A 121,560-nucleotide genomic window follows, 5' to 3' on the forward strand; every position below is an offset into this window, starting at 1 on the left:
TGGGTGCTGACTGTTGGGCGTCTTTCAGCACGTCTGTGTCTATAAATAGCAGATCTGACATTTTCTCTTTAATAGGTTGAAATGAGTTAGTTCTGTCCCTGATGATGTTTTAAAACCTCTATTTTGCCAAATCTTAGCATGGTGATGTACTGATCCGAAAACGTATTGGCTGTCTGTGTATATAGTAAGTATTTGTCCCTCATGTAATTCGCATGCTCTTACTACAGCATATAATTCTGCTGTTTGGGCTGAGCATGTATTGGGAAGAGATTTAGCTTCTATTATCCTATCGATGGTTGTTACTACATAACCAACTCTATTCTTTCCATATTCATCTTTAGATGCTGAGCCATCTACAAACACAACACATGAATCTGGTATAAGGGTTTGAGAAATGTCTTGCCTGGGTTTGGTGTCTTCTTCAACTTTTGCTTTATAAGAATGTGGTTTTCCATCTTCTGCAGCAGGTATTAGAGTACTTGGATTTAAAGGGCACATCTTTTTAGAGTTATGGTTGGCTGTGATAATAATAGCGATGTCAGTGTGATATGTCTTGCATGTAGCGTCAGGTGCTTCTCTTAATATTCCTGACTTCAACATATCTTGTATTACTAGCTTAGTATCTTCTTCAGCTTCTGGCTTTAAGGGGTATTGACGGACTAATGGCCTTTTTTCAGATATTAGTTTTAACCTTGTACGGTGGGAACCCCTTTATAAGCCCTACATCAGTTGATGATTGGGACCACAGTTCAGGTGGGACAGCAGCTAGGGCAGGATGCATGTTGCTCTCAGCTAAGCCCTGTATTTGTCCCTCTGCCTCATCTAAATGTATCCTTGGATGGACTTTGACTGTCCACGCCAGAATGAGCTTCCAGATTCCTGTATTAGGATCCACTTTTGACAGTGTCAGTGCTGTTCCTGCAGAGGTTTAAAGCCTCTGTTTTTCCAAATTCTTATTATTCTTTTTTATCATATTTTATAAAGTAAGTCCTTATTACATTTAAAAATGAGATCACTATTTTTGGTAGTTGCTATTATTATAAATAATGCTTGGTTTAGTTCTTATTAAAAATAAAAAATAAAAACTCACTCACTGATGAAAACAAAAAATGAAGGGCATATTATATCTTATAATCTTAGTTTATCTTACCCAGTTTTATAGGTACAACATACAGTTTCAGTCAGCTTTGTATTTAGTTCAAGTAACTAAAGTTTGTTTCAATTAACTAAAGTTTTATCTATTTCAGTCCAGTTCAGTAATTCTGTTAAGGTTAATTTCATCTTATGTTAAGTTTGAGTCTAATTCAATCATTTTGAACCTGACTGGAAAAAGTCTAAACATCTGTTAAAATCTTTTTGTTTTACCATAGAGAACTGACCTAATATTATTATGGTAATGTTGAGGACTCTAATTTTTACATAACATGAAACAGACATTTATTTCACAAAAACAGAAAGTCAAACACAGACATTTGGCCACATGAAAGTTTAAATAACCTGTTTGTACAAGAATTGTGAAAAATTGAAGACAGATCTATGAACTTTCCTATGGTTATCAGTATTTTCAATACAGGTAGAACCTTTGCCATCTTTATATGATTTTTCGAAAAAGATTCTGGAAACCTTATTAAGATATAAGTTTGGCAAAGATAATCAGAACATCAGACCTTTATTAGTGCTTTTAAGGTCCCTCAAAGATGCATTACAATGAAATCAGTCATTCCCATTCACACACATTCACACACTACTTACTTATTTTTCTGTCAGAGTAATTTTTATTTGCAAAAATTTGAACATAATTTGACTTCTATTATTCTTAAAATGCACATTGTTTCCTCATAACCCCTTTTGTTTCCACAAGGTCTGTTTTGAACGCTTCAATTCTTTTTTTTTTTATTCACCAAGAATCAATAAGGTGGTCTTAGTGGGTCCACCTTAAAGGTGTTATCTGTTGGGTGTCATGTTATCATTGTCAGGTCAGTGAGGTTCATAAGTCAGTCAGAACCTTGGTCATTTGTTCTGTGCACATAATGTTTCATAGATCCAGCCTATGATTAGTCAGCAAAACGTCCACCTATAGGAGAAAAAATGATTGTTAATGAATGAGCTGCATTTCCTAGGAACACTGTCTTCCTCCTGGATGAGCATCACCTGTTGAAAAACTTTCATCATTGTTTGTTTCACATATTCAATCAGATCTTTATATTATACCAGTAGGTGAAGTTGTTAGTATCTCATGTAGACTGACATATACTGTTGCATTTGGAGAGGATCTCAGATTAAATAAACATAGTTAGAGCTTCAATCCAAGTTCATTTTGTGTCTGCAGACTTTAGCCAATTTTTCTTTTCTTTCTTTTTTTTTTTATACATAAAGAGCAAGATTCAAAACATTTTCAAAAGGCAGATTGTGGCAGAATGTAGACAAAACTGCTTATTGATTGACAAAATAACATTCAAGCACACAATCACCATATTAAAAGGCTCTACTTCTAGAGAATCACTAAACTTCTGGGGTCCGGTTTTGGCCCGCGGACCTTGAGTTTGACACATGCAGGGTAGAGTTACAATTTTTTTTTTTTTTTTTTTCAGACCTTTCAGCAGAGACAGGCTTCTGCTGTTTGCAGAAGTTTTATCTTTGTTTTCAGGCAGCTGCATCTCTTTGTCAAGGTCGTTTCACAGAGCTGAAATTTAACTTCTCTCAAAGAGGAAAACTCAAGAATGCACACAATCTGAGCCAAATATGGAATTATTTCCCTGTAAAATGAATCTTTTGCATTTTATCATGATATTGTTGGTAGTATAACACCATAGAATGATTTTTAAAGCACCTGTTTCTCACTAATGCTTGCCTACAATATCTTTTACTCTCAGATTACTTCTTTAACAACTCTAGTCATTGTTCACTGGGTTGTCCAGTTGGACAGTTTCCATGTTGTCCACATTGTCACCTCCTCTTTTAACTTCTTTTACCACATCCTCTAAAACCACCTCTTAGTCTTTATAATTTGGGGCTACCTTGGTATTCTAACCTGGGATGGGTGGCAGTCCACCCCCCCTTTATTTGTTTTCAGTTAAGCTGAAAGTTTTTTCCTGTGCTTTTCTTAAGGCCTCAGTATTATGGCTATGTCAGTTAAAGGCTGCTCTTATTGTTTTTTTAATTCATCTTTTTGTTTTAATCTGTTTGTCAACTATGTGCACTCAGGGACTGAAAAGTCCCCTTTGAAATTATAATCTGGCAAGGTTTTTTATTGTTTCTTGAATCTTTTGAATGCATAATCTCCAGTTTAAGATCCCCGTGTAGTTTTAGGATTTCAGTGATAATTAAGTTACCTGAAAATCCGTATTTTTATGCCATCGTGCACATATTTCTGTTAAATCAGAGCTTTTTCTCTGTTCTTCCCCCATTGTTCTTTGTTATTTTTCTCTTTTTAGTTTTCATTATTGCTAATTTTAGATCTCCTTGTAATTTTAAGACATCCTTTGTATCTAATTTGCCCAAAAACCCATGTTTTTTATTTTTTATTCCATCTATGACAGATCATACCTGCTCCTTTTTCATAGTTCTCCATAAACTTTACCTCCCCTTCTAAGTCAATTAGTTTACTTTGTTTCTTCCCCATTATGTTTTATGTTAGTTTAATTATAGTATAAATGTCCCAGATAAAAGGTCACTGGCATGAGACTTATGGAGAGGACATTAACACGCCCTTCTACTGCGACTAATTCGCAGCGGTGTTAATTTTCTGGAATGAAATCCGACCTGAATCTCCAAAGTCACCAGTACGTAGTTTTAATCTGGGCAAAAGAAAACACAGGACTAGCAGAATCCTGCTGATTCTATTAAAATGCTTAGTCCTCCATATACACACAACACAGTCACACAGTTAGTTTCAGGTACCTTGTAATTTTTCTAAGTTAACTTGGTGTTATTTTATGAGCTCAGTTTACTCCGTTCTTTTTACTTTTATAGCGCTTATTCTATTCCCTCGCAGGGGAATAACCCTTAGTCGTTTTATTTGGCCCCCTTCTTGGCGGGGCCCTACCTTAATTTGTCACTATTCCTTTCACGGTGGAATAAAACCATCCCAATGCAACGTCCTTACCGGCGACGCACTACCAACGACTTTTAAGTACTTTTCTTCTTTTATTTATATAGCGCTTACTCTATTCCCTCTCAGGAGAATAATCCTCAGTCGTTTTCTTTAATCCCCTTCACGGCGGGATTGTACCAAATTTGTCACTATCCCTTTCACGGTGGAATAAAACCATCCTAATGCAGCGTCCTTACCGGCGACGCACTACCAACGACTGTTAAGTACTTTTCCTATGAACTGTATTTTAAAACTGTCTCACCTCGGAGTTGACTTCTTGGTGACTCTCTGGACCCTGTGAGAGTCACCCGTGCCGAGGAAGGCAATAACCCACTGGCCAGGTGTGAATTCACACACACCGGGACTTTCCGCCACTCCGGCTAATGGAGGCTGTGCAGCGGTGCTTCGCTCGACGTCAGGCTTCCCCCACGGATCCCAGAGTCACTGTTAAAGCAAAGAGAAATAAGGTTATTGAATTAATCCGGCTCGAAGGACCAATAAATGTTAGGTATTATTTAGTCAACTCAGAGGTAAGAACGATACAGTCAGAGTTACTTGTGACAAGGGTAGCCCACTTTGCAGTGAAACTACAAAGTTTTGACACCCTTTATTTATATACACAATTCAACAGACAGTTCAGACAGGGTGTATGTGTGTGAGACGGAAAGGAGGCTGGTTCACACAGAGATAACAATGATCTCACACACACAGGGAGGAAGGCATAGTGCAGGTGCCTTGCAACCCAAGGTTTTTACATGAGTGATAACAAGTTTTTGCACCCATCCAACAGAGTGTAATGAAAATTATTTTATTAAGTGTTCCAAAGTGTGTGACCTTTGGGTTACCTCACTTCTGTGAACATCTGTGTTAGGGAGTAAGCTGTAAAAGCCATTATCAGAAGTTTAATGGTTCAGACTTTAGGACAATGTCAGGAAGGGCAGTTGGGTCTGTTCCTAGATAACCTTGTCACCTTTGAACTCAAGAAGGGTTTGGGTCATAAAACACAGACTCTTTGCAGTTGAGATAACACTGTCATGTTCTGGTATAAATACTGTGTGTAAATGTTGATCGGGGCTCTGTTTCACTGACTAACCTCAGTGTCAATGTCTTCAAACGCTGAATGCCTTTGAATAAAACTTATAAGACAAAGTCCGGATTTTCTCTTGTTATGAGTCAACTTCTACCCACTTTGATAAGAAAATTCCACAACAAAGCCCTCAATGTTTTTTTGTTAAACCTCCTAGTGTTTGTTGCATGTTCCTGAAGGAAAGTAAATCTAGTAGGACTTACCTTGCTCAGCTTACCTATGTGCTGTCTGTGCCTCCATGTTTGAATCTCTGTTGGCCAACTCCGGATTACTCCGTCAAACCCCCTTATAACTAATCTTCATCGGAACCTCACCCCAGAGTTGTCACCTGTTGCTCCATCGTCCCCACCCTTCAACTGCCTGTCTGCTCTCCACTGTTCAGTTCATTCCTCATTTGGATCTCTTTTCAGCATAATTCCACTCTCATCAAGAATCTTCCTGGAACACAAACCCTCATTAAGACATCTTTACCTATTTTTTCTGAGTAGTGTTAATTACTATATAAAATGTGAGAGATTCTCTTTGACAGTGTAACAACTGGGGTGGGACTTTGGTGGCTGCATGCAATGCTTTTGGGGGGCCTGTGCCAGTGGACATAGGTTACTGGCCTGGGGGCTGTGCTGCTCTGGGGTGGACCCAGGGTTCCTGGGGGTGTCGCCCCTGGGCTGGGGTCCTGGCTAGCCCTGGGGGCTTGGGTCCTGGCGGGTATGTCGCCGGGGTTTTGGGCTGGTGCATGCGCGAGAAGCCCAACCCTGACCCTTGCCCTGGGGCTTTCGGTGCATTGGTGGGCTTAGCTGTGGGTGTAGGTTTTTTTCTATGGTGGGGGTGGGTGGTTGACCTTGGGTGGTTTCGGGGTGCAGCCTCTTTGCAGTGCGGGCTGTTGCTTTTCTGTGGTGCCCTTTGGCTTAGGCCGGCGTCTTTCCCTTGGGCACGGTGGTGCGTCACAGGATCTGGTTGACTGCCTCCCTGGTGCTGGTGGTTTCGTTTTGTTTGTCTATGGGGGGTACATGTGCCTATGTTGGCTCGGGTTTTGTGTTTCCATCCATTGCAACTGATATGATTCCAAAGCAGTTTCTAATAAAGTTTCTTTTATAAATATCAAGTGGTGCATTATAGCATTAGCCGTAATGCTCCATTTGTGAAAGTTAATCTGTTGGGCTTCTTCTTGGCACTCAGGGAACACTGCTGAGTGGTACTCTGCCAGACAGGACATGGTAAAAAAAAATGAAGAAAGTCAATAATATTCTTCACAGCCTTGATGCTTTACCTACTTTTATTTTTACACAGCTTGCAGGCATATATGACATTTAGTTAACAAACCAGAATCTCAGTTTCAAGGGCCTGATCTTCTGGCAGGTTTGCTTGTTCAAAACCTCATGCAAACCTGTTTGCATCTATAAAGCTGATCTACAACCCAGGCACTAATCGTATTGCATGTGTAAAATCTGCGGAACAGGCGGCACAAACTTTTTAGCGTGTTTGCCTTCTTGAATATGCAAAACACATGGTAATGACCCAAACACACAAATATATGGCAGGGCGATAAGCAAATGTAATCCATTACCACCCGCAATGCGATTTATCAAACCTGAAATGGATGCTGCTGTTTTTGCGTCAAAAGATTTTGATTGTCAAAAAAAAAAAAAAAAAAAGGAGATGAGAATAGAGAATTTTCTGTAGGATTATCTGGATCATTCCAGTACACCTTTGCTAAGATTATCTGCTGCTGGAGCACAAACCTGATCATGGCGAAGTGTGCACATAGCTGATCATTTGCCAGAGAAGTGCACACAGCCCGTGTAACTGTTATTCCACATGATGCAAATGACCCACTGTGCTTTGATGTTGATAATATAATTAATAGGAAAGAAATAAAGACAATTTAGCACTAATTATACCTGTCATTTGCAAACTGAATGCTAAAATCACTGTTTAGCAGATAAAAAAAATCACAATTTTAAGGCAGCCTGTTCCATGAGATGAGAAAGACAGAGTATGCTTTAACCTTGTCACTAAACAAAACAAATTGCATTATTGACAGTAATATTGTGTCATTGCAAAGCACTCGGAGCTGGATCAGTTGGATTATGTATTTTGAATGTAAACATATGCCAGCCAAATTTAGTGAAATTATCGAAAACAAATTAATTTTTATGTATATAAATGGTAAATTTTAATTCTTTGCAGGACAGTTATGTGACATTATGTTTTTAAATTAGCAAAGCTATAATATACATATAGCCTACAACACTCCTACTACAAACTATTTTTATGTTGCTAATATTACGTAAATATTGTGGCTGTTTATGATAAACTCTATACTCTTTAAACACACACTCTCAAAAACAAAAAAAGAACCCGGTGAGTCTTCGAAAAGAATTAAAAGATCAAGGGAGGCAAACCTCTAATAAATTAATTGACAGACATATTTGTCTTTTTTATTGTTAATATTGATTGGCAAATTTCTAAGCTGCAGCCGTTGCGAGTTACGTCGAGCAACACAATTAACAAGCTCTGTTTGGTGCAGACGCAGCACCAAACAGCTGCGTCCTGTGTGCACCAATGGCGGTGGCACACGACTCTGGATACAGCACTGCCCTCCTGTGCAATCGCCTGTAATACAGTCTGCCTCACTGGGTCTGTATGGACCACTAACATAAAGCATCTGCTCGCAGAACAAATTCAAACTCAGCCTTCTGCATGTGCAATTAGGCCCTCAGAGGCACCTGGCGCAAATAAACAGCGAGGAGAAATAATCTCATCAGGGCAGAGGCTGCGATGACAAACCTGCTGCTGTGAATGGCGACGAGAACAGTTAACAAACCGTACCAGTCCAGAAAATCAGTAGCTGTTAGGTTTAATGCAATGGAGGACCCCGGAATGCAGACTAGCAGGCAGCAGGACAGTAAGTGAAAAAAGATTTAATTAACAAAAAACTAACTCACAGGAAGAGGCAGGAACAAAACAATAAATGGGCAGGCAAGACAGGCATGGCATAATCTGAAAAACAAGACATAAGCATGATCGAGAAAATTTTTCCGTGAGGAATAAACAGAACGGAGGTATATATATGGAGCGTGAACCAGGTGAAGCGAGGAGACAGATTTGCTTAGTGCAGGTGAACCGAATAAAGTTGATTAACAGACAGGAGAGAACAAAACGTGACTGGAGTAAAACAGAGACTCTTGAATACAAACTAATAGAAACTAGAAAAACATGAAACTAAAGCATAACCAGATCCAAAAACCAAACTTGACAAAACATGAACTAGAAGACAAAAACTAAAGCATGACCAGGAAAATAATAAACAGAAGCATGATTCAAAACTTCAACTGTGAATAAAACCAACAAAACCCAAAAACATCCACAAATCATAACAGTAGCAGAATGGAACAGAAAGAAACAATCAGCAACTGGATCATTAATAATGATGCAGCGCAACAACCCCTGCATGTTTTAAGTGCCACAGCTTTGTTTGCTTTTCCTCTTGTTCCGCTGGGGGCAGTAGCGGTCAGCCAACGGCACATGCAATTTCCTCATTTCAATAGGGCAGTCTGCAACTCTTTTGCACCTGTTATCTATTGCATGCCCACTTATTGGACGTGCATTTTTTGTACAAGCAATTTAGCACCCCTTATTGGAGATCTTTGCTGATAAGGGCCTAGGTGTGACTTACCAGAAATGCAGTCTGTTTCAACTAACCACGGAGATGCTAACCCACCTTACTGGAAAGTAGGAAGAAGAATCAATTTATTCAGGTAACAGTGAAGCATTACCTAAGCTCATTGTAAACCAAGAACAAAATTATTAATATCATCAGACTTGATAGCATACACTCAACATTGTTCTGTGGCAAATAACAAATTGACACCCTCCAGAAATGAATGGATGGTATTTTCCATAAATGATTGTGTTAATCTTTCCAATTACAGATTGCCTTTCTGTTCCCTCGCTTGATTTTGTTTTGGAAAACAATAGCACTATCTGGGAGTGAGAGATGTAACTTTATAATTATTTATTTAGAGTATTTACACAACCATAAACAATAAAACCTAAGTCAATACAAAATCTCACAGGGGAATAATAAGTGAATTTTATGTTTGCTGGCATATACTTCTTTACATCACCCAGGCTGCCTCCCTCCACCTAACTGTTCCTTTACAACCTGCTCCTACATCGACTTGTCACAAAAGGATTTTTTTTATATGAAACCTGCTAGTAATCTTGCATTTATTTGTATCTAGAATTGATTGAACTAGTTACTAAATTAAATAAACGAGTCCAATTAAATGTAAGTACTGCATTAAAGAATCTTGCAGCTGTTTTACATCTTACGTCTGGTTGTCAAGTCTATAAGAATCAGAGGGAAGTTCATCAAGAACCTTCAGACAATGCTGAGAGTATGTTGCTGCTGTGTTTGACAGATGACAGCTACGTGGCTGCACGACAGCTGGCACACAGCCTGTCCAGACCATAGAGACAGAAAATCAATATGATTGCTGTCAATGCGATGTACCTCCATTATGTTGCACCATGTGTGTCATGTTCTACCTCTCACGTCTGCCAGCTGCCTGCAGCAGTGTTTCCCACACCTTTGCTGCACACAACAAAACTGCCATACCAAAGCTAAAGTAACCTTCAGGAAATAGGAATTCCTTTAAGGAAGCATATGATAAGCTGCTAGAGGATCTGGAACATTGCTCTTTCAAAAAGAAGACAACTTACGGATCAGGAAATATGCCTTCCTTGTCAGTAATTTGAAATGTATTTGGTTAAAACTTGGAAAGATGTTTCCACTTTTTTTACATTTGTTAATCATGGATGTTTAAAGGAAATCCACCCAGAAGGGACTGAAACTGTGAAAATTATCACTATTGTTTCCTCATAAAAGAGTTTCATCTGGATGAATAGTCTCATCTAAGATGCTCACACATCTTAAAAGAGACATCTTAAGTTGGACTGCAGATTGCAGCGGATAAATTTGTACAAAAACATAATTTTACTACAAAATCTGTCTTTCTTCCAAATTACTGTTACTGGACTGTTGTTTTTCCATTCCCCCACTTTCTAAAGCTTTTGAATCACCAGTGAAGTATTCAAAGTCTTGAAGAGAAGCATAAGTACCCCATAGGTAAAGCTTCAATCAAACTGTCTAAATGTAATAGAACTGAACATTTGTTGAGTCCCTGTAACAAATAGTAAATTCTTGCAGTATTTATGATGTCCCCTGTTTTGATCTATCATTTTTACATGTAAATAAATGGTCTCTTGCAGAGCAAATATGTGCAAAAGACATGTGGGAACATAAACCTACATCTCAAACAGGATAAAATTGTCATGCCAGTCATCTTTCAAAGATTGGAACATAAACAATCATATTTATATCTTCAAAAACTATTATTTAATTTGTTATTGATTTGGCATTTTCCATGCTTTTAATATTACTCAGACCACATTTGTTGTGTATTTCAATATTTTAAAGTAGTGATTTTCTGTTGTAGGTTGAGTGTGCAGCCAGATAGGAGAAACTGAGATGTCATGCACTAATGAAATACTCCAAGACGTAACTACACAGCTTGTTATTGCGTAAACCAAAATTCCATCCTGATCTGCTCCCAGCTGTGCTGGTAACCCTTGTAGATGTCAGTGTTTCTTCTGCGGTGGTCTCCCATAGCCGACTCATGCCATACATATTTTATATGGTTCCCCAAAAAATCTGTAGATCACATTAAATTTGCTACGGTAAAAGATACATGGAAAGGTGATTCTGGAATAGGGCAGAGTGACATTAGAAATTCACATAATGATAATTTTATCACTACATTTTGCAATGTCGACCTCAGTTGTGATAAATCCACATTTTTCTCACTACTCTCTTTTTCTCCGTGACCTTTAGCCTCTTGGGCATTGTGGTCTGTGTCAGGCATGAGTGCGGGCTGGAGTGACAATCCATCTAACAGGCTGAATAATACCTAATATCATAATAAATCATTATTTGATTTTATTTATCATTATAAATTTAAAACATTAGTGAGGAAATAATGGATTCCAAACAGTCCTTTTGCGATATGAATATTGCGCACATCGACATTGCAGTGAGGATTTGGTGGAAGATTATTTGCTGAAAGCCACATCTCCTCATATAGCTCTGAAGTGCAAGGCAGATATACAACAGTGTGATGGGTCTGTGATTTGGTAGAGTGTAACATGTCACACCTCCTGATACAGCATGGTACCCACAGTACTGCAGAGCATGATCAGTAGGTGAGTAGTGTTACATTTATGCAATATGTACCCTGCAGATTCACAGTAGGAATCAGTAACTATACAGAAATTTCCCCAAAACAACATCATAAGTACCCAAATGTAAAATGTCTTTAGATACCCTTTTAGTGTTTCCTCATAGGTCAGGTTTATTAACTTACCCAATAAAACACGATAAGACTGGGCTCTCTTAAATATTGCTTCCAAAACTAAATGCATACTTCCTATTAAATTTCCATTCATTATCCATTATAAATTCAGCTTTAGATTCCCAGCTGCACCTCATCTGAATCAGCAAGGTCATAATTATTGTTCCACTTGTTCACAAACAACAAAGAGTTGCTGTTAGTTATAAAGCATTGTAGGTTTTAAAAAAATCACCCCCAATTTCCTCTTGCTTTGTTCACTCTGACAAGGCTGAGCTGGCTAAGGTCCTGCCTGCACACACCTGAATCACAAGCTGACAACGACCCTCGCACACTAATGCTCTCACCTTCACCTCTGGTTGCGGCTTGTTTTTTTTTTTGAATGGAGGACTCAACTAAATGGAGGACTTGGTGCACGGATGAATGGCAGCAATGGCAGTAGGAGGACTAATGGAAAAACAGATTGTGTGATTACAAAAGAGTGGATTATAATGATTATTAATACTATTATTATTAATACTTATTTTTCTTCTTTTTAATTGTTTTGCTGTTTCATTATAGATGCAAAAAAAGGATATATGCCTGCTGTAGGGCTAAAATACATGTTTTAAACCACATCATTATTTTTATTAAAAATTCCATACCAACTCAGTGTTAGCAGTTCACTGTTGAGAATCTAACTTATTTTGAACATTTCACACTTGAGTATCAAGTTCTCTTACAAGAGAGGAAACAGACTGTTACTGTAAAGACGAATGTAACTAATAAAGTTAAGAAATTTCCTCAGAGTTTATTCTTTCATCTTACAGCACCTGATATAAAAACATCTCCATATATTTTGTGTCTGCTTCATTCCTAAATTACCAAATCTCCGTCACAGTTTAGTTTTTAACCTAACACTTCACCGTGGAAGCTTCTTTTCACATGAAAGTAGGCTGAGATTAATTCAGTTTAAGGACAAACTCTTGACCTTATCACAAAAGGAGATTAGTGGTATTTGTCCTAGAGTTTTGTACAGTTTGTTGGCATGACACACAAGTCCTTTAAATGAAGGCTAGATATTTGCAGACCAAGAAGATACAATGTAATACCTTTACACTTTGTCCACACTGCTGGATATTTTATGAGAGCTTTTAAAATCTCTGTTTGTGATGTTAATCTTAATGTTACAGGCACAAACTTCTGTGTTATAATATGATTTTAAGTGACAGGCTAAATTAAAATAGCACATAAGTGTCAAGTAGAAGGAAACATAGACAAACCTAAAACCACCAGGACACTATGCTAATTTAGCATGTTTATTTAATAACTGCAGGTAGCATAACTGTTACAGTTATACAGTCATTTGTTCACATGATGCTTCTTACAGATGATTTGATGAGTTGGTGAGTGACATCCGCCAAGCTCATGTACGCTGCACTGCTCCAGCTCAAAATGCCATAATAGAAATTGAACCTGATGTGGAACATAAGTCTACCTAAAGGACCCGGATGTGTGACACAAAAAAAAGAAACTGAATTTTAAAACTGAAAGGGAAAGTGGTTAAACTTCAATACAACAAAATGCATGTTCAAGGCAAATGAATTCAGTGAACACAAACTCAGTCTGAGTAATTCAAATTAAATTTTTGATAGCACAAGTTTCTGCCCAAATGGATTGTTTTTTTGACAGATCGAATCAGAAGTTATTTAAAAGTAAAGTAAGTAAGCAAAAAGTTTATTTATATAGCACCTTTCACAGACATTAAAGGTCACAAGGTGCTTTACAGAAGTGCACAATTATAATTAAGATAAAATAATAAAAGCACAAAAAATGTAATAAAAACCATCACTATGAGGGTAGTGGTAAATATAATAGTCACAAGCCTATAGTAGCATAACTACAGCTACTGGAACTGTTAAAAAGATTTGCAAAAGAGATAAGTTTTAAGTTTGCTCTTAAAAACGTCCACAGAATCAAGAGAGCGTAACGAGAGCTTGAGATCGTTCCAAAGCTTGGCGCAACGGCCTGGAAGGAACGATCTCCTCTGGTCTTAAAACGGGTATAAGGGACCTTAAGAAGATTCTGTTCCAATGACCTTTGCCTTCGAGAAGGGATATACGGGCACAACAGGGCTCTAATGTATAGGGGAGCCTGACCATGGAGAGCTTTAAAAGTCAGAACCAGGATTTTGAAGTTAAAGCGAAAAACCACTGGAAACCAATGGAGAGATTTTAAAATTGGGGTAATATGAACGCTTCTGTTGGTACGAGTCAGCACCCTAGCCGCCGTATTTTGGACCTGCTGCAGACAAGACAGCTCCTTTTTGTCAAGACAAGAAAAAAGGCTATTACAATAGTCTAAATGAGAAAACACAAAAGTGTGAATGATCAGCTCAAGATCATCTTGGGAAACAAATCTTCTTAGTTTCAAAGCATTCCTGAGTTGGAAAAAACAGTTCCTAGTGAGCTGCTTTGAATGATGCTCAAGTGACATCTCTCTATCAAAAATCACGCCCAGATTTCTTAGGCTTGGTTTGGCAGACGAGCTCAACTAACCAAAATACTGGTTGATTCCAGGAACGACATCGTCTGGAGCAATCACCAGCACCTCAGTCTTATTGGAGTTTAACTGCAGAGAGTTATCGCCAAGCCACTGTTTAATTTTCACAAGGCAGTTCTTTAAAGAGTCCAGTTTATGAATCTCAGTGGGCTTAAAGGAGCAATATAGCTGGATATCATCTGCATAAAGATGATATGAGACCTCAGCAAACTCTTGAAAAATAGTACCCAGGGGAAGAACATATAACAAAAATAGAATAGGTCCCAACACAGAACCCTGGGGCACTCCACACACCAAATCTGCAGAGTCAGAAATAAACTGGTTAGCCGAGACACTAATACTCCTACCGGACAAATAAGACAAGAACCATGCTAGTACAGATCCTGTTAGACCAACCAGATCACGCAATCTTCTCAACAGGATTTCATGAACTACAGTGTCAAATGCTGAAGAGAGGTCCAGCAAGACCAAAACAGTGCATTTCCCAGCATCCGCAGCCGTCATAATGTCATTTGATACTTTGATCAGGGCAGTTTCTGTAGAATGGTGCTTACGGAAACCAGATTGAAAATGGTCGAAAATCTCAGAATTTTCTAAGAACATAATAAATTGTTCAGAGACCACCTTCTCCAAAAGTTTGGACAAAAACGGAAGTTTTGAAATAGGCCGGAAATTACCTAACACAGTAGGGTCCAAATGGGGTTTTTGAAGAAGAGGTTCCATGAAGGCATGCTTAAAAAAGCTGGGAAATACGGCAGAAGATAATGACAAATTTATTAAGTTGGTAACCCAGGGTCAATAACATCAAATACTTTTAAAAATAGTCCAAAAGGAAGAGCATCTGAAGGACAAGAATAAGGTTTCATCTTGGCTACCAGGGCTAAGATATCAGCCTGAGATACAGGCTTAAAAGAGGACCAGTTATGACAAGCAGGCTCAACAGCAGCAGTGCTAAGCATAGACTGAGTTGGAGGTGAAAATGTAATATCCTGGCTTTTGGAGACAAAAATCTTAAAAGTCCATTACTGTCTGCTTTGCAAAAATGGGGGTAACAGGAACAGTGGGACACACAATAGAGCTGATGGTATCAAACAAAACCTGTAGTCTCTTCTTATTCAAAATTATCAGCTGGCGAAAATAATCAGATCTAGAGTTTTTAATGGTTTCATTTAAAGAAGACATAAGTTCCTTAAGGTGCAATCTGTGGACCTCAAGTTTAGTGGACTTCCACAAACGCTCAGTTCTATGACATAAATGCTTTAGCTCCCGAATGGTGTCATTGATCCAAGGGCGCATGGTCTTCCTAGTCGCCAAATTAGATCTAACTGGAGCAACTTGATCCAAAATGGCCTCACAATGACTGTTAAAGATAAGAAGAAAACTGTCCACATCATGACATTCCATAAACAATTTTGGATCAAATGTAGAAGAAAACTTTGAACTGACTTTGAACCTGGCTACATGACTGGATAGAATATAACATATATTTCTGTGAATAAACTGGTTTTTCTTTTGGTAAATTGCCTTGAGACAACATTTGTTGTGAATCGGTGCTTAGAAATAAAATGAATAAAATTGACTCTGCAGCTTTCTCACTCTGCTATTACAATTTGTTTTTACTATAACTGTTGTTTTTAAATCATTATTGAAACTGGTAAACTGTTAAACTGTGAAATTGATAAAACTGATGTCAGAAAAGTCAAGGTGATGACCAAAGGCATTAAAAGACCCTTTATGATTAAGATGTCTTAGAAAGTTGTTTTCAGAATACCAGTAAGGGACATGTCAGTTTTCACACTCAAGGCAGACTTGTATCATGATGTGAAGCAACAGAAGACAAACCTCATAAAGAGCGGGTGAAAATAAAAACACGTCTAAGCTCTCTATCTTTTTTTTCTGTAGCCCTACTCTGTCCTCTCCATCCATATTCATGAGTGATCTCCTGCGGAGAGATGACAGTAAAGTGAGAGTTCAAAAAAACCCGGTCTGTCACAGAGACAGAGCAGGAAGCTGTGAGTCCAGACAGCTGTGAGTGGCGGCCAGTCAGCTGGGACAGACACATGAGTGCTGGATTGGAAGCTCGACAGGATGAACGTCTGATGTGGCGGTCAGGATGAACAAAGACTGCAACTATCTGACTGCTGGGGCGTTTGACAGAGACAGGTCGATTTAAAGACGCTGAAAAAAATCCCTTTTTTTGCAAGGTTTTGTCTTTAGTAAATGACTGATGGGAACTGGTAAAACATTATATTGCTTCTGTTTGTTTTGGCTTTTTCCTTTTAGGAGTCACCATAGTGAGTCATCCATCTCCATCTAACCCTATCTTCTGCATCGTCTTCTCCTACACCAACTACCTCCATGTCCTCTTTCACTCCATCCATAAATCTCCTATTTGGTCTTCCTCTAGGCCTCCTGCCTGGCAGTTACAGCCTCAGCATCCTTCTCCCAATGCACTAACTATTCCTTCTCTTTGCATGTCTGAACCATTTCAGTTAAATGTTATATTTATATACTATATAATAAGCACAGCATGAGTTCAAGACACGAGGTGAAGCGCCATCATGATTGCAAATTGCAATGATTGCAAATGTATTTGCTTTGTATAGTTATCCTATACACATATTTACACATTAGCAATTTCAAGAAAATGAACAAGTGTAGCAATTTGGATAATGGACTTAATGCATGCAATTGTTCAGAAGATGTCTCTTTATTTATTTAAGGAATGTTTTGTCACAAATGGCTGCTTCATTATGTCATTATGATAATGAGATGCTGGTCACCTACCTACCATCTATTTCCTCTGCCTGGGTGGTCACTGTGTTCCATTCGGCCTAAAACCACAGCTAATGGAAATTTAAAGAAATTATGCTGTGTTTTATGACTTTTCCACATTATTTCTGTCATGTAGGTTGTAGAAGTATGACTGCAGCAATGTGGATATTAACCTTAATGCCCAGTAAGGTGCATGGCAACATGCCCCTCTGTAGTACTGGATATTTTGTAACTAGAACAAATAATACATAAGGAAGAAGAAAATAAGCTTTTTTTGAATATTGCCATAAAAACAAATGGTACATGGTGGAACCCAGATGTTTTCTGGAGAAAAACTTGGTCAGACGAGGCAAAGAATGAGCTATTTGGTCACATTGACTGGAAGACTGATCAAAGACGTCAAAGTGAGGCTGTCAAACCTAAGAACACTTTCCCAACTGTCAAGCATGCTGGTGGCAGCATGATGCTGAGGCTATTTTTGCTGCAAGAGGTACTGATGCATTGCACAAAGTGGATGGAATACTAGACAGAGATTACCTCCAATTTCATCACTTTACTTCAAATCCATAGTAGCCTGTTGCAATGTGAACAAATAAAACAGATTAACTTTAAGCTTCTGGAATATGTCCTGACCTTAACCCTACTGAGCACCCAATGACTATGCCTAAAATAAAGTTTAGTGCTCTTTAGTGCAATTTGAATGAGCTGTAAGTGGATAACCTACACTTATCGCTTTTGTTTACGTGCAATCTAGCATTAACAGCTGCAGCACAGCTAGCTGCTACAAGAAGTTAGACAAGCAGTTACCAGTTGAAGACACTGAGTACATTACTTAAGGTAATGCTTAACTACCAAACAGTAAGTGGCAATAATGTAAATTGAAGGCAGAATATCTGTTATTTTGGACAGGAACCTAAGCTACCACAATCCCTTGTTCTGAATTAGGATCTCAAAATGACCCCAAACCGAACTTAACTGTGTTCCATTTGCTTATTGAGAAACCAGTGGAGAGGGATAAATGAAGTCTGACAAAAATGGAATAAATATTTATTTTTTGTGGCGTTTGTTGAAATGTTTAGTCTGACCCCCATGTTGTCCATATTATAAGCACTGTAAAACAATATCAGTGCTTTGTAATGGGGCTTGAGGTTTGCATCTGATAAATGCTCTAGGATTCACAATTAAATTAAAGGCTATTTTTGTGTTTTTTAGGAGTCTGGGCTGAGTTTGACCATCTGTAGTTAAAAATCTTAAATATTTAGACTGTCTAGACCTGAACTGGAATATTTTTTACTGACCAGAGAGTTTTTTTGGTTTGGAAAAGATAGTAGTTTCAGGTCAGCATAGGTCAGGTCAGATCAGACCTAGACCAACGTTTTCTGCAGTTTGTGATTTATTAAATATCTTCTCTCTATATATAATAAAACAAGGGGATTCTTAGTTTGCTGAATAAAAAATGTAATCTATAGCTATTTAGTTGAGCCATCTACATCTCTATATTATCTATCTGGATCAGTTAGTATCAGGCCAGTGTGGTTTAGTCCTTAATATCTTTGATTGATTACCTAAAACATTTTTCTCCAAAATGGGTCTTTGAAAAAGGGTATTTGGTTGCGTGTAGAGCTCTGACAAGAAAGGCTCACCCAGGGTCCCGTTCATGCTAGAACCGCCACTTTTTTATTTTCTTATGTCATTTGGTGCAAAACCGAGCTGCCCTTAGAGCAAAGGTCAAAGGCATGTTGTTCTAAGGTTAAAATGGTTGCCTTTAAAGTATAATGAGTTTCATCTGCAACTCAGCAAACTGGGTTACATTTTTTTTTTTTTATGTTTTGTTAAAACTGTCCAACATTTGTCCCAACAGCAAGAATCCACCAGATAACCCAGTAGTTTTTAGGTTGAACATATGAGCACATTTTGAAAGGTTTACAAGTACGTGTGCACCCAGTTCTTTTTAAATTTGCCCATAAGAATGCTCCACCGAATAAAATCATCTTTCAGCAATTCTGTCAGACTGTTCTCAGCCAGTTTGTTTGGAGAAGATTAAATGCAACATTAAGGATTAGACAGGAATTAATTGCCAGGCTCTCTGACTGACACAGTGCTCCAATAACACACAGCAAGCTGACAGCCTTGTTAACAGCCCACTGGGACCGGCGCTGTGGAGTTGTGAATGGGTGAGGGGAGGGAAGGGGGAGGAGAGGGAAGGGTGCAGCGGAGTAGATGCAGCTCTCCTGCTGCTGGAGAAGCACAAAGGCAGGAGCGCGTTCTGATGGAGCAGCAGCAACCTTTTAGCACACACAGCTCTCCTTATGTCTGAGTAGTGTTTACAGAGGAGAATTCACTGGAACCAAACAGGACTGAGAAAACTTCCCACTAGCTGTCGTTTGCTGAAACTGGGGACAAAAACAGAGGACAGGATGGATTCTTTCCAGTTGCTTTTTCTGCTGCTGTTGTATGGATGTCTTCCAAAAGTAGGTGTTTTTGTTTTATTTCTTAACCAGAAATATAAATCACATGAACAGCATGAGAATCATGTTAAAGCTTAAACTTTGATTACTTCATGAATTCAATGTTTACCCAAAAGTAATTGAATGACTTAAAAATAGCCCTACTTAATTAGGGTTAGGGTTTGCTTTAATTACTTAAAATAAAAATGTATTCCTTGAACTTTTGACCTCATGGCTACTTTTTTTTCCCTCCGTCTTCTCTCTATCTTGTTGGCTTTTTTGAAACGTTTTCCATCCTTTTGTCACTAGATGAGTCAGAACATTTGATGGTGAAGTTTCTGCCCTTAGTCCTCTCTATTTTATGAAGAAACTGTAAATAATTCAAATAGATGACCTCAACCATGCTGGTACAAAGTAGACATTTTTCAACAGACTAAATAGTGAGCAAAAGCAATGGGATTGGATCTGAATTCAGCTGCTTTTACCTTGAGCATAACTATTTTCTCTCTGAAGACAAAAGGTTCCTTTACAGTCTGAACAAATAAGGAATTTGATTTCAGTATCTTCCAAGTCTGGATTAGTTTGGAGAAAGAAAATATATTTATGGAAAAACATTTGTATTTCACAGTCCCATCCATCCATCCATCCATCCATCCATCCATCCATCCATCCATCCATCCATCCATCCGTGTAGTAAAATCTGTTGTATATTCTCGGTGAGCTATTGAGCTATACTTTAAAATGAGCAGAATTGGACTGAGAACTCTGGAAATTTGGGTCTGGAAAAAATGGGAAATTTATCATAAAAGATGTCTTATTGCTTCAGTTTGTACTTTGTTCGAGGGGCTGTATTTTTGCATGAAAACCACTGAGTTTTGTCAGACTGCATAACATTAGTTTTGAGTAGCACTGTGCAGCAGGTAGTATAGCTGTCACATTTTGCTTTTAGATTCATGCTTTAAACAGTAAAACCACTGCTAGTAAAACGGAAAAATAAGATGCTCTGTATAGCTCAGTCTTGTCTATACACTAAGCACACGTGAAATCTTGTGTTTTATGTGATTTCAGTGATATAAGAAGTGCATGCTTTTTGTTCCAATTTTAAACATTTGACAGAGGGAATAATGACGACTAGGAAATTAATAATAATTGTGTAATAGTTAAGCACGGCATCCGTTTACTGCCCACCAAGAAGGCTCTTTTAAAGCTCTTTAATTACAAAGAGACTCTGAACTTCTCTCGCTCCTTGCCTTTGACAACTTTGAGATGTCTTTTCCACCCTGACGCCTTGCATTAACCAGGATCATCACTTGTTGACATACCTTAATGGCTCTTACGGGGTGTCTTTCCCAAAGTCCTCTGTGGTGGCTTTAAAGCAACACTGCCTGACATGTTCCATCAATACACCCAGCGAGGACATGTGGTGTTGGAGCCTGCACAGAAAAAATCCCCTAAGTGGGAAAAACTGTGCTTTAGTGGCTGAATGCCACTGTTATCGATTTATCACAAAGCAGATGGGAGGTGGAGGAAGAAGAGGACAGAGAGCCCCCCCACCTGACTGACACTGACAGGAACTATCAGAATAAATAAAACCCATCTTCATCTAAACTGTTTGCGTGCAAGTGCAGCTGGGTGATTTCCTGTTGTGGTCACAGAATGAGAAAGAGGTACTTTTTGGAGAAACAAAACATTTGTTTGACAGGACTCCTGCAAGTTTAGAGCTACGGCTTAACAAAGCATGTCATAGCAAATACGTTTTCTGTCACAGCAACTTAAACAGAGCACTTTAAATAACATAGGAAAGCTTAAATAAAAGAAAGTGGTTTACAGGGTAACAAAAAGGTTGTTTTATTTATCAGTTCATTAAAAAAGTTTTATGCTAGAGACAAATGAGACAGGCAGCATGGACATCAACCCTATGTTGAATGAAACACAGCAACTAATATTAATGAGCATGTCCCTTTATGTTTTAGTACGAGACATGTGTTTTCCGTAGTCCAATATCTTAACAGCTCAAGAAGCTAGATGTAATTTTAATATTGCTTGATATTGCGTTATTGTTCATCTTTAATACAGCCTCAGGCAATCACAGTTTAGTCACCTTTTACCAGTAGTCAAGGGGGTGTTTTTTTTTTCCTTTTGTCTCCCTTTCACATTATATACAAGCATGCTATAATCCCCGTTTTTGAATTTGTGTCTGGTGTGAGATTTAATGAAGTGTTTCCCTGATCAATAACAAAGGAGAAAACATTACCTCTGCCCTGTTCATATAACACAGCTGGATGTTCTGCTGGCTGAACATCTGTACACAGCTCACCGTCTCTCACTTTTTGTCTTGCTACTTGTTTCTTTGAACCCCCATAGGGATGATCAAACTGACTCTGCTGTAATGTGCCATCAGAGTTTCTGCAGAGAAATGACCAAGCAATCATACTAAGCGCTCCTTTTTGTTTTCAAAGGCAAATCATATTAATATTAATATTAGCATATTGTGATAAAGTTAATTATTTTCCATAATGTAATGATGAAAATTTAACATTCATATATTTTAGATTCATTGCACACTAACTGAAATATTTCAGGTCTTTTATTGTCTTAATATGGATGATTTTGGCATACAGCTCATGAAAACCCAAAATTCCTATCTCACAAAATTAGCATATCATTAAAAGGGTCTCTAAACGAGCTATGAACCTAATCATCTGAATCAACGAGTTAACTCTAAACACCTGCAAAAGATTCCTGAGGCCTTTAAAACTCCCAGCCTGGTTCATCACTCAAAACCCCAATCATGGGTAAGACTGCCGACCTGACTGCTGTCCAGAAGGCCACTATTGACACCCTCAAGCAAGAGGGTAAGACACAGAAAGACATTTCTGAACGAATAGGCTGTTCCCAGAGTGCTGTATCAAGGCACCTCAGTGGGAAGTCTGTGGGAAGGAAAAAGTGTGGCAGAAAACGCTGCACAACGAGAAGAGGTGACCAGACCCTGAGGAAGATTGTGGAGAAGGGCCGATTCCAGACCTTGGGGGACCTGCGCAAGCAGTGGACTGAGTCTGGACTAGAAACATCCAGAGCCACCGTGCACAGGCGTGTGCAGGAAATGGGCTACAGGTGCCGCATTCCCCAGGTCAAGCGACTTTTGAACCAGAAACAGCGGCAGAAGCGCCTGACCTGGGCTACAGAGAAGCAGCACTGGACTGTTGCTCAGTGGTCCAAAGTACTTTTTTCGGATGAAAGCAAATTCTGTATGTCATTCGGAAATCAAGGTGCCAGAGTCTGGAGGAAGACTGGGGAGAAGAAAATGCCAAAATGCCAGAAGTCCAGTGTCAAGTACCCACAGTCAGTGATGGTCTGGGGTGCCGTGTCAGCTGCTGGGTGTTGGTCCACTGTGTTTTATCAAGGGCAGGGTCAATGCAGCTAGCTGTCAGGAGATTTTGGAGCACTTCATGCTTCCATCTGCTGAAAAGCTTTATGGAGATGAAGATTTCATTTTTCAGCACGACCTGGCACCTGCTCACAGTGCCAAAACCACTGGTAAATGGTTTACTGACCATGGTATCACTGTGCTCAATTGGCCTGCCAACTCTCCTGACCTGAACCCCATAGAGAATCTGTGGGATATTGTGAAGAGAACGTTGAGAGACTCAAGACCCAACACTCTGGATGAGCTAAAGGCCGCTATCAAAGCATCCTGGGCCTCCATAAGACCTCAGCAGTGCCACAGGCTGATTACCTCCATGCCACGCCGCATTGAAGCAGTCATTTCTGCAAAAGGATTCCCGACCAAGTATTGAGTGCATAACTGTACATGATTATTTGAAGGTTGACGTTTTTTGTATTAAAAACACTTTTCTTTTATTGGTCGGATGAAGTATGCTAATTTAGTGAGATAGGAATTTTGGGTTTTCATGAGCTGTATGCCACAATCATCCGTATTAAGACAATAAAAGACCAGAAATATTTCAGTTAGTGTGCAATGAATCTAAAATATATGAATGTTAAATTTTCATCATGACATTATGGAAAATAATGAACTTTATCACAATATGCTAATATTTTGAGAAGGACCTGTTTTTATATGGACATTACATTTTTTAGTACTTTGAAAATGAAGCAACTTATGACAGTTGAAAATATATGACTTTGGCTGCCCTGTTGCCATAACACTAAAATGTGTTTTTTGTGTTTTGTTCTAAGTTTTATTGGACATGTTTGGTCACTTAAACAGAAATGAATTAGGTATGAAGCAAAAAGAACACCAATGTATGTATCCATTACAATCTGCTGTGCTGCAATGCATATGTCAACAGCACTTTGAAGGCAGGAGGTCCTATAGAAATCTTATAAATGTATTATTTTAAATGCTGTATAGTTTTACTGCTACTACAATATTTTCATCATGTAATCAGGTTTGTGACTATCAGACATTCTTGTTGGGGAATCTTTAATGGTGAAAGAGCCAGTGAATGATCGGATGACCTTTGAGATACTACATTTGACCGGAAACATCTTCAGCATCTTTATATTCATTTTGTTGTTCTGTTTATTGCTGATTAGATTTTTGTAAAAAAAAAAAAGGTCAAAGAAGTTACAGAGAAAGTGGATGGTCTATTCAAACAGGGTTTTGAATAGGTCTTCTGAGAAGCCTCAAGAATGCAGTTTACTCTCCATTACATGGGACTGAGATTTAGAGTTAATTGTCTGTTTTGAGTCTGCATCTCTGCGTTGCTTTGTAATTATGGTGGCTGCATATCTGGGTCCATAGGTGGAGGAGTCTGGTAGCAGCAGAGGCAGCTTCTCCAGCACATGCCTGCAAGGTTTGGTCATCAGAGTCATCATCAATTCTATTGCAATCTTGGTTTGCTGGCTTCATGCCTTCAAGACTGATATGTTGCCCTGTCCTTACCGGGGTAGCAACACTGATTTTATAGAAGTTTCTTAAAAGGGCAACTGTAATAGGCATCGCATCCTACTAGTGATTTGTCTGTAACTAAAAGGATCTCATTAAGTAGGTAAAAAAAAGGTAAGGTGAGCTCTCCGAGCCAATAAAGACACATTCACTAGCTCATGGAAATTGGAATGTGCTGGCCTTGCCATGGGATAGGTCTCCCAGCCGGAAAGAAATGCACACACCTCCAATTTGTGCAAATAATGGATGCTGGATGCTAAGAAAAAATTTATTTATGACAATGTCAAAGAGCAGCCCTGGTGTCATATTTTTTAATGAGGGGGAATAAGGAGAAGGACCGGGGAGTAAAAACATTGAGCACTGACTAATAAGGATTATGATATGAACTTAAACTAGTTGCTGATGAATCCTAATAACTGGCTTCAGGTTTTAGAAACTGGGTGTGACTAACTCATGGGGTCTGTTTCGGATTTTCTCATTACTTTTTGTTTACATTTTGTGGAGTTGGAGGACCAAAGTGTTGGATATATTTAATGAAAAAAGGATAACAGCTTACAGGCAAGAAGGAAACACAAAGAACCAGATAGGCAGCAACAGAAAAACAATCAATTGACAGAAAATAGGTACTTAAATACAAATAAAGAAAACAACGCGGAAAACAGGTGGGTGCAATTAACAGAATACGAAGACATAATGACTTTACCCCTCCCTCAAGGGTGGACACCAGATGCCCCCGTGGGCCCATGAAAAAAAAAGGAAATTATTCAAAACAGGAGGGCAGAGGGGGCCTCTGAAGAAGGGCAAGAAAACAAAATAATAGGGAAAGTTCAGGCATACGACCCGGAGGCAGCCCTAAAGACGCACAGAGTTCTGGAGGCCGGCAACGCAGATGGAGGAAAATTTGAGGCCAGCCCTGGCAATGCAGGAACCTTGGAGGCTGGCAACACAAGTACTCTGGAGGTTGACCAGGGGACTAAAACAATGAATGCTGAAGTGCATCAGACTGGACCTCAGCATAATAACACAGAGGAGCTTAGGAACAGGAACATGAGATGGGTCCACCTGGAGACCCATCTTGTGAGGTATTGTGGATAAAACTGTACACAAGCGTACGTATGTGTTAACTTACAACCTGAGCAAATATATTGTGACATGGCATTGTGAAAGACCATGGATGTCTGCATTACAGGTCCTTCTCAAAAAATTGGCATATTGTGATAAAGTTCATTATTTTCTATAATGTAATGATGAAAATTTAACATTCATATATTTTAGATTCATTGCACACTAACTGAAATATTTCAGGTCTTTTATTGTCTTAATACGGATGATTTTGGCATACAGCTCATGAAAACCCAAAATTCCTATCTCACAAAATTAGCATATTTCATCCGACCAATAAAAGAAAAGTGTTTTTAATACAAAAAACGTCAACCTTCAAATAATCATGTACAGTTATGCACTCAATACTTGGTCGGGAATCCTTTGGCAGAAATGACTGCTTCAATGCGGCGTGGCATGGAGGCAATCAGCCTGTGGCACTGCTGAGGTCTTATGGAGGCCCAGGATGCTTCGATAGCGGCCTTTAGCTCATCCAGAGTGTTGGGTCTTGAGTCTCTCAACGTTCTCTTCACAATATCCCACAGATTCTCTATGGGGTACAGGTCAGGAGAGTTGGCAGGCCAATTGAGCACAGTGATACCATGGTCAGTAAACCATTTACCAGTGGTTTTGGCACTGTGAGCAGGTGCCAGGTCGTGCTGAAGAATGAAATCTTCATCTCCATAAAGCTTTTCAGCAGATGGAAGCATGAAGTGCTCCAAAATCTCCTGATAGCTAGCTGCATTGACCCTGCCCTTGATAAAACACAGTGGACCAACACCCAGCAGCTGACACGGCACCCCAGACCATCACTGACTGTGGGTACTTGACACTGGACTTCTGGCATTTTGGCATTTCCTTCTCCCCAGTCTTCCTCCAGACTCTGGCACCTTGATTTCCGAATGACATGCAGAATTTGCTTTCATCCGAAAAAAGTACTTTGGACCACTGAGCAACAGTCCAGTGCTGCTTCTCTGTAGCCCAGGTCTGGGGAATGCGGCACCTGTAGCCCATTTCCTGCACACGCCTGTGCACGGTGGCTCTGGATGTTTCTACTCCAGACTCAGTCCAAGGTCTGGAATCGGCCCTTCTCCACAATCTTCCTCAGGGTCCGGTCACCTCTTTTCGTTGTGCAGCGTTTTCTGCCACACTTTTTCCTTCCCACAGACTTCCCACTGAGGTGCCTTGATACAGCATTCTGGGAACAGCCTATTCGTTCAGAAATTTCTTTCTGTGTCTTACCCTCTTGCTTGAGGGTGTCAATAGTGGCCTTCTGGACAGCAGTCAGGTCGGCAGTCTTACCCATGATTGTGGATTTGAGTGATGAACCAGGCTGGGAGTTTTAAAGGCCTCAGGAATCTTTTGCAGGTGTTTAGAGTTAACTCGTTGATTCAGATGATTAGGTTCATAGCTCGTTTAGAGACCCTTTTAATGATATGCTAATTTTGTGAGATAGGAATTTTGGGTTTTCATGAGCTGTATGCCAAAATCATCCGTATTAAGGCAATAAAAGACCTGACATATTTCAGTTAGTGTGCAATGAATCTAAAATATATGAATGTTAAATTTTCATCATGACATTATGGAAAATAATGAACTTTATCACAATATGCTAATTTTTTGAGAAGGACCTGTATACTAATAGAAAAAATACCATCTGCTGAAAGCCGGTGGTGATTTTTGTGTAGGAAAGGAAAAAGAGAAAATGGCAAAACCCTGTTGTGCTGCTGATTTTACAGAAAACCAGGCCAAGATGTAACAGAATGGGAATGTATTCTCTCGCATAAGCATTTTTTGCAGTTGAGACAAAGGGGGAAGAGATGGATGAAGTTATGTCACAGCCAGTTCCCAGGAATAAAAATCAAAGACCCCCTTTTTCCTTAATTGAGTGTATCTTATTTATTTTAAATAATTATATTACACTCTTCAGTATTTCTAAATACAACACATTCAAGTTTTTTTTTAATCTGTATTTTTTTATTTCAGTCAGTGCTTTCTAACTCCTAATGAGGCAGTTAAAGGTATGCATCCCCATATCATTAACTGGTTTAGTAACTCTGACATGATCCTTCTCTGTCTCTTTAATAAATTCAGCATCTACTGTGTGATACATGTATTTAGTACAATCTGCCGCATGAATCCAGTGAGGAGATTGCATCTGGTGAACTCCCCGCTTAGACTTTAAATTTGATGATGCAGTGTAAAGTGTGACAGCATTGGAGATGCTGGACATGCACTTTTACTTTCCAGGCACAAATGGTAGGCAGTCATGCTACTTTCAGTACTACATCTGACTTGAGCTGATATGCTGTTTAAACCGTGTTTAGATGTCCCCCATGTGGTGTCATAGATGTGTGCTGGAATATTAATGTTACAGACTAACTGGATTTTTGGATGATGTGAGGGCAGTTAGTGGTCTGGCCACCTGGCTGTAGTTCCGTACAAAGCGTCTATGAAAGTTTGCAAAGCCGAGGAATCGTTGTAGTTGTCTCCTTGAGTCAGACTTGGGCCAGTCCAAGACAGCTCTGATCTTCTCCGGATCTGCGCGAACCTGTCCACCCTCGAGAATCAGGCCCAGGAAGCTGATGGATGCTTGGTGGAAGTCACATTTTTCAGCCTTCACGAAGAGTTGATTCTCCAACAAACATTGTAAGACGTTTGTTGGAGAATGACATCACCAGGTACTCAAAGTGTCCCAAAGGAGTTTTGAAGGCGGTCTTCCACTCATCTCCCTGGCGGATACGTACGAGGTGGTAGGTGTTTCTAAGATCTAACTTGGTAAAGATAGTGGCGTACTGAACAGGTTCGAAAGCCGTCTTTTTTCCCCTACAAAGAAAAACCCCGCCCCCAGAGGTGAAGATGAGGGAAGGATGATTCCAGTAGCCAGGGAGTCAGCTATATATTTTTCCATGACTAATTGCTCTGGCTGGGAGAGTCTAAATAAACGACTAGTAGGCAGTGGGGCCCGGGCAGGAGCTCAATAGCGCAGTCATAAGGGCGGTGGCCAGGCAATGATAATGCACGGGCTTTACTGAAAACTTGTCGTAGATCATGATAATCGGGAGGAACCAGGACTAAATCCACTGGTTCGACCCCCTCAGCTTTCTCAGAGTGTGTTCTAGGGGAAACAGCAGATCTTAAACATCCCGACAGGCAACGGTTCGACCAGGCGTCTACCCTGAGTTCGGCCCAATTTAGGTAGGGGTTGTGGTCCCGCAACCAGGGGAATCCCAGGACCAGAGCACTTTGTGAGACCGGAAAAACATGTAAGGAAATGAGTTCTCTGTGATTACCGGACAAAACTAATTTTAATGGTTTAGTACAATGAGTGATTCTGTGTAGCGCCTGCCCATCTAGGGCCAGGAGCTGACATGGTGAGGGCAGCTGCTCAGTCTCTAAGCGAAGCTGGGTTACTAAGGCTTGATCTATTAGGTTTAGCTCGCAACCCGAGACTAACAGGGTCGTTAAAGGCACCGAGTCATGATTAAATATTAACGTGGCAGGTAAGGTAAACCTAGGGGCCTTAAGATTCATGGCTCGGCCCACCGGTCGCCTTCTATAACCGGCGGCCCCCCTCTTTTGGCCGAGAGGGGCAGGCTGACACAAAATGGTCGGGCGAACCACAGTAAAAATACTGGTGGGCCTCCCGACGGCGCTGCCGCTCGTCAGGACAGAGCCTCGCCCTTCCCAACTGCATGGTCTCTGAGTCGGGGAAATTAGAGCTAGTAGTGGGGGAAGCGGAGGAACGCGGTGGGGATGATAGTAAAGACCTCTGGACACCCCGTTCTACACGGGAACATCTTCTCTCTCTCATCCTGCTATATATTTATTAAGCTCCTCTGGATCATCAACTAGAGCCAATTCATTCTTTAATGCCTCATCCAGAGCATGAAAAAAGGCTGTCTTTAACGCACTCGCGTTCCAGCCCGAGGCTGCTACTGTAATACAAAAATCTATAGCAAAATCAGCCAGGGGGCGGTTGAGTTGTTTCATGGACCACAGCCGGTGGGTTACAGCGGTCTGCTCCACTGCCAAAAACCTCATGTCTAATGCTTTTTTTGCTCACTTGCTAATAAATCCTAAAATGAATGTCTGAGGTTTTACATGGTGTAGATGTTGCTCCACGTAGAGATAGAGGCTAGGCATAAAGACATTACTCTGAATTGATGAGCTGCACACTGATGCAAGTCTCCTTTATTTACCCCTCAACTCTCCCATTTTTGTATTTGATCATTATCGCACTCTCATACAAGACAAAACATGGTTGTGATTTTATTTAACAAAAGTCACTAAAAATGTTGAAGCAGCAGCCTGCAGCCCTTCGTGAAGAGCTCTGCTCAAACCATCAGAGCGGACAGGTATTTATGAGATGTTTTCCTTTCTGAGATGGAGTGTGTATGTACGCCTCCCTAAGGCTTTGCAGAGGTCTAGTTATCATCTGCTGCAAGGTTTGGGAGATGGAGATTGATTTATTGTTCAATTCCGCTGTCTGTATGGAAGAGGTGTAAAATCGGAGAGGTTATAAGTATGTTTTTAGCATCAGGTGGTAGGCACTTCATTTTGCTTTCTGCATTTGAAGCCAAAATCCCAATGAATGACTGTCCTTCCTGTTGTCTTGTTTCTTTGAGGATCAGGATGAATACCATGCCATGAGCCGGGATGATTGTTTCAGCACTAGTCACCGCCTTTGTGATTCTGGCTCTGAAAAAATAAACCAACTCTAGGCAATAAAAAATGCTTGATCCCTGCAGCCCACAGACTAAGGCTGTACAGACATCGCTCTATTAAGTCTGTTTGTTTGTCTGATGAGGGACTTTGTCTCTGGGTTTATTCTGTTTATGTAGTATTAATGATATTTGGGAATCTACAGCTTGAAACCTGAGCTTATATTTTGAAAAACACACACGATACTAAGCAATCTTTTATCATTTTTTATTAAAATGTAGATATGGGGAAAAGTGGGTATTATTTGCTGGATTTTTTATTTTTTACTTTTAAGAAATCCACTAAACATGCATCGTGCTGTACTCTAATTAAATTACTGTTGTTTGCTATAAAACTCTAAAATGTTTTGTTCTGAATTGTGCCACTGGGTCTTACCATATGTACCCTTGAGTCCCTGTCGTGTAATATTTAGGCAATTTATTGGATCCTGGTCATGTTACCTCTCCATTGTTGTAGATTTGGTCATTTCCTAGCCAAATTTTTCAGCTAGCGAGGAGCAACAGAAACCAGATTTGGAATATAATGCTCACAAAAGAATGTAGAAGACATGTAAACCACCAGGACACTATATGAATATCATGCACTAGAGGTATATAAATTCTTAAACCACCAAGGTTTTTTCATGAGTTGTAAGATTACTGCTTTAAATATGAGGTGCATGTGTACATCAAATAGGGAATTGTCTTATTTTTTGTTTAATTTTTTGTTTAAGGTGTGTTTTTTTCAGAAGCATTTAGTGGGCAGCCTTAAGCAAGGATGAGCAAGGGGTGAGTCTCCACATTTTTGTAAATGTGAATCCAGATTTCACAACATAATCAAGTGCCCTTGATCCTGCCTACATCCTGCTTGTTTTTGAGTTCTCTGTCACTATGACACATGACAGTATGTTACTGTAGGGTCCATCTTTATGACATTAAATTGGCAAATTAAAGCAAAATTTACATCAACAAGGTTGTATTCAAAGAAATTTGGAAATTGGTCAGTGAAAGTAAGATTAGTGCATCCTTACTTTTAGCCAAATCTCAGGATTTAATTAAACATTTTGCTATATGTCTTTATTTGTATGTCCATATTTGTTAATAAACCATGTCATATTCGATCTGGCACATGAAAAGTGATTAGTCTGTACCCGAAATTCATTTCTCGTGGGATGGACCAATGTCAGAATCAAACAAATGTTTCAGGGTCAAGTTAAAAGAAAAGAGGTTGTGCAGTGGTCCTAATTGCAGCAACAACCAAACTTTTGACAGTAAAAATTTTTACATTCTTCAGTTTAAACCCTTTGAAATACATTGTGTCAGTGCTTTTCCTATATGAGAAATTTCTTCATATTTAAAAAATGCCTGCATTTCTTTTACCTTTCACAATTAAATATGTGTATAGATGAGAGATAAAAGAATCTTCAAAAAAAAAAAAGGTCCAATTGTTTATATTTCAAACACCATCACTTGTAGTAAAATCTACACTGAAAATGTATCCACGTGTTGTTAACTATACCCCTTTCTTATTTACACTCAAAGCTTGAACATGAGAGGGGAACCAATCTAAAAACATCACAACATCCACTGGTTCTGTTAGGCCATGTCAAAGAAAGCTTGCATCACAGAACCAGTAACAAAAAATTTACTCGGTGAGAAGTTACTTGCATATGAAATGATGAGGACAGGTCTTGTCACTTGAAGCATTCCCAGAGAGCTATTTAAATGGCAAAGCCCTGCCACCATGGAGCTTTTTAACCACCTCGTTGACTTCAGCCTGGGTGATGAAAGAGTCTAAACCCGAGTCCCCAGCCTCTGTTTCCACCAGGGAATGTGTGATGGCAGGATTGAGGAGATCCTCGAAGTACTCCTTCCACCGTCCGATAATGTCCCCAGTCGAGGTCAGCAGACTCCCACCCCCACTGTAAATAGGGTTGGCGGAGCACTGCTTCCCCCTCCTGAGGCGCTGGACTGTTTGCCAGAATCACTTTGAAGCCAACCGGTAGTCCTTCTCCATGGCCTCACCGAACTCCTCCCAGGTCCGGATTTTTGCCTCTGCCACAGCCTGGGTGACAGTACACATTATGTATCAAAATGTAAGATTTTGGTTTGATATGCTTTTGAGAGTAAATCCACATCAGTGAACAGAGAGCAGAGTTTTTATGCTGATCCATACAGGGGTTGGACAATGAAACTGAAACACCTGGTTTTAGACCACAATAATTTATTAGTATGGTGTAGGGCCTCGTTTGCGGCCAATACAGCGTCAATTCGTCTTGGGAATGACATATACAAGTCCTGCACAGTGGTCAGAGGGATTTTAAGCCATTCTTCTTACAGGATAGTGGCCAGGTCACTACGCAATACTGGTGGAGGAAAACGTTTCGTGACTCGCTCCTCTAAAACATCCCAAAGTGGCTCAATAATATTTAGATCTGGTGACTGTGCAGGCCACGGGAGATGTTCAACTTCACTTTCATGTTCCTCAAACCAATCTTTCACCAGTCTTGCTGTGTGTATTGGTGCATTGTCATCCTGATACACGGCACCACCATCAGGATATAATGTTTGAACCATTGGATGCACATAGTCCTCAAGAATGGTCCGGTAGTCCTTGGCAGTGACGTGCCCATCTAGCACAAGTATTGAGCCAAGGGAATGCCATGATATGGCAGCCCAAACCATCACTGATCCACCCCCATGCTTCACTCTGGGCATGCAACAGTCTGGGTGGTACACTTCTTTGGGGCTTCTCCACACCGTAACTCTCACGGATGTGGGAAAAACAGTAAAGGTGGACTCATCAGAGAACAATACATGTTTCACAATGTCCACAGCCCAAGATTTGTGCTCCTTGCACCATTGAAACCGACGTTTGGCATTGGCATGAGTGACCAAAGGTTTGGCTATAGCAGCCCGGCCGTGTATATTGACCCTGTGGAGCACCTGACGGACAGCTCTGGTGGAAACAGGAGAGTTGAGATGCACATTTAATTCTGCCGTGATTTGGGCAGCCGTGGTTTTATGTTTTTTGGATACAATCCGGGTTAGCACCCGAACATCCCTTTCAGACAGCTTCCTCTTGCGTCCACAGTTAATCCTGTTGGATGTGGTTCGTCCTTCTTGGTGGTATGCTGACATTACCCTGGATACCGTGGCTCTTGATACATCACAAAGACTTGCTGTCTTGGTCACAGATGTGCCAGCAAGACGTACAATTTGTCCTCTTTTGAACTCTGGTATGTCACCCATAATGTGCATTTCAATATTTTGGGCAAAATTGTGCTCTTACCCTGCTAATTGAACCTTCACACTCTGCTCTTACTGGTGCAATGTGCAATCAATGAAGACTGGCTACCAGGCTGGTCCAATTTAGCCTTGAAACCTCCCACACTCAAATGACAGGTGTTTCAGTTTCATTGTCCAACCCCTGTATATCCAGCAGGGTGGCAGCAGCCCATGCAGGAGGCTTTAAGTATCTACATGCACCAATTACTGACCCTGCAGTATCTAATTGTTAACACATCAAGTGCTTTTTGCTTCAGACTCCTTTTACTCTGACCTTTACTTCTCTCACTACTCTTAGGTATTGGAGCTTGGGCTGGGAGAGTTTATGAATATGCTCTGGTTCATACTGACTCCTCTATCCCTCTCTCTGCTCATCTCCTCTGACCTTCTCGTCTTACACGTTTTCTTTGGCCCACTGGCTTTCTGCCAGTGGCTGTCAGCCTGCATTTTTCAGCCTTTGTTGACACAGATGAACAATCGCAGCAGACTACTCACTTGCTCCCCTCTCTACTTCCTAATCCATTTGCATGATACCATCTATTTTCCTTTTCCAAGAAGGAGCCATGTTTACATTTCTGACATAGAGAAAATTTCTGTGCATTTACTGCATTATCAGCCAGAGCTTGATTCTGACTGAAAAAATGCATCAAAGTCTGAAAGAATGTTGTAAATAAGCAAGGAAAAACTTGCACAGAATCTTTCTACTTCTCTAAACCACTGAAGAAAAACTTTTTATAACTAATTATAGTGCTATGTTGAAATCATGTTTATTTTTAATATTAAATCATGTTTTCTTCCTTTTTTTGCAGGTATTATCAGTGCAGATGTGTGACGTTGTGAACGAGATTGAGCTGGAGAAAGAACGCTGTGAAAATCACATTTCTGGGAATGTCACTTCAGGTCATTCTTGAAAATTCTTTTTGTTTGTTGAGAGTGCGCAGTGAGCTATTTAGATGAAAGAGTAGGCTGCAAGAGTGAATAAACTGTGATGAAAGGTTGCATTCTTTGGCATTTTGTAGATAAAGTGCTATTATCAGTAGCTGAAACAGAGTATGTGCATTTTCCTGGTTGACTAATTCAACAGAGTTTGGGCTCAACCTTGAAACAGGAACGAAGCCTTAAAATCCCTCTAAATTCGTCCATGTCATTTATTTTGTTACTAGGAAACTCTAAGCTAAAGCATTTAGGAGATTAAAATGCCCAGTTTTTTTTAAAGAGTTCACTAAGCTAAAGTCTAACAACGTTTCAAGGTTCTTTAGAAGAAATTCAGGTCCACAGCATCACAGATCCTTTACCATACGTAAGAGTGGGCATGAGGTGCTAACACAATTTCATCCTGTGTTTAAAGCCTGGCTCACACTGTACGATTTCAAAAATCCTACAGGACCTGAATGTGTCACACTGTCTGACCGAGCTAATATAGTAGCTCCTGTCACACTGCATGACCTAAGATGCCAAACTGCATAAATTCTTGCTGCAGCACAATCGGGGCAGACAGATCTGACATATCGTTTCATCAATAAATGGACAGCCTGTTATGGATGTTAATGCGCATATTATTAGAGATGAACGGTGAAAAAAGGAAGAGAGGAGATTGGAAAAATAACAGCGGTAGAAGCAGTAATGGTTGCGCAAAAGAGGAAAGGAATCAGGCGATAGTCGCAGCTGGTGTCATACTGCTCTGTTTTCCTGGAGTCTATCAGACTCTGCTTGATATTTGTCTCAGGTTGGCTAAGTCAGGGGTTTGGTGCTCCTATTACACTAAATTACCACAGACCAGCGATTTAAGCACATGACCACCGATTTTCTTTCACAACACAAGATTTTGGGTTAAGACATTCAATTTTTGCAAAGAGTGAACCTTGCTTTACACCAGACCCACCTGAACTGTTTGTTGCAAGAAGCTAAATCTTAGTTTTATCTGACCAAAACACAAGCTCCCTGTTGAAGCATCAGCAGAGTTTAACAAACTCAACATGTAATGCGTGTGAGATTTCTTTTTACCTCTCTGACCATGCTGCTCACTCAGTGTGGTGGCAGAATAAACATCCAGCTGTGTCTACTGCAGTTCCAGTTATTTTATACTTTTTAATCATAGCTACAACAGTGGGATGGGCCAGGCTAGGCAAGTAGCTATTTCTTGCTCCTATTTGCTGATTTATAAAGATGAACACACATCTACCTTCCTTGAATTACCTGCTCTCTTGTCCTTCCAATATTGAAGAATGGTTAAGAGAAAAAGGCCTCTGTGTCATGTCAAGTAGAGACAAATATTCTGAATTACTCATTTAAATTTCCCAGGAGACTCTTATCAGCTTAACACGTAAATTATAAATAAAACAAATGCTTCAGTTACATCTATTTAATAGTCAGGGTTGTCATTAAAAGTGGATAGTGTGACCAATTATTTCTTAACATAAAATAATTGTATCCTCACTGAATAATGTCCCTAAATTAAAGGTTGGACATTTCTATTTATTGTGAGATAATCCCTATGCAATAAAAATATTTAATCATTTTAAGGCTTTTATACATCTTTATAAAGGGTCTTAAAAATGAAGAAGGTCTGATATAACTCTGTATGGCAGTAAATTCAAAATAAGAAACACGTTGCAAAGTTCATTTTGAAAGTTTAGACATTTTAATTAAAAATGAAAAAATTATTTTTTTAGAACGATTTTTGATGATAGACACAATAAAATCCGGCAAACCAGACCAGACCAGGATAATTAAAAACTCATATTCACATATCCAGAGGCATTACTGTTCAAACAATTAAAATAATTCAATCACTGTCTGAGGTGAAAGCATTAAAATGACGAGTGATGTCGCACAAATTCACAAAATGACTTTATAGGCTGAAAAAATGTTGGAGTAAGTTACATCATCTGTAGGTGTAAGAAATTACCACTCTAAATGGACATGGTTCAATAACATTCTTCTCCAAAAGTAATTTACCAACACAGCAATGCCTCTCAATACATGAGACAGAAAATTCAATTATTACTACTTTATATTCTCACCCACTCAGTGTCAGTTTCCTCTGATTCCTGTAATTTTAAAAGCACACAAAATGACTTATCCGTATTAGACAGTATCAGTCCTTTCTGCATTGGCTTTCATTTTAATAAAACATCCATTTACCTATGGGAAATACTGGACTTTGCATTGAGTGGTCACACATAAAGAGCTAGTGTGGGAACAGTTTTCCTTATCGCTGCACTGACCTTCCTTTTACTACTCCTATCTGCTTCCTCAACAGGAAGGCAGTGGAAGTTGGACTCTGAGGTCACATCCTGAATAAATAAATTAGCAGACTGTACATTTATGAGAAAACATACGGTCACAATATATGGTTAGGAGAGTTTCAGCCAGATACAGAGCATTCGTAACGAAGACTTCGAAATGTCTTGAGAAACTTCCTTTGTTTTGGACTTTTCAGACACAAAATTGTTCCAGGGATAGTTTACAGCTGATGTTTTTGTCTTTTCATGATTTCCTAAGCTTTTTCAGGGTATTATGTGGTGGTACAAAGACAGCTGACAAGGTCGCGACATTGGTGTCTGATACAGAAAAGAGATGGAAACGGATTTCTGTGAAGGTTTAAGAAAGAAATCCCTGCAGCTCACATAGTTTCCTGAACAATAATAACCTCACTGTATCATCTGGTATTTACTTGTTTATACCTGAAAACAGAGACGGATAAAGGTGTGAAACCTTAAACAGTTTTGAAAAAGTAGAATGAAGTCTACAGATTTTATTGTGTATTCAGACAATGTTACTTTGTACCAACAAATTTTCAAAAATATTTGAGATAACAATAAATTGCATTTAATTAAAAAGAAGGAATAAGAAGTTATTGCAGGAATTACATTTCGGCAAATTTAGTAAAATAGGCTCTTTGTAGATCTGTGGCACTAAAAGATTTAGGACTCTGCTGTGACGTGACGTCTTCCTGTCTTTGCTCTCTCTATGCATCTCCCATCATATAGTGAGTGATGCCATGGTTTGTGTTATTGACATTTTTTTGCAGGCTGCCAGGGGATGTGGGACATCATTGCCTGTTGGCCTTCAGCCAAAGTTGGACAAGTGGTGACGATAACCTGTCCAACATATTTCAGTTACTTCAGCGACAAACAGAGAGGTGAGATCATCATAATCACTGAGCCGTTTGTTAAGTGTACCTTCAGTTTACAGTTTTATTGCACATTGTGCAGATTCAATTAGACTAAATGAGAATTTTCAAAGTGAAGACGTGGGATCAAATTTGGGCTAAAACCAAAAAAGAAATGTTGTGCTTTCATGTAGTTTCACACCAAATTCTGACCCTACTGTCTGAATTTCACAGTTAAAATAGTTACCCATCGGATCCAGCAACATTTTCAGTCGGTAGTTGTCCAATATAGTGAGCCTGTGTAAGTTGTAGTCAGAGTTTCCTGTTCTTAGGTGACAGCAGTGGTGATCTTCTCCTGCTGTGGCCCATGTGCTTCAAGGTTTGACATGTATGTTCAGAGATGGTGTTCCGGATGCCATTAAGCTACTGCTGCATCACAACAATGACATTTTGTTAACAGCTGCTGGTTGCTACATTTTTCCAGAGCTTTTTCTGTGGCAGCTTTTAGGCTTCACTGTGTGTTTTTAAATCTGCTCTAAAACCTCAAATCTTTTTTCATTTGCTTTTGCCTCAGCATGAAAGAGCTCGTTTTATTTGTTTGAGTTGCTTTATAACATCTTTTATGTTTCTTAATGCAATTGTGTTTTAATATTTATATATGATATCTGTTTAGCACTTTGGTCAGTCATGTAGTTTTCAAAGTGCTTATAAATAAGGCTGATTTGGTTTGGCTTTTTCATTTTTGGGCCACTTTCTGTGAACCTTAGAGATGGCTGTGTGTGAAAATCAGCAGATTGGCAGTTTCCGAATCACTCAGACCTGCCCGTCTGATGCAGACAATCCTGCTACATTCAAAGTCACTTAAATCTTTACTCTTCATCCATTTGGATCCTCATTTCACACTTCAGCAAGTCATCTGCTTTGAGTTGCTGCCATGTGATTGGTGCTAAGAAGCAGCTGAACAAGTGTACCGAATAAAGTGGTCAGTGATGTTAAATTGAAAATACACAGAGAAACAAAATTGAATTTCTCTCGTTCAGAGGATATTGATAAAGTGGTGTCTTCCTTCACAAGAGCACTAAGCTGTGCTTAGGCAAAGGTTATGCTTATCTCCACGTCTGTTATTGTATATGATTTGCAGTTTAGGATTTTATTTAAGGGTTTGAAAGCTTTAGAGCATAGATTTTCCTGTCAATTCACTCGACTAAAACAACTCTCAATCTCACAATATTCATCATATTTGTATATCAATCTTATTATAAATTATTTTTTAATTTAAAATCAACACCAAAGCAACAAAAATGACTGCTGAACTTGATGCCTTTTGCTCAGTATAAATACAAATTATTTAAACCCTTTGGAGCACTTCAGTAATGCTTCTTAGCTGCTCATGCAACATCTACTTCTAGGCTGGTATGTGACCTTCACAATCAGTGCTTGCTCTGTGAAAGTTTTATGTAGATACTCAACTAAACACAAAGTGACCTACCTCTGGGACTCAGAAAAAAAGTAAAAAGAACACAGTCGTTATCTACGATGGATTGTTGGTTATCCTCCATCAAAACTTTTTTAGGCTAAGAAAAATGGTTTGTTTTTTATCATTTCTAACTTCTATTAAAATCATTTGAAAATCAAAGGTTTTTCTTACTGCTGACCGTTCCCCACACCAGCAAAATGTTCTCCTTGAAAGAATGTTGTGTTAACATGATTCGTCTTTCAGCCTCCTTGATCCAGCTGAATGACTCAGGAGCTTAGTTAAAAGTCATATAAAGGTGTAGTTATGTTTTTACACAGTAATTTATCTATTAAAATAGTCTAACCTGAAAGAACTGAAGAATGGTGGTTCTTTTATACTTTTTAAAAGAGCACTTGGGCTTTAATAACTGGTAAATGTGACAACACAGGACTATCAATCCTCAGGAAAGTAAAAAAAAAAGTATTTTCTAATTGATCAATTATGCAGTGAACTACATATTTTATAAATATACCTCAGCATCACTTGTATAATTTTATTGATGTAGGTTCTGAGAACTCATCAGCAGTAGTTTGTATCTTACCTGGGAGGAAACCAGAAGTTAGTCATATTAAAAAAGTACACTCACTTTTAAGTTCCAGGGTTTTTGTGTTTTTTTTTTACATATCCAGATGTTTTGATATGCTCCTTATGTTTCATTTTGGCTTCACCTTTTTAAATAAGTATTGAGATAGTGGAATCTGTGTTGTGTGGTTTTGTACACATCATGAAAGACCAAACATTTTATGAATCTGCACAAAATTATTTACAGACTAGAACCATAGATTTGAGAGAGTGTGTATTTTCTTTTAGGGCTTACAGAGGAATAAGGTTTACAGCTTCTTGGTGTATTGTTCCCTAGTATTGGTAGGATCGGACAGAAGATTGAAAAATAATGAAGGGTGCTGCAGTAATGGGGATGCTGCTCCACTCTATTAAGGGGAAGAAAGTTTAGTTTCCATGTCTGCTTATGTTCTGACCTGCATTTACAGTCATTAAATATGGATCACAACCAAAACAAGGAGATACAAGCTGCAATGGGCTTCTGTCATAGAGTAGCTGGGCTAAGCAATTGAGACAGGATGAGAAGCTAGTGGGTGCTCAGAGCTTCTGCTCCACATCAAAAGGAGTCAGCTGAGCTGGTTCATGAAATGTCCCACAGTAGAACTCGCTGAAGGGACTATATATCCCTTCTAAGCATGAGCTGGGGAGTCTCACGCATGGATGGATGGATGGATGGATGGATGGATGGATGGATGGAAATTTAAGAGATTTGTTTTTATTAAAAATAAATTATGTTTTTAAATAATTGTATAGTGAAAATAATGTACGGTAAATAATAATAATAATAAATAATTTTAGAAAAATATATGAAAAAAGGGGGGCATAACAAAATAATTATTAAATAAATAAATACATGTGTCATGTTTAGCTTGTGAAGGATCCACATGCAGAGGCTGACTGAGGTGAAAACAGTTCTTTCATGATAAAATTTAAAAAAACTGACAGCAGGAATCGCACGGGAAGCATAACATGGAAAGAAAAACAGAGAACAAGGCAGTTAAATGGACATGAAGCAGGCAGTCAGACAGAATAATCCAGCAGTGATCAAAAACTGACAGAGATCTTAAATTGGAAAAGAAACAGATGCAGCCTGTGAACAACATGAGGCGGCATGGTGATCAACACGCAGGGTGGCTATGGCTGAGGGTGGAGGACTAATTAATCAGGGCAGAGCAGAAACAGAAATACAAGAAAACCAGAGGAAAATATCTAATAGAGATCTAACAGAAAATAACTCTAAAATTAAAACAAGAGAAGAGAAAATTAAAACAAGAGAAGAAAGCAAACACAAAAGAATGGACTAATAAGGAAAATAACAAGCTTAGGGGAAATACCTTAAGAAAGCAAGACCTAGAGAACAAAGTGAACAGGAAAGAAATGTTCAAAATACACACAACATAAAATGAAAACCCAAACACCTTTAAATCATTACATGAGTAGGACTCAAATAATTCCAAATATGATAAAAATTAAAGGGCAAATTACATAGACTGAGGTAATTTGTTACAGTTAGGCTTAAAAACCAAAAAATCAATTCATGCCCTATTTTATAGATCTAAAATTATCTAAACTGATTGTGTTAATTATTTCTGCACCATTTGTGATGGCTAATATTTGTATCGAGCCATTTACCTACATCTGAACTTAATTTTGATTTTGGCTGCCCTGGTCCTGCATTCTGGAGTATAAGAAAGGACACAAGTATCATGAATCACTAGGTAGTCGAAGTAGAACAAACCAGAGGATGAAAACAGACTCAAAACACAGGATGTAGACGGTAAGTGAAGTTTATTCTTAGTGTAGGCTTGCCTAGGATAATAGGGTGGTGTTGTCCAGGAACCAGGGGAGGAGCACGGAATCCAGGAATCCAAGGTGAGAGTGCTGATGGTGAGTATATTTAGGCCCTGTCCCAATACCCGCACTTCCACCCTTGTGTCCCTGAATTGCACGTTCCCGTTGATGGATTCGAGTGCGTAGTGTGTCCCAATTCTCCAGAGTGGTCCTTAGCCCCGCCCCGTTTGTGCCCCACATCCGCCCTTCGACGAAGCCCGCATCGAAGCGGACTTCGCCGAAGTATATTACCCACAATTCCCTGCTGCAGATGATGTTCTGAGCAAAAACAAATCACAACTGTCAACGTAACCAGCCATCAAATCAGAATAATAAGAACTGCGTAAACTTTAGACAGCAAGCCGACAAATATATATTTTTACTGGTTTTCCAGGCTCAACATTATAAGATACCAGTGGGTTCAGAGTGAGTCTGAGCAGTCATTAGGCCATAACACTGAAGTTACCTTTCAAACAAACACTGGCGCGGCGAGAGTCTGGTGTATAAGCCTCCGTCGCTTCCTGCACTTTCTTCTCCTCATAACAATTGCTTGTTGCAGTTTTAAAATATGTTTTTTTGCAGCAAGACTGTAAAAACAGCGCTGGTTCCCGCCTTTTTTGATGTTGCAGTTACGGTGCAGAGGTGCAAGTCAATGACGTAACCCCTACTGTCCCAATTCTCCAATTTTGCACTCTTGTAACCTGCGCACTTTAACCCCTACATGCACTTGTACAAAGTACACACTTCATAGAGGGGCGTAGGGTGTAGTGTGGGTATTGGGACAGGGCCTTACAGTGCAGTCCTTAGGTGAGTATTTACAAGGTGCATGCAGGCAGGCAGATTGGCAGGTAGACAGGCAGGCAGTCCACATAACTGAGGTTATGTTCCAGCGAAGACCTGTTCCAGCAGCTGCCTTAAGAAGCCCAGTGAGCTCATCAGGAGATGAGCTGCAGCTGCTGATAACGAGCTGCCAGAACCAACCAGGAGGAGAGGAGCTGAGATCCTACAACAAGCTTTGCCAGAGGACTGCACTTTATGAGTTCCTGTGAGTTTCTTTTTTATTTCTTAAAGATCCAACGTCTTTTTCCTCTGTATGGATTTTAGATGCCAGTCCATAAATTTTTTACACTCATATCATACAATTTGTTCATATTTCAGCCTTTTCTTTTCAAATTTAGTCAATATACTGTGCTATGATAGTACTAATGATGGTAACATTGTAATCGTCTAAATTCATAGCACTTTGGATTGCCTTATATATGAATAGGGCTATAAATAAGCTTGCTTTGCCTTGCCTTAATTTAGTCAGTTTGAGAGGCATGTTGATTATTTTTTATGTATGCATAGTTTACCTTCTCAGTCTTTTGGATAAATGTCCTCTGTGTAAACAGCTAAATGAAATCTCTAAGAGATAAAGTATAATTATGACCTGACCCAAAACTTTAAAGCCCTTTTTCATCCTGTCTTTAAGGCATTTTTAGAGCTTTGGAGTGATGGACCTCAGGGCTTTTTCTCTGCTGCTCTTGTGCCTCCGCTGCTGCCTCATAAGTGTGACCCAGCAAGTCAATGCTCATTCCTGTTCCATCACTCAGAGATGTGTTAAAATCCAGCTATTGACAGCACTGCTGAGAGACATGATGGAGCTATTGGCTGTTATATGGTTACATCTAACAGCCAAAAGCTCCAGATCAGCTTACAGATCACATGCAGGCATGCCAAGGACATGGATATGATAGTTTCATGCACCTGCAATGCATGTTTTCATGGATAAAAGAGCCAGTTTGTGAAATACCTAATCCCGTCACATGAAATTGAAAATTCATTTGCAGTAGGTGTAAAAACAGCAGAGCTACATCTATCATTCCAACCATTCCCTGTAAAACTGAATTTTTCACTCCAAACCGAGAATTAAAAAATATCATTTGTTGTCAGCTTTTTAGCACGTTTACAGTAGATGCAACTTTTTTGTCAGGTTTTTTCAAACAGCTCAACTACAGAGGGGTGGCTCTTTCACCTTTGTGTATTTATAGCTGTGAAAAGTCTCTTAAGCAGACAGTAAAATTGACCAAACTTGACACTCAGACACACGCACGCCGCCCCCACCCCTTCATAGAGGCATAAGCACCTCTCAGGGTCAAACATCAAATTAGAGACACATGAAAATGTGACACTTTAGTGATCAAGGATGCACTTTCAACTCTGCTTGTAGTGAAGGTAGTACAAAAGAGAACAATTTTAAAGCTAAGACTTTTGTCTTGCTTCCTGCAAAAATAAATCTAGGAAAGCTTTGATTCTGCTCATGAGAATGAGATTAGGGCCACAGCAGATTTGTTCAGATAACTATTAAATAGTTTAAAATTAACCTTTAAGCAGCCCTACTTCTTTAGTTTAAAGTAACTGATCTTACATGAGTGCCTTTTTTGCAAACTTTTTTTCATTAACTCAAAATCTCTGCAACTGGTACAATACTTTACAATAAGGATTTTACTCTTTTATATCTATAACTTTGTTGTGCAAGCTTTGGTTCTAGAGTTTACTCCTGATTGCAAGAAACCACTCACTAAATAAAGTCAGGGCAGGTTAGATTAAAAATGTGTTGTTAAATGTTCTGATTAACAAAGCATGACCACTCGGGAACATGCTTTGAAATTAGATAAAACCTTATTCCATCTGTCACTGTCACAAACCTCAGTGCAGAGCATGTTTGAATTAAAGAATTATAACTAAAAGATTTGATGAATCATCCATCAAAATAATAATTTAATTAAATTTGAGACATGGTGGCTATCTATATTGATTTTTTCCTATTATATCTAATATATTTTTTTTTATCCTTTTATTTCGGTTAGTTTGTTTTTATCTTGAGGTAGTTTGAAGCTATTAAAAACAACTTCCAGTGAATATTCAAATGTCATCATAAGATTTCCTCTGGTTGAAAAAGAAAAATAATTCTTCCCTGTACAAAGACCATTTTTTCCCTCTGACATAGTTGTGGAGAACTACCTCTTTTGTCAGTAAGATTTTGTTTTAGATAATATTTAAAGACATCATCTTAAATAATAACTTCAAATATATCTGCATTGATTAAGTCATAGTAATGTCATCTATAATATAATCTATTGGAAATTTTATTTTGTTACATGAATATAAGCAGAAATATAGAATTAACACCTGCTGAAGTTCTTACTGCGCAGACTATTCAAACTTTTTACTGTTCTGCTTTGTGTAGAGGAACACGGGGTTCATAACAAGTTGATATTAGCTGGTTAATTAGGAAAGCTATCTGCTAAGTTGGCCAGCCTGCTTTGACCTGCTCACCAGGCATGCTGCTCTTCTAAAATAGTGTTACCTTTGAGTGATTAGTGGTGCTGTTAATTTCCTCACCATGATGGCCGGTGTTTTGCAGCCAGAAGCCATTTTGTAACAGTCAAATTTATCTTTTTTGAAAGCGAGGGAAGAGACGTGCTGTAGCAAACTTTCAGCCAGCAGACTGTTGGATTTTAGCATTGGAATGGGGAGGGGTGCTACAATCTAACTTCTACTCTTTCTACTGCAGGAACCTTATACTGGAACCAGGGCAGTTAGCCGATGCCTCATCACATCCACAGCAGGTGCCAGGTCAAAATTAGATTATCAAAAGAGGCAGTTTTTGTATGAATGTGGCCCTGAGCATGCACTTTGTTGGAAAAAATATGGTCTCTGGTTTATACTATTCCCATCTTTTGATACAATTTGTCTTGTTGTGGTTAAAAATCACCCTGCTATGTTTAATGGAGTTTTGACGAAAATTCAGAATGAAAGACTCACCTTCACCGCCTCCACCTTCCAATGACTCTTCTGTGCGTCTCCCGGCCTTCCAATCAGCATCCTGTCCGTCTGATTCTCCATCCAATCACCTTCCGACCCCTTGCTTTTAAAGGACCTTCTGCAGTGTTCATCTTCGCTTGTCAGCTGAGCTCATCCCTCCTCCACCCCACCTCCACCATCTTCCTTCACATCTACTCCTGGCTTCCAGGCTGCCAATCCACCACCAGTGGAAGACATATTTAAATCTAAGCCTTACAAATAATCATTTTGCTCAAGTCATTCTCAGCATTCATGTCTTCCTCCCAGGTCCAAGCGCCAAAGAAATAACCATGTAATTTCTCATCATTAAAACTTTTCTAATTGCCATCCCTCTCTTTGTGAGTCTTTTCAGATTGAATTATGTATGGGACAGAGTTCAGGAGGCTGAGCATGGGTGGTGGCCGGGTGGAATTTCTCTCCTGCAGAGAATAAAAACTGCTCTAACAAAATGTAATGCGTTGATATCATTTCCCGAAAGGCTTGACCTCTGTGGAAACTGTAACCTCCTACGACATGATGATAATTAATAAAATCGCAAAGGAAGTTTTTGTTAAATCCGTTTAACTGATTTTACATCGACCACTTTCTAAAAGGAAATGTTCACAAGGTACCTTTACCAAAAACGAACATAGTTTTTTTTTCATTTTCTAATTGATTTTAGGTCTTGTGTTTTGATTTGTTTTTTCAGTTTCTGGTGCTCATTCATTGAAATGTGGACTTTAATGAAGCTTATCGATGGTAAACACCAAAGCCGTTTATCGGTTTTCAAACCCATAATATTAAAAGGATTGGTGGGATTGTAACCAATAAGAAATAACGGCTTCTGAGTGAAGCCCTTTCTCCTTTCCTTCCTGCTCCTTTCTCTCCAACGGCAAGTAAACATGGAGGTATGCGAAATTCATTCAAAGTTTGATACCTTTTTAGGTTTCGAGTCACTTTACCTCAGTTGTCACATGTTCCCACTGGGACATAATTATTAAAGTTTTAAAACCCATTCAATATGAAAGAGGTTTAAAATTTTAATTCCGTTAAAAATATCAACTGTTGTTTCTATGTCATTTTAAAGTAAAATAAGTCTTTCAGTTTTATACAGATAATTTTTTATTAAAAGCCATGGCTCTTTGTGTAATTGAACATTCTGTGTGTAAATAGGGGAATATTTTTCAAAATTTATTGGCTCCTCTTTTCTGTATTGAAGCACAAGTGTTAACAAAAATACACGGAGACTTTCATAAATTAATGAAAAGGTTTGAAATTTTGTAAATGCCTAAAGCGACTGTAATGAGAAAACTAATTTGCTGTGCATATTTTTATGGTTTTTCTCACATTTCAAAACAGTAATTTGTCAAAAATGTACCACAACTGTGTCGCATCAGACAATGAGTCATATTTCTGATTTAGCCGACGTTGTTTTTCTGTAGCAGAGACCTTGGGTTCCAAATTACAAAATGCACCTGTTAGAAAGCTATCTTTCCAGGGGATTATGGAGTTTGACAAAGTGTACCCAATAGTAAGTACCATGGGGAGTGAGGATTTGTTTGAGAAACTGATAACTGGGTTACCTGAGGACAAACCTTTGCAGCTAAATTTGAAATGGCATCTGAGAAAAAGCCTTATCTAATCTCTTCTAAGTTGTGGAATGACCTTGAAGTAAAATATTTGCATATTCTATCTAAAACCGCTTGACTGAGGTAAGGTGAAATAAGAAAATTAGTTAATGTAATCCTTGAAGATGTGTTTGCAATTTAACATTTTAGAGCTAAAACCCAAATTATCTCTAAAATTTAGAGAAAGTTGTCATTTTTTAAATACGTTAGGATCTACCAGTAATTGAAAGTTTGCTTTTCTGCATCCATACTGTAAAGAGCTTCTTAAATGATTTTGCAATAACTGAATGGCCAGCTTGGTTCAAGTAACATAGTTGTGCTGCTGTAAGGGCAAAGCTGCTGATGAATAACAAACAGAGCATACCTGCAGTATGCAGAGCAAATAAACAGCTTGAGTTGGCTTTCTGTGGAATACCAAACAAGTGGTGGGTCGAAGAGCTGAAGGGGTCAGTCAGTGTGAATAAAAACATGCAAAAACAAAACTGAAAACAAAACCAACCTATTCCTGTACACACACCGGCTTTTATAGAAAGAAAGCTTTATTTTGGCACACATGACAAATATTATTCTGAGCAGCTGTGGCACTTTACATTAAGATGCATGGATCTGTGGAATTAGACACTTTGAAAGTATCAAGATGCGTCCAAACCCAATCAAAAGTAATCATAAACACAAGATCTTAAATATGTGTGTTTGAGCACAAAGCAGTGTGAACCAACCACACCATGGCTTTGCAGCTTTAGCACATAAGCAATTTTAAATCGGGTTTTTATTAACTTTGTTGCTTGCAAACTGTCAAAAACACACAGAATAGATTTAACACTTAAGTCTTAAAAAAAGCTCAACAAGCTGATAAAAAAGGCTGGCTCTGTTCTGGGGACTCCTCTGGAACCTCTGGAGATCATTGTGCAAAGAAGGATTCTTCATAAAATGAAGAACATTATGGAGAACTCTGAGCATCCTCTTCATGATATTGTCCTACAACAACAGAGTGTCTTTAGTCAGAGGCTTCTTCAGATCTGCTGTAAGACGGAGCGCTACAGGAGATCCTTCCTGCCCACAGCCATCAGCATCTACAACGGCTCTTTGAGGAAACCTGCATAATATGAGCTACAACAACATTTAATTTCCCTTTGGGATTAATAAAGTATTTTTGAATTGAATTGAATTGAATTGAAGTTGGACTTGGAAAAAATGACTTGTGAACATCTCAGCAATCTGAGTGATGAAAACAACTCTGATCTTTGAGAATGCCACACCATTTGCTCTAGTTGTGATTTAAATAAATCATTATAGGCAGGTTTTTCCCTATGTGCATACATAGTCACTCATTCAAATATTGCCAAACGACATCAGCGCAAAGACAGGCAGTTTGCTGGGAAATGTCATTTTAGGAACAAATCTTCCATTGCATCTCAGTTCAGAATTAGAAGAAAATGCCATCTCAGGCGCACACCCTCAAATACCTTTGTGAAAATGCCCAACAGTTTCTTTCTGCTTTACCTCCATTTTTAAACACACAAGACAAAATTCTTTGATAGGTAAAAGGATCAGACAGAAAATAGGTAATAAAATAGGTAAGAAAGCAGACAAAAAAAGCCTTTGAAAGACATTTGATCAAGACCACTTGGACGTTTACAAGAGGAACTGGCATCATGGTTGCATATGTTGGGATTATAATTATTGATTAATTAATATTTATCAATAATTATAATTAAAAATCATAATTTAAAAAATGTTATTTCTTGACCAAAAATCCTCATTTATGAATCAAGACCAGAGATGTCTTCTGGTGTTGTAATTGTGGCTCAACGCCTTTGATAACTACAACCGTTAAATACTCAGTAATAATTGATAACTATTACCAGAGATGTCACTGTTTAATCAACCGTTCCTGCCGAAACGTGTGGAACTTTAACCTTTTTTTGACTGACAAATCACACTTGCACAAAATAAACACAAACGACTTCTCTTTATCTACGTGAATCTTTACTGAATCAACCATCTGATACAATCAACTCTTCTATCCAATAATCTTCACCTACTCAAACATGCAAAGTTCTACACAAAAGGGTAAAATATCTAACTAAATAAAATAAAGCAAAACAGCACTGGGTGTGTATGCGATCAACCAGCAGTTATGGCAAAAGTGATAACATGACTAGGGAATATGGTGTGGAACGAAGCTTTGGGAGTGCAGCCCACCAGAAAGTGTAGCTCAGTGAGATGCACAGTCATAAACCTTCCCCCACCGCTGGGGATGTTACAGAACACAAAGGGTTATAAAACCTTTGGCGCCAACTCATAAAACATGAAGTTGAAGACAAAGAAAATAGTTGATTTTCACCATAAGGTTATTATAGCGGTCCAGTTTCACAGCGCACCTGCTCTCAGGTGTTCGCACAGTAAAAGTACAATCTTGCGAGACTCGGCGGCCTCAGAAAACAAGAGTAATCACATTTCAAAAGAACAATGGCATGCACATACAATTCAGAACACATTAGACTATAAGTGGCGATTCTACATCGCATTAAAACCTCCTCTACCCTGCCCACGATATTCCTAAAAAAGAAATAAAAATAAAAGGTGGATTTTACTTGTTGAAGTCTTCCTTCTGGGGCAGCGAGTGAGAGAAAAAAAAAGGGATTGAAGAGTTCCACGCATCCGCGGATACTCCAAGAAAGTGGTCAATCTCCATCTTTTGGCCTCCTTGGCGAAAAGGAAAAATATGATCTGGCCGTCAGCAGTCGACTAGTACAAAACAAGGAGGGAGAGTTGAAACTCCATGGTTTTTGGTTGCGTGTTAAACTCACATCTTTGATCGACAAAGTGAAATTTCTGGCCTTCTCATTCCAGAAACTTCTTTCATGAATTTTTCGTTGGCCAACGAAGGAGAATAAATGAAGAATCCACGCGGGACCTCTTCTTCTCCAGAGATGCACTTCAGTTACTGGTCCTGTTTCCAGCGTGAAAAGCAAAGCTTTAAAGGTGCCACTTTCATTTATGCTTTCCGTGACGTCAGACTTGGGACGCCCCGTCATGTCAGCCGCGGTGGCCGCTGGGATTCGTAGTAGCGGCTATCCTGGGATACAAAATGGTCGATGACGCCAAATGGCCTGGTAGCATCCAGCAACGTGCAAATGGCGTCAGGATTTGGAGTTCTGCTGCCTGCTGCTTACACCTTTTCGACACTAGGTGCTGCCAGTAGGAGTGTACATGAGGCGACAGGTGTTGTGCATCTACCCATCAGCTGGGAAGCATATAGAGGAAGGTTGCCAACACCTCGGCGCCTGAGTGTTTTTGCCTCCGTGGTAATTTCTGGCCAGCTCTGAAATCTTTGCATGATTTTTACCATGGATATCTTTTGAAGGATCTGTTGTTGCGAACTCTAACTTGCTTTGTTACCTGTTCCAGGTGTGAATCCTACCTGATCTTTTCCAGTCCTCCATAGTGGCTAAGGCTACTTCCTGATCTAATCTGTGCATGGCAAGCTGAACTCCTTTCCTGACATTTATTCTCTCCCTGGCGGGTTTCTGGAATCTCCAGTAAGATACGTTTATGTTGGTTCATGTTTCTGAGGTTCAGCTATTTATCTTTTCTCTTTGTGTTTTCACAGTAAGGAAGATTAGACTCGTTGCTCCTGTTGTTCCTGATCAATCTTTCAATAAAAACTTATTCCTTTTACAAAGTTCTCTGAGAGTCTCTGCATGTGGGTTAAGTCTGCTGTAAAAATCATGACAGAACACTCAGGCCAGCCTAACCCAGCGGAGAACCTTCAGAGAACTTTAGCTGAACATAGTCAGCAAATTCATACGCACAGTTCTACTCTGCAAACCCTCCTAGATAGACAGCTGCAAACAAACCAGCAGCTGGAGCTTTTGGCAGCACTGTTTCAAGGTGCTTGTAGTTCTGAGTCTGCCTCACCCATTGGGGGTGCTGCTGAGCCACTGGAGGCCCAACATCCACCACCTTTTCGAGAAGTTTCTTCTCCTCATCCTGAGAGGTTTTCCGGAGAGATGGGTGGATGTCGTGGTTTTTTACTTCAGTATAGGTTGGTGTTTAACCGGTCAACTCAAGCTTTTTCGCATGATGAGGGTAAGATTTCTTATGTTTTGAGTTTGTTAACTGGAAGGGCGCTCCGATGGGCGGAGGCAAGGTTTTCCAACTGCACTGGTTTCGGGTTGTCATATGAGGATTTCATTAAGGAGTTTAAACAGATTTGATGTAGCTTCAGATCAGTCCTGTATTGCCCGCAAATTGTGGGTGTTGAAACAGCAGAAACGTACATTAGCTGTATCCTCAGGCTGGAACGCAAACACGATAAAGGCAGCGTTTTTCCAGTCTTTGAACGAGCCCATGAAGGACAAACTAGTCCTTGTAGATGAACCAGAAGAATTAGATAAGTACATTGATTTAGCTATCCGCATTGATTCTCGCCTACGGGAAAGGAGGAGGAATCGCTCCGGGAGAGCGTTGGAGCGAACCTCTCCGTTTCCTCCGTCCCCGTTACCAGTGTCATTAGGGCCTCAAATCAGCCACCCCGAGACCGAACCTATGCAGATTGGGAGAGCTAGCTTTCCGCCTGGAGAACAACAACAACGTCGAGAGGCCAACCAGTGCTTCTATTGTGGTGCTTCCAATCATTTCATTTTCGGTTGTCCGGTTCGGCCAAAAGGGCGGGTCCGTTGGCTGTGATGGGGCAAACGACGGACCGATCCTCCAGTAGTAAGACCCCACGCTTCACGTTACTGGCTACTTTGTTTGTGAACCATCACTCTGAGGTTTTATCTGCCCTAGTTGACTCAGGTTGTGATCTGAACTTGATTGATTTTGATTTTGTTTCAAAGAAAGGGATTTCCACAGAAAGATTGACCCAGCCACGTCGGGTTTTGGCCTTGGATGGTTTTTCTCTGCATGAGATTACTCATCAAACACTGCCTTTAGAGCTTGTTTTGTCCGGTAATCACCGAGAAGAGGTATCTTTTTTTGTTTTTCCCATAGCTCAGAGTACGTTAGAACTTGGTTTTCCCTGGCTCCAGCGCCATAATCCCCACATAAATTGGGCAGAATTACGGGTAGAAGCGTGGTCTGAGGGATGTCTCGATTCATGTTTACAGTCAGCCATCTGTCCTACAACCCCTGGTGAGGAAGGTATGGAGGAGGAACTCTCAGACTTAACCAGAGTTCCCCCCGAGTATCATGATCTTAACATGGTCTTTAGCAAGTCTCGGGCCCTGTCTCTACCGCCTCATCGACCATACGACTGTGCCATTAATCTTCTTCCTGGTGCCCCTTTACCCTCCAGCTGACTCTACAGCATCTCCGGGCCGGAAAGAAAAGTAATGGAAAAATATATTGCTGAGTCTTTAGCTGCTGGGGTTATTCGTCCCTCTTCGTCTCCTTTAGGGGCAGGTTTCTTCTTTGTGGGGAAAAAAGATGGAGGTTTACGCCCTTGTATAGATTACAGGGGTTTGAACGCAATTACTGTTAAAAACAAATATCCTCTTCCTCTGCTAGCTTCTGCGTTTGAGCCTGTACATGGCGCTGTTGTTTTCTCTAAGCTGGACCTCAGAAATGCCTACCACTTAGTCAGAATCCGCCAGGGAGACGAGTGGAAGACAGCATTTAAGACTCCTCTGGGGCATTTCGAGTACTTGGTGATGCCTTTTGGCCTAAGTAATGCCCCAGCAGTTTTTCAAGCTCTCGTCAATGACATGTTGAGAGATTTTTTGAATATTTTTGTATTTGTGTACCTGGACGATATTTTAATTTTTTCCAGGAGTCTAGAGGAACACCGCCACCATGTGAGACAGGTTCTACAGCGTCTCCTTGAAAACAGACTGTTTGTTAAGATGGAAAAGTGCGACTTCCATCAGTCAACCATCAGTTTCCTGGGTTTTGTTCTGGAGGAGGGACAGGTTCGTGCCGACCCAGGAAAGGTCCGAGCAGTAATGGACTGGCCAGTACCTGACTCGAGGAAGAAGTTGCAGCAGTTCTTGGGGTTTGCCAACTTCTACTGAAGATTTATTAGGAATTACAGCCAGGTGGCGGCCCCATTGAATGCGCTAACATCCACAAAGACGACCTTCAGCTGGGGTTCGGAGGCTGAGAACGCCTTCACCCGGCTGAAAAGACTGTTCTCCCAAGCGCCTGTTCTGATCCATCCAGATTCTACGAAACAGTTTACCCTGGAAGTAGACGCCTCGGATACTGGGGTGGGAGCGGTGCTCTCCCAGCTTTCTGATCAGGATGGAAGGCTTCATCCATGCGCCTTTTTCTCCCGTCGACTGGCCCCTGCTGAACGAAACTACCAGGTTGGAGACAGAGAGTTGCTGGCCATTAAGTTGGCCCTAGAAGAGTGGAGGCATTGGCTGGAGGGTGCTGAACATCCTGTGTTGGTCTGGACAGACCATAAAAATCTGTCATACATTCAGTCAGCTAAGCGTCTCAATGCACGTCAATTACGTTGGTCTCTTTTCTTTTCTCGATTTAATCTGTCTATTTCTTTTAGACCAGGTTCCAAGAACATCAAACCAGACGCACTATCCCGTCAATTTGAACCTGAAGATACAGAGAAACATACCGAGTCTATCCTGCCGCCTAGCTGTACCGTGGGCTCTTTAACCAGGGAGATAGAGGACTTGGTGCGGCGAGCTCTCCCTGATGATCCTGGGCCAGGAACTGGACCTCCTGGAAGGACTTATGTTCCAGCATCAGTGCGATCCAGAGTGATTGGCTGGTTTCATTCGTCCAAGTTCTTCGCTCACCCTGGTGTCAGTAGGACTATTGCTGCAATCACCAGACGCTATTGGTGGCCATCCCTTCACAAAGACGTCAAGGAGTACGTGACGGCCTGCGCCACATGCGCTAGAAGTAAGTCTTCTAATCGACCCTCTGCAGCCTTACTTCAACCTCTCAGCATCCCTGGTCGACCCTGTGGCCTTGGACTTCGTCACGGGTCTACCATGTTCTCACGGAATGACTGTTATTATGACCATTATTGACCGATTCTCGAAGGTCTGCCACCTGGTTCCTCTCAGAAAGCTGCCATCGGCCCTCCAAACTGCAAAATTGATGGTCAAACATGTTTTTCGCCTGCATGGCATACCCTGTTGCCTGTTGTCCGACAGGGGCCCTCAGTTTACTTCCCGTGTCTGGAGACATTTCTGTGAAGCCCTAGGGGCGAAGGTGGCGCTAACTTCCGGTCATCATCCCCAAACAACGGCCAGGTGGAGCGCCTTAACCAGGAGTTGGAGGTGGCCCTGCGGTGCGTGACGTCCACCTGCCCCGCTGAATGGAGTGACCACTTGAGGTGGATCGAATACGCCCACAACTCTCATGTCTCCTCAGCCACCGGTTATTCACCTTTTGAGGTTTTGTTGGGATACCAACCTCCGTTGTTCCCGTCGGAGGAGAAGGACATGACGGTTCCTACTGTACAACACCACATACGGAGATGTAAACGGGCTTGGAACGCCGCCAGCGGGGCGCTTCACCAGACAGCTGCCCGAAACAAGCGCTATGCAGACCGTCGAAGACTGCCTGCTCCTAGTTACCTCCCTGGTCAGAAGGTTTGGCTCGCCGCACGGGACATTCCACTCAAGTCCCTGTCCAGAAAGCTCTCTCCCAGGTTCATCGGACCCTATGTAATTGATTCTCTCGTGGTCCTGCATCTGTTCGCCTTCGTCTGCCTCCTAGTCTCCGTGTTTTTCACGTTTCTCAGTTGAAACCTGTTCAGACCAGCACGCTCTGCCCTCCGGCCTTGCCCCCTCCGCCCGCACGGGACTTTCAGGGCCACCCTGTCTACTCTGTTCGCCGCATTGTGGCCTCTCGATGATGGGGACGTGGACATCAGTACCTCATTGACTGGGAGGGGTATGGTCCGGAGGTTCGCTCCTGGGTTCCGGGTTCCTTCACTGTTGATCCCTCTTTGATCCGGGATTTCCGGTCCCACCAAGCAGCGTCTTCTGGGCCGCCAGGAGGCGGCCGTTGAGGGGGAGGTGGTGTCAGGATTTGGAGTTCTGCTGCCTGCTGCTTACACCTTTTCGACACTAGGTGCCGCCAGTAGGAGTGTACATGAGGCGACAGGTGTTGTGCATCTACTCATCAGCTGGGAAGCATATAGAGGAAGGTTGCCAACACCTCGGCGCTTGAGTGTTTTTGCCTCCGTGGTAATTTCTGGCCAGCTCTGAAATCTTTGCATGATTTTTACCATGGATATCTTTTGAAGGATCTGTTGTTGCGAACTCTAACTTGCTTTGTTACTTGTTCCAGGTGTGAATCCTACCTGATCTGTTCCAGTCCTCCATAGTGGCTAAGGCTACTTCCTGATCTAGTCTGTGCATGGCAAGCTGAACTCCTCTCCTGACATTTATTCTCTCCCTGGCGGGTTTCTGGAATCTCCAGTAAGATACGTTTATGTTGGTTCATGTTTCTGAGGTTCAGCTATTTATCTTTTCTCTTTGTGTTTTCACAGTGAGGAAGATTAGACTTGTCGCCCCTGTTGCTCCTGATCAATCTTTCAATAAAAACGTATTCCTTTTACAAAGTTCTCTGAGAGTCTCTGCATGTGGGTTAAGTCTGCTGTAAAAATCATGACAAATGGTCCAATATTCAACATGTGGTCCAACACATAATATAGGGAAACAGGTACAGTTTCTAACTTTCACAGAACATATTGAAAGAAAAAAGTGTAGAAAATACTGTGACAGAAATATTTGAAGTGTCTGGCTGGTAAAATTTAATATTGTAAACTTTAACCCTAAAAGACCCAAGGTTTTGATGTCAGTGCTCATGGCATAGCAGTCAGAACCATCCCCTCTATTAGAGATGCCAGAAATCAATAAATCATAAGGCTTTGCCCCATCACTGATTAGTGCAAATCAACCCTATTTAGCTTTACTACACTGCAGTCACAAGTCAGTTTCGCACTGTATTTAGTTTATTATAAAAATGGAGTAGTTCTCTGAACGTCCATTGTCATCTCCACAGTCTTGAGCAGGTTAAGCTCCAGGTGGTTCGAAAAGCACCAATGGACCAGCAGTACTGTCTGTATGCAGACTCATCACCGTCCTGGATAAGACCAATGACAGTGGTGTCATCTACAAACTTAAATAGTTTCACAGATGGGTTCACTGAGGAACACACCACTGGGGGTCGCCAGTACTGACGGTTCTGCCTATGAAGGAATTCACAGATTTTCCTGTTATTTGGACCATTGAACTGCCAGAAGTTCTTGTTTGAAAACTTCACACTGTCTCTGGATTTTTGAGTTTTGTTTTGAATACAAAAACTTCTACTGTGTTTTTTGTGACACACTTTTGAGCAGGTTTGTTTCTAAGGCAGGACTAAACACAATGCTGTTTGGAAACAGACAAAAATACCTTGTAGCATTTTGTTGGATTTGATTGGATTCATCAGCAACAATTCATCAACATTAAAAAAAAAATCGAATCCATTAATGTTTTGTTTTTTCTTCACATCTAATTCTTTGAGATGCATGTCAAAAAAATGTTGCTGACTTTTCTTCATACTATACATTCTTACTGACATATTGCATTTTTAAAACTGAAATTGCAAGTGCATGTCACTAGAACAATATCTCCAAATCTATTACTGAGATACCTTGAGTTCAACTAGGTAATGTACTGCAACAGAGCAGTAAATATGCTGAAAAGACCGAAGGTGTCCTGCTCAGACTAAAGTCGGGTATTAACATGTTTAAATGTTCTCTGCACAGTCCATGAAAGTGTGTTAAAAAATGATCTTGCTTTATACAACAGGGTAATATTTGCAAGCATCATGTTAACGCACAGCCAGAGCGAGGACAACCTGACATTTCAATCACACGTTGACCTTTCTCTGACTGAGCAGAGCATCTTGATACTCAAAAACCTCCTGCTGCACATTTTCACTCCTCAGCTCATGTGATGACATTTGTCTGCAATTGGCCATGTTTACACGCACAAAGCTGACTTGCTATCTGTCACTCTGTGGTCCAGACAGCGTGTTGATTTCAGATATTTGAACAAATCTTTGATGTAATTTAATACATAATTTTTAAGTTATTAAAGAAAATAAAAAATTATATCTAATTATTTTTATTCATAGTGTTATACAGTCAACACCAACTTAAATACATTATTGTTATTAGTAGTAGAATTATTATTTTTAATAATACTTATAATAAACTCAAACTTTTTTTTTCACATTACAAACATTTACTGAGGCCTTAATAAATGTCTGGGTCAACCTGGACTCCTGGTCAAGATGGCGGCAAGTTAAAAAAAATACATTAATGCAAGTTTTAAAAAATTTATTAAGTAATTACAATTATACAAACTATTATCCTACAAAATTCATCCCCAATATAAAACAAAATAAAACATGTACATGTTTATTTCTGTGCTGTTTTAACAAGCACCGTAAAAATGGAGGTTTCTCAAGGCTGATGATATTTTAAAGCTTATAACAAAAATGTGGAGAAAAACAGAAAAAAATGTGTTTTACTAAATTCTGTCGTCACTCTGGGAACATTTAAAGGTGCTATTGAACTGGACCTGGTATATTGTTTCTTTGTTTTTCTGGATTTTCTGTAAAATTACTAGATAAAGCTAAAAAGTGGTATGAGTCTCATCTGGTGAGCTGGATGTATTGTGACATCCCTAACATGAGGACATATATTAATCCTGGGAACATTTATCTCCATCTAGAAAATAATGGACACAATATAAAAATTCACATTACTTTTAAACACCAACCAATGTGTGAAAAAGTATCAGCTTATTGATTTCTGAGATTGACTTCTGCCAATGATTAGAAGATGGAAACAAAGCATAACAGCTCAAAGGTTTCCCACTTTTGTGGTACAGCTTATCCAGTAGGAATTCAAGTTAAATCTGGGCACAGATAGAGATAAGGAAGATGTATTATTTTATAATTAATAGTGGAGAAGTTACTAAATCCAGACTGCTCTTCTAAGAAGATATTTTCAAACTTCAGGGGCCACAAAACGTTTTTTGGGTTGTGTTTTAAAGTCATTTATTAGATCAGCTGTAGATTTAGGTGTGCACAATTTTTAAGACATACCTTTTATTTATTTTACTTCAGAAACCAATAAAGGAAATCATAAGAAGAGGGAGAGAAACAATAACCATCCCAAAAATAGAACCACCATTGAAAACCCCTTTCTCATTTAATGGTTTTCTTTATGTTTATGACTATTTACATTGTACATAGATTCTCAATGAAGGCATCAAAACAGTGAATGAACACATATGGAATTATGTAGCAAACCAAAAATTGTAAAATAATTTTACATATGTAAATTTAATGGTTTGTTGTCTCTACAATTTAAATAGTCATGAAAATAAAGAGACCCATTAAGTGAGAAAGTCGTTCTAAAACCTTTGACCGATAGTGTAAATCATAAACAGATTATCTTCCAACTATGAAGGTCATTGGTCCAAAAGCGTTTTTTGGTGTAACTTCCTTCTTCTCGATGATTATACTGAACACCAATGACAACAACTAAAATTGCTAACCATGGTTATGGTGTTTGTTTATTGTATTTTGTTGGATCTGGCTGTTTTAGTATTTTTAACATTAAACCTAGAAGTTGATGCAGAGTTTTGTGACCAGATGTGGGCGACTAAAAACCTGAGAATGGATAACCAACAGCTAAAACAGAACCATTACAGTTTTTTATAATTTTGGAAAATAAGGTAATTTAATCGCAGTTAAGCAACACAAATTAATCTTTTTACTTATTAAGCAAAACAAATCCCAAACACGTTTTTTAGCTGAGCAAAAGTTCAGGACTCCACTGCATCTCAGTGAGATCAAGATCTAGGCTTTAAAGTGGTCCAGAAACTTAGATTTTTAAACTTTCAGGTATCCTACCAATGGACTCACATTCTCCTCAAGCTTCCTCCAATGTATGGTAGTGTTAGGTTCTATGATGGTGAGCTAACCAGATCCTGCTGCAGCAAAAAATCCACATACCATGACACTTCCACTTCCATGCTTCACAGTTGGAATGAGGTTCTTTTCCTGGAGTGCTGCATTTGTTTTTTATACCAAACATGTTGTCTGTTCTAGTTACAAAATAATCCAAATGTAGACTTTTTTATCCAAAGAACACTATTCCAAATGTGGCCTTTGTGTGTGTTTTCTCTGGCAAACTTTAGTCTGGCCTTCATGCTTTTTGTCAGAAAACAAAGGTTTTATCTTCCACACCACTGTCTTTCTCTTTCTGGTTGCACTAACATCCACTTTCATATTATCAGCACACCATACTACATGTTTAAGGCTTAAAGATATACAATTATGCACAACTTTGTCTTAGTCTATCACAAAATCCCAATAAAATACATCATATTCTCTTTAATATGACAAAATGTGCAAAAGCTCAAGGAATACAAATACCTTTGACCAGCAACTTTCTGCTGAATATGACCCTGTACATTTGAAAGCAGCCCTTTTATTAGCAGGGACCAGTCATACATGTTGTGTCTCCATGAGTCTGAAGCGTTCTTGTTGTCCAAGAAGTCCATTTTACACAGGCAGAGTTGAACTAATCGTGATCCTTTTTGTGCAGATGAAAGAAAAGATCCACTCACTGGACTAGCTCTGACTGTTTTTTCATTCACTCCCTCTCTCAATCTTCAGGTAACCTCTCCAAAACCTGCACAGTGGACGGCTGGACCGAAATGCATCCAATTGACATCGCTGTGAACTGTGGATACAATCTCAATAGTACCAGCGATGAAGTGAGTATGCTGCTGACATTTTTGGCTGCACTTTAAAGTCCTGTGATGAATGAATGCAACAGTGCAGCAGGGGAGCGTGTCAAGAGCCAGTGGCAGAAAGGATTCAATGAGAGCATCTTTTCTTTGCTCTGTGGATCGGTGTTGTTAGTTCTATCAGCAAGATGGCTGTATTGATTGCTGGACTCTTGGTCCTAGTTTGTACCTTAGATCTGATTTCATTTCTGTCTGTTATGGGGTGTTGCATGGAGAGAATGAATTAGTCTTAGCATAGATCATTATTTAGTTATTACAGGACATATTTCTAAAACTGTTCCATATTTTTTGTCCTTATTACATATTTTCCCAAAACTTTGTTTAGCTTTGTTGGTGTAATAAGTAACTTATTTGCTATGTTATAAAGAATGAAACTGTGACACCAGATGCAAATGTGATGTGACTACATGGGAGTGTGTGGGTTGCTTTTGATTTGTGTGTGTTCAAAACAATAATTTAAACTAAACAATTCATGCTGTCTAGGGCAAAATATGCTGCCTGCATTAAAAATGAATACAGCCATAAGTCGGCACTGCTGATTGTTTGCTGAAGCGTTGCATCCTTGAAGCAAGACTCATTAGACTTATACTGACATGACTGGGTCAGTCAAAAAAGTCCCGCTTGTGTTGTCGGGCTTAACTAGACGTTATTCACGATGCCTCAGAGAGGGGCAAAGGTTAGGAAGAGAATAAATACATTAAATGTTGCCCCAACTTAGATTTGTTCAACTGTAGAGAGAGCTAAGCTTGTCTAAGTTGATGAAGGTAGGGCAGGGCGAGATGTGGAAGAGCACTAAAAAGGTTTCTTGTTGGGCATTCTGCTCTCTGAGTCACACAGAGCCTCATTAGTATGCCACATAGGAATTCAGCAGGGGTTGAGCAAGTCAGGGACTCTAAAAGGAATTTGATGTCCATCTCTCTGCATACTTGATATCTTTGTGTATCACAGGATGCAGAGCTTCTGATCTCTTTTTTGACTGAAGTAAAACATACAGAGTAATGGCACATACACATAGTGAACAAAGACATGTCTTAGGCTAAAATCTAACCTTTTTAAAAGTATCAGGAATGATTTTAGATCTGGCAGAAAGATGCAGCACTGTAGTTTCAGAAACCCTACAATGGTTTAAACTTATCTGACTCATTTCAGACTTCAGTAAAGAAAAAGACTTCAGAGGAGAAGAGGAAAATTGTTTAAGAAATGTATTCTGAATTACAGTGAATGTAGAGCTTTTACTGTATAAACCAGTCTTTGTGGCTAATACATTCATATACCTTTTCACATTGTGTTTCATTGTGGTATAACCACAAACTTCAGGGTATTTTAACAGGATTTCATGTAATAAATAGATTAGCACAAAGTAGCACATAACATTGTGAAGTGGAAGGAAAAGTGTGGTACGCATTTGTATTCAGGGCCCTTGGCTCAATGTATAACCATCTTTCCTTGGAGATCTCTACCAGCTTTGCTCATGTAGAGACTGAAATGTTTGCCCCTGGTTCTTTAAAATAGCTGAAGCTTAGTTTGCAAGGAGATGATCTGTGGAAATCAATTTTCAAGCCTTGACACTGATTTGTACTTGGATTGTACCTGGACTTTGATTAGGACATTTTAACACATAAAGTACCTTGATCGAAACCACTTGTAGCTTTGGCTGTATGTGTAGAGATGTTGTGCTGCTGGAGGATGATCGTCAGCTCCAGGTCTTTTACAGCCGCTGGTTTTCTTCCAGGATTGCCCTGTTTTTAGCTCCATCCATCTTCACATCTACTCTCTTCAAACGTCCCTGTCCTTGATGAAGAAAAGGATCCCCACAACATGCTCCCACCACCTGCATTTAAAGTCTGATTAAATGACATCAATTTGAGTTTATCCATTTGTAATTTTAAGTTAAGAATTCATATATCTCCACCTATAATTGAAGTTGAGATTTATAACAAATCTTTTAGGGTTTTCTTATATTACCTGGACATTTTGCTTATTTCTTTGTGGATCAGATGTGAATTGTTGTGTTTAATTGTGCAAATAAATAACTTATTGGCTGGCACTAGATGTTATTTAGGGGTGTTAAATAAAAGCAGCAATGTCTGGAATGCTATCTGTAAGAAATCTTGAAAACTATCACTTTTATTCCGCTTCACAATTCTACATTCTTTGGTGTTGATCTACCTCATAAGATTCTAATTGACTTTTTGCAATTTTGACAAACTCAGAAAAGGTTTAAGGGGTACGAGTACTTTTGCAAGGCACTTTAACAGCAGAAATTGAGGAATTAGCATGTTGCAGAAAAACCCAGAAGTGCCCAAGAAACATCACTTCCAACTCCAGTGAAATTTAGTATAAAAAAGGAATTGGACTGATGAGCAGGGTTAAACATAGAGAAAAATTTCTGAACCTCTTAGTGAAGCTTGGTTGTTATGGAGGACAACACGTTGACCTGCACACATAAACAGTGTTTTTGGATGTTTCTCCAGATGCATTTCTTGCCCGGTAGCTATTTACTTTGAGCTGTAAATGAAGCAATCATCTCTCAACCGCAAATTTTTTTCTTTCTTTTGTGAAGTGTGATTCCCACTTGGTTGCTTGCATTTGAATACAGTAGATCAGAAAGAACGGTGCCTCTGGCAGAAAAGCTGGACCTCCAAGCTTTGTGGTAACAGAGACAGTTAATTTGCACAGAGAGTTTCCACCCTCGATTTCAAATAAAAATTTAACAGCAGCTTTTAATAGGATAAAAATTCCTCATGTGTCCTCAGTGCACGAAATGTTTTAAATAACTTTTTAAAAAATGAGAAAGTGGATTTGGAGATTATTTTTCACATATATTGAAACTGTGTAAATACAGTCCAGGTTTTAAACATTTTGCATTATGTGATTTCCCCCCCCCCCCCATTTCTTGTCATTTTAAGGGAAAGTTTTTCTGGCAAGTGAAGATTGGCTACACTATTGGTCACAGTGTTTCGCTCATCTCTCTGATTACAGCTATTGTGGTCCTCTGCATCTTCAGGTAGGTAAACCTATCAGTGACTTTAGTTTCACACAATTCTCAAATGTATTGGTGTTTTGAGTAAAACATGAGAACACTGTTGATGAGGACAGCTTTACATGTGTGATGGTGTATTATCAAGCTCCTGCTGCTACTAAAAAGTGCAGTTTAAGTATGGCAATGCCTGGGAATGGTAGGCCTGCTCCCAAATTTCAATTTATAAAAACATGTAAAGGAAGTTGCAGAAGAAGTTGTCTCTTTTTAGGAAAAACACAAGATTTTCCAACCTGTTTAGTCTGGTTTTTCACACGTCTCCACTGACACAGTCCTAATTGATATATGAGATTTTGATTTCAGCTAACTGAGATTTCTAATGCTGATGTAGTGTTTGCTTTTGACACTGTTCATCTTAGAATCATAATTAACAGGCTACATGACACTGCTGGTACATGTCTAGCCTTGCTCTAGAGTGGTTTTGCTCATACTTTTTGAGCAGATGTTAGTGTTTCTGCCATCAAAATCATGTCTTGAACAACTTACGTAGCATGTGGGTTTCTGCAGTGCTTTGTACTGGAACCTATTCTTTTAATTGTATATATTTATCTCCTAGGAGGTTTCAGTAAAAAAATAAAAAACCTGTTGTTTCCTATCATCTTTATACTGATGACATTCAAATCAACTGAACATTATGGCCTTTTGTCTTTGATGAAATGTTTAACCAGCAAACCTTTATTACTGACCCTAAGCTATGTTGATCTCCCATCAAGTAGCACCTTGGTGCATTACGCACTACTGTTCAGCACAGTCATAAGAAACCTTGGTGTTAACTTTGGCTCTGTCATGTCATTGGCGTTGTCGTTCTAATGACTGAAAGAACTGTTTCATCTAAGTGAGGAACATCTCTAAGCTTCAAAGTCTTGTTTCAAAAACCGAGGTTGAGATGGTCATTTACACATTTATCTTTTCATGCTTTGACTATTTTAACAGCATGTTTGCATGTTTAAGTAAGAAGGAACTTGATCAGCTACAGCCAGTCCAGAAAGCAGTTGCAAGGATTTTAATAAACACAAGACACAACATGTCACATTAATTTTTGTGTCTTTGTGCTAATTTTAAAATCTTTGTCCTCACTTTTAAAGCTATATGTGATATTTTCCCTCCTTATTATCTGAGATCTGGTCAGAGATTGTTAGTGGTGCCACAAACCTTTGTTTTAATTCAATAAAACCGTCAAAGGTTTAAGTACAATATCCGCAAACTGGAAATACAGTATGGCTGCAGCATACATTGTATTCTCTTGGTTAAATTTGACCTTTGTTCTGCCTATTAGATAATTTCACTGCCCTGCTTCTGTTATGCAAATTTTTGTTTTTCTTCAATAAAAGTGTGGAGGATATTTGGAAGTAGGATCAATACTGCCAGGCTGTCTTTGGATATGATAGATACACTAAAAGGATAACTATGATCTGTTTCCTAACCACGACCACAATGGTTAAAATCAAAGTCTTCTTTGATGTTAAGAAAAATTAGAAAATAAAATGAAATTAATGTTTTACTGCTGCTGTACTTGAGAACAAAACCGATAGTAATCCCGCTTGGTGATGTGTCACGGACGACATGTCATATTATACATTTCCAGGCTCACACATAAAGATCGAGGACATTTTTATCAGATTTATCGTTCACGGATGAGTGGAGATTCACAATGGAGCATAACTATTGGGCTTATTTTAAACTATGAATGATGCAACCACTTTCGTTATGGATTAAAATGTCAGTCAAACTTGACAAACCTTTTGTGGATGACATCTCCAGCCATGCCACAGTTATGATGGGAATAAATCACCGCATATGTTTGATTGTGAGGGATTGACTGTAAGCTGCGAGAATGCAATTGCACTTTTCATGGCAAGAATTTTGTTCACATTTGAGGGGCTGTTTTCAAAAGACAACAAAAGCAAAATAAGTATAGAATAAATTCTCTTTGTATTTATTTTGTTTTGTTCAGTTGAACTTTTAACCGAGGACTTTTCAAAGCATTCTCTAAAACAGTTAAATTCTCATGTTAATAGATGACATTTGCATTCATATTTCTTTATTAAGACTTTAAGGCACTAAACTCACTTTAAATAAGCTACGTTTTTTCTTACAAAAGCCACTACAGATATATAACTTATTATGCTATTTATGATCTTGTCTGTGCATTTTTCCCCATCATCCTCAACCTATTACAGATACATGTATTTGCTTAGCTTCATAACAGCATTTGTAATTTTTACATGACAAAAATGTTATTGCAAGGGTTAGCACTGATGATTATTAAGCACCATTGTTCCCATATCTTTATTTTAGATAAAATACTATTTTGCATCCTGATATTTGCCTCAAAATCTCTGTTATTTAATTAGTCAGTAAAGAACTGTCTACAAGGTGAGCACCAGCTGTGAAATTATGTCCACCTGAGAGTTATGTTTGCACCAGTTACATCAAGAACCAGAGAACAGGACAAGGTCAGAAAGATAAAACAAACACAAGGGAATAAAACTGAAACAGCCCACAGATTAGAGCCTTAATTAAGGTGGTTGGGCCCTGGGAGGTGGGGATGGAAAGGTTTAGTAAAGGTTGATTTTAGGACAGAGGGAGTCACACATGTTGCCAAAGTGAACATATGTTGCTGGAAAGAACCTGAGGGGTTCTCACAGAATAAATATAATCTAAAAGGTAAACCTATTTCTCAGTACAAACAGTATCTTACCAACATTAGACACCTCTCTGAATCATCACAGTTTGGACAAATAAAAAGAAAATCAAATAAGCTACGCTTTTAATAGAGTAGGGCCAGCTTAATCAACTCTAATCTCAGAAGAACAGTCCAGAACCACATTTTTCTTTGTACTTTGTTTTCTATATAATGTTTGACCAAAGTTATACAGAGCAACCGTGAAGGGCCTAAAGAGCCCCATGTGGCTCCAGAGCTGCAGATTGCAGATCCCTGGCTGAAACGCTACTTTAAACACCTTTATACTCAACTAGCTTTCACCCCAGCTGGGGTTATTTGCACAGACATCTGTACTTACTTACACTAAAGACTGAGATGGTCTGCATTTGTTTCCCAGTAATGTTCAATGTGAAACACAACCATAGCACTAACTTTTATGTTTTTATTTTCCTACTTTAGACAAATTCATGTTGATAGACAACTCGACATCGCTTTGTGAGGCAGACTTCAGTTTGAGAAGACATAATCTGGAGTTTTAGTAATTGTGAGATCAGTGAGGTTTGTTAAAAACTGAAAAATGCAAGCATGTAGCTTCTTTGTACATTTTATTAAAAAATAATGCAAAATGTCATTCGCCTGTTTTGATGGACTCTGGTGATTGGTGGAAGGATGCAGAACGCTGTCTGCAATGAAACACAGCAACATTGATGCATTGAAAAGGTTGTACATAGAATAACTGAAGTAAACAAAAAAATCTATTGTGTTGACCCTAAGAAAGATGTTTCTTGCAGATGGTCACAGAAGAGACTCATAAGAGACAAACAAAACAAACATCCACTCACCCGTAGCTTTACTCCTGTTCATGATGGGTTTCAGGTTTGTGTCTGGGCTGCTGCAGATAGCCTGAGTTACCAAAGAACAGCATATACACATAAGCAGGGACAACACAGAAACCACCCAAGCCACTCATCAGGATTGTGTGGTTAATATATGTAGTTAAAGTGTGAGATAAGGTATAATTAACCTGCAATTGCTGCTGTGTGGTAACTAAATGAATGAAAATGTGTCAGAAATGAATGTTTAATTATCATTGAGAGCAACTACTTCTAGAAGAAAATAAAAAAAATGATTGTTCTAAGGTATTAGAAAATATTTAGTCACTTCCACTTATAGTTTATTCTCTCCAGTTATGATAATGCAATCAGGAGTTGAAGGAGGATTTCATTTTGAATAATTGAGAGTTTTAAAAACGTTTAGTCATTTGGAAATGTACTTCTCTTGTCTGTTTTCAAGAAAAAGAACCATGTAAAGCATTCAGTGTGCTCTGAAGTGGATCCAATCACTTAACAATTAAATGAAGTGGGATCCTTAAGTTTGATTTATTTCAGTCAGTAATTTTGCTGTTTACGCTAAGGGCTCTGGATAATAAGATGGCATTAATTCGATTGTCGGTGTGTCTCTCTTCCTCAATCTATATTCTTGTATCTCTTTTCTGTTTGTCCCAGAAAACTCCACTGCACAAGGAACTACATCCACATGCATTTGTTTGTGTCATTTATCCTGAAGGCCATTGCTGTGTTCATCAAGGATGTGGTTCTCTACGAGTTTGGCGAGGTGGACAACTGCTCTCCAGGCTCTGTGAGTTTATTTGTTTGTTTTTGTTAATCAGATTTTTAAATGAATACTTCTAATCATTTCAAATCATGCATTGGTTGCTATAAGAGGTAGTGGGGTAGTTTTCTTTGTTTTTTTTTCACATGCACAAGTAATGAAGACGATCAATGACATGACTAATAATGCTGGATGATTTATTTGAGGTCACCTTTGTATATTACACATAATAGAAAAATTATATATTATATTGTGGTAGCACAAGCTTTAAACAGTTTCTGTGTATATTGGAAAGTCAGCTAACTATTTTAAATTTGCAATTGGATGAATAAATTAACAATGTTAAATAACAGTGATGAGAAATTAAGACAGTTTTGTTCACAAAATACATTTTCAAGAAAGAATAAACCTGACTGTGTGTTTTTTTCACTACCAGAAGCATATCCAAATGTGTCTCTCATGTAAGCAAGGGAAACATTTGACAGCCTTTTTTCAGCCAGGTGACCGCCAGTGCACATCAATAGGTGGGGAAGGGTAAATACTCTGCTGCAAATAGCAACAGACTTTTTTTGTTTTACTTGAGCCAGACCTAAGTAGATTTTTTGCAACCTAGCTAAGGAAATAAACTATCTTGTGGCATGCAAGACTGCTCTTCAATAAATGTTTGGTTATTTGAATTTGCCAAAAACTGATCCTTTAGCACATTGTGTTGAAGCTGTGTTCCCAGTTAATCTGTTAATGATCATAATGATTTGTCTGATAGATGAATTATGTTTGTGCATTGTCACAATCCACAACAAATGCTTATAAAAAAGAACATGATAGCAGTGCTCTTACAAATGATTAATAAATATTAAATAAACCAGTTATTAATTAGACTGTTAAGACATTATGAAGCATTAATGAATTGATTATTAAAGACCAAGAGAGAGGAGCTAAAAGTGATGTAATTCTAGTGATTTTAAATTATTGTGTGAAAAGTTTGTTATAGCTACCTTATAACTGCATAATGATTATTTAAAGTGTTACAACCTTTTCATTGGAGAATATTATAAACTAGCATCATGAAAGCTTTCATTTTTATTTCAAGTTCTCTTTGCTATAAATTATAATCAGTGGACAAAAATTTGTAACCTTTCAGTAATGTGAGTTTCAAAGTTGATCACATCTTTGAGATGTATATCTCCCCTTCATTATTTGGTTACCTGGTTCCTGTGCTGCCACCCCCAAAATGGGACCACAGAACAGAGACCCTGAGGGCTTCTGTCATAGATGAGATTTATGTCACAGTCTGGCCACACAAGAGCTGCAACCGAGTATTCATCGGAGCTCGCTGAGAAGCTCCAGTGTGGTATTGAAACTTTTTAGGTTGTTGAAATGTAGCTGCTGTCAGAGAGTGAAAATCAAAAGGTTTTAGTACTGGTGCTGACAGTGAACATTAGTTCCATTATATTCACTGGCTTAAGCTGATGTCGCGGCACATATGTGTAGGCGTGTAGGAGCTCAGCGTTTTTACCCCTTCCTGTACAGTTCAATGTTTGCTGTCGATATCCATTAAACAAATCTATAATGTAAATGTTCCAACGAATCGTACGGTGAATGCAGTCTTTTCATGCTTTTTATGTGTTCTTCACATTTGTTTTGCATCAACTATCCTTATCAGCAGCCAGTGATGGAAAGATTTCAGAAGTTGTGCCTCAACAAACAATTTGCAAAGATTAGCATGCATTAAACTTTTAGAAATATTCAGAAAGGCCATCTGGGTTTGTTTTCCTAAGCTCGACACACCATAATCCTTCTTAGATAGCTTCTTAGATGCTTTACTAACGTTCAAAATTTTGACTGCACGTCCAAGAAGAAAATCCTGACAAAATAAAGAGACAAGAATAAGTGAATGCCTATTAAAGTGCAAATGTTATAATTTTTTTGTCTGTCTTATGTTAAACAAAATGCCTTTTTGGAAGGCAAAATATATGCAAAAAGTCCAAAAATATTGCACAAACGTCAGGGTTGGTGACAATTTAAGGGTTACACATGAACATTGTTTTATTTTCCATTTTTGTTTGACCCATGGTCTGTCCAAATTTGGGTAGAATAAATTTACAATGCAAGGGCATTTCTTAATATTACTAATGTTAATGTGAATGTCCCCTTGGATAATTTCTGGTTTTGTTTGTATTGGCAGGTTGGCTGCAAAGCAGTCATTGTGTTCTTTCAGTATTGTGTGATGGCCAGTTTCTTCTGGCTGCTTGTGGAGGGCCTCTATCTTCATGCATTACTAGCCGTCTCTTTCTTCTCTGAGAGGAAATACTTCTGGGCTTACATTATGATCGGCTGGGGTGAGAATGGAGTTTTTCATATGCTGCTACATAGTGCCTGCAGAACAAAAGAGGACTTTCATGGAAATGCAATCATATTTTTTATTCTGGTTTTATCTAACTGTATCTGTTTTGTCGGCAGGAGGTCCAGCCATTATCATCACTGCCTGGAGCATCGGTAAAGCATACTACAGTGATGTAGGGTGAGAGAAACAACAGCAAACTGCCAAACCTTTTCTTGCTTTGATTTTCCACACTTTTAGTATCATTTCATGGCTCACCAGGTGCTGGGACATCATCGAAACCACAGATGTGTTCTGGTGGATTATTAAAACACCCATTTTAGCATCAATCCTGGTAAGTTTACAATTTGTAAATGCTTTTATCATTTATGTCAATTTGGATCAGACCTTTTAAGTATATAACTGTTTATGACCGGATTAAACCAGTTAAATGCTGAAAGGAAAGCTGCAGATGTCTTGCTTGTTGATGCTTTCACCACTGGTTATGAAAAGACTGATGACACCAAAATTGCTTTACCATTAATATTTACTCCACTCAAATGTCCAGTTAGTTTAAATCTGCACTAGGTTACTTTTGTAAAAATTTATTTTTTTATCATTTCTTAAAATTGTAACTATGTCCTGACAGTTGTTGTGATTATGACTACATTATTTAATATTACTACTTTAATATTTTATTAAATAATATTTCGGTCTGTTAAGGGTTGTCCTGTGAATACCAGCCCAATAAGGCGATGGTATTAGGACAAAATAGAAAGGGATGAGCCAAGCTCTGACATTATTGAACAGCAAAACCCTGCACACACACAGAATGAATTCACACAATTTCTTAAAATACAAGACTTTATTAACAAAAATAAGTCAACTCAAAGTGAAACATATTTCAATGAACAAACTCTTTACTAATCTACCAAGCAGAATGAAAGAATAAGGACGACTAATGGGCTATGTACAATATAAACAAGTTGATCAATGAAGCTTGAAAACCATGACCAAAAGAGTGATGCAACATTACCATGCAATGTTTATGTTTAAGAACCAAGGATTATCTTGAAGAATCTGGAAGTGAAGTTAAGTTAGTCTTGGAACTAACTTACCTTCAAACAACTATTCACAATGCAAGATAAGATAAAACATTATTTTAATAAAATAATATTTCAAATAATGATTTGAAAATCCATCCTTCTGGATGAAGAATTTTCAACCATGTTTAATTAGCTGCCTTTTTTGTTAAAATAATATTTAAAGATATATTATTAAGGAAATAGTAAAATAATATTTAAGGAAATATTATTTTCAATAAGAACCAAATCCTTCTGGAGAAATGGGTATTAATGGCATTTACCTAGTTATCAAATTTAGTAGAATAATATGTAGGGAAATATTTCCTAGCTTGGAAACTAACAACCTTTTTGGGTAAATGATCTTTAGTAGGCAATGTGTTCTTAGCTGTTAGCGGTTGGAGCTAACAAAAGAAGCTTATAGCCAATCATCAGAATCAAACACATAAAATACCATTAATAAAAGGGTTAAAATGCATAAGCGTGGACGGCACGTTATGGCCGATCTTCTGTGCTTAAAATTACCCTTTAAATAAAGTTTGTCTTAACTTTAAAAAAAAACACAAACACAGAACATACAAACTGAGCACATGTGCTGAACAGATAATCTGCTAGCACTAAGATGGCTGAGGTTTCACCACAAACAAAACCAAACTTCATAAAACGAAAAATGTTTAGATTATTTCATTCTAAACTACTTCTCTCTGCCCGAAACACAACCTCTTACGTGAACCGTGCTGAGGAAAAGTTGTCTGGGTCGATGAAGTTGAGGAAAGCAACCACAGTGAACAAAGGGTTCACTTGTAGCTAATCTCTGTAGCTGTGGGGTGGGGCGGCTCGTGCTGCCGGGCCAACTGAACTGCACGTTACTGCTGTAACCACGGTGATGCGGTCCCGTTGTCCTTCCTTCAGACCACTCAGCGTTGTAGAGACAGGGTCTCTGCTGGAAACTCCCTGGAACACAGTTTGCTTCTTTAGACCTCAGAGAGAAAAGTCAAGCAACGCTTGGACCTTATTACCCCCGTTCATGAATAAATACCAGATACACAAACAGCAATTCATTCCTATTTAACTTAGTGCATAAGATTGCGTGATTGTATGACACTCTTGGATCCAGTTCGAAGAATTATGTCTATTTGCCTGCAAAGAGACATTAGCGCGCTGTGTCCCTCCGTCCAGTTCCGCTGCGTGGTAGAGGTCTGTTTGTTGCAAAAGCGGGGTTTTTATTCAAACAGTGACGTCACAGGAAGTCCGCTGTTATTCCTTTTCCTGGCTGTGCTGGAAGTAGGTTAATGCGATTTATTTTGAAAGTTCCAGAAAAGTTCTTACTGGCCTTTCATGTTGTATCCCATGGCTGTGGTCCCAACACAGTAGAATATGGACAAATAATCTGTGAGAAAAAATCAAGCTTATCTCGCTCCTCCCAGTGGTCCTACTGCCATTTACAGAATTCCATCGCTTCTGGTCAGAAACAACCAGTTAGAGCCAGGAGGAATGTCTTCGCAGTGTCAGTCACCCTCGTGTACACGCTGCTCACACCCCTCCCCACACAGCGCGTACCATCGTTTAAGATTGTTGGTGTGCTGCAGCTGTACTAATTGCGGAGAAACAACCAAACTTTACAGGAAAACTGCCAATTTCTCGAGTGGCACCTGCTCAGTCAACAAAAGAAGGTAAACAGAAGAAGACCAATGACAAAAAGCAAGCTGCGTGTTCACGGCAGCTCCGCTGTGGGGGAGGAGCTGTGGAGGAAGGACTGTAGCACAGCACAGAGCAAGGGGGAGGGACCTGTAAGGTGTTATTGTTCAAATTTTCAGGCTAAGCCCACTTTTTACTCAGAACTCCCTATTGCAGCTTTAACTTACTCAACGCAAAATACCAAATCAACGTTCTAATTGTAGACCTGAGAAGCAAACTGCTCTGACCCCCTCAGCAATTCTGTATGGGGTCCCCCAATAACAATACATCCGGCTTACAAAATTATACATAATAATAGCTTTAGTTTTCTGAAAACCGAGAATCCCTATATTTTTTTGTTTTTCGCAAATAAAGATTTAATAAATCAGTAGCCGTGTTTTAAAGACTCTTTGCAGTCCAGGTTTGACTGTCGTTACTTTGCAGTTTTTTTTATTCTCTGTGTCCTGTCCGACAGAGCAGCACTCAGAGCCTCAAAGCCCAACAGATTTACGTTACGCCGCTTGATATATATAAAATACCTTATTAGAAGCTGCTTTGTGATTATTTTATATGTTACTTTGCAGTTTTACTGCTTGGCTACTTCTAAAGTGGTCCTGATGGCAAACAAACACAAATATAAAGGTTTAATCAAGCACAAATTTTGTTTTATTCCTTGTCATCTGCAGCTTCCTTGCAGACAGTGTTTCATGTTAAAAGCAGTTATTATGGGACTCTTCATAATTTTATTCACCTTGACAAACAAACAGTTCCATCTAATGAAAGTCCCAGAGTATGATGTTACCACCACCTTGTTTCACAATGGACAAGGTGTTCTTTATCTGATTCTGAGTCCTGTTTCTGTGCTAAACAAGCCTTTTAATTATGGCCCAAAACTTTAATTTTGGTTCCTTCAGACCATAACACATTCACCCATAAGGCTTTAGGGGATTTTAATCTGTCCAGGATGATTGCTTTGGAAGAAAGGACTTTAGTCTTGTAGGCCTAACCCTACTTTTTAGTCCAGGAATATAGAGATTATTTAAACATTGGTAATTCAACCAGGAATTGTAGCAGAGGGGTGTATGGACTTTTGAGAGTTACTGTATACAGGCAGTGTTTGATGGGGGTCCATGTGTGTTGTATTGCTCCAATGCTCCAGGTTCTAGAATATTTTGAGGTTATTTGTTTTTTAGTTAGTGGTTAAAGGTTATTTTACCCAATCTTAGGAGAATGTACATTTTAAAATTCACTGTGTCTTACTCAGGCTCAGTTTTCTTTCATATGAGGAGATCCATCAGCAGCAACCTGGCTGTCAGCTCACATTGTGTCTTTCTCACTCAGTGAAAGCTGAAAATGTGTTGTAATGCCAGTTCAGAGTTCAACCCAAATTAACTATTTAGAAGCCCTCATTTTTCCACAGGGCAGCTCACCCATCCCATTAGATCAGGCTTGTGTCATGAGCCTAACATTTCTCTGGATCCACTAGATAAAACACTAAAAATACTATATTTATTTTTAAGTCAAAGGAATTATTTTAGTTTAAAACATGTATTTACAACCTGCATTATTTCCATTTAAAATATAAAATAACTTCAGCACATCCTCTCTTCTGAAATACTCTTCACAGGTGAATTTTGTTCTTTTCATCTGCATCATTCGAATACTTCGCCAGAAGATCAACTGCCCGGATATTGGAAGAAATGAGTCCAACCAGTATTTGTAAGTATAACGAAGCATTTTTTTCATCCTGTGTTATGCTTGGCAATAAACAACAGCCACATATTTATGTTAAAGGGTAAAATAAGAATGTCTTCAACAAACTTCTAAAGATTGTTATTTGCTCCCCCGACTGTTGCTGCATATTTTGTTGTGAAATACTGTGATAACTAATTCTTTTGGCCTTCAGAAACGAAACCTTTTGCCGTTTTATGTGATGGCAAGCAAACTATAGGCCCCCATTGACAGCTACAGAGATGCAGAGCTCACTGTGTTCAAGGGAATTTTCTGTGATGGAGAGCATCTCATATACCAGCCATAATGCATGAGCTATTTTCTGCTGACATTTTAATGGTGTTTTACTCTCATCTCTGGTCTACTGAGATGAAATGTAAAATGAAAAGTATCCCAGGGTTGCATTTTATTATCGGTGTATATAGAGACAGATTAAAAATTGGTTTTGATGGAAAAATTGAGTGGGTGCATTTAAATCTACTGCTTTGTCGTTTCAGGAGACTTGCAAAATCAACGCTGCTTCTGATTCCTCTGTTTGGAATCAATTTTATAGTGTTTGCATTCATCCCCGAGCAAGTGAAAACTGAATTACGGCTCATTTTTGACTTGATTCTGGGATCATTTCAGGTATGAAATGTTTTTAAGCTGCAAATTGAAGGAAAAATGTGTCATAGAGATTATATTTTGTACAAGTTTATTTTATGAAATAGTTTTACAGCTTTCTAAAGGGCCATTTAGAATTAGGAAACAAGACCTAAGCAACATACTTTGTCATTTCATGACTGAGCCAATTGTTCAGGGTTGCTCTACTAAAACCATCCAAGCCATGTGTCAGTTACTTAAGTCCAAATAAACTCACTGATGAAGAAGAGTTAAGCATTCAGAAGCAATGATCCAATATGGATGTACAGGTCCTTCTCAAAATATTAGCATATTGTGATAAAGTTCATTATTTTCCATAATGTCATGATGAAAATTTAACATTCATATATTTTAGATTCATTGCACACTAACTGAAATATTTCAGGTCTTTTATTGTCTTAATACGGATGATTTTGGCATACAGCTCATGAAAACCCAAAATTCCTATCTCACAAAATTAGCATATCATTAAAAGGGTCTCTAAACGAGCTATGAACCTAATCATCTGAATCAACGAGTTAACTCTAAACACCTGCAAAAGATTCCTGAGGCCTTTAAAACTCCCAGCCTGGTTCATCACTCAAAACCCCAATCATGGGTAAGACTGCCGACCTGACTGCTGTCCAGAAGGCCACTACTGACACCCTCAAGCAAGAGGGTAAGACACAGAAAGAAATTTCTGAACGAATAGGCTGTTCCCAGAGTGCTGTATCAAGGCACCTCAGTGGGAAGTCTGTGGGAAGGAAAAAGTGTGGCAGAAAACGCTGCACAACGAGAAGAGGTGACCGGACCCTGAGGAAGATTGTGGAGAAGGGCCGATTCCAGACCTTGGGGGACCTGCGGAAGCAGTGGACTGAGTCTGGAGTAGAAACATCCAAAGCCACCGTGCACAGGCGTGTGCAGGAAATGGGCTACAGGTGCCGCATTCCCCAGGTCAAGCCACTTTTGAACCAGAAACAGCGGCAGAAGCGCCTGACCTGGGCTACAGAGAAGCAGCACTGGACTGTTGCTCAGTGGTCCAAAGTACTTTTTTCGGATGAAAGCAAATTATGCATGTCATTCGGAAATCAAGGTGCCAGAGTCTGGAGGAAGACTGGGGAGAAGGAAATGCCAAAATGCCAGAACTCCAGTGTCAAGTACCCACAGTCAGTGATGGTCTGGGGTGCCGTGTCAGCTGCTGGTGTTGGTCCACTGTGTTTTATCAAGGGCAGGGTCAATGCAGCTAGCTATCAGGAGATTTTGGAGCACTTCATGCTTCCATCTGCTGAAAAGCTTTATGGAGATGAAGATTTCATTTTTCAGCACGGCCTGGCACCTGCTCACAGTGCCAAAACCACTGGTAAATGGTTTACTGACCATGGTATCACTGTGCTCAATTGGCCTGCCAACTCTCCTGACCTGAACCCCATAGAGAATCTGTGGGATATTGTGAAGAGAACGTTGAGAGACTCAAGACCCAACACTCTGGATGAGCTAAAGGCCGCTATTGAAGCATCCTGGGCCTCCATAAGACCTCAGCAGTGCCACAGGCTGATTGCCTCCATGCCACGCCGCATTGAAGCAGTCATTTCTGCAAAAGGATTCCCGACCAAGTATTGAGTGCATAACTGTACATGATTATTTGAAGGTTGAAATTTTTTGTATTAAAAACACTTTTCTTTTATTGGTCGGATGAAATATGCTAATTTTGTGAGATAGGAATTTTGGGTTTTCATGAGCTGTATGCCAAAATCATCTGTATTAAGACAATAAAAGACCTGAAATATTTCAGTTAGTGTGCAATGAATCTAAAATATATAAATGTTAAATTTTTATCATTACATATATAGAAAATAATGAACTTTATCACAATATGCTAATATTTTGAGAAGGACCTGTAAATCTGTGCACATGCAGACCATCAACATTTTATGTAAATGTTTTATTCGTAAAGTATACCACCGGCGGCGAAATGTTTCTCAGTTTAAATTCTAGAATTAGGTACCCGAGCAATACACACATATGAAAAAATCAAAGCCATTTACTCCACAAATAAAGTTTTGGGTAAAAAAAACTGAATTACACAGTGAATAACTATTGAACATATGAAGACAAAGATGTGCAAAACTCATAGAAAGCCAAGAAACCAGCTGGAATCTGTCTGTATATGGAAAACTGTCTTGCTGCTATGCGCAAGAAAGAAATGATGATAAGAGTCCATTGGAAAGGACCCCCCCCCCTTTAAAAAAAAATTATTTTAAGAGAACAACACACAAAATCACATCCATTAAAGGAGTAGACCCAATACAAGTGAAGTGAACGTGTTACAGGCAGTTGCCTGAGCATCCAACAAGTCATTTAGAGGACACAGCATTACCAGCACTTGATGGAGTTTGAATTGAAATTGCATTGTGGCTTCGCAAGAGGCTGGGTGGTTTTTATGTGTAGGCATACAAATGTCACAGTGACACATTGTTGGAACCATGTATGCTGACTCAAACAACATTGATGTCTCACTGTGTCTTATCCACATATGTTGGTGTATCTTAAAATGCCTTTAACCTTAGTCCAAACATAAATAAGGATCATTTGGGCAACATCTGCTTTTATGCAAATATGAATTTCAGAAACATCCCTTTCTTCCAGCTACAACAGTCTTAACTCCCCTGAGAAAGCTTGTCACAAACTTTAGCAGTGTGTTTATAGGAAAATTTAACCATTCTTCCAGAAGTGTATATGTAAGGTCAGACTCCGATGTTGGATGTGAATGCCTGGCTCAGAATCTCTGCTATAATTCATCACAAAGGTGATTTATTGGGTTAAAGACAAGTCATTGTGCATTCTAGTTAAGTTCTTCTTCATCAAACTTGATTATTAGTCCTTATGGACATTGCTTTATGCGATTGTGCGCAGTCCTGTTGGAAGAGGAAGAGTCAATCCCTGAACTATTTGTGAGCATTTGTCCTTGGACAAATTTGCGAGCACAATTTTTCCAAAATGTCCTGGTATGCTGAAGCAGTAAGAGTTCCTCTGTCTAACAACCATACACTAGCACAATATAGTCAGGCAATGTGTCGTTCTCCTGGTAATTGCCAAATTCAGACTTGTCTATTGGATTGCCAGACAGAGAGGCATTATTTTTCTCCAGGGAGCTCACATGTGCTCTGCTCTAGAGTCCAGTGGTGCTGCGCTTTACACTATTGCAACGAAGGCTTGGCATTGCACTTGATGGATGCAGCTGCTCACTCATGAAAACCTATTTTGTGAAGCTCTCTCTGTTATTGTCTATGTTTATTATCAAAGGTCATGCTGAGATGAGTAAATCTTTATAGCGCAGACAGATCATCGGCATTATCAAGTCACTGCTGCACCATCGAAATTTTATTCTCATGTCAGATAATATTTCAACTTGCCAAAAGGAACCATGACTGCCTGTCTTAACTGAGATTACAACATGTTACTATCACTATCTTCAAATAGAAAGGTGATGGTAGGTAGAGTGATATTTACAGAAAGCAGCATATCGCTTTATGCTATAGGAATGTAAGGCAGATATGTAATAATGTGATGGGGGGGATCCTCATATTGTGTGTCAAGCCTTACAGAACATGAGATTGACATCCGTGTACATCCAGCATGGAGGACAATTGCAGGATACGATCATCTGGTCTCATGTAATTCGACAAACTGATAACTGTCAGGCTCATTAAGTAATAATGCTGTTAAATGTGTCTATGAAGCAACTTTTAAGTCTAGTAAATTCACTCACCATTCTGGTAGACACATAAAACTGACTGTAACACATTGCCACAAGGCCACCATTTACCCTCTCTGGGGGCTGTCCTAGCCCTTTGCTAATCATTTACATATTCATTGCTGGTCTGTAGGTGCATCATTTGGGAGCTTACTTCTATATAGTTATATGTTGCTCTGCTTTAAAGAACCAAAAGCAGGTTAAAAGGTCCTTCTAGAGTCACTACTTTGTGAAAATGACTTGGCATTATTTTAATTTACTTAATGAGGAACAATAGAGAATGTTGCCAGAGAATTGAGTTATATTATGAGCAACAAGAAAATCTAAGAATATTTTTTGTCAGTTTAAAATTAGTTGTTTGGTCACAGAATGCATGTTGTCTTTTAATTTTCTAAAAGCTGTAAAAACAAGATAAACTCATTCATTAGGATATTCCTGTGACATTTCCTCTTATTACTCTTACACCTGTGTTTTTCTATCTTTAGGGCTTTGTGGTCGCAGTCCTTTACTGCTTCCTCAACGCTGAGGTAGGTCAATTAAATATCTACATAAACGCACATTTCCAGGCAGAGGGATAGTTTCTCTTTTCTTCCCTGACTTCATCATTCACATTCATAAACAGTCCTGTAAAGTGGACGGAGGATTAACGCTGCTCATTCCAGCCATCTTTCACTCACTGTAGCTGTTCTCAGCAGTCTGCCTGCCAGGCGGGACAAAAATAAAGAGCGGCAGTGATGTCTGCAGAGGCTCTCAGTGGAGAGATTAATTATGTCCTCAGTGCTGAGCCAGATTGAATCACTTGATTTTACATTGTCTGAATAATAATCAGGGACAATGTTTTTAAGGTTTTTAAGATGGTTATTAGATTTGTTTAATTAGAAAACCAACAACAACATTGGAGTCTTATGTGTTGTTTTTGAGACAGCAAAAAAACTGTAAAATCAAGCAAACCTACTGTACTGTTGAAACATTAATGCAGGATAGTCAAGCAGTAAATCACCTCAACAAGTGGAGTAAGAGTGCACAGAAATCCTGATTTGCTGTATCCTTGCTAGAGGAAACAATCAAATGTGCTTTTTTTTTTATTAAACAGTGAGCAGCAAATGAAACAAAGAACATTCTTACATTTTCCATAAATGAACTCACTGTCTAAAAATAAACAGTCTCTTTAATTATGAAAAGACATAAACCCCACATTTAAAAAGTTCACTTTACCTGATCAGTGCTGTTCTTGTATTCCGATCAGCAGCTTTTAGCTATCTGTGTTTTAGCTATCGGTCTGTTAAACGTTAACTGCATGCAGCGAAAGCAACAAAAATAATGCTAAAAAAGCAATTAGAAAAAATGTTCTAGTTGATTTTGCATGTCCTTTTTTCGGTTTAGTTGTGGCAGGACAAACAGCTTGCAGTAAGGTTCTTGCTGTAAGCTGTGAGGTAATGTACTGGTTAAGATGCTCAGGACCTTCAAAACTGGACTGTTTTGCTTTTAGCAATGTTTTTAAAATGTTCATTCTGGCTCACTTCTTTGTGCCATGTATGTTTACATTCAGGTGATACCATCTCATCCAGCTTTATTCCTTCACAATGACTGTAGCTCACTGGAAAACTGTATATTATCACTGCTGTGGAAAAAAAAACAACTTTGCCTATAAATGCATTAGTTAATGTTGGATATTTATTTATTGGATAAAGGGTCCAGATTGGTCTCCACAGTACCTTCTCTGATGGTTCTTAAACTGATGTTTGTGAAGTGTTTTTATTAGTACTCACAAAAAGGTTTGCCACTGTTGCTTGCAAGCTAAATGCAGATTAATTAATTGTGATGCAGAGCTAATAAGCACCAGCATCTAAAGAAGATGAGTTAGTCAATCTTTGATCTCTCCTTCTTCAGTCAAAGGAGAAATTCTGCAGAGAAACTTCGCTTCCTGTAAAAACTGAAGTGGACAACAGTGAACCTAATGACAAGTGTAATTCTCTGCATTTTGCTCTTCTGTTCAGTAAAGGAGGTTCTGTATTGTCTGTGAAAGGTGTAAAAAAAATTAAAACAATAATAGAGTAGTAATAAAAACAATCCTTCAAAACTGCAAATAAACTAACTTTACTATAGCTACCGCTAACAAGGTAGTCAGATTGGATTTTAGGGATAGAGAAACCTCCGACTTTCTCATTTCTAACTCCAGGGGATCTTTCTTATACTATTTTCTACTTACTTTTAAGTAAGAATCTAACGCCTAATTCAAATTCATCCTTCAACATATCAGGTGGTGCCAGTGGAGAAAATCTTTTTATTTTTTTTTGTTTGCTTTTGTGACACAACAGAACCATTTGGAAAAGTCAAAGTCCTCTTATATTATTGTTTTAAGTGTTTTGTATATACTATGGCCCATGTTTTTAAAAGCTTTTAAAATCACTCTATTTCAGTAAACGTTTAAGGCAAAGACATGTTTCTTTATATATGTGTAAAAAAAACTTTTGCTATGTTTAATATTTTGCAGGTATTTGAAAAATGTTTTCCTTTTTGTTTTTGGTTTTACTGTGTGTCTTTGTGCTCTCACATGTAATCACCAGCTGATATTCAAAGTTAATCTTGCCAGAGAAAAGTGTGATTGTGTGTTTCCTTGACCCACTGTAGGTCCAAGGGGAGATCAAAAGGAAGTGGCGGAGGTGGCACTTACAGAGATACATGGGCTCAGACTCCAAATACCAACACCCGTCCATCGGCAGCAGCAACTTCAGCACCCAAATCACCATGTTGACGCGTTGCAGTCCCAAAACACGACGCGGATCGTCCTCCTGTCACGATGACTTTTCCTCCATTTGAGTCACGAAAACAGAGATGCAGACAAGCAAGCTGTCACACGGGAAACTCTCGAACAAAAAAATACACCCTCACTCATCCCCACATGTAATAAATTGTGGTGTATACAACGCTTTTACTGATCATGTATAGGTTTTGAAAACCAAAGATGGTGATTTTAACTGTTTTGAATGTGCTTTTATTTTATTTTTAGGAGAAAGATGACAGGTTAATTTTTGAGTTAAACATTTCTGATCATTTTACTTAACTATTCTTAGGGTTGTTGTTTTTTGTACTAACACATAGGACATTATTACAAATCATATAATAATGTGAGTAAAAGTACCTCCAAATGTGAACTGCACTGTCAGAAACATGTAAAGAGATTTTCAACTGATTAAAAATCCTTTAGTGGAATTTTAGAACGCATTGTTGTCAAGCCATCAGGAAGAAATGAGCTTGTGTCCCAGTATTTTTGCTGGAAATATTTTTATGTGTGGGTATGTAGTGAGAGTTAAAAAGCTTATTGGAGTTCTTAAAATTTAAAAAGTAGTGGGGAAAACTGGTCAAGGGTTTCCTCAAATGCTTGAAGCTTAAGCAGGAAGACTAGTGGGCTGCTACAGGAGGGGTTTTGAGCACTATCACTCTTATATACAGACTCATCGCCTTCTTTTTTCCATCAGTGGGACATTCCCTGTTTGTTTGCCTGATCCCGTAATCAGGGGAATGGTTTTTATTCATTTCAGGCACCAGCAAGTGCCTGACTCCAGCATTATCAAGTGACACAATTCACACTAATCTTTGTCAGCTATTGGGCTGCACAGTGACCCTGGAGAGGAAATACCTTTACATGACTCAGTGCTTGAGTGTTTACATTTACTCGGGAAGAGTAACTTAATGTTGTACAGACAAGTGAATAGCGTATACAAAGTGTATGGCTATGATTTTTACGTAATGTGGATTCAATTTATTAGCTACTAATAACTGTTCAACATTGCAGCATAGATGATCAAAAGCCTCGGCATTTACACATTTGTACTGTCTTATTAATGTAACAGTTTCTCATTTATTTTCTAGTGGAGTATATTCTTAGATTTATAATGCAGAAGAGTAGTGCTTACACAAGGATGCATCCTTGATCATGCTCCAGTGGACTGACACAAACGTGAACTCCTAAACCTCCATTATGTATAATATGTACGGAAAGGTCCACTGACTTGGTTCAAACTTACTGTCACTGGAGTATGAAACTGACAAGGCAGTAGACAATGCTGTAAAGCAAAGCAAAGTGACAGGGATGACTGGTCCTGTCACGTTAAGGCTTTTGTCATGCTTCTCAGTTCACATGGGTTGGACTTCAAGTCATGCATACGTTTGTGATGCAAGACGGAGCATCCAGGAGAGTTTACACAGAAAGAACAAAAAGACTATCGTAAGCCCACTTTTTATCTTCTATCATAACCATTTTTGTCTGAAACATCCCAGTTCCACAATGGCATTGCTGAAAGATAAAGAAGGTTTTGAATTCATTGTTTTTTATAGCACCAGTTCACAACACACGTCATCTTAAGAAAAACAGGTCCAGTTAGTTTTCAATTAAATAGAAATTCACAATTGATCAAACTCATACAAATATCCTATCATAGACAGATTAGATTCAAAGACACACAGTCCAATCTGATCCATTAGGTAACATAAGACAGTCTATTTCAGTTTATAATGCTGGGGGGGATATATAGCAGGACGATGGAGCAAGAGCTACATGTAAAAGAACCGTAGGTCCCAGGCACAGCCGTCCGAAGTTCGATTCCCAAACTTGAGACCCTTGTTGCATGTCTTCCCCTCTTATTGCTCTCAGTCAGTTTGCTTTTGAGTCATTCACTTTGCAGCAATCACTCCTACTGAGCAAGCAAGTTGAAACTATGGGCAGAATATTCATGTTAAATGTACATTTAAAGCATCTCAGGTCAGAGTAACTACATAGAGAAGCAAGGCAGTGTACAAATCTATAAAAAATAATCTTTATTTGTAAATTGGCTCAAGTAATTTTGTATTTTACTTTTTTTTACTTTTGTATGAGGCATTTAGTTTGACTGGAAATATGTTACATGTTCCGTTTGTTCCGTAATTTAATCTCTTATGTCAAAATCTCGTGTAAATAATCATCGACTTTTATAGAAACACCAACTCAAAGAAAACGCTGATTTGATTGTTCAGAAAATATCATTTGGCTAAACCACTGTGATGTTTTATAAACTGAGTGTCGAGGGAGGAGCTTGGGTCGAACCAAAGCGCAGACAAGAGCTCGGTAGCGACATCATAGTTTATTCTTAAAAAAGGTTGAAACGTAACAAAAACACTGCAGGTACGAATCCAGAGACAAAATCCAAAACTTTCAAAACACTGCAGGTACTTTGGCAAAACGTAGCATAAGCGAAGCATAAACAAAGCATAGTCATGGTAGGGAAAGGGGTAATCAACAGAATAACAGAACCAGCCCAGAACAGACACCAAACCAACTAATATACTGGGGAAATAACAAAAACAGATAATCAACGGAACAGGCAACAGGTGCGACAAGGGGGCAGGGAAGGAGCAGGAACAGGTGAAACAAATACAAAGGCTGAGGAAGAGTGAAAGGACAGAAAACACAAACTAAGCAAGAGAATAAATCAGAGGAGGAAATAAAGAACTAGAATAACTATGAACTAAAGTAAACAGTGAAACTGGAGGGGAACATAGAAACAATAACCTAAGAAATAAACAAAGAGCCATAAGGAGAATCTAAATTACAAAATAAACCATCAACAGAACCCACAAAGTCCAAAATGTCACTCCATGACACTGAGGTTACTTTATGACATTAGAACTTGGACCCCTGCTGACTAGACGTTGTCCTCTACTTCCAGGAACAACTAATATTTAAATAAAAAAAGTACAACTAATCTGTGTTTTAATCTCAAATACAGAAGGTAAAAGAGCTCTATACAGCAAGTAAGATAATAACAGTTTATAACCTTTAAAAAACTTCACTTCAAAAATCCTGAACCAACTTTTTAGCAAACAAGAGCTTAGAAATAAAAGCTTTCATTAACGTGCCATAACAGTGTAAAATTATGAGACACAATGTACATTTGACTGCTCTTCGTCAAGCAGTGTTCACATAACACCAGAGACCATGTCCAGTCATGAGTAGACAGAGTGACCTGTATCTTTTATAACACAATACTGCTTTCAAAATCTCCACCCTAACTATGTGCTTTTGAACTCCAAACAAAACATCTGCAAGATACAGTGAAGCGGAAAACTGAAAGGACAACAGAAGAAACTGCAGTCAAAAAGTCATAAACCGGATCTTTGCCATGGAAATCTGTGGGAAACTCTATCCACTAGTTTGCTCTTGTAGGCGATTTTAGTCGAGTCAACAATGTGGACTATCTGCAGCGTGACTTAGCTATTATCAGAAGGGAAAAGGGTCAAGAAAAGAAGTTTTTTTACTCCACCATGAAACTGTACTGCTTTAAACAATGTGGCTCAGCGATTTATATGTTACTATTATGTTGTCTTGTGTAGCCTAAAGTAAAAGAGAGTTAAACAACAAACTGTACTGTCCTGCTCATCTAGTTTTGGGTTATATTTAATCATAATCATCATTGGTTTTCTAAATGTTTTGTCATAGAGGAACAACAATTAAAGCCAGTTCCCTTCATAACCACAGGACTGCAAGTGACTGACTGGAGCCAACACGGTCCCGTTGTGTCACAGTTTGCACATGGATATAAAATCTGTCTTATTAAAACCACTAAAAAAAACAAAAATAACTACAAAACTGAACTCTTCTAGTAAAGATTTCATTGTTTGTGTCGAGCTGCCGGTAATAATTAATGTAATTGTGTGAATTTGCTTATATTTACCATTTCTTATAACGATGACTGTAAATAGATTTGTACAGCAGTTCTTGTGATACATGTTGATCCATTTGGCTTTTTTGGAAACCTGGCTCAGCAGTTACAGTGAATAATACTGAAGAAACATATACAAGTGATATTGAATCGTGTGCTTAAAATAAATATTAAGTATTGAATTTGGTTTATATGATTTTCTTTTTTTTTTGTGCAAATTTGTAAAATAATAAATACGTGCAATGTATGTAATGCTCGTCCAGTGCATATTGTTGTGAAGCCCCAAAATACTGTTCATATTTATTTGGTTGAAAAATTGTGTAAATATAAAACACTTTATATTTTGTAATGTTGTTTTGTATTATCTTAATCACCCTGTTGCGATTTTAACAGGTAATTTTCATTGCAATGAGTAATATGTAGACACAGATGATAGCATGACAATAAAATGTTGACATTGTTCCACTCAAAATGAAGGAAATAAATTTAGAGCAAATCAGTAGTAGCTTGGTTTTCTTGCATTTGGTCACCCTGATTGACTGTAGGTTTTTATTTTCCGGTTTGAGAGACATTTTGCCAAAAACTAAGTTTCTATACTAGACAAGGGCGTGACCTCAACAGTCTTTCTATTTGGCTCACTAAATATTTAGCAAAAGCTTTCTAACTGAAACAACTTGTTCATATTGTAGTGTTTAAATATTTCAGATCTAGTGTTTTTTTTATTATTCATTTGGCATTCTGTCCAGATTTAAGTAACAGACCATGACTTTCTCAAATGTGCTTCCTGCTATTATCCACATACTTAAGTGCTTCACCTGATAAGAATGTGCAATGCCATCAGAACAGGACAAACTGTTTGTAGCAGACAGATAAGAGCTCTGGAGGCACTCTGTGAGGCTCACAAAAAGAATTATCTCAGTAATGACTGTATTTTTTTCACTTGAATTGTGCAAAGGGTCGCAATGCCCTTAGAGGACAGAATTATCAGAAAATACCTTCAAAATATGGTTCAGACTTTCAGTTAAAGAAAGTAACTGTATAAGCACTTTTACTGTCTTTATATCAAGCAATGTGCTAAATGGCATTTTGTGAATTTTACTATTCATGTGTTACTGTACAAATAAAAATGCAAAATGATGTTTACCACACCACAAGGGGATGAAAAAAACAGTACAGATCTCCTGAAATAAATAACTGTCAATCCATTATTGTCTGACTGGTTAAGGTCGCTATTCTGAGCCTGTTTTTTTTGCCATACTTACTTTTCTTTAGTGTAAGTAATAATTCTGATTACTGAAAGCACAGCCATGTTGTATTGTTTTCAACCTAGACTATCTTAGCTGCTGTATATACCTATGTGAATTACATATGTTTGGAGAAGCAGGTAGAAGTTATCTCCACATGTTTCCGCTAACAAGCTCAAGTAAAAGGAATGTGAGTTTGTGGTCAAGAAAGTTAGTTTGGGTCCTTTACAGACTTTGATAGCAGCTGCTTCACCCTTCTATATTTGAAGGAATTAGACAAGGAACTAGGGTGCAAGATGGCAGCTTTGAGGTTAATTGAAATCTTTTGTTTAATACTTTGCACTTGCAAAGGATCCAGTGGTAGAGTGGTGATTGTGCATCACTTTTCATTGGCATTGGGCTGGACTGGTCAAGCATGTTGGTCCCCACTATATTGTCAGTGAGACTAAGAGGCTACCTGTGGAAAACCTCATCAAGTGTCTGTTAAAATTGAAAGGCCTTAAATGTTCTGCAAAACCCACTTTCCTGTGTTTGTTCTATTCAGCAACATCAAACTATTTGAAAGGTGGGTCAAGCTCGTATGGAGGATATAAAAGGCCCTATCTCATCATCATCAGTAGTGGCAGACAGTGCAGTGACTGGATGGTCCTAGGCTTAACAATCTGTGGCATCCCTTGCCAGTCAGTTCAGCCATATGAGTAAGGTCATGCCTAAACAGATACGTTTAATATCTGGTCCTGTGGACGAACAATGGCCAGAACAGTCTTTCTTGTTGTATCTCTGCACTTTTCAGAAGATGGCAGCTTCTTTAGCAGACAAACTAACTCATAGATCACCTCATTCTTGTTTGTTCAGATCTTCAAGAACAGTAGCTACGTCATAAAAGTGACCTTGGTCTGAAATGCCAAGGTTAGTGTTAAACTGGTCAACTGTTAAACTCGCTCTATTTTCCTTTAGGTACTTTTCACTGACATTATTAAACAAGTCTGACCAACCCACTTTAATGAGATTAAAACTCTGATCCTTAGGGTTGGTCAGTTATTCCTTTAAGCTTTGATGATTACTACTGTGCCTTTAACACTATCAGACTTCTAACAGTTTGTGATATCATGAAGAAAGACAAAACCTCGCTAAATGAAATGTTGGTAAGCCTGTGTCCTTGTTTTATTTGCCTTTAGTGCAATTTAGCATTCATAGAAATTGTAATAAATACAAATAAATGGATCAACAGACATGACAGGATGTTGTATCAAACTGCAGATTATTAAAAACATGAACCCTATGGCTAAACAAACCGTACTAAATACTAAACTAAACTATCTGCAGTAAACATTCCTTAACGTGGAAAGGTGAGATTTTAAACATCTGAACTCAGATTCTATGCGGAACCTGTCAGATAAACATGCAAGCGGCTGGATGAAGTTATTCAAGGGTTTCTTGCAACTCCTAAACTTTGAAACAGGTGTCTTGCCTTTGAGCATTTTTCAAAATTCATGAAACTGGTTAAATAATCATGGGGCATAGAAGGGAAAGTTTGTGATTGAGTAAACTCTGGCCAAACAGCTAAGAGAGTGCTTTGATCAACACAGCTGTTCTGAGATCAACACAGGTTAATTTGCTCCTGTTTAAAAAAGGAAATTTTCTTTCATTAAGCTTTGAATATTGATCATTTATAGTATAAAATGCAAAATATAAGCAACTTCTCAAGTCACAGATTAGAAACAATGTTACAAAAGAACCTTTTAGAAATGAAAGCAGTTTCTGCAGTAAAGATTGTATACTGTAACAATCTCCAGCAGCAGATTACCAATTACTAATTATCACAAATTTCTTTATGGAATTAATTCATCGAGTAGGGATTAATAAGAAGGCTACATTTTCTCATCGGGTCAAAGAGGAGTCTGCAAACAGTCTGAAATTTACCAGAGAAACCATGGAGAGAAAGTCTTATCTTCTTCAATTCAAAACAATTCTGCAAAGAAGAGTGGACCAAAATTCCTTCATAGCGGCATAAGACACTGTTTGTCCGCCAATTATCACCAAAATTCGATGGCAGTTGTTGCCACCAGGAGTGGCACTACCAGATATCAGATTTTTAGGGTAATTGTTTTACCCTAAATGGCCAGGTTGGCTCAGATGGTTCTTTTCCCTTAATAAGAATATTATGATTGGAAAACTGCCTTTTGTGATTGATGATCTGAAACATACAAGTATGACAAAAAGGCAAAAACTAAAGTCTTTCAATGTCACAATAAATAACAAATAGATTACTTACATAATTCAGTTTATCTTTTCTCTTTGCAGCTCACACAAAAAATTTTGTGTCCATAACATGAAACCAACAGTGAATCAGAACTGACTCTGAATTCTTCTGTGCTCATTCAAGCTAGAGACAGTTAACATTTTTTGATGAAGGAGCAGTAGATCACTCTATGAAGAACCTCTGGTCTTCTCAGAGAAGTTCTTGCCGCAGATTTAAACTAATGGCCAACATGACCCAAAGCAGATTTCATGCAGATGTCATTTGAAAAAACTATAATCTCAAAAACGCTGCCACTTCAGAAAACACGACTCCTGATAACTCCACAAAAAACACCAAGCTTTAACCACCAAGCTCAGAGTTATTTTAGTGTCTCAACTTCTCCTTACAGTAGGTAGTTATCATGGCTAACGTGGTCTAAAGCTCTTTTCCTGAGGTCAGACTGAGTTAAATTTCCACTCAGCTCTCAGTCAAATAATTAATTATTTGGATCCTGTGTTTATATTCAGAAAATCTGACAGGTCAAATTTTTGCAGAAATGTTAAAAAGAACGGTTTTAAACTATATTGGTATTTTTAAATAATGTTTTTATGTTTCAGCAAGTTAGTAATGATGAAAAATTTCAGAGCTTTTTTATGCAATTTTCTTGTTGTCAATACGTTAGAAGCAAAACACAAAGAATGTACGTCGTGTCTGAAATTACATCTCTGTTTGTTGTTAGCATCGGTTAATTATACTCCTTTGTTCCCAGCATGGAAAAAAACAAACATTAACCATTGGATATAGTTTCACATGCATGCCATTTTACCGTATAATTCCCGGATCCTAAATATGTTTTGTTGTTGTCCTGTCCTTTCATCTAGATTTTTAAGACAATTCTCCTTGGTTCAGTGGACTGCCATTACTCAAACATACCCACTGCCCATTACACAACACAGGGGAAATGATTTTAAAGCTGCAGAATTTGATTTATGGATAAGCCAGGTGTAAACAAGCTTACGAAATTGCTGCCCATGTTATACAATACCAGGATGTTAGATCTCATTCTTGACTTGAATGCATCATTCATTTGCAGAACATATGACTCATGTAGGACTTACAATCTTGGCACAATGTCGTGGTTGCTTTCTGTTCTGGCCTGAGCTCCCTTTGCTTAGATTTTTCCTTATTAGACTGAAAAACTCTGCTCTAAAGAAGTTTAGGTTTTTCTGTCCAACCACTGAATATTTAGTCACTATGTTGCAGATATTTCTAAGATACATGTCAACATAAATATTAATCATGTATAATACACAGTTCTATAGCTTGGACGTGTGCACTGCCTTGCAGAAGTACAGTATAATTAGTATACAGTGTAAATTCTTCTTATTTTGTTAAGTTACAACCACAAACACCAATACATCTTATTAGCACACTACACCAGTAGTGCATACATGAATATGCTTTAACCAGCCCCTTGTAGCTCTGACTCTATTCTATGCAAGGGTTTGTTGTCCTGCTGGAAGGAGGACCTCTGCCTCTAGCAGAGTTTCTTCCTGGATTGCCTTGCGTTCAGCTCCATCCAATTTTGCACTCATGCTATTTTGGCGATGGGTTGAATAGGGCTCAGTAAGATGCTCAAAGCTTTCTTGTTTACAACCTCAGCCTGAAGCTGTTTGTTCATTAATGTTCTCTAACAAATCTGAGGCCTTCACAGAACCGGTGTGAGTTTAGATTACATGCAAATAGACCCAAAGTCATGCGACTTCAAGAGATTTACTGGATTTTATTCAGATATATCAAACTATACATATACTATAACTATACTGGATACAAATGCACATTACACTTTTCAGATTTTTATTTTTAGGTGACCTGTCCTCCTTGTTGGTTGAACCAGATTAGCTCTTTAGTCTATTTTGCATCAGAGGGATAATCCCATTTTGCCCTTTGGTGGGGTAAGCCTGAGAGACAACCAACTCATCATGCTACTTAACCATATATTATTATCCATCTACTTCAGAATTGTGTGCCGGCATGTGTTGGTCTATAAAACAGGCTTTAACCAGTTTCTTGTTTTTTTGTTTTTGTTTTACATGTTCACAACCAGAGAAGAAATGTTGTAGCTCCACATGTTAATTTTTAGAACTAGTTAATCTGAAAACTTTATGAGCTGTTTAGCATCTTTATACCTAACTCAGGATCCACAGAGCTGGAACACATTGAGAGTCTAAAAGCATCTGAGCTTTAAGAGATTCAGTAAGTATCTGAAATAGACTGAATTCATGTTTGCCTGAATCCGTTACACAACTCAAAGGTTGCAAAGCAAACCTTCCAAACGCCAGACGTTTTTACTATCAGTTGAGCCAGTCTTTGTTTAGCCACAAAAATACATTGAAAGTTGAACTTTTTTAGCCCTAATAGTTCATTTAGCCAATTTAGTCTAAACAAAGACATCAAATGTCACGCTTGGTTGGTCCCTTTTGATAGAGCCCAACTTTAACAATATTTAGAGATTAACAGACGTCTTAATGTAGACATCTTGTCAGCCTCTAATTCTCAATCACATCTTTGTGTTGTTTAAATGGCTTTTAGTATCATCTGTTCAAATTGTGCTTAAGCTGAAGGTAACATAAAGTTTAAAATTAAATCCAAAACTTAATTTGACAAGACCAGTTAATGATAAATAAAATCAGCCATGGTCTTGCCAATTTCTTCAGAGGCACATTGAGAATAACGTGGGCTCACGATGACCCAGAGTGTTTTTGTGCACCAGCGTCACCTGATCTTTGGGAATCTGAAGGACGAATGGCCGCATAACAAACAGGATAATGCTAATTTCTCCTCACATGGCTGCAACAACCAATGCCATGATCAGGCTCACACAGACATCAGCATTTAGGAAACCAAGCTTCTCCCTAAAAGAAGGTTTCCAGTTAAGAAGTGCACACAGCTCTAAATTGCACAAATAGCCTACATGCAGAGAGACCAAGTGAAGTTGAAGGTTTTTCAGGTCACAGTTAATATACAAAATGTATTCTGTAAAAGAGAAGCCTTGGCCCTGTATTTAGCAATGGCGAGTGGGGAGATGCAGTAGGAAACACATGAGAAGCAGCTCAGGTTTTCTAATACAGGTTTACAAAAGTTGCATTTGGACTTCAGGCTGCAGAGACTCACAGAAAAAAAAAAGATTTTGGATTTTTTACCTGTACAATTCCCTCTGACCAATATATGCTGAAATATGTACACAGAGTACCGCATTTATCATTTCTGACAATCTTAACTCTACTTTCCTCAAATTGGTACAGTCTCTCTGCACTCATCTACCCTATTACTAGATGTAACTTCAACTCTTTCCCGTAGAATATAAAATGGTCAAAGCCATAATATCACCTCGGATACAACTTTGTCAGAGGCTCATGCACCAGAATGTCTTAAGGCATCCCATTCATCACTTTGGATAGTCAGTGCAGTCGCTTATCTGCACAGAGCAGTATAATAAGACTCATGCCATATCCATCATTGTCATGCTCCATAAGTTTGGAGCATGACATATGAGGTGCCACCCGGAAAAAAGACATAAACAGTTTTGGGATTCCGGTCTCATCCTATTTGTCTTCCCCTGGGAATGTTGTATATTTGCCAATACACCCACCTGAGCAGCAGTAATACAGTCTTACTGAGTTAATTCATTCTGGATCACCTGTAACTCAGAAAAGGAGAGTCTGGGAAGAAAACAGATTCTAGGTTTATTTTAATGTTGCTCCTGGTCTGTGAACAAGCTGCTTTCTACTAAATTGTTCATGCTAAAAAGTCCATATTTCCCAGACTCAAATTTGTCCTTTTTTATCTTATTTTCAAAATGTAAATACAGAAGGTTTTTTTAGGAAGTTTATGGCAGGTATTTTTACAATGGATGGATAACAGAATAAAGAATGTTCTCTTTCAAAATGATCCAGATCTGAAATTGCAGGAAGCTCTCTGATGGTTTTAATGCTGAAATCTGTTTTATTTACACTAGTTTTGTTAAAAATGTAAGCATCAGAAGAATCTTTTATTTGTTCAGAGAACATTTCTCATTTCCTGTTTTTAAATGCTTCCTCAAAGAGACAGCATAAATCAGGGCCCCTGGTGTAACAGAGGAGTGATTCATTTATGGAAAACCCTGAAGCAGGGGCTGTCATCTGGGCAGGAGGCCTGTAACAAAGATTAGAAAGATAGGAGTGGGTGCCAAAGTGACTCACTCCGATTAAATCCTTCAAGCCTCACAGTGTCATTTTGCACAGTCCCACCCCAATCTTCTGCTTTAACTACACCGTCACGCCTGACCTTCCAAATAAAATTGTTTTAGGGAGTTTTAATTCCAGTGGTTCACAAATGAAAAGGCCAAAGATAAATTTAAGTAAGTCTGTTAATATCCTTTCGATTCAATTATAAATTTAATCTGAAAAGACTCACTAAGAGAAGGTTGGGAATTAGAAAAGTTTTAATGATGTGAAATTACATAATTATATCTTTGGCGCTCGGACCTGGGAGGAAGACATGAATGCTGTGAATGATGTGAGCTAAGATGAACATTTGTAAGGCTTAGATTTAGAGATGTCTTCCCCCCAATCCGACACTGGTGGTGGATTGGCGGCCAGGGAGCGAGGAAGCCAGGAGTAGATGTGAAGGAAGATGGTGGAGGGGGGGTGGAGGAGGGATGAGCTCAACTGACAAGCGAGGAGGAACACAGCCGAAGGTCCTTTAAAAACCAGGCATCGGAAGGTGATTGGATGATGAATCAGGCAGACAGGATGCTTATTGGAAGGCCGGGAGACGCACGGGGAAGTCATTGGACGGTGGAGACGGCGAGGGTGAGTCTTTCATTCTGAATTTTGGTGTAAACTCCATTTGAAAAACTGATCTTAAAGCAGCATATTTTGTTTAGTATTGTTCAAGCTATCAGCAAAACTATGAAATTAAAAATGTTTCACACATAAATAAAGCAATCCCCTGTCAATATAAATAAGGTGTTCAAATTAAGACTGCAGCTGAATTTATAAAGTGGAAATAAACACAAGCAAGTATTTATTTTTCACTAAATCTCCATATAAACCTTTTATCAACTTGAACTCCATAATAAAAGAAACATCTACTTCCCATAAATGGTAATATGACTTGGTGAAAAAGTTATCCTAATGAGATGCATGGCTGATAGAGAAACATATTAACTTCTGCACAGCTCATCGATGGGACTTTAACCGAGTGTCCTTTGGCCCGACGAGACCCGGATTGATGTTTTCTGCAATCAACACCACAGTTGGGTCTGATATTAAAGAAGCATGGTTAGTACGGTGGAGGATCTGTGATGCTGTGGGCCTGTTTGTCTTCCCAATGGCCTGGGAATCTTGTGAGAAAACATGTTATCATAAACGATTTGAAATTTAAAGTACATTTTCTAAATAAAAATCTGGTGTCCTTTGCCAGCAAACTAAAACAAAAGGGTTGACACTGGGGCTTCACCAGACACATTCAACCTTTTTTCATGGACTTCTCAGTTCCCACCATACCCAAATCCTATAGATCACCTGTGGGTTGACGTCCAGAGAGGCAGTTGTAAAAGAGGATGCAGGACTCGTATAAAAAGGCATGTCGAAGATCTCTCTCTCTGTGTGCTCCAACCTATACTGACAGCAGGGGTACCGCTTGGTGAGGCCCTGTTGATTTGGTTAAAAAACAAAATAAAAGTACTCAAATATAAATATAAAATATGAATTATAAATTATGCTCCTGCAATAAAAGATGATTTTTAAGGCTTTACCTGTCAGGGTTTGGACTTTGTTTGTGTTTAGTCACTTTTTATGTTTATATTTAGTATTTTGGTAGTCGTGGTTGTTTTGGTTACTTCCTCTCACTCCTGATTGTTTATTTATTGTTTGGTATTTGTCCTCTTTTATATTCTACTAGGTTACTAGTCTTATTTTCTCTGTGTTAGTTTCTTTCCTAGTTGTAGTCCTTTCTCGTTTAGTTCCTCTAGTTTAGCTTTATTCTCCAGCCCCTCTGGTTAGGCTGTGTTTACTTATTGTTCATATTTTGTTTGTTCACATTCTAGTCCTCATGTTCTCTTCTTCCCTTCCAGTCTATTCAGTCAGTGTGCTTTAGGTTTGTTTACTTTTGTAGTCAGGGTTTCTTTATGGTGTTGCTAGTTCTTAGGTTGGGTTCCCTCCATTTTCTCAGTTTCCTTTAGTTCATGTTTATTCTTGATTTTTATGCTTTCTTTATCTTGGTCTATAGTTTCAATTAGGTCTGCTCACTGTTGTGTTAATTAGTCCCTTTCCTCATGCTTAGTTTTATTAGGTTCACCTGCTCCCTCTGCCTCCCAGCCTCCTTGTCTCACTTGTTCTTAGTTCCTTTCATTACCTGCCGTTGTTCTCCCTCAGTATATTAGTTGGTTTTGTTTCATTGTCCTTTGCTGGTTCCTCTCGTTGCACAACTCGGGTCTACCCTCTACTGCCATGTATACCATGTTCCTGCAGATGTAAGTTTTGGATCTCTGGTTTACCTGCAGCGATTTTGTTACGCTTGTAACTTTGAATAAAGCTGAAGATTATTCGGAATGCTGTTGCCAAGCTCTTGTCTGCGCTTCGGTCCACCCCAAAACCTCACCGTGACAGCACCTCCTGTCAGCCTGAAGAGTCTGAGCCTACACCCTGATGTTCTTACTCTGCAATTCTTTGAACGTGGCACATTAAAAACACGAATGTTTGAGTGACATGAATGTAGAGTCAACACTCGGCCACATTTGTCAGTCGGTGTCATTACACAGCACTGAGGAAAGCGAAGATAATTTTGACACAAAGTAATGAAAGTCTTCCTTGGTGCTGCATAAATCAGATTATCATAAGATAAACATTTTAAAAGAGAAAATAAATACTACTGTTCTCTGAAGATGCTGGAGGAGGAGGAAGAGGAAAAATGTGAGCCATAAACATATCAGCAGGACCATCCATGCTGTTAAATACATTTGTGATTGATGGATCTGTGCTTTTGAACTGATGCTATCAGCCCTGTTTGAGATCTTCCATTTGTTTCTAAGCTTCGAACTACGCAAAATGAAAAACAAAAACTCCTTAATATGCAGAAAAGTACTGGCAAACACTAAAAGCTTTACAGAAAATGCTACAAATATTTCAATTTCTCCAAAGTAATGAAACAAAAGAGATGACATTAACTTGTATTTTTTATATGTTCACATTTTTATGGCTGTTTTGCTTTATTATGACTTCAGCTTTATGACTGATACTTTAAGAGTAGAGCCATGTAGAATAACTGAGGTTGTGAAAATTAGTCATCCACCCATTTTCTATACATGCTTCTTCCATACAGGGTCACAGGGACTGGACTGTGGAAGGAAACCACAGTACCTGGAGAGAATCCACACATGCACAGGGAAAACATGCCAACTCAATACAGACAGACTGCTGGCTGGGAGTTGAACCCAGGACCAATATATATATATAAAACTCATCAGTGATGAGTTATATATATGATGCAGATATATATATATATCTGCATCATTTATATATATATATATATATATATATATATAAAACTCATCAGTGATGAGTTATATATATGATGCAGATATATATATATATCTGCATCATTTATATATATATATATATAAAACTCATCAGTGATGAGTTATATATATGATGCAGTGAGCATTACATCACTGATGCAATGCTCATCAGTGATCAGCATTGCAGAAATAACAGAAATGAATCATTTGGGTCTAACTGCTCCAGAATGAAACAGCAAGCAGCAGTTTTATCTTAAACACAGCAAAATATCACATAGTATGAAGCTTGTGCTTTAGTGTGGCTTTAGGATAAACTTAAGTCAGGTTTTTACTTAAAGCAATATCTGCCTTCTTTCAATAGGGAGGGGAGAATTATATTAACAATATAGGATAATAAATATAGGATAATAAAATTGCCCCGTAATAAAGGTTTCTCATACCATGATTATAAAAAATAGCCTAATTGGTAAGCCTCACTGATAGTATATTGATGATTGCTGTTAATGCTGTTTGACCTAATATTCCACAGCGGAATAGTATTTCTGCTAAATGCAACTGACATACTGAGGTAACCTATTTAATAATGGCTCAGTTTAATTGTTAGAACAATGTTTTTATTTGCAGGTTTGTAGAATATATGCAGTGATTGATTTATAGCAAAAATGACTGTGTTGAACTTTAAATTGTGTTTATCATAATTGAAATTGTCATGGGAATAAAAATACCAGACAATACTGTGAAATTATTGTAGGTCTATACCACCAGTACCTTAAAAACATTTTCAGATACGTGCGATCTTGTTGTTCTGGGCATTTTCTTTTTATATTTGTTCTTTTAATCTTGAGGCATTTTCTTTACTCAAAGCCAAGTAATCATCCCAAGTTCAGCAGGGAATTATCTCTGCAAAACTGTGAAATCTTCTGTCTTTAAAGCTATGACACACACTCACTGTGCTGTGAGCAAAATCAGTAAAATCGCTGCCAGCTCTGCAACAGTGTGTGGGTCGACAACCAAACGTCAGCCTTGTGAAACAGCGCTATCTGGTGTTAAAAGCAGAAAAACTACTGCGATGCGTTTCCACTGCCTCCTTTAAAAATTACAGATGAACAGACATAGGCACAATTTTGCTTAGTTTATCTGTAATATTTGCCGGCAACAGCTTTATTTAAAATTTACTGCTAAAAACAAGCAATTAAGGTGTAAATTTAAAACTTTTAAATAAAACAAATATACCAGGGCAAGTATCAAAAATTAAAAAAGTTCCAAAATAATAATAAAAAATATATATATTTTATGAGAAAATATATATTTTTTAAATGCAATATAGATTGATATAAATGTACTTGTTTTCAATAGGTGTGTCTACTATGACAACTGATAGGTGACACTATTCTATGAGCTATATATAGTTTTTTTAGTAAAAACATTCTTCACAATTTATTTAAATACTAAAAGTTGTTTATTTGTGAAAATAAACATGACCAATGTTTATAGTTCTTATTCTAAATGGAGTGATGCCTTTACTTCTGCAGCAATGAAAAGCATTTACTGATACCTGTCCTGGAAGCTGGAAGGAAAAACGTTTTATATCCGTTGTGAAAAAGCAAGGAGACTGTCATGTTTCATTTGAACAGTGTGTTTCTGTCAATTCATGATCTTCACCGTAAAAATAATCCACCCTCGTCTCACATCGCTTTAACGTTCGCCAGGCAAATGTCCTGAAAACGTTAAGGATCATTATACAAGTTATCTGGTCTACCTTGCAAAGAAACAACTAGTTATTCATATTTACCACATTTGATCACTTGAGAATCAGCAATGAGGAAATCCGTTTAAACACAGACAGAAAGCATTATTGGAGTTCTGTGTAAAATCATTCATACAAAAGAAAAATCTGGTAATCTAGTAAAAACTAGCTCACGGATCCTGCAGAAAAGCATCTAAACCAAAAATCACTTCTGTTTTGGAAATTACAGAGGAACAGGGAGAGTTTACACTATTAGTCCAACTTTCTACATGTATCAAGGTGTCAATACTTAATAGGGAAAAACAGATCCTGTACAGCAGCCATGACGGCAGCAGCTGCATTAACACATTAACTGCCACTGCTTGCTATGACTCAGTTTAGCAACTAAAAGCTGTCATTAAAACAAAACAATCACTACAAGAGTTACTACATGACACCCCATCTTTTCATGTATCTTTCATGAATTTGTACTCAAACATAAATGTAGATAAATTACATTTCTTCATTTATATTAATGTAAAAACTACAAACAGAAAGCAGATGTGTTGAGCCCCCAAAGCATACAGAAAACTAAAAAATAAATATAAATTAACTCTAAATTTAAAACATTCAGCAATAAAACCCTGATAAGTACTCTTTACATAATAGTGCAGCTTTTTAAAACAAACTATATTTAAGAAAACAGTGCTTTCATATCATTATTATCTGTTTAAATTGTTACATCAGTTGAAAAAGACAGAACTAAAATGTAGAGATGCCCCGATCAAAATATTTCAGCAGATTTTGCAAAGATCTGAGCTGCCCAAACCAATTTTCATGATTTCTCTTTAAGTACTACAATACAAGAATATATAAGAAAGCATTCAAATTGTGCTTCTACAGCCTTCCTGTCGTGAGTAGTCATTCAATGTTTGAATTAGGCACAGAAGCTACGCCACACTGTCAGACATAGCAGTTTCTGTAAAAAAAAAAAAACAGATTTTTGAGTGATTTGGAGTCTCTGTGTCTATTCCCAGGGGAATGTATGTCCTTACATAAACTCTACGATCAACATTTCCAAATCCAGGATGTTGCATAAGTCAGAGATGCTAACAAAAGCAACTTTGCTATACTCTGTTCAGCTGTCCTGTTATCTGCTGAAAGTTACTCTCTTGCAGCCTTAATGAAACACAAACATGTTTTAACACGTTGTAAAAAATATTTTTCTTCTAAATAGCTTCTGACTTCATTTTAAAATGTTGCTGATACCTAAAGTAGGTATAGTTACTGTGCCTCGTGAGCACTCAGTGTAGCGATTTCACTGCCCAGGATCTCTACTTAAGAAATATCTATACTTCCTAAAATAGAATGTAAACTTAGAACTGGAAGAAAATGTGTCCGGATAGCAGAGGTTATTGAAAGGATAATGAACTTTTTACCTCAACAAAGCCTTCAGCTAGAGCAGCTAAAACAAAATAAGATAACTGAACCCAACCACTTTGTCATAATGTAAGACATTAACAAACCCACAACGTTTGTGTAAATAACTTTGATTTATGCGTTTGTTTTAGCTAAATGATTACTGGATAATAGAAAGCAAACAAGCAGCACAGAGAGCTATCCCTCAGATTATCTATTTAGTTAATTTAAACTATAAAAAATAAACTACATTCCTACTAAAGCAACATATTTTCACCCATTAAGGTATGTCCTTCCTGTCTTAAAAGCACAATAATCACTAACCTTCAGAGAACCATGAAAAGCAATTATGCACCAATAATAAAAGGCATGGAAAAGCTGAAGCAGAACATGAGCAAACATGGGTCACAAGATCCAGAGTAGCCACCACTGTTAAGAAAGGTTAATGGTCTCTTTGTAGAAAACTTTGGTGAGCAACTTTGACCGGAAAAACTTATCCAACTTTCTTGAGATGTATTTTTCTTTGTTGTTTTGGTTTGAGGTTAACTGGACATTTCTGTGTTCAGACTCACAGCTAATTTTTGTTTTCTTGTCTTGAAAAAACAAAGTAAAAATGGTTCCTATGTACAAGAGAATACTAGCTGGAGCTTTAAGAATTTTCATTCATTATTGTCTTCATTTTAGTGATTATAAAAAAAATCCAAGTTTACGTCTCCAACGATCTGAATACTGGGTCGATGCGGCACATTGAACAGTTCTGAACCCCTCAGACTCCACAGTCATTGGTTCTCTGCTGGAATCTGCGAGTGAGAGTGAGTGAGGTGGAGAAGGAGGCCACGGAAATGTGGAAGAGGAGCTGCCATATGTTCCTCATGCCGAGCAGGTACAAGTTGCATAGGACAATTATGCTCAAAAGGACGAATGACTTCAGCTTCTTCAGAGACGAGTGGAACAGGTAGAGGTGGCACTACGGAGTCGGTGACAAGAATACGGGTCAGACAGAGCCATCAAGTTATTACTGTTTGCAATGAGCAGCTGTGTTAACATGCAAACTGCAATTTACCTGAAAAGCACAGCAGATGAATGCAAGGAAAAATGCCACAACGTTCCAAATGCCTTCGTAGTCATCCTTTAGAAAGTTACATTAAAGAGCTGAATTAACTTTGGGGTTGGCAGAACATCTGCTTCTGCATATTTTAGATAAACTGGTACAACTTTTACAACTTGTAAAATAAAGGTGCACAGGTTTCATATTGACACATACAGGTGCAAATATATACATACAATATTTAGATAAATGTACCAGGTCTACAACCTGTGGCTCCGGAGCCAAAAGTGCCTCTTTGGACCTTCTACGATGGCTTTGTCTAAAAATAATAAAGAGACTAATGTTTTTAAATAAAGATATAATAACAAATGCTGGTTTTGGCAGTTTTTCAATGTAATACTTGCATTGAATTTCCACAACGGATTAATACTAAACCAGTAATATTCTTTTAATCTATTTTTCTTATCTTTAGGTTGAAACTATATGCTTTTTTTTTTACATTATTTCCCAAAGAAATCTAAATCCCATAGAAGAAAATGTATCAATCCTCCTTTTGCAAAAGTTGCATGTTTTTCTATATTTTAAAACCTAAAAATAGAAGCAAAATGATGGTTCTTTAAAAATGACAACAAATTTCTCATAGTAGATAACAAATTATAGATTGTCCTTATTTCAAAAGGTCATGTAACCTTTGCAGCTCTAAATATAGTTTTATTTAACTGGACTGAGGGTCAAACTGGCTCTCTGATTGTAAAGGTTGCAGACCCCTGATCTAGCTGTTGAATTCAGGTGCAGTTAAAGACTTTGGAGGTTGTCTTTCTCCTTCATTATTCCATCCACCTTGTGCAATGCACCAGTACAAGTGGCATCGCAACAGTTCCTCAGCATCATGCTGCCACCACCATGCTTGACAGCTGGTACAGCCTTCTCAGGTTTTAAAGACACTTTGTCTCCTCTAAACATAAATTCTGTCACTGTGACCAAACATTTCAATCTCTATCTCCTCTGAACATAACTTTTTTGCCCAGAAGTCATTGGGCGTGTCCACATGGGCACCTCTATACTTCAGATGAGGTGTCAGCTTGAAGGTGTCAGCTTTGAAGCGTGTGCTTAGTTGGTGGTCCACATTGATGTTAACGTCACTTTTAGTGAATAATGAAACTAGTGTTCCAGCAGCTTCCAGTGATGGAGTTAAACATTGCTATTTCCTTTCATCTTGAACATTATAAGCATTTTCCTTTCTTCTTCCTGACGGTTTGGATTAGATGGTAGAAACCTGGAGACAGCTGCGTGTTCCAACAAGAAAATGAGCCCAAACATACATCAGAAGTGGTTTTGGAAACGTCTGGTATGGCCCCAACCTCACACCTGCTACAAATGTATGGAGTATGCTTAAAAGGCAGCTCTATGTCAGGAAACCAACCAAATACTATAAGCTCTACCATTTTTTCCCAGACTGTTGGACAAACATTAAGCCAGAATTATTCCAGGAAGTCATGGAGTTTCTTTGAAAGCTGCTAAAGGATGTTTAGTCAATTATTATTAGAAGTGTATGCACAATATTTGACCATGTGAGGATTAGAGAAAAACACAATAAATTCAAACTGGGGCATCCAGTTTTCATTTAAAAAAATCATTTTAGTAATATTTTATATCATTATCCCACTGTGCAAAAAGGGCTCAGATACATCTTTACAAGCACAAAATTAAAATGACATCCATGCTTCTGAGGACTGTATGTAAACTTCTGACTGACACTGTACTTTTGAATCTATCATATGCCTAATGATTTTGACTAACTACAATGCAAAAGCACCTCTCTAACACATGACCACACTACAGTAAACCAAAAAAACATGTAACTGTTAAATCTTTGATCAGACCCCTGCAATGGCGATACCTGGAAGGTGTTCCCTACAAGGTGCACCCCGCGGATCACATTCAAAGATGCACACATGATATTAAGGACCAAAGAAAGGATGCCCGGGGCTGTCACTGGTTCAAGCCTCTGATTTATACCTGCTGAAACAAAAGAAAACAACAAAAGAATACATTTATCATGTCAGGACAGTGTAAAATATAAACCCACCCATATATATATCTGCATTACTTAAGCATGAATTATATGAATACTGTAAAGAGACTGGTTCTTAATTGCCTTACCAGATGCAGCAGTTTGGTCTATGTGTCCATTTGCTGTCCCATTGGACAGCTCCACTTCATCCAGATTAATCACTTGTGGTGGACGGATCCTCAGGTCCTCTTGGACCTCTGCAAGAGTCACCTCTAGTGCAGGACCTCCACTCTGGTTGTACTGCTGCTTCAGTTTTTGAATAGTGCTGTCTGTTAGGTAGAAGCAACATTTAGATTTGAATGCATATATTTAACTGGTTTTAATGAAATTGCCCCTCAAGCAAATGCTTAAGAGCATTAACTTAGTAGAAAATCTTTTTGCTAAAAAAAAAAAAAAAAACAATAAAAATAGATGTCATTTTATTCTTCCCTCACCAAATTCCAAAAATGGATATGGCCTGGCTGCCAGGGAAATGACAGTGTTGTTGAAGCATGCTGTGAACTCCCAACGCAAATCTTCCAGGAAGCAGAAGGCTTTAGCAGCGGGGAGGCTGCTGTGGCACACGCTCATGTAGGATACACCCTCTGAGGAGACGACGCTGAACAGGTGAGAGGAGATGAGGTGTTTGGTAAACAAACAGTCCAGCATAGCATGGCATGGATGTGGGCACAAGAAGGTCTGAGCACGGGCTGATCCCTGGCACATATACCAGGTATCCTGATGCATAAACTGTACATTACACATTTCAGGTTTTCATTATGAACTGATCTGTCAATTCAGATTTTGACCAGATCCAGTTTTACATTTTACTGAGGGCAATAACACATAAAACAGATAAAAGGTGCTGCCTGCAGGTGCTTTGTACTTGTAGAAAACGAAGAAAGGGCGATATCATCCCCATTTATTCAGAGACAATAAAAAGTTTACACACCCGTGTACAAATGTCAGCTCCTGTGATGTAAAATAGGAAACACTGATAAATAAACTCAGAACTTTTGAGACATATATCCTGCATTAATCAGCTGAAATACAAATCTGTTAGAGGGATAAATATTAAAAATTCAAAAACACAACCACCAGGTTCCATATGTATATAAACTCTTATCCGCACTCTGTTGAACAACCTTTTAATTCGATTCCAGCTTTCAGTTTTCTTGGACACAAATCAATTATGATGCCTCTGATTAACATGAAATAAAGTTCACCCTGGTAGGATTCTCCTGATATTTGCTCGTTTGCATTTTGTTATCTAAAGCCATAAGTTGGATTGAAATGATTCTCATCTTTCACATATATCAGTCAGGAGGAGGATACAAAAAACATGCAGAGCTGAAGAAAATATGGGACAACAGTGACTTTACTAAAACTAGGACTGCTCATCACCACAAGAACACCATATCACTGTGAAATATAATGGTGGCGCCATCTTGCACTTGCATTGGTTGCCTGTCTTCAGATTAAAGTAGCGTTTGTGTCTAGGTGGATCAAACATGAGGCGTTCTAAATAACAGTCAGTTTTGATTCAAAACCTGCAGGTGTCTGTTGAAAGATAAAGAATAAGTAGGATTTTATTTTTCAGCATTACAATAAGTAAAAATAGTTTCAGACTAGCCAATTCCAGAACAACATTTTTACAGAAAAATCCACGGGGTCGCCTGAAGACGGGTTTGGACAAGAGACGTTCGCACATGATTTTGAGAACCTTTGCGAGGTACAGTGGGCAAATATCACCAAGTTCAAGATGTGAGACAGTTCTAGTAGACTTCAACCAAAGAAGACTGAACGCTGAAATTAAATCAAAAGGTGGTTCAACAAAGTACTAGTATTGTTTTTCTGTTGAATTGTACAGGATATGCATCACATTCCAGATGGAAAAGGTTATAAAATGATTCATCATGGCCTCATTTTTTAAGTAAGAAAAACCTTTGATTTGTTTAGGTGTATGTAGACTTTTTAGATCCATTGTAGATCAAAGCATATCTGCTTCACCTTTATCTGTTTGCTTTTAATAAATTCAAAGAAGTGCATCGAATTACAAGATATTAGCTAATGTCTTTATGGACCAAAGATGGACAGATTGTGATTTCTGGTTGACTTACTGGTGCATTTATAACTGCAATAACCCAGATGTTTTACCATTTTAGCAGAAATAATCACTGTTAAACTGTAAAACAATGCTATTTTGATTTAAGGTTATCATACTGTGGGACTCTCCAAAAAATTTTTTTCAGGTTTCAGGGTCCTTACTATATATTGAGCTTCTGGCCCTTAATGGTTCCTCTGTCAGGAAAACGGGCCAGTGACTTGCTGATGGTCCTGAGCTGCTGCTTCCTCTCCTGGAGCTCTTTATTGTGCTCAAAGTTTGTGGAAGCTGACAGGGGGAGTCCATCCCTGACCCGCACCACGAACGCAAACAGGATCAGAGACATGATACCCTGAGTCTGCTGAGGATATGCAGCCTACATGTTGCAAAAAAGCAAAAATAGATTAAGGTAATTACTGTTTAAAAACGATTTAGTTTAACACATTAGTCCTGCAGTAAGCTCTATCGTTACATAGTTTTTACAAAATATTACTTACTATCAGACCTACAGCTAATCATTATTTTAGAAAAACAATAAGAATGAGTAGAACTTGATTTATAGATATGACATCATTATGTAATGTACTTAATATAAGAAAGGTTTCATTAACGACCAATTGACATAAACACCTTACCTCATTGTTATAGAGTTCATGTTGCACCTTACCACAATGCTAATGTAAGTTAGCTCACTACAGCATCATACAAAACAAACACACTGCTGACTGAAAGGCCAACCTAATTAGTGACTAATATAAACAAGCTTGAAAACCCTATAAAGCAATGCGAGTAGGACGGCTGACTTCATTTATCCAGAGAGCTAACTTGATTTCTGTTTCTGGATAACACAATAACAAATCTTCTACGGTACAGCAGGAGGGACAAACTTCCTGAAGAAAACACCCCCATTCTTAAAAAAAAAAGGAAGTTTGCACAAGCTAGCGGTCTACGGTCAGTGACTAGCTCGTTTTACCCAGCTAGCTACTGTACGTGGGTAAGTTATTTAATTTTGTGTTTGCTTTACATATATGTTGCGGCTTGGAATCTTTCGATAAATTTGCATAATTCGCGGTTAAATGCCTTTTAAGACCGAGGTTGTGGAGGATACAACGTAGGTTGCTGCGCAAACATCACCTAGCGCAGCTAGCATTTAGCTAACAAAGTGCAGCTAGCGCAACCATTTTGATAGCGCCTCTGTTTTCAGGTTTATGAATTGAACAATGTTTAGGTAATTCCTAAATTAACCGTAACATATCTTTTTTTGTCAGGTTATATAATTACATAATTGCTGTAGATGACATTACTGCGTTCTGTTGTAAATTAGGTTAATAGTCAGTAATGTAAACTAAACTAAGATTTTTCTTTAATTCTTTCAACTGTTATATTTTTGGTCAGTTTATGTTGAATTTATATTTGGTCTCTACCGCTGACCTTACATATTTTTAATGTTTTCTTCTGCTTTGATCATCACATGACAAGTTATGTAAAGTGTTGCTATTACATCCAGCTTCCTTTCCTCATCTTGTATTACTTTTGCAAAAGTAAAAGTCTAATAGAGCAATCACATTTCCTGTGATTAGGACCCGCAGCGGCAGAGAGAAATTTAGGAGAAACCAGATTGTCTACATTTTTATTACATTTAAACACACCCATTTAATACCTTAAAGAAATGCTTAAGCTACACGTTTATACTTTTAAAAATAGAATTTAGGATACTTTATATTACCAATATAAAGCAAGATTGTGGTGTGTTCTGTTTATTTTTGAACAGGCGATGCATTCCTCTGTAGACTCCTATTTTCCCCTCCCACTGATCTCTCCTCTCCTGTGAATTTCTTCCCTCATTTAATCTCTGTACTGTTTCCTAACCTTTCTTCATGCTGTCCCTTTTGAGTCTTAATAACTTGCAATGAGAAGTTAATGTGCCTTTTGGAGTAAACTGTTGGGTTCTTTCTTCTCAGTTTCTTTGTACTTTTCCTGCAATTTTTTTTAGGTCACCTGCCCTTTGATCATAATGGGGGTAAAAGATCGCCCTCAGTGTTACTTTGATGTGGAACTCAACCGGGAGCCAGGTAAGGAAATGATCTGTTGTCAGATTTAAGGATAAAACAAGTAAATGGCACAAGTTTCATTTCATTAACAGATCACTTTGAACACACAACGTAACTGTGGTCTTTTATTTAATTATACAAAATGAAAGCACAACACACAGTAGTTCACTTGCCTGATAGACTGGTTTGGTATCAAGTGTACAAGCAATGAATGGCTGTTTTGATGTGTTGTCCTGGAGTTGTTACTTGTTTGTTTGCGGTTTTTTCCTATTGTTTTGCGAGCGGGAATTATATACTGTAAAGAAGGCAGTAGTTTGATTTGCAATGTTATTACATATTTAGGCTTGACCAGAAAAAAACAAAAAACTTTCTTTAACACTATAAGAATATTGCTGGTGGGAATGGAAAGGTTTCTATATTGTCAGGGCTTTACTAGAGGAATGCTGCTGGAGTTACTACTTGTCCCTCTTGGTTACATGTTCAAGATTTCTTCTTTCTTCTTTAAATGTGCTTATTCTTAGTTGCAAGAAGCTGTAATAATTTCTCTGTCTGTTGTTTTCTGCAGTTGGACGCATTGTGTTCCAGCTTTTCTCAGATGTTTGTCCCAAGACAAGCAAAAACTTTCTTTGCTTGTGCACTGGTGAGTTATCTTCACTCAGTGGTGTTATCCACTATTACTGAATCTAGAAAACATTTAAGACAGTTTGTATTTAGGTCATTTTTGGCTCTGTGTTGGCATCAGCCATCTTCTATGGTGTAGTTTGTTGGAGCAGCAGCTTAACAGCTGTGAGGAAGCGCTTAGATCAGATCCTTCCTCCCAGCAGCTGTTAGTTTATAAGCATCACTGCTCCCAGCAAACTCAATAAGTGTTTACATCCTTGCTGGTTTTGTACAGTTTTTCCATTTTTTGTAAATAGTCAGTTGTTTTTTTATGTGCAAATAAACATGCAAATTTTGAAATCACCCTACTCAGTTGTACATTTATTTTAATCTATGTTATTTTTATCACCTGTACAGTATTTTTCTTGTGTTGCAAATCTGCCCTTACTGTACAGTCTTATTTTCATTTCTTATTGTTATGTTTTTATCTTTGTGTGTATTGCATTAGTCCAGTGAGGTATTTTTATAAATTATTTCTCCTATCCAGCATCGACTTTTAACATGTCTGACCAATGGTATCAAGTTATTTAAAACACAGTAGCCTTATCCCACTTAGCCTGGCCTGCCGTTTCTGAACTACACACAGGATTTGGTACACAGAAGCATTTTCTACAGTTGCAGAGTCTGGTCTGATTAAGTTTGTATTTCAATGAGAATTTTCCTTAATCTTTATGCTATTTCAGGTGAAAAGGGAACCGGGAAAGTCACTGGGAAAAAACTGTGTTACAAAGGCTCCACATTTCACAGAGTTGTGAAAAACTTCATGGTTCAGGGAGGCGACTTCACAGAAGGTAACAAAATAAAAACCCTTGCTGGTTTGAACGTTTTAAGTGACTGAATGATGTTGGATTTGTGTCTAGGTATAGAATATGTTTACACAATTTAGGTTAGATTGACATCTAAGGATAAATATCTACAAATTAAAGGCCACCCAAAGGGGAAAACGTTTTTGAAAAAGGGATACAAAGAGTTTTTCATTAAGGCACCTGAACCTAACGGATGCACAACAGCTTTGCTGATTATGGTGGACATCCAGGAGATCTGCTGCTTCCTTAAAATGGCAGCAATGACAACAACAGTGTTTGACAAGCAAGCGATGACCACTAGGTGCTTTGTTATTGCTTGGATTATGGATAATTTTTGCTATGCTGTTTTCAAACACTGTTACGATATTTTGATATAAAAATAATTTTTAAAAGTTCGATTATTTTCTTTATGGCTACAGGAAATGGAAGAGGAGGAGAATCTATATATGGCGGCTACTTTGAAGGTAGTTCAATATTGATTTCATCTAATAATAATGATAATAAATGTGTATCTAAGTACTACGATGCTGTACTGTATGAGCAAAGTTTTGCATGTTCTTTCTAGCTGAATCAGTAATTTCTTGTGAATTTAATCAAAACAGCATGGGAAGTAGCCATTCTCGTTACTGAATGCTACAATCCTCCTGCCTAAAACTATCAACATATTCTCTTATTTATAGAGTGGTCTTTTGCAAAATGAGAAGGTAAGAAATGTGCACAGTCCAGTAACACCATGCCAACATAGTCCTCACAACAAGGTTTTTACTTCCATAAGTTTACACATGTCCTGACAGATTTCCTCTTTGTCTTCAACGTGTTTGCCTTTAACCTGCATTTCTATTGTCTTTAGACCTAATATGATGGATAAAATTGAATTTTTGAGTTTATGACATGTAGGAAACTGACTGGAGGTTTTTTTCCCCCCAACATTAAGATCATAGTAGGTCAGTGAAAAGGTATGATGTAGACTGTAGAAAGTAGAACCTACATTCATAAACAGATTTATAAGAGCTCCTGAGCTTTGATTGATTTCCTTTTATTACTTTAGTTGTTCTAAAAAATAAATAATTTAATCTTTTCTGTTTGAATGATGTTTGTCCAAATCATTTAGAAGTTTTTGATTCATTTCCAATTATATTACCTCTGACAATTACATATGCTTCCAAGTCTCACAGTCTGGTTTTGTTAAAACACATTTCACAGTTTCTGATAAGTTCCTGACAAGTTCGTGAGATTTCCATAGTCTTGAACAGTCTTGTCCATATAAGCTTCACGTTCAACCCCCCTCCATGTGGAAGAGTTCAGATGATGTTGGATTGACCCAATATGCTTAAATTTTGAGGTTAGCGTCTAGTGCCTTAATAAAAAAGATGGCTACATTGGTTGGAAGTTAGTGTAAAAATGTAGCCCTATAAACAAAGAAGGAAGGAGAGTATGACAACAAGAAGACAAACTGTCTGAGAGGGAAATCAATAGTTGGGAACTTATTTTTATAAGACACACCAAGATTTAAAAAAAACCTTTCCGTAGCAGAGATTTTTAAGAACTAAAGTTTGCACTTTATATGCAGAGATTATTCAGAATCATGACGAAGACTCTTAATTTGACCATATCTACCAGAAAGCACAAGAGTTGAGCAGTTTTTTTTTTTTTTATGGGATTTTCCACAACTGTCTCTTTCCATTGACTCTAAATGTAAGCTGAAAAAATGTCAGAATTCGTTTTTGGACGAACCTTTGACCTTGCACTGCTTTAGCCATACTCAAGACCTTCTTCAGGCTTGTAATGTTGACGTTTCCGCTGCATGGCACGGCTAAACCGAACTGTGTTTCTGTGCTACGTTTGTGAAAAGCAAATAAAAACAACACCTAAACTTTATGGACTTCTTCCATGGATTATTTATAAACTAAGCTAACTGTCAAAAGCATATTTTAAACATAGGATTTAAATGTAAGTTTAAATGTAAAAAAACTAAAAACCTTCCTTTTACATTGAGTGGGAATTTAAAAACTGAATTACCTTTTCTTAAAATTAGATATAAGATTTTCAGGGCTTATAAACTTCAGTCGTGATTTATAAGCAGTCTAGTGGTGGCAAATGTTTTTATCCTCTGGAGTGTTTTAAGGAGAGCTGAATGCTTTTTCTGACCTAAACATTTAGATTTTTGCACATATCAGGTTTATTACTTAAGTAAACTGTTGTAATTGACAATGGTATTCTACTGTACATAGTCATAAGCTTGCTGTAAATGACTTTCAACCACCAGTTTTAAGCTTCAGAAAGCTACTACACAAAATATTTGGTTTCATGAAGGCGAAACAAAGGGTTATACATTAAGGTTCTGATTCTTTTTTATTTCTCCTAAAGTATTTTAGTTCTCATTAGCGGGGAAACACCCTCTGAAACTTTGATTTCCCTTTGTCTGTTCCCGACAGATGAGAATTTCATTCTCAAACATGACAGAGCCTTCCTGCTGTCCATGGCCAATCGTGGGAAGAACACCAATGGCTCACAGTTTTTTATGTGAGTAAGAGTCAATTCAAATAAGGCACAATATTTAACTTTGATTCCAACTGAAGCTCAGTCCTAGTTTTTAATTCCTGACCCTTCCTTTTGTTATGACCCTACTGAGTAATATTTGTCTATCAGAAGTCCCCTCTCTCTCTCTCTCTGTGTGTGTGTGTGTGTGCAGTTAGATTTCAAAGTGCAGTGCAACATTGGATTCATTCTTTTTTTTTTTTTACCTACAAATGTGTTACATTTTTTCTCTTGCCGTTTTTTGTGTAAAATTTACAGAAACTCTAGCATCCTGCTCTTCCAAGGTAATGTGTCTCAAAGGCTGTGTTTTTTCTCTCTCCTGACTTTCTTTTTCATGTTGTAGTTTGTATTTGCTAACATGTTTCACAGTACACAGCTTATGTTTTTGAAATGCTTAACAGTTTCATAAATAATTTTAGGCAACTCGTGTTATTTGGACTGAAAGACCCCCTGTATCACAGAAAGACATAATCGTTAGAAGTTTGAGACTTTCCTTCCACATGTAGATACTTGTGAGACATTAAGGATGAAAGTTTTAATGGATTTAAAAATGTTTTTCTTAATTGATTAGACAATAAAACATTATAAGGTGGCTTCCTACACTTTTAAGTGATTTTTCAAAATTAAACAGTTTTCAAAACTGTCTTTAAGTCAAATGCAAGATAAACCAAGGGTGGTTTTATACATTAGATGCCTTTTGGAGACGTTTTCTGTTATGCAGTTGCAGCCTCATGTTGTTTGAGTGATTTCGTTTTTTAAGTTATCAATGTTTTCGTTTTTTTCACATGAACCCGTCACCGTCATTGATCGATTCGTCATCTGGATTAACCACAAACAGCACAACTAAAATGGCACCGCACCTTGATGGGTGAGAACTTCTTCAGTCATCTCCAAATACATTGAAGAACAGGGAGAAACTTACTTTGGGCACCATGACTAGTTTTACATAAAATGTGTCAAAAAATGGCCTTTCAGGCTATATCGTTTCTTGATATTCTTTCACATTTTTTGTGTTGTTTTACGTGCACATAACTGCCTTTTCCAGCTGCTGTAACATGGCAAATAATGGTGAAAATAGTAGTTATTTGTAGAATCTAAAGATTAGGGCTGCAACTAACGATTGTTTTGCTAATCGATTAATCTGTTGGCTATTTTTTGGATTAATCGCTTAATAATTGGATATCAAAAGGTGGTTAATAGGAGTTTTTTTTTATAGAATTTGAACCAGGTGAAGCTAAAGCTATGCCACTTGAGGAGTTCTGCAAAGAGCATATTTACAGACAAAGAAGTTTTTTATTATTATTTTTTTTTTTATCTTAAATGCAAAATTAATATTTTTTGTACAGTGTTTGCCTAATTACAGCTCTGAGTGGGTTTTTCTTTCAGCAAATGGCATGTTTTAGAGTCTGTATACTCCAGTTAATGATTATTCGATTACTAAATTACTTGACGATTATTTAAATAATCAATTAATCTGATTAATTGTCTCAGCCCGTTTCATTGATGGAGAAAAGTCTGACGAGTAGTTTTATTTAAAGAGGAACCAAACCCCAAATCATCTTTTTTGCAGATAAATTGTATAAACTGGGCTTTCAGGATGCAATCTTTATGTTACCTGTGCTATTTTTTTAAGTTTCATGCAAATTTGTTTAATTCTTCAATATTTGTCCTAAAACCATTTTAGTGCTGCCCTCTTTGGGATGAACGGTGGTTACTGCGGTTGAATTTTCCTATTGGTTCAAACGATACAGCTTGGAACATTTCTACGTCACGATTAATCTGATTAATTGTTTCAGCCCTACTAAAGATTATTACCCCACACTGGACAATCTCCTGACATTTGGTGCCTAAGAAGAAACTCTGTTTTTTCTTATTTTATTTGTTCTTTTTATCCAATACAGAAGGTAATCAATAATGATATACAAACAACAATTTAATAATAAACACTTCCAACTGGACACTTTCAGTGGAACGTTTAATGTTAATAAAACATGATTGAATCATCAATAACATTCGATTCTACATTGCATCTGATGGGGCTGGAATAAACATATACAGCTTTCATCAGGGCCAACGTTACTCCACCGTTTAGTCACCAACTTACCGTTGAACTTTTTTCGTAATTCCAGACAGAAAACAATATTCAGTCTGGACTTCAGTTGTTTCAGGAACACATTTCTTTTGGTTTTCTGTGCAGCGTCCATGTTGTCTTCGGTCTTGTCATCTCTGGGTTTGAAGTGATAAAAAAGATCGAGGGACTGAAGACTGATTCAGCTAGCAGACCCTACGCCGATGTGAGAGTGGTCGACTGTGGACAGCTGATCACAAAATCTGCAAATGATGGTCAGTTCACTCTGTTTTCTAGAAAATCCACAGTCTGCTCACTTACAGGAATCAAGTTTTATCTGGCGTTAATGAAATTGCCAGATTAAATTTGTGTTTATTCTCTTGTACTTGGAAAAAAAATCTCAAATACAAAATGGTAAATACAAAATGAAGATCAACTTGCATGATGTTAAAATTTTAATTTCAGTGCTTGAGGGCAAGCGGAAAAGGACTTCATCCCTTAACTCCAATGACTCATCCAATTTTTCCATGTCTGAAAGTGAATTAGAAGAAAATGTCGAATATCAAAAGCGACTGGCAAAAGGTAAAAAGCCTAAAAAGAAAAGGAAGGAAGGAAAAAAGGTCAAGAAATCCGATAATGTACCTTCCAAGCAAAGGTATTTTTTTTTAAACTCTCTTCCATGATCAAGATTAATGCTTATGATGTAAAAACTGCCATGCAGATACATGTTTGGTTGTGTCTCTACTCTGAAAGTCCTGCAGAAAAAGAAATGGCAGTAGGTGAAAGTAAACCTGAAGAAGAGAAGGAGCAGAGTGGGAAGAGGGAGAAACCTGTTGTTCGACTGGAGGAAATCCCACCTGTGCCAGAGAATCGCTTCCTGCTGAGACGCGACGTGCCAACGGAGGAGCATAAGACAGAAGCGTTAGTTATCAAGGAAATCATAGCATACCATATAAATAACAGCGCCCTGCAAAAGTATTCAATCCCCTGGAACTTTTTCATATTTTTTCATGTTACAACCACACACACTCACACAAAGTGAAGTGGAAGGAAATGACACATTTTGCAAGTTAAAATATAGGAAATACAACATGCACTTTTATTTGGACTTTGACTAGGCCTTTCTGGCACATGGAAATGCTTTTATCTGAGTTATTCCATTGTGGCTCAGGTTGTATGTTTAGTGTCGTTATATCACAGGAAGATTGACCTCTGCCCCAACTCAAGTCCCCTAACATGACTTCTTTCAGGATTGCTCTGTAGTTCCATCTATCGACCCATCAACTCTGACCAGCTTCCCCATCTATGCTGGAAAAAAGCATCCCCACAGCGTGATGCTGCCACCAACATGCTCCACCTTTCGGAGGGTGTGTTCAGGGTGAAGTGCAGTGTTAGTTTTTCACCACACATATTATTTAGCATGTCAGGCTAAAATGTTTATTTTTGATTTCATGTGATCAGACCACCTTCATACTGCAAATAGGTCTTCTCATAGGTTTCGGTCTCTGATAAATGCTCTCCTTGCCTGGCCTATCAGCCATGTTTTGGTGCATGAGATTTTCAAATCTTAGGAATTTGTTTTACAAATAATCAAGGGGTATGAATACTGTTGTATGGCACTGTATGCACTGCTTACTGCAGTCATTGAATTAAAAAAATGCTATCGTATCTTTCAGGCTTGAGAAAGAAGAAAACGATCCTTTAGCTGAACAGAAACCAGCTGTGACAAAGTCTGGACGGAAGATCAGAGGCAGAGGAACAATTGTATGCTTCTCTCTCAATATCAAAGATTTCCTATTTGTTTTATGTAAACTTATTTATATTCATCTTTGTCTTTATGTTGGCTGTGTTGAGAAGTTAAATCGAAGAGAAACAAAATTTTTGGACTTAAATGTAAAGAGTAAATATGCAAAATTAATCAGTTCTGCTTTTTATTTTCCTTTTTTTTTTAAGCGATATCATACTCCTACAAGATCTAAATCACGCTCTACATCTGTTGAAGAGCGTGGAGGAAGCGAAACTCCACCACATTGGAAAGTGGAAACAAAGAGAACCAAAGTTTTCCTACCCTCGAGCCCAGAGAGGTGGAGCAAAGGAGACAAGTAGGAATTATATTCTACTTCCCACTTCTTTGCTTGTTCGTCCTTTGTTGCCTTCATAATTCTTTTGCTTTGACAGACTCAAAGACCGTCCCTCAAGCAAGTGGGATAATAGAAGCGCCTCTCCTCGGCCCCAGTCTGGAGAACGTTCCTCAGACCAGAGCTCTGAGAGGTCAGGCCAGCACCGGCTGCCAAAAAAAGAAAAGAAAAAAGCCAAACACAAGAAGAAAGTCAAAAAGCGCAAACATGGCAAAAAGAAAAGCTCCAAGAAAAAATTTCAAGAGCACCGCGAGTCAGAGGGTGAAAAGTCAGCATCTTCTTCTAGGAAGTCCAGATCCCGCACACCGAGCAGGTCTCCCTCAAGTGAGCATCGTTCTTCCAGCAGGAGAAGACGGCAATCCTCCCAGTCTTTCTCCAAATCCTACTCTAGGTCCTACACATCCAGTCGATCCAGATCCAGAGGAAAATCCAGGTCTTATTCACAGTCAAGAAGCTTCTCTAGATCAAGAAGTCGATCTAGGTCTAGATCCAGATCTCAGTCTTATTCTCAGTCCCGGTCAAGATCACGGTCAAGGTACAGATCAAGATCTCGGTCGTTTTCTCAGTCCAGGTCAAGATCAAGGTCTAGGTATACATCCAGATCCCGATCTTTCTCCTCTAGAAAGAGGAGCTTTTCCAGATCTCCAAGGAAGAGGAAGACGACCAAACCGAAAATTGACTTTATGATGCCTGTGTCTGGGAAGGTCCAAGATAAGAAGGTTACACCTGTTCCCATCCTACCAGCAGTCCCGGTACCTGAAAGGGTTCCTGTGATCCCGCTGAGTGACAGTCCTCCTCCTTCCCGCTGGAAACCAGACCAAAAGCCCTGGAAGCCCTCCTACATTCATATTCAAGAAATCAAAACTAAAGCTACGCCCAGTAATCCCTCTACCACTGGTTCGGCAACGGCAAGCTTCTCAGTAAAAACTCAGACTTCAGTTACACCGAAGTCCATGCCAGAAGACGTTCAAGACAAGACGGCACACAAACCTGCACACAGCAGGTCCTCCAGAAGCAAGTCCTTCAGTCGTTCCAGGAGTCGAAGTTCTAGCAGGTCCAGGTCAAGATCAGTCCAGCCGTACAGGAGCAGGTCGTCATCCTGCAGCAGATCGGACTCTGAAAAGGACCAAAAAGGAAGCAGCAGCAGGAGGAATTTGTTAGATAAGGAATGGAAGGAGTACTACAATTCCCTCAACAGAATAAAAAATTTAGAGAAGTATATTATGGTTAATAAGAGCCCAGAAGGACTTTTAGGTTCAGAAAGAGAAAAAAGCAGTGAGCATAGCCCTGAAATTATTGGCTCTTTGGAGAACAAGAGAGAGAAGGACAACTCAGAAGAACCAGAAGCAAAAGGTTTAATTTCACTTCCAGGACAGAGCTTCAACAGTCGCTCTGAGTGGGACAGCGACAGTGACAAAGTGAGCCAAAGCAACACTGCAACCGAGAAGCAAGCTGTCCAGTCCAGCACAATGCTGTCGACTGGATGGAATTCAGATGGAGATTCTGAGAATATAACCAACAGAAGATGCTTCGGTTCTGAAAAAGAGGAAGGAGAAGCGAGTTCTGAATCGGACTATGAAGCTTTGAAAAAGACAACAAAAGCCGTGAACGAGATAGCATATAAAATTGCTGCTGCCATTGCAGCCGCTTCTTCCTCTTGTCCCTCCGATGATAGTGCTCAAAAGTCTGCAGAGCAGGAGCGCAAGAAGAGCAAGAAGAAAGCCAAACGGAAGCATAAGCATAAGAGGAAAGGAGAGAGTAAGACCGGTTCTCATCATGGCAAGGACAAAACTAAAAAGTCCAAGAGAAAACACCAGAAGCTGAGAGAGACTTTCCATTGGCAGCCACCGTTAGAGTTTGACGAGGAGGAAGAGAATGATGAATCTAAAAGAGAGAGACGCAGTCCTGACACAGAGGTTACAGAAAGTTTAGGTGAAGACTTGAACACAAAGGACCAAAATTCAACTGATTTGAAAAAGAACCCTGTAAAAGACGAAGAAAAGATTAAACTTCGATCCAAAGAAAGCAACGTTGAAAACACAAATCACTCTGAACAAGCATCTAACAGGAACAGTGTCAAAGACCAAGATTCTTTTGATGATATGGAGATTTGTACTCCAGAGCACACTGTTGACATCATTGAACATCCTGTCACGCCTGATTCCAACACAACCACTAAATTAACCCTAAGTTCTACCTCAAAGTCATCAGAAGTGGCGAGCACTGATGGTACGTTGTCTCAGAGCAAAACCCTGCCTGATGTCACGTCCTCAACAACTGCTGGTCCGCAGGATGAAGCACCTCCTGGCAAATCCGTCATAAATTTCAAATGGAAGCCATTAAAACGAATGGCGGCCGTTCCGGAGGTGAACGTCCAGGCTGTTGCGGTGAAAAGCAAACAAGCTAACGAGAGCATGCAGCACCTCACCATGCAGGGAGTGAAAATGGAGATAAAGAGTAAAAACCGTGTACGACCTGGTTCTCTGTTCGATGAGGTTCGTAAGACGGTACGACTCAACCAGAGGCCAAGAAACCAGGAGAGTTCGAGTGAAGAAAGGTCCCCGTCTGTGGGGAAGGCCGGAGGTGCGTCACGCACACGTTCACCAAAGAAGTCCAGCTCCCTGTCAAGAAAGTCTCGGTCTGGTTCGAGCCACCGGTCGCGCTCCGGAGGCTGGTCCCGCTCCTACAGCAGATCCAGAAGTAGATCTCGAAGCTACAGCTACTCTTCCAGGTAAGAGAAATGTCACACAGTTCTGTTTAAGCTGTCAGTTCATAGCCTCAGGTACAGTCCTTTTGTTCAAGTTACTTATCTACATCATTGTTCCTGAAGGAGCCGCAGTCGGAGTCGGAGAACCCGTAGACGAGGACGTTCTCGTTCACACAGCAGCACATACCGAAGTTACAGCAGGCACAGGTACACCGACTCTGTTACTTATTAATCTATTTACCTTATGTCCTTGAGTTTACTTTAAAGAAATGCAGATTCTTAGTATGGAGGTCCAAAAGTGCCACGAAAATAAATAAATAAATCATTAAATCATTTCCCGGGCATGATGTGTGTGGTAGAGCTCGCAACCCATGTACTGAGGCCTTAGTCCATGACGCAGTTGTTCTGGGTTCGAATCTGGTTCCCGGAGACCCCCTCTCTCCACCCTACTTCCTGTCTGCCTAATTTGGAAAAAAACCCTAACAAAAATAAAACCACTAGCCTCTTAAATGTGTTGCTAATTAATTAATTAAACTAAATCAATAATTGACTATTTACAAACAGAATTTCTTGAAATACCTTGATAATTTATTTATTATATAAAGAATGTTAGTAAAAATATTTTGTCCAGTTAATGTTTTTCTGTCAGCCTTACCCATTAGGAGCTATTACTGGTATAGTTCGTATAATTGGTTTGATTTGCTGTGCAGATTAACTAATCAAAGCAGCTATGTATTTTAAGCTGGAGTTTGAAATATTTTGTGGTGCACCACAGCACAGATACTCATATTAATTGTACACCAAATGTTCTGCCAAATTTGAATGTTTTTTTCATGTTTTTTGAGAAACACGTTGGCGACATTCATTTGTTCCATAATTTGTAGCTCTGGCCGAGGGAAAATTGGTGTTTAAAAATGTGCCAAAACTACAAATTCCATGATTCATGGAAGCAATACGCTTAGAAATGAGTTCATCACAGGATGGTCAGCTTTTCCCTGCAAACATGCCAGAGTTGTGATGCTGAAACTGGCTTTACTCACTGGTTGGGTAATTAAAATTAAAACGTTCTTGTACCATTATTCCTTACCAACTCTTTTGTCATGACACTTAGATTCACCTAGTTTAAATAAGGCAGGGAGTTAAACTTAATTTCTCAAGGATGTTATTGAAACAGTTTTTCATAATTCATGTTTGTCCTAAATATTTTTCAGATTGGTCCTGAAAGGTCTTAAATTGAACCTACTTACAACTGGAGAAACCCTGCTGTACAGATATAATCATGTTTATATTTCAATCAATGCAGTTCACATTAAAAATGGATGTATTCAATTGTTAACTTGTTTGAATGCATGTATTACTTAAATATATTTATTTAGAATTGATTTTATTTATAACAATTATCAAACATTTATTTTGTGATTGATTACGTTTAGGCACTTTTGGCACTCAGTACAGAAACAGTCCTGGTGAAAATAAAAAAAGATGCTTTATCATTAATCTTCCCAGGATCATAAATTATCTTTCTCCTAAAGTGTATTTTATAATTTCATGCTTGTTTTCTGTTCCTTCCCTGGCAGTCGGTCGTACAGTAGAAGTCACTCCAGAAGCCGCTCACATCATCGCCGTAGGAGGTCCAGGTTTGTCACCTTCTTCTGTCTGATTCAGGAAAGGTTCTTGTGTTTGTGTGAAGTAGCTCTGAACATCAATGCACATTAACAAGGTACTATAAATCACTTGCAAACCATACACCAAAGAGATGTTTTAAACACCCAAAGCGTTGATTGTAATTTAAAAAAACAATGAAAAACACTGAATCCCAGAAAGATGTGTTGTATCTCTTTGAAACATTCCTGACATCGTAACGGTCAACTTCCATTTTATATTTTTTGCAAAGATTATTTCAGTTAATTAACCTGTAATTACATTAGAGTCGCACAGTGTATCATCATCACCATATAAAAAAAACAGCTTTGATCCAATATATGATTAGCTTTTATATCTGAATAGCGATGCAGTCAGCCTCTTCATGCCAATAAGGAAGCCGACCAGCAATCGAGATGCAAAAACTCACAGAAAGCAATGGAGACACAATCAAGATAAGAGAGAATCACAGCTGTATATTTTTCCTCATTAGGAGACATATTGTAACAAATACATAAATAAGTCAGCAATAGTGATTCAGGCCCAGTGCACAGTAACATGCATATTTTACAAAAGAGATTTTCTGCTGCTTTAGTTGACATGTAAGCTGAAGTTTGGTGAGATGTTTGAAAGCACTTTTCACACTTTGGTTTTGGTGCGTCTGTGCTGACTGGAGATACGGCCATTTGGAAACTACAACACAGCAACCATTACTTTCTGCACTTGAAGCTACAACAATTGAGACGTTTTTATTGTTATTGTCAAACTTTAGCCGTAAAATGATCTATTAACAAAAATTGTAAATGGTCTCAAAGAAAAGATGAACTACAGTTGTTTTAGAGGAATCTTTAGCCAAACAGTGCTTTAAAAGTTGGTCCTTTGATTATTTTAAGCTGTTTATCTGAACATTATCTCCACCAACGAACTATTTGGAGCATTGATATTACAGCAATCTGTTGGGAGATAAGCTTAGATTTCCTCTCCTCTCGCTTTTAACTGGCAGCTTTTAGGTTGTCCCTGTTAGGTTGAGCACTTTAACTCAAATCTCACTTTGCAGATACCAGTAACATGTAAATACTATGGTTTCCAAGTACCACCATGGAGTAAGGACCTGGAAATTTTTCTTGTTTGTTGTGGTTTTCCCACGAAGACAAAACTGCACATTTTACGGATGTATGCGGGTTGATAGTGTATTCCATTTTTACTAAGACGAAATGTTAGGTAAAAAGAAAGGCAGGAAGATCCCATGAAGTCTGAATTCCTTGTGGATTTTTTCACCAATCCCCAACTTGAAATCCAACATGGCTGCTTTGTGATTATTTACACATCTCCCAGTTTGCATCTGATTGAATCTTTCACATGCAGCGTACAGAAATATCTCTGTTGGTGAACATGTTTCTCTGCTGAAACTTTCTCCACTTTTAAGTTGTTCCTGTAACAAGTTATCATTTTTGCTGTTTGTCCTTATCAGCTCTAAATCACAGTAATTAGCCTGGTATTTACTCTGTTAACACCAGAATTTCCTCTGAATATCACTGAAAGGAACCCAAGTAGGACCAGTAGTACTTGTACCCCAGTTTGAAATCCATGGCCCTAACTGATCTCTCAGCCGTTTTGTATCTGGCTTTTTGTTTTGATGCAGGTCTGACTCCTATGACAGCTATTCCAGTCGGAGCGTGAGCAGGAGACGAGGGCGTAGGCGAAGTGTGAGCTACAGGAGCTCTGAGCGCCGATCACGGTAAGACAGTGAGGCAGGTCTAACTTCAACCTTTGATTCCATCTGTCTCCTTAGGCAGTATCCGATTGGTTCCAAAGGAAAAACTGCAGTCTTCCTTCATTCTCTTTTCATATTTGGCATAAAATACTATTAAAGTGTAATTGGTCGACATGTTTCCAGATTAAATTAAGGCGTCTTCCATCCTCGTGATCCTGTGTTTTGACAACTAAAAGCTAAAATGTTTCATTGTAATCCGTCTGCTTCAGGTCGTCCCGCTCGTCTAGTCGCAGTTCTTCCAGACACAGGAGTCACAGCCGCAGCAGCCGCTACAGTTAAGCCTCGCCTCACCTGAGAGAGGCCTGCTAACATGCTGGGAGATACTGAAGCTCCAACAGGAAGGGTTCTTCGTGTTTTCATACTGTGTTAAGTTTCGTTATGTGAGATGAAGGGATGGTTGTTGAGGTACTGAATGTGAAAAGATCTTTAAGAGTCTGACAACTTAACCTGTTTGCAACGATATTTGTGTATTCTTTAACATTTGCTTCTTTTATGCTAAATGGTGCAATTATTATACTCTTTAAACATCTAACATTTAATGTGTTTGAGCAAGGATAAGGGTGGAAGTAAAACTTATTTCATTAAGAATAGTCGTTTCTGAATGTACAGATGAGTGTAGAAGCTGTATATTATCTCTAAAGTTTTGACATTATAACGTTGCTAAAAACGTTTTCTTTTATTAAATAACACCACACTTTGAGCTTCTGTGTTTCTTTATGCAATTTATTACAATCTTTTGACTTTGCTTTTACTGTACTTCAGATATTGGTGAGAGTGACCTGACTTTATATAATGAAACATATTTCCTCTTTCCCTTGTATAACTGGTGTTATACAGTTAGGAAAATACAAAACTATGTCCATCCCCATGTAAATACATGCACTAACACATAACTTTAGAGCTCTTCTTCTCTCAAGAGGCTTGTGTAAGCTGCTTACTACAAACCA

General features: G+C 38.5%; 3 protein-coding genes across 7 annotated transcripts; 2 read left to right on the forward strand and 1 right to left on the reverse strand.

Moving 5' to 3' along the window:
- The first annotated feature begins 19,179 nt into the window (after positions 1-19,179).
- On the forward strand, positions 19,180-83,557 carry vipr1b (vasoactive intestinal peptide receptor 1b). The gene is made up of 13 exons (XM_047349182.1): positions 19,180-19,377; positions 34,167-34,257; positions 37,391-37,501; positions 59,501-59,601; positions 62,544-62,641; positions 66,845-66,977; positions 69,136-69,289; positions 69,411-69,471; positions 69,553-69,625; positions 73,657-73,748; positions 74,258-74,387; positions 78,621-78,662; positions 80,767-83,557. Exons 1-13 carry the CDS (start codon positions 19,324-19,326, stop codon positions 80,953-80,955), a joined length of 1,329 nt encoding a protein of 442 aa, XP_047205138.1. The 5' UTR covers positions 19,180-19,323; the 3' UTR covers positions 80,956-83,557.
- A 13,763-nt stretch (positions 83,558-97,320) lies between these two features.
- sec22c (SEC22 homolog C, vesicle trafficking protein) lies at positions 97,321-105,005 on the reverse strand. 2 transcript variants are annotated; one of them, XM_047348986.1, is made up of 7 exons: positions 104,866-105,005; positions 104,395-104,606; positions 102,582-102,745; positions 102,237-102,416; positions 101,974-102,092; positions 100,089-100,154; positions 97,321-99,992 (listed from the first exon to the last, which is right to left on the reverse strand). In XM_047348986.1, exons 2-7 carry the CDS (start codon positions 104,574-104,576, stop codon positions 99,792-99,794), a joined length of 912 nt encoding a protein of 303 aa, XP_047204942.1. In that variant the 5' UTR covers positions 104,577-104,606; positions 104,866-105,005; the 3' UTR covers positions 97,321-99,791. The 2 variants fall into 2 exon arrangements, with proteins under 2 accessions (XP_047204942.1, XP_047204941.1); XM_047348985.1 differs by having other exon boundaries at positions 101,974-102,095.
- Positions 105,006-105,093: 88 nt separating this feature from the next.
- nktr (natural killer cell triggering receptor) lies at positions 105,094-121,313 on the forward strand. Of its 4 annotated transcripts, none has more exons than XM_047348980.1 (17): positions 105,094-105,224; positions 106,224-106,302; positions 106,847-106,921; positions 107,625-107,732; positions 108,167-108,211; positions 110,183-110,270; positions 111,124-111,153; positions 112,483-112,628; positions 112,819-113,008; positions 113,107-113,274; positions 114,030-114,117; positions 114,307-114,455; positions 114,532-117,222; positions 117,322-117,405; positions 118,776-118,835; positions 120,482-120,577; positions 120,823-121,313. In XM_047348980.1, exons 2-17 carry the CDS (start codon positions 106,245-106,247, stop codon positions 120,890-120,892), a joined length of 4,146 nt encoding a protein of 1,381 aa, XP_047204936.1. In that variant the 5' UTR covers positions 105,094-105,224; positions 106,224-106,244; the 3' UTR covers positions 120,893-121,313. The 4 variants fall into 4 exon arrangements, with proteins under 4 accessions (XP_047204936.1, XP_047204937.1, XP_047204938.1 ...); XM_047348981.1 differs by having other exon boundaries at positions 105,198-105,216; XM_047348982.1 differs by lacking the exons at positions 105,094-105,224; positions 106,224-106,302; positions 106,847-106,921 and adding an exon at positions 108,428-108,451 and having other exon boundaries at positions 107,690-107,732.
- Positions 121,314-121,560: the final 247 nt, after the last annotated feature.

The sequence above is a fragment of the Girardinichthys multiradiatus genome, chromosome 21, assembly GCF_021462225.1.
Source record: "Girardinichthys multiradiatus isolate DD_20200921_A chromosome 21, DD_fGirMul_XY1, whole genome shotgun sequence".
In the NCBI taxonomy this organism is placed as follows: domain Eukaryota; kingdom Metazoa; phylum Chordata; class Actinopteri; order Cyprinodontiformes; family Goodeidae; genus Girardinichthys; species Girardinichthys multiradiatus.

What these genes read in the sequence shown, in the direction of transcription:
- sec22c (XM_047348985.1), bottom strand. Translation starts at nt 104,576, where the DNA reads ATGTCTCTGATCCTGTTTGCGTTCGTGGTGCGGGTCAGGGATGGACTC. An exon ending in GGCCAGAAGCTCAATATATA is followed by an intron (nt 102,746 to 104,394) that starts GTAAGGACCCTG and finishes TCACCTGTTCAG; the next exon opens with CGTCGTCTCCTCAGAGGGTG. An exon ending in TTGTAGGGAACACCTTCCAG is followed by an intron (nt 100,155 to 101,973) that starts GTATCGCCATTG and finishes AACTTTCTAAAG; the next exon opens with GATGACTACGAAGGCATTTG.
- vipr1b (XM_047349182.1), top strand. Translation starts at nt 19,324, where the DNA reads ATGGATTCTTTCCAGTTGCTTTTTCTGCTGCTGTTGTATGGATGTCTT. An exon ending in TCAATAGTACCAGCGATGAA is followed by an intron (nt 59,602 to 62,543) that starts GTGAGTATGCTG and finishes TGTCATTTTAAG; the next exon opens with GGAAAGTTTTTCTGGCAAGT. An exon ending in TTACATTATGATCGGCTGGG is followed by an intron (nt 69,290 to 69,410) that starts GTGAGAATGGAG and finishes TTTTGTCGGCAG; the next exon opens with GAGGTCCAGCCATTATCATC.
- nktr (XM_047348980.1), top strand. Translation starts at nt 106,245, where the DNA reads ATGGGGGTAAAAGATCGCCCTCAGTGTTACTTTGATGTGGAACTCAAC. An exon ending in ATATGGCGGCTACTTTGAAG is followed by an intron (nt 108,212 to 110,182) that starts GTAGTTCAATAT and finishes TGTTCCCGACAG; the next exon opens with ATGAGAATTTCATTCTCAAA. An exon ending in AGCTACAGCTACTCTTCCAG is followed by an intron (nt 117,223 to 117,321) that starts GTAAGAGAAATG and finishes TTGTTCCTGAAG; the next exon opens with GAGCCGCAGTCGGAGTCGGA.